We start from the raw sequence: 144,179 nt of genomic DNA, 5'->3' as shown, positions 1-144,179 counted from the left end.
TCCTCCCCAACAAGGCTTTGCGGTGAGCTGCGACTGGCACGCGACTCCTGCTATTTCCTCCAGCTGGGTAGTAGAGTAGCGCTTATGGGGAGCGGCGAGAAGCAAGAAGCGGCACATCGAAGGACAAACAAGGTGAAAGGGACACGGGATGTAAACACAGCCGCGAGGAGGGCAACAAAGAGCGAACAGCACACGGGAAGGAGGAGGAATGCAACGAGGTGAAGGAAAAGTTTTAAGACTCACGCAAGGCTGTTTGAAAGGGGACGTATTATGGAAAACCGACTGGCTTGTACAGTGGGGGTTGTACAGACTAGTCAAGTCAAATTGATTTGTACAGTGCCAAGTCACAACAGAAGTTATCTCTAGGCACCACATCTTTTATTGAAGTCACGTACATATATATATATATATATATATATATATATATATATATATATATATATATATATATATATGCCAGGATATATATATATATATATATATATATATATATTTATGTGTATATATATATATATATATATATATATATATATATATGTATATATATATATATACATTTATATATCCTGGCATGTATATATACACATTCAGACATACATACATACATATATACATACATACATACATGCATATATATACACAGTGGTACCTCTACTTACGAACGTCTCTTCATACGAAATTTTCAAGTTACGAAACGCCTCAACAGGAAAATATTGCCTCTTGTTGCGAAAGAAATATCAGGATACGAAAGATAAAAAATACAGTATGGGCTGCTACTCGCAGCTCCAGAGTTTCCTGAACGCAACATACTCCTAGCTGCTCTGCCATTGGCTATTACCTAGCATCTTCCTGGCATCCCATTGGCTAGGAGGAACCTCTACCGTATGTAGATAGACAGGTAGATAGATATATATGTGATAGATATGTCTATGCAGCGTCCTCGTCATTCGCCCCTCGGGCCATGAGGTGTTCCGATAGTTTTACGTCAATTAGAAACGAGGAAAAGAAAAAAAAAGGAGAAAATCTTTTTTTTTTGTCCATACAAACAAAGCAAGAGATAATAGAAAAGTATGAAAAAGGGATGTGTTTGGTTGATCTCGCCAAAGAATATGACCGTAATGTTTCGACAGTCGCCATGTTATTAAATCAGTTGTTTACAAAACGCCAGGCAAAAAACACTTCTGAGAGAGAACATGAACCAAAGAGGGCAAAAAGCGATGAGGACAGCAATTAAAAGGTAAACGACCATCATTTTTATTCCTTACTCTATTCTTTGTTTTTTTACATTATGCACAACTCTCATTTATTGTGCAATAATCTAATTGTAACATGCATTTGTTACATGTTTTGATGCATTTTTATGCTTTATAAAACATTTACGTCTGAATATTGGGGGGGCTTGGAACGGATCAGGGCATTTACATGGAAAAGTTAAAGCATTAACTATGGAGATTAATTTTAAAATTATAATGCACTAAAAAAATTAACTCGATTAACTCAGTTTTATTTCCTTCCTGTAGCTGACCTCCGCTCACTTTGCAGCCAAACTTAGAGGAGAGTCACTGTCGCAAAGACTGACTTTTACGTAGTTTTACTTTAAAAAGTTGCTCGGCGGCTCATGGGAGAAATGCAAAATATTTGGCACACTTTGCAAAGTCCAATTCAAATACCATATTAGGTCGTTCAACTGTTGTATTTTACAGGAAAAGAATTGTAATCAAGGATCAAAGAAAGCTATTAGAACAGTCTTTGTGTTAGGGATTCCAACTCAGATGGCACAGGGATACTTCCATTCAAGTATTTCCATTAAACATGTCTTATATTGACAATAAATGCTTAAGTAAACAAGTGAATTGTAGCACACCTACTATATAATATCCCCTTACTGATCATAACTTTATGTACGTGAGTTAATGACATCCAATAAAACCTTCAGTCCGCGCAATGATAATAACGCTCATAAACATCATTGTGAGAAGTGTTCCTAATATTTTCATGGGCTTATTTAGCTCCATGTGCGACCACACATACACTCACACAAACACCCAGATGTGTATTCATCAGTGGCTTGTGTTGCAACAAGTCATGAGTGTTGTGCATCAATGGCAGAGGAAAAAGGTACAAAGTCTCCTGCATCAGCCGTGTGCCACTCATTCGCTTATTCAAAAGCTCTATTAGATGTCATAACGTGCTTGTTTATTTTGGGTTTTTTTTTTTTTTTTTTTTTTTTTTTAGCATGCAGGGAGGGAACATATGGGTTACCTGAGCCGCCCTTGAGTCATCTGCATCCAGCACGATTGTGTATGTCAGCAGGACATTTGAAAACAACACCGACGATAACAACATCATCATCATCAGCACGCCTGACAAACATCAACACGGCAACACGTGCTGGATGAGTTGCCGTTCACCCCGACTTCACCGTTGTCATGTCCGACGTTTGGCATTTGCTGGTACGGCTTAAGAACATACGCCTCTAATTTGTTTGTCAGGATCCGGGATTTCCCTGGCACAAAACTGTGAACGGTGATGTCACCGAGTGATATAATGATGGCGCGGATGAAAGTCCTTCAATAAGTGGTTGTTAGTTGGGACTGCGCATTATATGCTACCTGTTGCTAAATATATGCTCATATTTTCTTTATCTGCGAAGAATGACAAACATTTCTGCTGTACTGACAATCTAAGAGAGAAGCAAAGTCTCAAATTCGTCTTTACATGATTACATGTCTTGTCGTTGCGGTGCGTTCAATTGAATATAGCTTGAGAAGGATGTAAAAACGATTCTGTTTTAATTTACGTTTTACACAACGTCACAGTTTCAATGGAAATGGAGTTTGTATGGTCCATTAGAACTACTCTGACAAGTACAATTTATGCAAATAATCTTAAATTATAGGCCTGGCAGCGTGCATCATATCATGCACTCTCGTGACTGGAGACGATTATTTACTACGACTCTGATCCCGTCCTCCCATGCTAGTATTTAATACATTCATGTGGAGAGAGTGGGAATGTTGGGCAGGGCGGTTTTGACTCACTTGAAGTCTAGACAGCGAGCAGAAAGACTTTTTAATTCAATCCATTCACGCGGGGTTTTTGTCCTCATTTGTATTGCCTTGCTCACCCGCCTCAAAGGGTGACACATTTGAATGTCTTTTTTCTTCTGCCATAATTGCAATTCTTTCATTTCTATTATTTATTACAACTGTGGGCGTTCGTTCATGATAATAAATGTAATCGCCACGGGATTAAGGCAGGAGGCTATTTTGGTCAAATCCTGAGTCACGTTGAAAGTATGTGAAACTAAGCGATGTCACCATGGCAACCGTGGCGTGAGTGGGTGGCAACACCTGCGAGATTACAGTAGAGGTTGACCCACGCAAGAAAGGTTACAAATGCTTTCGGGTCACTTTATTAGGTACACCTAAGGAGATCAGATTAGAAAGCACTCTCAATACAAACTACAACCACAACAATCAACGCATTGCTAAATTAATGCATCAAAGGCAAAAGTCTCGCTGACGAACCCAACTCACATATAAAGGGATCCTTTATTCAAGATGAAAACAAATTTCACGTTAGCGCCAATAGCCGTGTCACACAGGCGTCTTGTGGTCCAACTGCTGACAGGAGAAGGAAAAAGTCAAGAAAATAACCATTAGACTGGAATGTGTTTGACATGATGAATCACTTGATAAACTCAGGAAGACGAGACTATCTGAGGACAAATAGCAGCCGTGACCATGTCAAATTATCCGACTATATAATACCGGTCCGGATGCCTGTTAGCTTAATGCTAACATACAGTATAAAGCGATTGATCCGAAAAAACGGAAATTAGCATAATTATGGCAATTAACAATTGCTGCATTAACACACGGGGCGCACAAACTCAAAAAAGAAAATCACAGGTAATGGTGTTCCTCGCCCATTTTGGGTGTGCTCATTCACCCCAAAATTGAATCCCAGCACCCCTCCAGTGGTAGTTTGTCACAGTTGGTAGTCGGAAACGCTAACGGAAGCCCGTTTAAAATGATAGTCGGACCAGCCTATCGGCAATTACTCTTTGATGGCGGATAAACGGAGGGCGAAAGGGTACCCCGGCTGTAGGTGGAAGGCGATAAGCGGACTGGACATTTTCAGTCAAATGCCCAGCTCTGCTCAATACCAACACACTTTTATCATCACCAATCTTCATTTTTGTTGCATTTAATTGTAACTTACTGTTTATGTTGTTAGGTAGTTGTAGTTGACATTCAGGGATGGCGTACACCGGGGCTAGAGGGTGCTGTGGCCACATCAGAAATCTGTGTAGCCCCAGTTAAGTCAATAAAGTGTGTCATCTTCAACACCGCTGAACACCGGTGATCCTGTACAGGATTGCGGAGAGGTGCCGGAGCCAATCCCAGCTGACTTTGGGCGAAAGGCGGACTATACACCGAACTGGCCGCCAGCGAGTCGCAAGCCACGCACAGTCAACGAGCGGGAACCGATCCCACGCTGCCTGCACACAAGTCAGGCGAGTGTAGCGCTACACCATCAGCAACCCCATTTTATTTGATATTCTAAAGTATATTTAAAAAGTATCTTCTCAGGCCATTCCAACCCCCGCAAATACTTGTGTGCTTCCTCCTATCGTAATTGAATAAACGGTTTTCTCTTGTACCTCTTGTTACAAGTGCGGTTTGTCGGCCCCACGCTGGCTGGCTGGAGGTGGGAGGGAGGGAGAGTTGCAGGGGTGGTCGTGCGTAGAGGATGGGGGAGGGGGGCATGTTGGTAATTCGGGGACAGGCCGGGGGCAGGCTGCCAGCGAATTAGAGAGGCGGCCCGCAGGACAGGTTTTAATTTGCGCAGCCATGTGCAGAGGCATGCTCCTCGGCTCGTCTCATTAGGCCGGCCGCCGGCTTCTGAGAAACACGGAGGGGTCAAGACGGCCCAGCGCCAGTCAAATGCTCACTCAACGTTTTACACGATTGTTTATTTACTTACGGTTTTTTTTTTTCGTATTAGCTTCAAGTTGTGTTTTTAAAGCTGTTTGTTGGTTAGTGAGCAGCAGTGCATAAAAAACAATTAAGTACTTTCTAGGTAACTTTGTGAAGGCCTGGGGTGAGGGCAAAGTGAGAATCCATTCAATTCTGGGGCAGGTCTGGTAACAGGAATAAATATTTGTTTATGTAACTTGTTTGCTTGTTTTTTTTTAATTACATTTTACATAATATCTCTGTCGTAAATACTAAATCAATATTGAATCAACATTAGTATTTTTTTTTCTCATGTCATTGTATTTCTACTGTTTCTTCCCCTTCCATTAATACCAATGCTTTTTGAAAAAGGTCTTCATTTACTTGTTGGGTGTTGGTTGGCAGTATTATGCAAATAAATATTTTCAGTCATTCATTCAATCTCCCAACTGCTTTTCTTCACTAGGGTCGTGGGCCAAATAAACATTTTATATTTTCTAAATACTATATTTCAGGGGTGTCAAACTCAGTTTTGTCGCAGGCCACATTGTAGTTACAGTTTCACCTGGAGGACCATTATGGCATATACAGTACACAGCAAATGGATAACTACTTTTGAAATCCAAAGTCAAGAAAAATAGTTTGTTCAACTATTATTCAAGTTAATGTAAAAACGTAAAATGAAAGTTCTTGCAATATCTATATATGATTATTTACTACATATTATAATTTTAAATTCTGGTACAGATTTTAGCAAGCCTTGTGTATGTTGCGGGCTGCATAAAATGGTGTGGTGAGCCAGATCTGGTACCCGGGCTTTCAAGCGGAAGTCAACCCAAACATATTATTTTCAAGAATACGTACTATGCAGCCCCACTAGTTGAAACTAGGCAATATGATTAATATGAAATATGAATTAAGCAACAAAATCCATCCATTTTTAGCCATCGCTGGGGGCAGCCATTTTGTCACTTCTGTGGACTGAAAATGACATCACAGACCCTCAGGGCTCAGATAATGATCAATCACGGCTCACCTGTTTTCTGAAGCTGAGCTATGATTGGTCGTTATCTGAGCCCTGTGGGACTGTGATGTCATTTTCAGTTGACAAAAGTAACAAAATGGCTGCCCCCAGAATTGGCTAAAAACGGGTGGATTTTGTTGCTTAACTCACATTCCACAAACTCAATATTAATCAGAATGCTGTGTTTCAACTAGTGGGCCTGCATAGAACATATTTTTGAAAAAATATGGTTGGGTTGACTTACGCTTTAAGTTTGACACCTGTGCTATATTTGCTTTCATTTGTCAGTGACAGCTCAATTATGATTATAATTGCTAATTCAGGAGAACAATTAAATAAACTTTAATGCATATCTGGAAAAGTGCAGCCACAATTTTTTGGTCAATACTAAATCATTATTATTATTATTGTTAATATTGCATTATTTTATTTAGATGATTTTCCATTTCTGTACATTTTAAAAATATAGAATTTTTGTTATGGATTACACAAATTAATTTCCATGAATTCACCATTTTATTTATTATGTATTTTTTACTTGCCAGATTATTATTATTTTTTTTATTTTCTGAAGAGTTTATGATCATATGTAGTATGTATGCAGATCTGGATAAAGGTGACCAATACTGTGAAATTATTTATATTTTACATTAGATATTTAAAAAAAAACATTAACAGTAACAATAAAATATATTGTTATTCATTTTGTTTCTTGATTTAAACTATTGGTATTTTTAAATATTGTTATATAGTAGTTAGAAAGAAAAGAAGCTTCTTCCGGATAAAGAGGCAGTTAAAAAAAACATTTTTTTTCAAGTAATATCACCATTACGAAGCTTCATGATGGCCTCAGTCAATTTTTAAGTAATATTTGAACATTTTTAAACAGAGTGCAAAACAAAGCAAAGCATTGTGTCATCACCCTAAAATAAACGAGCGTGGTCATAAAATGTAGCCATGCTGCACACTGTAAGAAAACGGGGCGTAAGCAAGTTAGCACGTGTCATCCGTCAACTAATTGGGCCACATTAACCTCTCTGTCTGCGATTGTTATCTCATCATCGCGGAGATGATGGAGAGGATGGCGAGGCTGGCTTGGGTCCGGCGGGATGCGCCACTACGCACGTCTCCACTGACTCGCCCAGGAGGGAGAATGCCTCATCGTCTCCGTGGTGACAAATTTGTACCACAATCCACAAGCCAGAAGATTTATATTTATTTATTTTGAACAATTAATAATTGTTAATAATAATAATAATAATAATAATAATAAAATCAATACGTCACGTGGTAATATGACATACAGGATTAGTGTAAAATGTAGTGTATATAAGTGTAGAGGGAATGAGCTGCTTCTCATTAGTGCGGGGGTGCTAATTAGCACTCAGATTCCCACAGGAAGACAAAAGCGAATCTAAAAGGACATGCACTCTGTGTTTTTTCCTTTCTTCATGTAAGAGACATGCTAGATTTATGATACTGTACAGGAATACATTACACTTGAATTTAGGAAATAAGTACATTATGAGAGACGGGTTATAAGTGTATCTCAAGTTAGCATTAAAGCCATTCTATACTAAAACGCCACAGATTTTTTTTTTTTAATGTTATAATAATACATATTATTTTTTTTGAAAGGTTGTGAGAAAGGAATCATATTGGGATCCATTGGGGTCAGAGACAGTTCAAGGAAACAGGAAGAGAAGGGTTACAAATGTAAAACAGACAGCTTCTCTCTAGAAAAGTGACTACAATGATGCCTCTGTTTACAAGCTAATTACAATAAGAGCAACGTTCCTAAATATCTTATTATGGAACTAAGCAGCTAATGGGCATGGCTTCAGAAAACCACGGGACTAAGTCTCGAACCTCTGAAAAAAAGCACTTTGTCAATAGCTTGACTCCATCGAACTTACCGATGAGGGGAAAGGGATGGTTAGAGTGGAGGTCAACCCAAAATTTTCTTTACTAGAATGTTCGATGCGCCTCCAATCGTCAAAACACGGCATTCTGATTAATATTTCGTTTGTGGAATATGAGTTAAGCAGTAAAATCCACCTGTTTTTGGACATGACAACTTGCTGTCAACTGAAAATGACATCACAGTTGCTCAGGTAACAACCCGTCATTTTGCAAGTGGCAAAATGGCCGCCCGATGATATGGATAAGAACGGGTGGATTTTGCTGCTTTATTTGGGTTGCACAACCACAATGTTAATCAGAACATCAGATGTAGACTAGTGGATTTTTTTGGGGTTGACTTTCACTTTACCGTTGAAGGGGGTTAGCATTTGGTAAGTAAGAGAAAGTGGTGGGTCAGGTCAGGGTGAAAATAGGGAGGGTTAAGGTACGGTTCTGACTCGAGATAAATTTAAGGTTGTTGAGGTTAAGGTTTGGGTAGGGTTTTTTTTTTATTATCTTGGGTTATCTTGAGCCAACAGAATTGTATTAATAATACAGCAGTGCCTGTTTAGCTTGATGCTAACAAACAATGAAAAAGAAAAAGCCAAAACAAACAATTGTGTGTTGCAGTGTTCAAATATTTTAAGCAACACATTTTTGAACACAAACAGTGGAGCAGTTAGAAAGATACTGTTGAAATTCTCCCAATGATTTATCATCTGTGAAGAATGAAGAGTATTACTGCGGCGTACTGAGAAGTGAATGTGTCCAGGTACATCCGTATGTTTTTATTATAATAACCCAAGGGGACCAATGCACATAGAGTAGAACGAATTTATGGCGTTTTTCGGTCACAAGTGTAGTCAAAGTACCACTTGAGTTAGTTAGTAAATCCTTGAATGTTAGAAGAATACCAGAATGAATCCTGTGGGACACTTCGTGTGGGCGGTTGCGTTCATGTGAGAATCGAATGAGCCTCAGTGTTGTTAAATGCGGACTGCAAGCTTCATCAAAGATGTCTGCTGTGGAGTCATCGGTGACCACCTGGCCGCCCCCCGCCCACCACCCTCCGGGAGCTCCTCCAGCTCCGGCCGTCAATCATCGGCCTGACACAACACAGCCTGCTGGGCAACCTGCTCCGGGCCCAGCGCGGCGGGAGGTCTGTGGACACCTGCGACCCGTGATGGGAAACAGACCGGCTTCAAGGTGGCGAGATGTTTTGATTTCCACCTGCTCGTGACACCAGATCTGTGTCAAAGCCTCAAGCCTCAAACCTCGGGCCCGCACTCCCACGCTAGCAGCTATGCCCTGGCTCCTGCCTTTCCTCACACGGTGTGGTGTGACAGCCGGCGGTTGGCATCGGCCTGCTTTCCGATGCCGATGCCCACGACTCCACTGGAATATTACTTTGACATTTTTGGGACTTGCTTGAGTATGTTTCTTGATCCTTAATTAAAGAGTGGATGAATTCAAAGAAAAAAGAAAAAAAACAAGCGCCGCGTAGACAAAAATAGAGCCACCCCAGTAGCAGGCAGTCGATCACGACATCATTCAATGGTAAAACCAAACAACGCCCACATAAAATTTGTCAGAAATAAACGTTTTACTGCAGAAAGCCGCAAATGCCTTATGGATTTGACTGTAGCTAGCGTCATCTCTAGCGAGGCCAATCAGGAGTCCATTCGCATTTACTGCACAGCGTCGCATACCCGCCACGGATGTCCTCAAATAACACTCGCAAACACATGATTTCTCGTTGACTCACTGCTAATGTCGTTTCGATTGCGCTTGAAAGTGAGCGTAAAAGACGATAATTACGTGAAACAGTCCAAGGGAGATGATGTCATGAAACTTATCGGTATGATTAGTGTCACTGATCAGGCCCGCTGATTCTACGAGGAAGCCTTTGGCGATGGTGCTCGCAATCAAGTGGGTCGACAGGATCTTGACGAAAACAGCGACCAAGAAAATAACTGACTCCGCCCAATGTGAGTTGTCTCGAGGAGTCGGGGTTCATTTAAATTAAGGTCAAGGGTCAGCTCAAGAAACAATAGTTGAAGTATACTCACATTTTATTGCACATGATACCACGTGAGTTTAATTGAAAAAATATGGAAACATTTTGGGCTGTCTGTTTTTGAAGGAAATTATTTTCTTGGAGTTGTCTGGATTTGCGATGAAATGACATCATGGACCTTTCAATAAAAGGTTTATCTGTTTATTTTCCAAATTTGTATTATAATAGCTTCATTTGTATTAACTTGGAGCTCACACTTGGAGATGCCTGCTTTTGAGTTTGAAGGCTTCCATTTTTCGTAGTTATTGTTAGAGACGAAGGGGTTGGCGATTTAGCGGTTTACGTTTGGGATGGGGATAAGATAGGTTCAGTTTTTCTGATTCAGAAAACTTGGATTTATTCCCATTGACATGTTTTGGGTAATCCCACGGGATGGGAGACAACTTTACCTTTAATCACGGGATTGGCGTGGGACAAGATTTGTTTTCTTTTTTCACTACAGTTCGAGACTGGGACATGACGGCATATTTTCTGTGGGAGTGGGATGGGAAATCCACTCCCGTGTCACCTTCAATCGTGGGGCAACTCATTCTATAAGGATCAGGATTTGGCTATGCAAGGGTAAGGTTTCGGGTTTCTGATTTAGGGTAGGGTTATGGTCTGCGATTGGCTGGTGACCAGTCCAGGGTGTACCCAGAGTCAGTTGGGATAGGCACCAGCTCACTTGGGAATTTAGGTAATAAGGATAAGCGGTATAGACATTGGCTGGATGGATGGATGGGTTAAGGATAGAGTAATGGTTGGCGTTAGGTGATAGGTGAGGTGATAAAGTTGTCCATATTTATAGAAATGAAATACTTACCCCACATAATTCTTACGACATTTTTTATTTTTTTATTTGGCTGCTTTTGATCAAGCTTCTAGCTTAAAGTTGCTAAGTCACGAGGACTTTAGGGGCTACACACAAAACACTTGGGTGGTGGTGTCTCAGGTGTTACAGTTAATATTGGAGTCATCCCATGCGAGGCCTGACTTGTAACGATGGGACCGCGCTTCGACAAGTCCAGACAAGGCCCCTTGTTCTGTAGCCCCAACACCCTCGCGGGCAGCGTGCAATGGGAGCTGCGGGCCGGGGCTCCCTTGGGTGCTCCGGCTTGGGAACAGGTGGAAGGCTGAGAACGCCGCCGTGACTCCCACAGCTCATCACAAGCTGCTTGAGGAAGTCAATGTTCGACAGAGTGCAGTCTAAAAGAGTTAGTAATGCGAGGATTCTTTTATTTATTTATTTTTTTTTTAAAGGTATACTTTATTCACCAGAGCTGGGCATGGTCTAACAGTCCGGACGTTTCCGTCTGCATATTTAGCCGACCCACGTAATCCCAGTCGGTCCGGGTCAGACAAATGGCGTCGAGAACGGATTTAACCGGTACCACGTCACACGCAGGTGCCGCACCCCTGACAAGCAGCCCAATAAATTAAAAATGAAAAATTAAACTGCGTTGCATACCTCTCGGCCCTACAAAGGCAATGACGCGTGCCCCATATTGTTTTGATTTCACCGATCACTACGCTGTGCGTGTGTGTGTCTACTGTTTTTATTTGATATTTTATCTTTATTTGGCAGCGTCTGCTTGTGCAGCGTCTGCGTGTGACAGGTACATTAAGCTCTCGAAATAGATTGGCTGTCGCCGACCAAAGACGGACTAGGACCATGTGGGTCGGCAACATATGCAGACGGGAACTTCCTGGCGGTTAGGCAGTGCCTAGCTCTGTTACTCACATAAACATGTTTTTAAACAGGGGATAAATGCCAAGTTCAAGACAACTGGGAATTTCTGCTCTCTGATGGGGACAAGTCATTAGTTCAAATCGGAATTACATCATGGGCACTGTGTACCCCAATCATGAACCATCACCTAAAATAACTTTATTGGCAAGAATCATTTTATATCTAGTGTATATGGTTAAACAATACAGAAGCATATTTACTCATTTATCTTCCCATTTCTTACAATTCGGTCCAATTTTTCCTTGTCTTGCCATTCCATCAGATTTGTCCGATTTCCTAACATTCACCGATTTTCACCATTTCCTTACCATTCACTCTGAATTTGACCATTTCCTTACTATGCAGTCCGATTATTTTCTATTGTATTCTATTATAATACATTATATTTCTTTCTGGTTTTTTCCCCAATTGAAGCAGTTCAATCTGATTTGTTTCCCCATCACTGATATTTATTTTTTTCAATTTCCTTACCATTTAGTTTGATTAATTTAGTGGTCGACTGGTTAGCACGTCCACCGCACAGTTCAGAGGTCGTGGGTTCTATTCCAGCCCTTCCTGTGTGCCGTTTGCATGTTCTCCCCGTGCCTGCGTAGGTTTTCTCCCGGTACTCCGGTTTCCTCCCACATTCCAAAAAAAACATGCATGGTAGGTTAATTGATCACTCTAAATTGTCCCTAGGTGTGGTTGTTTGTTTGTCTCTGTGTGCCCTGCGATTGGCTGGCAACCAGTTCAGGGTGTACCCCTCCTAGGCCCGATTTCTTACTATTTGCTAATTTTTTCCAGTCCCTTGTCATTCACAGTTTTTTCCCCATTTATTATAATTTATTCAGATTTTCCCCATTTCCTAACATTGAGCCTATTATAACCTATTATTCCCATTTTCCTACTGTTTTAACTGTTTTATTTTACATTCATTCCGATCGATCTTAATTCAAAACTAGTCTGTATTTAATTCATCACAAATTGATCTTGAAATTACGCGGTATAAAATTTGTAGCTAAAAACTTTGCTAACCCTATTCCAAAACAATATTATAGTTGTGGATATAGTTCAACAGTTTAAGAGTCACTACTGTATGTCATGGGGGTGTCATGGTAATGTTATTTCTTCTTAGAGACAATTTTGCATTATGAGAAGTGACAGACAGATGGGCGACGAGGCAAACAAACGTGACGTAACTGCAGTGCTGAACGGGAGTAAAGAGTAGTGGCCTTAATGAGACAAAGGGGCATTTTGTCCGTTAAGAGACCGCTAGAGGTGAGAAGCTGCTCACTAAGTTGACTTGATTGACAAAAACCCCAAAGTGATTTTTGCAAGGTTTTTTTTGTGCATTTCTGGAAAGCAGCCGTGTTGAATCGGATTAAAGGAAGACGAGAACATACGGACGATCTCCAGGCAATCAAGAAGAAGAAAAAATAATAATAAAATGGTGACAGCAGATGCAGTCTTGAGTGGCCTGTTTCGCTGACTCATGCTTGGTCGTCACCCACAAACTAAAACTCGGACTCTTGTTTCCACGGCAACCATCAGTTAGACATTCCAAACCAACAATTAGCCACTTGCCTCATGGTCTCATAGACAAATGTTTGCCTTGGAGGTGCGGTATCGTGCCGCTGCCGAGTACATGTAGGGCTTGTGTATCGTCGCTGTCCTGTGAAAAACACGCGTGTCAAATTTTAGAAACCAATATATACTTATATGTACTTACGTATATATACTGCACGCAGTGAGTTAGTTAGGTCAGTTGAGGTGTTCATTATTTTAGCTGGACGTATAGTCAGTCATTTCACAGTCAGAATTTCAGTAAGTGGTTGGTTAGTATGGTGGTTCCTTGTTAGTTGTGACTTTAGTCAGTCAAGCGTCATTAGTTACTTGATAGTTATGATTTTAATTCGTCAGTCATTTAGCTGGTTGATATGCTAGTATTTTAGTTATTGGGACTTGCTTGAGTATGTAGCAGTCATTATTTGGTTAGTCGGTTAGTTGTTAAATAGTTAGGTGTTAAAAGTAAACAGTTTTAGTAGTATTTGAGCGGATGCATCATTGCTTTGCCAAGTCCTGAAGCTGAATGAATTTTCACAGCCTTGTGTGTGTGTTTTTTTTTTTTAAATATTACTAATTAAAAGACAGTCGGCACGGATATGATCAACATTCGCAGGAATGCACCCACCGCAACTTTGGTGGACATGAAAAAAAAGAAAAAAATTTTAAAAAACGGCGGCAGTGACGAGCACTTGCACACACATGGTCATCAATCACACGACGTTAAAAACAAATCAAATTTTTATGAAAGCCTTTCGGGTTTTTATCTGACTTCCTACTCGGGGGTTAAAGTGGGCTTCCTGGTTCTTAATCAACGCGGGGGCAACAGCGCACGTCCAACGCTCCGGAGAAAGTCGCGACCTTTCGCTCACATGAATGGCAGGAAACGTCTGTGCGGCCATGTCGCCGTGCCAGTTGCTACGTGAGACAACGGCACAATACAAAAGAGTCGATTGCGCCATTTTGATACTGAAGTGAACTGTAGGAGCCCCCCACACCCCCCAAGGACCCCGTCTGGCTCTCAGGAGCCCCCTGCAGGCGGCCGGCTTGTTGGGACAGCTGCTCGCAAGGCTCTCTGCGGGCTCCCTGATTCATTTTCTCAGTCAACAGCACAAACTTGCACCGAGGCCACAATGCAGTCAGGCGTGACTCACGGGCCCATTTGGCCGTTTTGGTTATTACCACACACCCACGCGCACACACGCATGCACACACAAAGAAAAGAGTGACCGTGTGCCATCATTTTCCTCTGTACGTTTTTTCTTTAAAAATCATCATGTCATGTCATCTTCCAAACCGCTTATCCTATATAGGGTCGCGGTCTTTAAAAATCGTTTCCATAAATATTAGTTACATTCTTGGTGACTTAGTCGGTTAGTCAGTCAGTCCGATGGTTGATCAGTCAGTTAGTAAATTGGTTAGTTCATAAGGCAATTTCAGTTCTGTGTTATTGAGTCAGTTCCTTCATTTGTCAGTCAGTTGGTCTCAATGAGCGTTACTTGTTAGTTAGTCCGCTGCTTACTCACTTCGATTGATAGGACAGTTAATAGGACAGATAGTAGGTGATTGAGTTGGTCTGTCAGTTAGTTGGTGAGTTAGTAATAGTAGTAATAGTACTTAACAACATTAGTAGGTTAGTTTGTGTTATTAGTTAGTTTTTAGTTCATTGGTGAGTCAGATAGTCATCAGACACTAGATAAAAGAGGCTAGTTAGTAGTACATGGACCTAGTTAGCTTGCTATTAAGCTCTACTAAAGGTTGGTTTTTAGATGGTCAGTGATTCAGTTGTTTGTTCAATTTGCTGGTTTGTGTGCTAGTTGGTTGGTTAGGTAGTTGATTTGCAAGTTGTTTTTTTACTCTTCCAGTTAGCTGATTGTCAGTCTGTTTGGTAATAAGTGAGTTAGTTCTCTGATTAGTTTGTTAGTTGGTCAGTCAGCTAGGTTTTCAGTCAGTTAGTCATTAATTGGTTGGTTGGTCAATAATTCTGTTAGTTAGTGAGATAATTAATGTGTTTGGTTTACAGTTGGTTAGTTAGGCAGTAGTAGTGGGTAGGTTAGCCAGTCAGTTTCTTAGGTTGTAGATTAGTTTGGTCAGGGGTTGACTTAATTAATTAGTTACGTGTTGGTTAGTCATTCGTCATCAGCAGAGCTGGGCAGCGACCATCCGTCCCCGGTTTCCGTCCTGCATATTCAATCGACCCAGGTGGTCCAGGCTCGTCCTTCGCCGGCGACAGCCAATCGGCGTCGAATACAGAATCTTTACGTAAGTTGGTTACTTTTGAGGTTATTTAGTCAATTAGTTGGATGGTTTAGCGTCACTCCTGAGTGTGACAAAAACCCAAAATATATTATGGAACAATTGAATTATGTGTCTCCAAGACATTGAGACGGCAGACATGTGACACGTGTGTGGAGCCTTGAAATAGAACGAAAGAAATCTTGATCTCGTGGGCGTTGCCACATGACAAATGAGAAGTAATGACTTTGGCATGAATTAAGCGCCAGTGACCTACTTTTGATTGTAAACAGTCCTGCTCAAACTTTACAAGTGTGACTAAAAAAAGAACTCATGATGTACAAATAATGTATTGTATATCAGTAGTACATGAAAGCACGAGTTTCAGCAACAAAAACAGTGATGATAAATTACTACTGGACGGCATCCGATGACGCAAGTGTACCAAATGTTGTCGTTACAGTATGATAAATACATCATTTCTCAACAAACATGATTACTATTGGAGAACCTACATTTACCTTACATATTTCGGTGTACAGTACATTAATTATTGTTAGAATAATTATTTTTCCATGTTGAAAAGCATGACAATGACCAAGTCCGATGCGCTGTGTGCAGGGGCATCATTCTGGGGGGAAAAAGTGGGAAGACTTCCGAGGGGCTCGAAGCATGTTGGGAGCCCAAGTGAACATCCCCCTGGTTGACGCAATCGTAAAAAATAAAAAAAATAAAATAAAAAATCCATCGCTTTAACTAATAACTGTCAGCACCCCATCAACAACTTTTACATGAAGGCCCTTCCCGACAAGTAGATAATGTGATTCACTCTGGATTTGTTTGGAATCATCGGGAAAAGTGTCACTCCGACCGACGTCAGTCTATCGGTCAGCCCTCCACTCCATAGATTGTCCCCTTAGGACAATTAATTATGAGGGCCCAAATTGAGGTGGCTGAGCAGAACCGTCTCATCTGCGTCTTCGGTTCTGTCCCGATGGGTCTGTTGTTGGCCACATATTGCCGCTGGCTTTAAAAAAAAAAAAAATTTTTTTTAAATGGACAAACAACACTCATCACACAACTCTGATGCTAATGAGGAGCTTACACACTAGTTGGTGACTCACGCTTTCCATTTGTATCAATGACGACGACGACGACGCTATGGGCGCGGGTGTGGCTATGCGCTGACTCAGCGCTATGCAAACAGCTCGGCTCAACATAAAGCACGTTAAGCCCATTTGGAAACGGAGCAACGTTTTCAATTTATAGACATCTTATTCACCCAGATAATAACGCTGACTGAGATCCATTGAACAATGTGCTCCTTATTGTGCTTGCGGGTTGCGACGCGAGTGAGCACATTGTTGACATTATTATTTAGATCTAGGCGTTGTCCAATGACAAGCACACATCTGTAACCATTGCTGTCTACAGTTGACTATATTCAATTATATATTAAAAGTCATAAATAGTGTACTTCCTCTAATTGCTGTTTACTGCCAGGTGTTTTGGAGGTTGGGAAGTGAGCGAGTTAATCAGTCAGTTAAGCCATTGCGTGAGTGGTTTTGCAAAATCCACATAACCAATTCCACTTCTTGGAAGAGAAGAGGAATCATCTTGATCACATCCATTCATCCAAAATATGACAAAAACAATAAAAGTACAAATTAAAAGTGGAAAATGTGGTCGAACGGTCATTAGTATTACACGGTAATTTTGAAATACACGGTATATGTTATTTTCACAGCTCTCATAGTCGAACCGGAACAGCTTGTGCAGGTGCGCCCAATAAATTGGCCAAGCCAGTGAGCAAGACAAAAGATCTGAGAAGTGCTTTTGAACCACCAGTAAATCATTACCTGATTATCATTAGAGCCAAATGAGGGTACTTGCCCTCCACTTCACCCGTTACACGTGCAAGTTTACAGGAAGGAATCACATGCGGCAACATCAGACAAATGTTTGAAATTTGGTGCAATTCCACCAGTGCCGTGCAAAAGGTTATCATGACTCAGCAATTTTGACATTTTTCCCGGATGAGAAATTAAGATGAAACATTAAAGTGCAGCTATTCTCAGAGCAAAAATTACGCAGGAAAGTGTCCCACGGCGTTAAAGACACAAAATGGTGACACAGGTTCTGAGTCATGCATAATCTTCCAAATGATGGAACAATTCAAACCTTTACTGCACCTTTCATAAGTCGCTATCCAGGGAAATTCCGTACTTAATGCGAGCGTGCTGTGATAGGGGGTGCGTGTGTGTGTGTGTGTGTGTGTGTGTCGTCAGCAAGCAGGCGTGCTTCACGTGGTGCATGAGGTGACACTATTAGGGCAAAGGCGAGGACCGCAACTGCTGCTCCGGGTTACTCAGTAACATGTACGCTTGTCTTCACATCACAACCGTACAAAACACGCTCACATACACGCACGCACACACGAACACACACGCACATCCACAGTCACACACGTGGACACACCCACTGGCGTGCACTCACACTTAGATACACACACGCAAAGACACGCACACACAACCTCCAGACACAAAGACCCACACGACCCCCCCCCCCCCACCCCACCCCCGCACACGCGCACGCGCGCACACACGCCCACGTCAGTGCAGCTGCACGGATGAAGCAATCAGTTTGTTCTCGAATGTGTTTCTTTTAAAGGGGACTTGAGGAGCACTAAGAAAGAGGCGTTGGCAGGTGTGCGACCAAAAATAAATACCCTTAAATAAAATAAGTAGAGCTGTCAAACGATAAAAAAAAAATGTTATCGAGTTGATCACATCTTAAAAAAAAATGATCGTAATTAATCGCAATTCGATCTCCAAAATATGCCCTATTTTTCTGTCAATTGTTGTTGGAATGGATAAAAGACATAAGACGGATATATACATTCAACATACTGTTCATATGTAATCCTCATGAGATGAAAATTAATATTTTTAAAGGGACGGTGGGGCCGGGATGGCGATGTTTTCACTAGTTCAAGTTCATTTTATATATTTTTTGATCAGGAAAATGAAAAGAGTTGTCATTTTCTATTTTATCAATAAATTTGGGGGAAATTAGGAAATAAGTGACTCCAAGAATAACGCTCCTTGATAATGAGCACAATGGCCGCGCCCCCTACCGTTCTGTCCTTGTTCGGCCGGAGTCAAGCGAGGAACCGATTCCAAACCCTCCATTGGAAATCATTGTACTTTCATTGCTTATAAGGTCCAAAAACGGCGATCAATTAGCACCAAAATTTATGTGGACATCTCTATTAATGCCCACTTCAACATATTGGAGAACTTCACATGTATGAGAATGAGGAAATATGGAAGTGAGCAGAGCTACATAGGCTGGGACCAGCGCACACTGCTTCTTTGCTTAAACAAAAAAACAAAACCAAAAAAAACCACTGCTTCTTTGCTGATCACGGTTAGGACAAGCGAGGCATTTAACACCAGTCAGGATATTTACAGAGATTGAAGTGGAAATGTGTAGACGTGCACATTTATTTGGATGAGGAATGGCCCCATTTTCCCGACCGACAACACACTGTCCAATTTGGAACGTAAACAGCCTTAATGGTACGTTCCAATACGGCCACACTTGGTTGTGGAATCAGCCTCGCTGGAACTTTTCGTTCGCTGAACATTGACGCTTGTTCGATGAGGGCTTGCCTCACTTTCTGGCGGCTCTCTGTCTGACAACGCACGCGACTGCTTGGGAGGCAACCCCGCGTCTTGAAGATCGACGCAGGCTTGACGCAGAGTAAGGAGCTAATGTTGTTGTGCTAACACCTTATGTTTTAACGACCTGAAGCTAGTTGTTGCTATTAGCTGTCCTATTATCCTACCTTTAGCTGGGGAGGGAAAAAGGGGGCGTAAAGCTCCAAACTGCTGCTGCAAGCCGCTGTCTCCTTCCTGACAGTTGACACGAGATTAGCGTCACTAAATGTCTGAAATATAACCATTCAGGGTTCGTGCACATTCATGCTCTTGTCCGCTTCAGCTTGTGAAAGTGGAGGAGCAATCGTCACGGTATTTTTGACATTGACTTGGCTGCATGTGCACCCGGCTGTTTGATTGACAGCATACCCCTGCCTCTGACAGTCGCGCACGCAGCCAGTCAAACCTGACACTATACCCTTCCCCCCACCCCCGCCCCCAAAACAAACACAGCCCGCGACCCACCCCCAAAATAGCATCCACTGTGTGTTGTCTGCTCTCCTCACACAGGCGTTTAATAAAAAACAAGATTTTAGACGGACGCTTGAAAATTGGTGCCTTTCGATTTGAAATGCGGGACAGCGAGTCAGTTTGCGGGACGCATTAAAAATCATTAAAATGCGGGACAGTTCCGCGCAAATCGGGACATATGGTCACCCTAGCTATGCGGTAGGTGGTATCAGCACGTCGTGTGTTCCTCCTTTGAACTGACTTGATTCACACAAAACAAGACAGCCCTCTTCTCTACTCATCCTCAGTCGCTGAGGCAAACCAATTTATTCACATTTCTGAGATTTAAAGCTGCCCTCTTCTTTGGAAATGCTTCTTTATACTCCCGCGGGCGACACGCGGCCACTCTGCTGCTCACTGTGCACTTCTGAGTGGGATTATGCATTGGCGGTCATTTTGCGCGTGTGTTACATGCATCAAATATTTTCAATTACAATTACAAAATTGAATTACCGCCCGATGACGCATTCATTTGACAGCATTAAAAATAAGCAACTACTTATCACCTAAATGTGGCCTTCTAAAGCTAGTCCATCTATGCACACCACTTGGGAGTCAAACTGGACATGAGGTGCTGCTGTTTTGGTTAGCAACCTCATAGCATCTACAAACTGACAACTACTGATACTTTCTCCTGACGGGTTTATTTGAGGGAGGCATTTCATTTCCCAAGTGAATGCTGTCATTTTTTGGCATACACGAATAGTACATGTCAGTGTCGGCAGGCGTGTAATGAGTAATGATTGACAGCACATGGGATGACACATGCTTGTTAGCAGTCATGTTCTTGTTCCTGACTGGGGTCCAAACTCCATGAAAATATGACAGTTTGTTCAAAGCCAAGCCGTGCACATGTCACGGGTGGCTAAAGGGGGTGGGGGGTGGGGGGTGGGGAGTGTCTTGTTCCCAACAAGTTTCTTCTGGGAGAAGAAGCTGACACTGAAAATGTTTACATGCGGTCAATATTCGGGTTAAGGTCAAAATTCCGATTTCTGAAACATCCGGAAAAACCCGTTTGCATGCGTGAGTGGACAGAGGTACGCCCTCATTTGAATAAACATCATCGTGACACAAACTGACGTCATTTCCGCTTGTTACGTGCTTCTGTCAATATAACATTACATTTATGTCACTCACCACAGGCATAAAGCAGTCGGTTTCCTCCGTGTTCCCAAAGTTTGCCACTGCGTTACACACCTAAATTTTGCCATGATTGTTTAAATCTCGGCTTGTTATTTCTGGCGGTTAGGCTCGGTATGGCGAGGATGCCGCGCATACAAGCACTTCCTGTACAACAAAGACCAAGATCCCTTGCGAGTGTGCCGTGCATTCGGGATATTCCGACTGCCGTAATACATGCACGCATATTCGGGTTGGAAATGGAGTAACCCGGGCATGATATTCGGAATTTAAAAAACCCGAATTAGGGTATATTCGGATTATTGCGCATGTTTACATGGCTTTTACAAACCCGAATACTGCCAATATTGAGGTTTTAAAAGGTTTATTGGCCGCATGTAAACGTAGGCAATGATATTCGCATTAAGCCCACGCTTACCAACTCATATTCAGTCCATGTTGCTAAAGGCGACGCCATTAGAAAAGAAGTACGCCATATCACTGCAACCTGATTTTGAATCCAAATTTCTAACACTCATTTTTTTTTTTTTTACATTTAATTTCAAACAGATTTTTACCCACCATCAAAAAAATTGTTAGGGTTAGGAATTGATAATTTAGCAATTTCGGTCCCATTACCGATTCTCATCGGGGGAGGGAATGAAATAAGAACTATCAGGAAAGCAAACAAACCATTCCTAGAAATCCATTTGCAGTGGACCGCTGCAATTCACAGGGAGGGCCCGGGCCGTCCCGCCAATAACAAAAGTCCACGCAAAATTGATGCTCATTATAAATGTATTGGGGAAGAAAAACAACTCCCTTCCCCCCAAATACTTTAATCCCTCAAAATTCTTCAAGAAGGCATATGCCATCAATAAGCGCCCCCCCCGAAAAAAGTCAAGTGTTATAAATTAGAGAGTTAAAAAAAAAAAATCTATTTATCTTACATTGATTTTTTCGATGGTACAACATTTGTGTTCGAATTTTGATGGTGAAAAAAAATCGAAACCCAACTCAAACTCAACCTGACTTTTATAATTTAAAATTATGCTTTTTTTATTTTTTTTTACAGCAATTTTATGATTACAGAGTTAGAAATGCTATGGTTGAAATAAATAATAGATATTCAAATTCAAACCACATGATTTTGGATTCAAAATTATGATGTTGAATTATTGACACTATTTTGATGGTAAAGTCAAACAACATTAGAAATGCAATGGTAAAAAAAAACATTCAGAAGAAATTTAAACTCACCCATCTGAGTTTGAATTTGAATTCAACATAATGACACTGAAGTTTTCTTTACTAAATTTTGCGAATTAGTAGAATATCAAATTCAACCTCAGTTAGCACAAATATATATTGTGGTCTTGCACACCGAGTTTGAGATGTTGTATTTTCTGACACTAAATTTTTGACGCTGACTTTTTAAACTGCATTTTCAAGACATTTTTCTTCCTGGTAAAAAACAAATGATAAATTCAAATTCAATCTCTGATGGAACAGATCCAATCTTATACTTCCCAAACAACTTTTAAAAGCAGCTAAATTGGATGCTCTGTGCTTTTTGGGGATAAAAAGGTGGCGGCCTGAAAAATGATCTAGCAACTAATCTCAAATATGTGTTGGTGAAGGTGGGGGTGGGGGTGGGGGAGGCTGGCAAGGTGCTCCATCATTGGCTTTGACAGGTCGGCAAAGCCAATCAACGCGAAGCAAACAGCGACGGCCACTGAAGCTTTGTTTATGAGGCCACCTGGACGTGCATCTGGTCGGCCGGGGGTGCAGATGGACGCGCATTAATAGGTGGCGGTCGCATGCGTTCAAATCACAGCACACTTTTCAAACACAATAATAACAACAATAAAAGATGACCACTTGTGGCGTTTGTATTTGAGGTCACTACTTCCCAGTGTCCCTCTTCCTAATAGGCGCCTGTTACATAACGGCCTCTGCTGAGAAGGGGCCCGTTGACACGGTGTAACCTTTGCCCGATAACCAAAGCAACTTGGACAAATAATTACCATGCAAAAGCAAAGGGGATGTATTCATAATTAAGAGGGCTATGCAAAAATGGATCGTACTGTATTAGGACACATGAAACATGAAGAGAGCTATACAGAAGAAGAAGAAGAAAAAGAAGGGCTTTATTGATCCCACAGTGGGGAAATGTTCAATTTTACAGACGGCCATCTTCATTCATGGCAAAAAGGCGAACTCGGGTTGATTGCCAACAACACGGCGATGGAACCCAATCAGGCTGTGGTGTTATGCTATATTAATAAATGTTAAATAAATCCAGGCTAAAAATTCAGATTGATATTAAGTCAAGTACAGTAAATAAAAATGCATGTTACGTATTGTGATAAAAATAAAGACAGATTTAATTCATTCACTGCCACTGACGAATTTACTTGTCTTTTCACAGTCCAGCCATTCAATCCCAGGAATTTATTTACATTTTTTTTCACAGTGTAAAAGAGGGTCTGAAAATGTCTGGCAGTGAATGAGTTAAGTGAAAAATGTGTCAATGTTATGAAGAAAGTATATTAATATACTTTTTATAAACTATTTAGGATAAATTAGAATAAAATTGGAAAAAGATTAAAACAATTATATTGCTAGGATAAAATATTTACTAGACAAAAAATAAGTGTTAATTTATTCTAATTAAATTAATTTAAATGATTTATCCATCTGTCCACCCACGAAAAAAATAAGCATATTGCTAACTTATTAAAAATGATGAAAAAGGAATTTTGCCTGTAAAAAGATGCTAATGCTCACTTTTGATTGAGCTTTGAAAAAAAGTCATCTTAAGTAAATGTCACAAAAAAATGAATAATGCTTAGATTTGGTTTAACCTCAATTAAAAAAAAAATTATATATTAAAATTACGATATATTATAGTATCCTTGGAAAGATTTAGAAGAAAAATATTACAAACAAGATATGGGAACATTGACTACAAGGTTGATCAAATTTGATTAAGAAAATAAAAAACACAAACCATGTATCTCATGTATTCATTTATTCCAAATAGACCGCCCCAAAACTTCCTTATCCTTTCAAGCCAATTGCTATCAGGGTCTTCTTTCGCCCCTAATCAATTTCCAGAACTAAATTTAGACACTGCTCCACGCTGTACAAACACACCGCCGTCCGCTAAAACTTTTGATGCTCACCGAACTGAGGACTTGAAGCCCCGTTATGCTCGAGTGAGCAAACGCAGAGTGAGGCGACAGTATATGCATGATGGGATGTGTGTTTGCACCATCAGCCACCTCTAAGTGGCAACGCCATCACCTGTTGCATGTTGTGGGCCTCATTCGGACATACGAGCACGCATGGACAAACGCACGTAACACTTTCCCCAAAATTCCATATCCTTGTTCTCATTCTTTTGGGGTCAAGAAATTGGGAGACTATCACATATTTTCTATGGGCTCTCGATATCGTGGATTTTCCCATTGTACAGGACTTGAAAGCATCACCAATGACAAATGCGGTGTTCAGTGTATTGCGGCTAATAACAGAGCGAGCGTGTCTATTTAAAGGAACAGCGCGCGGATGCAGAGGCATTCCATGTATTCCCAGAGGACAGCCAATGATATGGGAGCAGCATCCGGTGAACTGCAGTACCCCGGCAGGGCTCGCTGCCACCAGGCCTGATGTCATGACCCAACGCGGCATGCATACTCCGCACTCACTCTGGGTGTGTGAGTGTGTCACCGATATGCTATCAGACGCAGCCGTGTCAGCACCCTGTTGCAAACTTCTCTCCGAGCTGCAAAATGCCACACAAACGTTGTGATATTTGGACCACACGCCATACCAGAGAATTCATTAGGTACAGTTAAAAAAAAAGACGCTCACTTTTTGATTGTGCCATAATAAAAAACAAAAATACGTTTTTTTTTTTTGGTAATAATTACTATCATGAGTAAAAAGGAAAACTTGTGTACATTTTTTTATTTATACAGACATCACAAAATTAATGCAAGTTACCTTTGGCCTCTATGTGTACGCCCAACTACTGCTTGGATAACGTTTGCCAAAGTACGGGTGAATCCACGGCGGCCGAACTGCGAGTATGCAGAGCTCCACTGTTTATATATTTGTTTCTTAACCCCCCCCCCCTAAAATTCTTGAATAAACAGGGATAAACTTTGAAAATAAAACACTGGTAAACACCCGTGAATAGGTGAATTTGTTGTTGCGCCATGAGCTTTTTCTAATGTAAAATATCTGCCTCCGCTCAATTAAACTAAAAAAAAAAATCTATGGGAAATGTTGAAGAATGAAACCGTTTACACTGTTTTATATCATATCCAATCATATTAAAAAAAAAAGTACTTGGTGGCATATTAATGCAATAACAATATTGGTGAGCCTCTACAGACAAGACGTCGGAGGTGACTCACAGGCCGCAGAACCCCACCTAAAGTGCGCCACACGTGTACACGTCTGTGTTATGATTACACATGACAACGCTCTGGAAATAACCTGCAGCAGGACCAGACGGACGGGGACAAGGCCTCGCTCGCGTCTCTCACGGCAGTAAGGCCCGGACCTGCTGGGGGGATCTGGGAAAGAGGTGCTCGGGGTCTTTGTAAGCGTTGGCCGGGCTGCTGAGCGCCGTGTGCACTTCGTTGTAAGCCCGGCACACCAGCTCGGTGGACTGTGAGAAGATTTGGTCCCTGCAATCAGACATGGCTTCATCAGCATTCACACTTTTCATTCGCTTTATCTTTGATGTGATTTATTCTAAATAAGAAAAGCCGGGGTGAATAAATGCGCGTGACACAGACACGTCTTGGGTGGGGGTGGGGTGTAATAGATCAAATAAAAATGTAACGAACAGGTCCTCGAACCAGGAAGTATGAGCACTGGAATGCGAGCAAAATGGCTACTTCCACACAAAATGACAGCCTTCCTGCAAATTTTGGACATTTGGCTCTTTCTTGAGTCATGTTATGACCAATGTGTCCACCCCAATTTCATGTTGACTGGTGAAACTGGTGCCAGGGGCTATTGTCTAAATTAAAAGTTAAAGTTTCACCAGGACACACATACTAGGCAAAAAAGCAAGGGAATGTTGCGTTGTCCATCCCGCGGTGGAGTTTTTTTTTGGAGGGCTAGAACTGATAAATGGACTTTTGATTTACTTCAATGGGGAAAAATAATTTGTCGCACAGTGAACCAACGCAACTCTCAGGGGACAGGACCGGGGCCGCCTGAAAACAGAAAAAATCCACGTATAATTGACGCCCATTGCAAATGCATTGAAAAAAAATGATGTATGTTTAAGAAAAAAAAAGAGGATAAACCAGCTTTTTCTAAAAAAAAATAGGGGCTGGCTTCCCGCCTAAAAACTGTATAGTGAACCCACGTGTACTCTAGCAGATTTGCATATTCACAGATTTCCATCCATCCATCCATCCATTATCTAAACCGCTTACACTCACAATAATCGCAGGCAAGCTTGAGCCTATCACCATCCCTTGCGGGGGGGGCCCACTATATTTCATAAATCCTCAGAGGTTTACTACAAACCTCATGGAAATTTACCAGTTATTATCCACCCCTTTGCAACCTCAACCTATGTACGATATCACCCTCGAGAGAATAACAACAACAACAGCAAAAAAAAAGAACATTTGCGTTATTTGTGCTTTGGTGTGTTCATCAGCTCGGACGCGCGCGCCACTGAAACGATTTCAGGGAACCGCCGACGTGAGTGAGAAATGGACCAGAAGCTAAGTAATGGCGTCCTGCCCATTAGGACTGCGGCGTCCATTAATAGAGAACATTAACCTGAGGTACAGAGTGCTCCTCAAGCCGGCCGCACTTCCTAGTAAACGTGACTCACAGCACGCGGCGGCTGGATGGAGGCAGCTAAAAGCATATATGCGCGCTCTGCGTCGGCCAGGTAAACACCAAACAACCCAGCCGCTCACCACTTCCACACATCAAAAGAAAAGTTGCCATGGCATTGAGTGGAGTGTTTTGTCGGAAGCGTGCCCTGTGAGGGCCCAATCACACTCACTTGATGGCGGCGCTGAGCATAAAGTTGAGCTGGGGCATCACCAGGGTGTCAGGAGACGACAGGTAGCGGTCAAACTGGACCTGTTGGTTGCAGGACGACAAACACCACAACGTGTGAGGGTGGATGAACAAACACCCCAAGGTCATTTTGGCAATTGGGGGAAAAGTCAGGCCATGTGCAACATGAAAATTGCCCTAAAACACACAGGAAGTCTATCATTTTGGTTCGAAATAGCTGAACTAGCACCACTGCACATCAGGGTAGAGTGTCCGTTTCCCAACCCAGAGGTTGTGGGATCGATCCTCTGCCATTGTGACCGTGTCTAAGTGTCCTTGAGGAAGATACTGAAACCCCAGTTGCTTCTGATGCTGCGTCATCAGTTGGTGAATGTGAACTCAGTGTGAAGCGCTTTGAGGGCCTTAATAGGTGGAAAAGCGCTTTACAAGTGATAGCCATTTACCATTTACATCAGCTGCTAACTCGCACAAGCTAATGTGTGAAGAAAAGCATTTCATTTTCTATTTTTATCATTATTTCGATACATATCTTTACAGGTTTCTTTTGTTGGGCCGCAGAAAGGAGATTAGCTGAAAAGTGAAGTATTGCTACGTTAGAAAGCCATTTCGTAGCTTGCTAGGCTAACTAGCGCACAAGTTTGACTAGGTATTTCATAATGTTTCATAACGTAAGGCAGAAAAGTAGACACAGTTGTTCCCAAAATGTATAAGGCACTTGTTTCAGCTTGCTTGGTGGTTTGAACACTGCACAAGCTAAAAAGCCATACAAAGAAGGGGAGTTTGTCAACATGTGCAAGAGAGCTAGGGAGTGAGGGGAAGGGATGAGGCAGGTTATTTGCGCCCAAATGCATAATGTGGCTCTTTGCAGTAACACTTTAAAGATTGTGGCTCTAGTTTTAATAAATGAAAGCTTTAACGTGATAATAGTCATTCTTATTGGAATTCTGAACTCACAATCACAATCTCAATCACGCAGTGCAGTCATTCAATACGAGGAACGTATATATTTTTTTCAAACGTTAGGGTAAAAGAGGGTATGAAAATGCCTGGAACTGAATGAGTTAAAGCATGTTGCCTGTAAAAGAAAGTGATTCAGTTGAATTTACAGAAACGATGGTCAGGATGCTACCACATCTGCCTCAATTTGAGCCAGGAAAAACCCTGCACCCCATAAAAACGAATACCTCAGCTCCTTCCAGTTCTGCCTATAACAAAAGTTCCTTATGAAATATACCCACCATGGCAGCTTTCACCGAGGAGATGTCCATGCTGGGCAGGAGAGACAGAGGACCCTGGCAGCAACAACAACGACAACAACACAAAAACAATATAAGTTACACTAGATATCCCCATTTAATCTACAACTGGGTCTGTATGGAAGTTGGTGTGTCAATATAAACAGTCCAACATTATAGGATCTGTTTTAATGAAGTTCCATCCATTATCGATACCGCTTATCCTCAGAAGGGTCGTGGGCGTGTATAAACAGCCTATCCCAGCTGTCTTCGGGCAGTAGGCGGGGGACACCCTGAATTGGTTGCCAGCCAATCGCAGGGCACACAGAGACAAACATCCGCACTCACAATCACACCTAGGGGCAATTTAGAGTCCAATCAACTTACCATGCATGTTTTTGGAATGTGGGAGAATACCGGAGTACCCGGAGAAAACGCACGCAGGCACGGGGAGAACATGCAAGCTCCACACAGGGAGGCCGGAGCCGGGATCGAACCCACGACCTCTGAACTGTGAGGCGGGCGTGCTAACCAGTCGACCACCGTGCCGCCTGTTTGTGAAGTTATTTGGTCAAATGCATCTTAAAACAATAATCAAGGCTACCACAAAAGATTAGGTAGGTTGACAGGACTGCTGACAGTCAAATTCAGAAATAACAAAATTACTGGCTTATCATATCGCGGTTGTCAGATAGGCTTTTTGTTTACGTAGCAGCCTTCAATGCAGCACAATATACAGAAAAACAAGCATTTTTTCCCCCACTCTAGGGGGAATTTGGAGACTAATATTTTACATAAGCACAGCACATTACAACATGATTTACTGTACTGTATTATTATAATTTAATACAGATTGAACACGTTCAATGGGAAAGTGCAGGTTGAAATCAGTTGCAAGTCTGGACCAAATTTGGATGGAACTAGGTGTACATTAGAGGTTCCAACCTTGCATCCACGCAGCACTTTCCTTTTCAGGAAATTATTATTTAAAATTATAAGTGTTTTTTTTTTGTGTTTAGATTTTTTTTATTTATTTATGAAAACATAAATGCGTGGAAACAGATTACGTAACTGGTAAGTAGTAGTGGTATTACTTTTGAATAATATACGGTGGTAGTCAGTACATAAAAATAAAAAAATCTAAAAAATAAATAAATACAAAAAAATGCCAGGGTAAAAATAATCAAACATATGGATAATGTGCATCATTAAACTACAAAAGGATTAAAATAATGACTAAAAAAGATTTAAGCAGTAAAACAATGGTTACAACAAAGTCTGTCTTTGTCAATTTTAAAAAGCTTAAAAAAGGTCAGATTTGTATTATGAATCACAAAAAGTTTCAAAAAAGGTTCAAAATACATAACACATAAAAATAAAACATTTGTATTATTCAAATATTTTTAATAACGGGTAAAAATAAGTGCTGATAAATAAAATAGCTAATCATGATCATTCAAATAATTAAAAAAAAAAAGTTTCATTGTAAATAATCATCAACAGAAACAACAGCCGCCTTCACCTCATTACGAATGAGAGAAAATGACAGGGCGGAAACGTTTTGCAGATAGTGAAAGTCAACCGTTAAGGCCAAGAATAGACGGCATGCCGTGCAAACACACACATGGACTTGATCTCCTCACACGCTGGACTATTTCGGGCGAGGCCACCCGGAGAGACGATGACGCTTGGCGACCGAGTTTCGTGCCGGGGCGCGGCACTTTTGTCCCAGCGTGACCCGCGCCATCACGACATGCACCACAACTATGTCTACCGCCATGGCCGTCAGTCAACAGTGGGCGGAGACTGTTGGACGCTTGACTTCATTGGATTGGAAAGACAAGCATACAATACAGACTCAGGCCATATGGTAACCGTGGCGACAGCAGGGTAAATAACAACACTCGGCACAAAGCTGCTCTTTGAAATACTTGGAATTGCAAAAATTCACACAGTGGATATATAAGTCTACAACACACCCCTGTTCAAATGCCAGGTTTTTGTGTTGTACTTGTAAGAATATTAATGCAGCGGAGGCATGCTCACTGATTTTCCGCATTTGTCACTTCCCGTTGGTGCTCCGAGCGCTGATTTGCTGGCTAACGGCCAATCAGAGTGACCAAATGTCACGACGGGCGACGCCGATTCAACAAGCGTAACCGCCCCCAAGACGCTTACAGGCGGGTTGCGACACTACGACGGTGGCCACTACACCAATCAGACGGCGCATTCAGACGCCACGACGCTTAACGACCTCCGACGTCGGTTTGGTCTATCAGGGCCTTAATAACGCAGCTCTGAGCTAGCCCTCCTAATTTTTGCCCGATTTCTCTGCACATGACTTCACAACTTGTCCGAGTGATTGTACAGAGCCACTACCAAGCCACAGCCGGAATACATGGAAACGCTATCATGGTCAAGCCAAAAGGTGAGCGGACCTGCACTGTTAGAAGTAACAAACAGCGTTATCAGCATTCGCTTCTGATAACTGGCCATTTTCAAATTTTGCCTCAATACAGGGTTGGAAAAACCTGCCCTAGCCTAACAGTTGGCAAATGAAAAACGTCCCCTGTGGTGTGAAAAGAGTAGTGTGTTCTGGGACCTGCTCGGCACTGTGCTGCTGTACACAGTTGTAGATGTAGCTGAGGCCAGCTCTGGTCAGAACATAAGAGGCCTGCTCGTTGATCAGCGTGTCAAGGTGAGCCTCGATCTGCAGAAACAGAATAAGCAGCAGAGCGGAGTGAGTGGTTGAAGGGGAGGAAAAAAAACTAAAAACAAGATGCCACTGTGATCAAATGGTACTTGTGCCTAATGGAGTGTCACTGGAGCCGCGTTGTACGACACAAAGGATGTGGTAAAATTAGACGGATAGATGGACGGCCGTAACACGGAGAAGGGACGCGCACCTCATTAGCTCGTCATAAATGGAACAAAAGACCATTACTTGGCGTAAAATGTTCATGCATGTTGGGTTTTTTTGTGGTTTGGTTTCAAATTAGGGTCCACGGAGTCGTAGCTTGGAGGTCCACAAAATCATTTCCGTATCATTGTCAAAAAGTGTATGTAGAATAAAAAATGAAAAAATTACTACAACTATGTTTCAAGTATGCCTTTCATTTATCCAATAAAACAGCTGGTACATACAGTAATCGGTTTCAAATGTCAAGTTTTATCTTGCTGCTAAATCTAGTGAAAGCATGTCTTCATATTGTGTTTGATATTGATTTAAAAAAAACCCAATAACAACAACAACAAAAAAAACACAATATGAACGATACACAATTGTATCATATCGCATCTATGATATATATTGTTATATGTGAAAAAAGTAACTGGCCTCTCGTAATTAACTTCAAAGAGGTTGGCTTGTTTAGTAACCTGTGCAGACAGCCAATCATATTGCAGAAAAGTAAAGCTCATTACCAGTGACTGACAGTTAGAACAGTTATTGAGACCTTGACTTTTTAAAACCACGGCAAAACCGGTAATCGGCCTATGCCTTACCTGGAACTCAAGCATCTCCAGCCTCTTATCTGTAAACTCAAAAAGCGCCAGCGTGGTCTTCATGACGTACAGCGAGTTGACCATGTAGGTGGCCATGTCGGCCGTGCCCAGGTTACTGGCAGACACCGTGCACAGCTGCAAGAGAGGGTCCAGAATGCACGAGAGCACCTGGGAGTGGGCGAGGAGGGCGTATATGAACCATGGAGTTGTGTACAGGACAGGACGGGAAGGGTGAAAAATACAAAACTGTTTACCTGGGCAAAGTCAGCCTGGCGAGCACCCACAGGGACCACGGAGGAGTCGTGAGAGGCCAGAACCTCCCTGAGGAGGGCCAACGTCTGGGTGAGGGAAGTGGTGGGGCCCAGGTCGGGAGGTGGGAGCTCCACCTTAAAAAAAAAAAAAAAAAAAACACACTACTGAGGATCCTTAAATGTCTTTGGACACAACACTTTAAGGGATGATACATGAAGCATGTCCGACTGTTCGCTGCTTCAGTACTTTCTGCATAGCTCCTTGTTTGAAAACAGTTTGTTGTCCAAAAAGTATTGAAGCTTTGGATTTGCACTTCAAAGTTTAGAAAATGTCAGATGAAGTTCACTGTATAGGTTACAGTGCATGTTAGGTTCATCCTTAAAGTTCACACGATAGCCCAACATAATTAACTCTTTGTGAGTTGTAGGTCAGAGAAAATGGACTTTTTGAATTTCTTGTACGCAAACAATTGTGTCTCTGGAGTGCCTGTCCACCCGTCAAGTGTGTCATTGAACAAGCAAGTCAATACTTTGTGAGCTGCCTATTTCTGAAAATGTGTCTATGACCTAGCCATTCTGAATTTTGTCACCGTTCAATTAATTCACACAACGTTGCTCCCACAACAAGTTTCTCTGAAGAAGAGCTGCCATTTTAAACAAACTGCAATATATTTCACAAATTCTTCCCTGAAAAGAAGCTGTTATGATTGCAATTGTGGGTTCCTACATCACATTTCTTCCATGTTCTCTTCCTGATAGTGTCCAAATACTTCTGTCATCATCTCAGTATACCCTACACAGGTAATCTGTGAGTCAGTAGTGCTTCTAATGAAAAGGGCCGTGATTAAATCTTCTTGTGGACAAGAAAAAAAAAAGGAGCCGGGCCATCTTTTGTGCACCTAATGGCAGTCATTACGAGAAGTGCGCGTTCCCGGCATTAGCTGCAAACGACACTGAAACCCAGAGGGGCCTTCAATCGGATTAGCTGCAGGGCTACCGGGCTCATGGCCTAGCTGCTATCGATCGGAAGCCAGCTGGACCCCGCTACGTCGAAGAGTGTGCCCCGCTACGTGGAAGAGTGGTAAAAGCATGACAGAGTACATTTGGACGGCAATATAACCAGAATGCCAAGATGTCCGCTGTGTTTTTTTGGAGGTCAGCAAGGGCCTCTTGGACGCAGCACGGATAAATGTTTTTAAGAGCTCCAGAAATAGACGCGCTAATTGTGGGGGGGTGATGCAGGACCTCTGCATGATCGTTAGGACAGAAAACAGAGAAATCTCAACAACGTGGATTCAAACTCATGTGAATTTTTCATGGATTAAGGATTTGAGGATTCAATTATGAGTTCATTAACAATGGCGTCGATTTGGAGTCTTTGGGGAACCAAACATAAGTGTTTTGCAAACTGCGGAAGACCATTTCTAGGCTTCACTTAAAGGAGAAATCAACCCAAACATATTTTTTTCAAGAATATGTTCTATGCAAGCCCACTAGTTGAAACAAGGCATTCTGATAAATATTGCGTTTGTGGAATGAGAGTTAATACGCTCGTTTTAAGCCATCTCCGGGGGCGGCCATTTTGTCACCTCTGTCGACTGAAAATTACATCAGAGCTGCTCAGGGCTCAGGTAACAACCAATCGCGGCTGACCTGTTTTCTGAAGCTGAGCCAATCTTCATCTTAACATCGACGACGATTTCAAGTCTTCAACGAACACTGATGATGGTTTAGTCTTCAATTAGCCTAACATACAAGTTTTGTATAGTAAATACAGAAGACAATTTGAGTTTTGAACAAACCAAGCATTCATGTTTTTGTAAAATGATGATGAGATAAAAGTTGTTTTGGTAACATTGACAATAACTTAGACCTTTAACTCATTCACAGCCAGACATTTTCAGACCCTCTTCCATCCTAACGTTTGAAAAAATAAAAAAAATATATAAATACGTTCCTAGCATTGAATGGCTAGACTGTGAAAAGACAAATAAATACAATGACCTTGGCAGTGAATGAGTTCATGAACCTATGGCTGATGTTTTCAGAAACCCACATGACAATTTATTCGTCAAGTCTTCATGTCTTTGGTAACACTGACGTTGATTCTGAATTTTCAATGAACCTTTGTAAACAATGATAACAATTTAGCCCTCAGCAGCCTAACGCTCCAATTTTTGTGAAGCCGAGGGTAATTTGGAGTCTTCAATGAGTCTATTATACGCATTTTACACAGTGGTTAACTCATTTTTTTTGACTGGGATGACAGTTAAGAATGTCTGAGCAGCTAGTAAAGGCTTTCTTCCTCCAATTCATATGGCAAAATTGTTAAAAATCTGTATTAGCCACCATAACGTTTCCCCTCAAGGGGACAAACGTGAGGCCCTTCTTGTACTACCGTACTTTGTCCATGAGTCTGCTTGCATGAAGGCTCAGGCTGTTGAAGAACATCTTTTTGCTGAGCATGTGCATCTCCTCCATGGTCATTAGCAAAGAGGCCGCGCTGGTTCCCACGATGGAGCTGCACACACATGAATTTAACAGGGCGTCAAGCCATGACAAAGGCACAATGGAGACAAAGCACACTGGCAGAACAGACCTGATGGTGTGGTGGTAGAACTTGAGCAAGTTGGACAGCTTGTAGAGCAGCACCGCGCCCGGCTCGGCCACGATCACCTGCTCTATCCGAACCTGGACAGTGTGGGATGGTGTCACAACGTAATGGCCTACCACCAACGACAAGGAGAGTTTCAGTACTATTTTAGCTGCTCACTTTCAGAGGCCGACACACTCCTTCCGTGATGTGTCCGACCACCTCCTGCATGTTGTCCTCCGTGCCTGAAGAAGGAAAAAAAAAAAAAAAAAGAGGGTCAATTTAAACCCACTTCAAATGCCATTTTTGATCCCACTTTTATTGTAACACGGAATACACTAATATAACCATTTATGTAGGGTTTCATTTTGACTACTGGCTTTCAATGTTCGTTTTCTATATTTTTCCACAAGATGGCACTGTATTTCACCATTCAAAGCATGCAGCCAAAAAAGGCAACTAATTCAATGATAATCGGTTAAAGTTCCCATTCCAATTTATGTTTGACATATATAGTTGATTTTTATTTAGAATAAAGAAATTGAAACAATACATGAATATACATATATTTTACATTTGCTTTTATCCTCCGATAAAAAGTGGATTTGTGTAAATATACTGCCCTCCAAAGAGACGTATTATTTTTTTATATATATACAGTGTTCCCTTTTCACAGCTGATACGTTCCTAGAACCGGGAAGTAGCGAGGGAACACTATTTCAGGCTGGAGTCATCTTAAACATTTTCATTGTTTTAGACTTACTACCATAAAGTGCAACAAAAAAACATACATTTCTAACCAATTTGGGGAAGATGACATGTCATTGGGCCCTCAAGTGTCTCAAACTAAATAATAACCAACTCTCACATTAATTATTAAATGTTCTAGAGAAATGATTAGCCTTTTTTTCCCCAAAGTGGATTTGTGTAACCATACTGGCCTTTAACAGGACTAAAACTTAAAACCCAATTAACATTTGACATGTACTGTACTGTATATTTCTGGCTGGAGTAGTCTTCAAAAATTACCTTATTTAAAGGGGAAAAAATGTCATAGGAATTATTTCACAACAGATTTTGGGGAAGCTGACCATTTTTGAATGGATATGTTTCACACATCAGCATACCCTGCAGAGTGACTTGCTTGAGCAGCGCTTCCAGGTGCTCCCTCTCTGAGGCAGTGGCTTGGTGCAGCCAGGCCAGCATGTCGCCCACGTACCTACGAGAACAGACGATGTGAATTAAATCCCTCCCGGTTGGCGGGAGGCTAATTTTAACACGTTGGGAACACAAGCACCCGCAATCATGGGCCATCATGTTTCATTTCCCCTCTAAAGGCAACTGCACCGCATTGGCTGTTATATAATGCTTGCAAAGACAACAAGGTTGGAGTAGAATGATTGTGTGTGTGGCGGACGCGGTAAGAAACAACTCAATGTTCTCAGAACCGCTGATGCATTCACCTAACTAAAGGCCATTCTGTGGACCATTCTGAGAAAATCTCCTGGGAGGACAGAGACGCGGCTAATCGGAACACACGCTTATCCATAAGAGACCGCTTATCCGCGGTCAAAATGTGGACGCCTAACTATACAAACAGTCGTCAATTTTACGGGTACTCTCTGGGGGGACGTTTGCAAAGACCCTTACTAATCAGACAATAGAAAATACTGTAACTACCGTGTGCACGATGCTGTGGGAATTAATTATTGTCAATTTCAACATAAATATTCATGACATGTTTGACAGAAAGGAACTCAACCAAATTCAACCCAATCAAATTCAATTATTATCCATAGTTACAAAGTGACGTGCACTGCTTACACTAACAACGTGCCAGTGGAACAGACAGTGAAAGCACAGTCAGTGTTGCCAACTCAGCCGTTGATTGCAAATTCTATTTTGGAGTCTTCAATGACATTAACACGTATATTTTTGGAACGTGGGCGGAATCCAAAGTACCCAATCCCACCCCCATGTAAAATCCTAATTTGTAAAATGTTTTCATATCATGCCAGTGTGTTTTTTCAACGTAATAATTATCCTACTCATGAACCAAGTAGCACTAATTATACAGTATGTTGCATTGTAGCACAATGACTACTAACGGGTTGTGTGTGTTCACGATGACTTGGATTATACAGATTTACTTTGATTTATGAGTGCAATTCATTACATGACCATGTTTGGAATCACTTGTATCTCAAAACGTTGTTCCCCATACAAAAGACACCATGAATCCCTTTAAGCCACCTATGAAGCAAAATGTTTTGTTGTGTGATTATGCTGTACAGTGTAGAAGCAGCAAAAACATAGTAAAAGAGAACCCTAACCCAGAAATGAACAGGTTTTTGCATGATTTCCTTCAATTCACTTTCACAGAACTTAATCTCCCGGTATATTGTTTTCCCTTTTCCCCGATTTACAACAGCTTCCACATCTTTACAAGGACAGAGGTTCATAGCTTCAAAACCATTTGAACGCCCTTGGCTGGAGTTATAACCTTTATTGACACCTTCCGTTTCAGTAATAGTACCTATCGTAGAGGTTAGGGATGTCACGATATGACAATATCACGATATGAACATCACGATACGATAATTATCACGCTATTGTGGGGAGGAAGGCGATACATAAAAAACGGGGATATTGAAAGATATTGGACCTTTTATGAGTTAGAACATAGTTTAGTTCATATGAGCAATAATCTAATTTGGTTGTTTGGATGGTTTCTGTAGAACACGAAATACAAATACAAATAAAATGAACATGAGCAGTTGCATATAAATGTCTCTACACAATGCTAATTAGCTGTGGTCCTAATTATACATATACCTGTAGTTCAAATAGCACAGTTAACATTCACCTCAATGTATATAAATGATCTATAATGACCAAATACCTAATATTGAAGCACTTAAACTGCACCACCAAACCAACCACCAGAGGGTGCTGGATCAGTATAAATGGAAAACAACTTGGGTTTTTAAACAGAGCTGCTATTAATATCGGGACATGACGATGACGATAACGTGACATTAATAATATCGTGATATCACGATATTGCCGATATTGTAACATCCCCAGTAGAAGTATTATGCTTGTTTTGCTTCATCAAGCTTTAATTCAATGAACATCGTCTATCTCTTCTCAGCCACCACGTACCTAGAGCGATGGTTAGAAATTTGTTAGAATATCTGCAAGAAAAAGAAAAAAGCAAAAAAAAAAAACCCCACAACAAATACCTGTACATTTACTGTGAAGTAACCAAGAAACCGATGGTGGTCTGGTTTGTTGAGGTGCATAGCCGCCATCTACTGGTGGAATGTCTGAACTCATTCGTAAATAAAATGCACAAAATAATAAAAAAATCAAATAAATTAATTAATTAATTTGAAAAAAAGACCAAGCTATGGCTCATTCAATACTAATATGTAATGTATTACATTTTGGAAGCACCTTGTCCAACACTGGTAATAGGTGGCCACTAATACACTAAATATAAAATGGATGTTGGTAACACAATGTTACCTCATCGGGTCATGCGAGTGCATCTCAATGGGACGGGGGGTTCCGCCCGGTCCCCCGCGCGTCAGGGCATCGATGAAGCCACGCACCACCGCGTTCCTGCGCGCCGTCCCGAACTCATCCAGGGTGTACCTGCGGGCAAAAGGGATGTCGAGGTCGTGTGGGAAGCGGCCGTGTTTTTGTATGTTGGAGGTCAGTTGTGAAACAAATCAGGCGCCTGGGCACCGTTTCCACAGGGAAGCCGAAGCCTTTGTGAGACTAAACACCAGATAGCGCCGAGTCAAGAATCCAGGAAAGGCCTGTCTGCGAGCGTGACCTTGTGCACACACAGTCAAGAAAGGATGGGGGGGGGGGGTTTAAGTGTAATTTTGTGCTTAAAGAGAGGGAAAAAATATAGAACTTTGAGTTAAGTTCGAGAGTACACTTACTACAAAAGCAATTGGCACTGATTTGGTGGAATGGTTCATATAAAATAAAACATTGATACACATCGATGTAAGTATATTCCGGTATTAATTTGAGCAAAATCACATGCACGCTCTTTTTTTTAAAGTATTGCCGAGGTATTGGTTCACGACTTGGTATAGGCAGATACCGTACTTAAAATCAAAGAATCGGATTCGGACTCAGGTGCCGAAAAAGCATGATTGGGACATCCCTACTCAGTTTATATTAAAATATACAAAATCACATTGATTAGTTTACTTCATCCTAAGATAAAATATATTATGCTATGAACAAATAAGACGTATATAAATCATCGGTGAATTAACTGCGTGTGCATTTTTTTTTTCCTACAATTGTCCTGCGTATTAAATACCAGGATTTTCATGAAATGCACTTACACTCACAATGTTGTGACCGCAGAGGTGTTATGATTGCGCACAAGTACATGATTAACAGGAAAGCGCTGAAAATAAAATACACTCCAAAATGTAGAGGGAAAACGACAAAAAACAATTAACCCCCCCAAAAAACAACCTAAAGGAGGGAAAACGGAAAAAAACAACGAACCCCCCCAAAAAACAACCTAAAGTTTAAGTGTCAAACCCCTTTTTATTTTACATGTTACAGCAGCTCCCATTAAAAAAGTAATGTGAATTCCAACAAGTCAGTAAATGTACCACAGTACCGAAACAGGCTATTTGTGTTCAGCCAGTTGACATGTGGAGCTGCACCTCCTCCTAGTGCTGGTTTCAGAAGGAGCATGACAACAGGACAAACATGATGCAGTGCTGTGTGCGTGTGCGCGCGCGTGTGTATGTTACTTGTAAAGGACAGGCCGGTCCTGTAGGGCCTCCATGGCTTGAGTCAACACGGGGCTGATATCGCACGTCTCCTGGGTTAATCCTCTGCACTCATCTGGGAAGATAGTATGGAAAATTTTACTTTATTTTGTTTTCTTATTTGCATTTTCTGTATTGTGTGTATACTGCATTTTTACTACCGGTGATGAACACAATAAATGTAAGGATTGCCTACACTCAGGCTATGTTCAAACTGCAGGGCATGATGCGCAATTCGGATTTTTTTGTTCAATCCCATCTTTACTCATTTGCATGACAAATCCTCCTCATTTGTGACAATGTTTTAGGCATTGGCAGCATTTCTTAAAGACTTCTTCAGGGATTGCCTGAGCATCACCCTGCACCTTGTTTTGTTTGACATTCCTGAACTCATTGAGAACTGAGAAGCTATTCTATTTTTGCCAGGGTAGTGTCTCTTCATTGCAATGGTCAATCACAATGTTCGACGCATCGTTCACTGCCTCCTTCACAGACTTCTTGTTTTGCTCAATATGGCAGATCAAAAGTCCAAGTACTTCTTCAGAGTGAAGTTAAGAGCCACAAATTCAAATAATTCTGCTTAGCTGTAACCGTGATGTAAAGCAGTGTTTTTCAAACTTTTTGGAGTCAAGGCACATTTATATCATTGAAATAAATCCCGCGGCACACCAATCACAGCTGGCCTGTTTTTTGAATCTGAGCCATGATTGGTCGTAGTGAGCAGTTGGGATGTCATTTTCAGTCGACAGAAGACAAAATGGCCGCCCCCAGAGATGGCTAAAAACGAGTGCATTTTGCTGCTTAGCTTATATTCCACAAATGCAAAATTAATCAGAATGCCATGTTTCAACTAGTGGGCCTGCTGGGAACATATTCTTGAAAAAAAATATGTTTGGGTTGCCTTCCGCTTTAAGTATTCATTAGCATTGTGAGGTCATGGAGTGCCGGACTTACTCTGGGCCCAGCGGTAGAGTTGCTCGTACGCCGCCTCCTGCAACACGGCCATCTGCTCCATGATCTCCAGCCTACATGACATTTATGTTACATTGACGCAAAAGCAGCAGTGTGGCGGTGTCAGTGATGAGGAAAAAAACAAACAAAAAGAAAACATGTAGGCCTTTACCCTGCAGTCTGCTGGTTAGTCCGCAACAGTATTTTAACATCCTCGTGGATTTGCTTCACTCGACCCAGGGCTTTGAAGAAGTCCTACAAAAAAACCCCCCAAAAAAACATAAAAGCACACATCGATGAATGTATACATAATGTATATTACCGACTTAACATCTTCACCAATTTTTCAAATGTGAAACGCTCTACCAGTTGCACACACCAGATGATCCTTTAAAAATCTTCTATTAAGATGCCACTAAATAATCAATCAGGATCATCTTTTTTATATATAAATACACACCGCCCATCACAATGCATCTCTGAAAAAAAAAAAAATCACTTAACACACCCCACATCACTCAATAATCACTAAGGATAATCATTCAGAAACATCCAATAATCGGGCCTGAGCAAGGGAGGAAAAATGCTCGAATTTGCCACAACTGTCAATCTGTGTCTTGAGTTAATTCCTTCAGAAGCATAAAAAGGAATCTACCTCTGAAATTGGTGCGTCTCTGGCCCCTCGCAGTGTGCTCATCTCCTCACTGGACAGTTGGAACTTGGCGAGGAAGGCCTGAGCCACCTGGGCCCTCACCTCAAGACGATGGCTAAAAGAGAGGTCATGTCCTTTTCAATGAATCAACTCATTTCGGCTATTTCTATTGCACAGACACCTTTAATCCAGATGCATTTCCCCCTCTCTGTCTCATTTCAAATAATCACTTTCTCTTATTATTCAGAGTGTGTTTACTAGCCTGTCAGGCTGCTTAAATGGAACAAAATTAAACGACTTCATCAAACCACAAAATTAGGAAAGCTCTAAGTGTGCAGTAGTGTAATCTATCCAGAAGGTGGCAGTCTCACACCTGAAAAAAACGTGTATGGGTAGGTTGGGACCCATATATAACAGAGGGCGACACAAAGAATTACCGGTAAGTAAGTGTTGCTTGGACAGCAGTGACATTGCTATCGCATTGTGTTTCTGTGGAGTGATAGTCTCCATGGTAACAGCCGTAATCACACTGGCAACTTGGGTCAGGACAACACTCCCTCTGCCCACATTCAATAAGGCTGGATCAGTAAATGCCGAGCTGCTTTTCCAAGGGGGGAGGATAAGTCAGGTGACTTAAAATTCATTCCGAGAGCCCGTCTGACCTTCCATTTGTTGATTTCCAATAAAATGTTCAAATAAGAAATAACGGAAATGTAATAAATGGGTGGCAGGGGTCAAACTTCAAAACTTTTAAATGCTAACGAGCCCTAGTTAATGACATGGGATTGTTTATGTGACCACAACATAGATATAATGTGCTCATAAAATGCTAATTTGTGTACATGAAAGTCTAACATTTTTTTGTTTTGGCTCCATCCAGGTCGTGCACAATACACAAAAGAAAAAAAAAAAAAAAAGCATACAAAAAAAAATTGTGACCAAATATCCATTGAATTTCAAAAGTAAAGGCACATTTCTGCAAAAGAATTGTTATTTGACGGTTGGAGCAAATATTTTAGGTCAAATTCAGTTTTGTTTGACTGCCAAACTAAATTCTGTAAGCATGCATTACTTCTGGGGATATCAATATTGAAAGAAAGTGAGTGGACTTAAAGCAAACTGTGTCTGAATGTTACCTATGGATATAGTCTTTATCTGTAAAATCTAATTTGCAATATGTTGTATACTGTACACCAAACACAAATCTGGAGTTGTTCCCACCTTTGTAGCTTCTGGGATGAATTCCCACAAGATTTTTGAGTGCGTGTATGGGAAGATGGAGATTTTTTTACCTGACATTTGTGAGGTTTGCTGTAAAACTCTGACTTCATTTTGCTACATGGATGAGGGGAGTTGAACCTTTATAGAACCTTTTTTGTCCATTTGTGATATCAGCTGCAAGACTCTGGCTTGATGTTCTTAATACTAGGATGAAGAGTGTTCAATTTTAATTTAAAACCGTAGTGGACCTAAAGTATTTCCCTGAAGAATGCCACTCTAAACTGAGTCTGATTGTTCCTTAAGTATGGACAAAGGGAGTGTTGGTCTGCAAAAATCATGTTTGCGACGTATCCTATTCACGTATATATTTATACATACAGGATGACCCGTAAGTCACAATACACTTCCTTTTGTCTATTTCATATATCATTATATGTATCTTTCCTTTGCCAATGGCTTGCCAATTGACATTGGAGCAGCGTTGCAAAACTTAAGTATAATTTCTGCTATCTACCACAACTGATGAAGACACCGAACTAGTGGAGCGAACCGTTGCGCAAAATCAAGGAAAGTAATACGGAGGGGTACACTGGAACACAGCTTGCCGGGAAGAAATTTTGCAACATTGCAAAATTTGTCTTGGGCAAAGGAAATGATATTAAAAACTGCAAAGCCTAAGCTGTCAAATAATAATGGCTTCACATCTGTCTGAATGATATCTCAAACAAAATAGAAAAAGGAAGTTCATAGTGACTTTGGGACAGACTGAACTTATATCCACAGGACAAAAGTATTGGGACAGTCCACCTACAGGAACAACAGTTGGAGTTGTTCCCTCCACTAGCAGCTTCTGGGAAGACTTTCTACAAGATTTTGGAGCATGTATGTGGGAATTTGTGCCCAGTTGTGAGGTCAGTGGTAACCCTTGTTAGCCAAGTGGGCCCAAAATGTCTTGGTATCATGAGGAATTAAGACTCAATGGGAACCAGGAGACATACAGTAGCCCAACTCCTGATTGATGAATTCATTGATAAACGATTCCCCAAAGACTTCAGTATGCAGTTCCTTCTGGAGGTGATTAAGTAATACCATAGCAAAGCAACGAGTGCCAGGTAACACACAGGATGAGCTCACTAACATTCGAAGCCATTTAACGCGTACACGCTAGGTCACGTGACGCCGCAGCGGTAACATTACACAATGCAATACAACCAACAACGGTTATTGTGGTCGCTCTGTCTCATTTCGCCATCTTGAGTTTCCCCATGCCGTACAGGCCGATTGATTTTATCTCTCCAGTGGCGACAATGATTGAACCTGTACAATACAATCCCATTAATGGCTCTGTCACACTGAAACACTCACATTACCGGTGAAGACTTAATTTTCCTGAGACCAGCTGATAGTGCAACCGAGAACATGAGGAACCTTTATTTTTTTTAAACGGGCATGACATGATGAAGAGTTTATCCACTCAAATGGACAATATGAGGACAGAAGTGTTCAGTCACACCTCACGTGCTGCACTCAATGAAAGTAGGTCCCACTGCAGCCTTTATTTATTTATTTATTTATTCTTATATATAAATCTATTCATTTTCTGTACACTTTAGGTTGGAGGGTAACCTGGAGCCTATCACAGCTGGCTTACGGCAAGAAAAGCGGGACAAACCCTGGACTCGCCGCCATTCAATCACAGGGTCCATAAAGACAAGTATTCACATTCACACCTACGGACAAAATAGAGTCTTCAATGAGTTTAACATGCATGGTTGCTGAATATGGGAGGACGTCTGAGTACTAGCAGAAAACTGGGAATAGGTTCCACAAAATGCAAAAAATGGTGGCTAATTAAATTTAGGATCAAATATTCCTAATGTTTGATAAAATCCCCTAAAGTTTTGACAAATTTCACTTTGTTTGAAAGCCGAACTCAATTCTGAGCGGGAGAAAAAAAATGAATGCTAATTTTTGGACAAAAGAACCCCCACAACAACAACAACTCTTCACAGAAGAATGTTCCAGCAGCAAAAGTAATGGTAAAATGGTAAAAGTGCTTCACACTGTACCTCATTTACCAACTGATAACGGAGCATCAGGAGCAACTTGGGGTTCAGTATCTTTCTCAGATACTTTGACATGGTCGAGGACCGAACCCACAACCTCTGGATGGGAGACAAACACTCAACCACTGAGCCATGCAATGAAATGAGGAACGGTCCAGATTTTCGTACATTTCCCTGGCAATTTTAATAGTCGCATGTCCTGATATTTTGGTACGTGTCGGGGGACCCCTTTCAAAAAGCTACAGCAGTTAGGTAGGCAAGCGCCAGCGATCAGAGGGCACACGGTCCCGTCAGAAAGCACTGAGGCGATGGCTCTGATTAACAGTCTGCTCAAGCGTGATGGCTTTTGTTTACACTGTCGTCCGTCCGGCCTATCCTCGGGAGGATTTTCAGAGTGGAGGTCAGACTGCCAACATTTGCTTTGACTTAAAAAGGGGGGGAAAAAGAAGGTGTGGGCGGGTTAAAGGGGACATAGAATGGAAAATTGACTTTTTAATTACTACTATTATTATCAATTACTACAAATACAGGTTCCTACCGCATATTTGTGATTCGCTGTTGGCCCATTCCTCAATTCACGGATTTTTCATCCATTAGTCACTGAATAAAAATCACCATTTCATTTTTTATACTATAACATTTTATATCATGTAAAGGTATTGCTTTGATGCCATTTTGTCGCATCTTTTTTTTCATAAATTTGCAAAAAATTCGACATTTTTGTTTCTTTCTGTCAAGACGAACTTTATGGATTTTGGCAAATGGCTGCAATGACACAAAAAGTGAAACATTTCAAGAGGTCTGAAGATGAATACTTTTCGTACCTACTGTAGATGAATGAACTCCATCTTGATAAAACACGTGATGTTCACATCGATCTCCGCGTGTCACACAGATGATCTGATTAACAGGGTGGAGCATGTAAACGTCGGATTCGAAAAGATCACGTCACATGTAAACAGGTGACCAGAATTCTTCATTTGGAATGATTTCAATTAGAATGACAAAAAAGTCTCCATGTTAAACATGTATTGATGCCAAAATTTAGACAAAGCTCTCGGTGACTTCCGCCAACCACGCAGGCTAAAGTTAGCTGCTCTAAGTGCTCTTTGACAAAGACAGATCTTATAACAGTCAGGACATATTTCCTTGACACCAATGACTATTTTCCTATTAGCCAGTGCTTTGGCAGTATCTTGCGACATCTAATGGCAGTACAAAAAGAGCATTACAAAATGCAAATAGCTTTAGGGGGCAGCTTAGCTCATCAGAGGCATGGATCAGTGGTGCAGTGGTCATCTCCCCGATCCCCAGCCACTGTGACCATGTCGAAGGGTCCTTGAGCAAGATACTGAACCCCCAGTTGCTCCCGATGCTGCGTCATCAGTAGGTAAATGAAGTAGCACTGTGAAGCAGGCATTAAAGTGCTACACAAGTGCCAGCCCATTTACCATTTTCAATGAATAGCTGACGATAGGCTTGGCAGAAAAAAAACACAATAGCTGACATGAATTTGGGAATAGTAAACTACTGATACTTTAAGTCGGGAGAACTTTAGTCATCGATAAATCATTTATTGTTAAGGGTAATGAAATTTGAGTTTGAAATGATATTTTGGGATTGAAGTTTGGGGGTTATATTTCGGGTTTAAACGATTAATATAGGCAATTAAATATAGTATAAAAAAATATAGTGTTTTTTTTTTTGTTAACTGTAATATGACTCCTTTCAAAGTGTGCTGTGCTAACGCGGCACACAATGGAGAAAACATCTGACTCGTTCGTCATTTCAGCTCCGGCGCCTTTGGCTCGGCCTGCGGTCGTGTCAGGAGACGTCAGGGCATGTTCCGCATGACGATGTGTAATGTAAAAGAGCCACAGTGTGAGCCAGGTGGTTTGTTTCATTGGTGCTGACAGCGTCTTTCGGCAAGGTGCGCACCTCCGTATGTAAGGATGACAAAAGAACGCCGGCGGGCAAACATGGGTCGCCCAGCCCCCCGTGGCTGGCCGCCTAGCACCTTGGCTCATGCAATCTGCCCCTCCTTTCCGTTTCATTAGAGCTGACAAATGACACGGTGCTGCCGGCTGATAAGATAGCGAGCTACTCTGGGGGGTGGTGACGGTACGGGCTGGGTAAACACACATCTCTGGTATCTGCAGAGTGGGCCGCGCTCTCCCCGGGCCGACTGAGATTGAGAGATTATGCGGACAATCTGGCTATTATGCTTAGGAAAATGAGAAAGAACGGCAGCTACAACGAAAATCGGTTGCGACAAGGTCGAATACCACCGTGGTCTCCTGTCTGGCTGAGAGGTTCGTGCCGCTTTTACGAATGAGAATGTCACATAAGCCGACATGGCGTGCCAAAAGGGTGGTGGGAACTACAAATACTTTGCTACTGTACATAATCCTTAAAGTGGAAATCAACGCAAACATTTTTTTTTTCAAGAATAGGTTCACAGCAGGCCCACTAGTTGAAACATGGCATTCTGATTATTGTTGTGTTTGTGGAATATAAATTAAGCAGCAAAATGCACTCGTTTTTAGCCATTTGCGAATCACGGCTCAGATTCAGAAAACAGGTCAGCCATGATTGGTCGTTGTGAGCAGTTGTGATGTCATTTTCAGTCGACAGAAAACAAAATGGCCGCCCCCAGAGATGGCCAAAAACGAGTGCATTTTGCTGCTTAATTTATATTCCACAAACGCAAAATTGATCAGAATGCCGTGTTTTAACTGGTGGGCCTGCTGGGAACGTATTCTTGAAAAAAATATGTTTGGGTTGACTGCCGCTTTAATACTGTTTGTGTCATGTTTGGTCCTTGGCCCCATCTATTGAAACGCAACTTTTAAAAGAGCGGAAATGAATGAAAGAATTTCACATTGACTAAATCCTGCTTGTCAAGAAAAAAAACATATATTGTAAAATACTTTTAATTTTAATATAGATGTTTTCATTTAATTTTTGGTCTTAAAAGAAAGTAATGCGTGTTGGACCTGCTGTCACTATGGTCCAGGGCAATGAAAATACCCTAAAAGTATTTTTAAATTTTTCTTTAACCCTGAAATTTGATGACTTTTCCAAAAGTGACCAAAAATACATTCAAAAGAAAACACTTTAAAATGTCATTCTTTTGTTTGTTAAACTGTTCCGTGTCAAATTGAACCTGTCTACTAAACTGATGTGAAATCGTTGCTGAAACAACTTTCCATAGAGTCTAATTTTACACATGTATGTAGTGTGAGTACTGCATTACCACTCGCCATTTCAATTCAGCATCAAGCTACAACATGAGTCTAAACTGAGTTTTCATCTCTCCGCTGTCTCTTTGACTGACATGCCCGTCCGTCCTTTTCATTTTAGTCAAGCAGGCATTCAGGGAATTGCTGCTGCCGCGGCGCTGCTGGTGGCGCATCACAGCTGCTGTCACCGCTGCCTTTTGTTGCCAAAAACACAGCCACGTTCCCTTCAAGGTCACTGAACACGGAGGTCACAGCCACGCATGTAAATGAGGCCTAGCTCAGGCTTGCAGCCAACAGCAGGCAAGGTTATAGGAGCCGCTTACATGGCACCAGTTTCAGCTGAAAAGGTATACTGTATCAAAGCCAGTTGTCCTCACCTTTTGTTGGTGTGACTATAGTGCTTTTGAAGCAAAGGGGACACTAATAGAATAACTGACAAATGAATAATGAATAAACATGCAAACTGACATATGAATGCACTAAAGAAAAAAAGTGTGTGAAAGATTAACAAACAGCCATATGACTGAATTTTTTAAACAATAAGTCACTTTTTTTTCATAGTTTGGCTGGTCGTACGACTTAGTCATGTGCGACTTGTACTGTATACGTTAAAATTAGAACTCGGATTGACATCCAAAACCCTGTTGCCTAATCGTGTTGACTTTCTTTATATTATTAATGGATATTATCTAATATTTTCAAAGGTTGAAGTGGACAAAAGTGCCTTTATGCATGTGTATTAAACAGCTTTTCAGGGTTTAAAAGTTGTATCTTTTTACCTTAGATAATAGTGCCAGGCTCTGTAACACGTTAGAAAGAAAAAAATAAACAGTTTCCTCACAAATGTCAGTATAACTCAAATAATAATGTTTCACTTAGCTTTGTTCCAATCTCAAACAAAAACAAAAAAATGCAGGGACTTCCCATAAAAAAAAACTTCCTGAGGTTCCCCAACTTTGATGATCCTGATGAAGATGATCTCTTATCGGCTGGCAGATATTTAAGAAAGGCAGATGCCGTACCAAAATGGCATAAATGGGCACCCAAATGATCAGCGCTGCCCTCCTTATACAAATACAAGAGGAAATATCCATGGCCCAAGTGATTAATTCGCTATCATCACAAATACAGCTCTTATTGTCGTAGTTGAGGATTTGCACTTTTTTTAAAAAATGATTTCACTCACTGGACTACCAGCTACAGTATAATTTACAGCGATGGGGGAGATGGCGGGGGGCGGCGATTAGTAGAATGTGCCATTGGATGAGGAAAAATGTCAGCAGAAGTGGCAGACTTGAGTCACATGACTCGAATTGAGTCACCAATTTTTGTTGTTTTGCACTTGCTTGGCTAACGCAAGCGCTATTGAAAATGGATGCATGGATAAGAATAACTGTATGCTCACTTTTCTCCTTGAAGCTTGTTGGTTTTAATAATCAAGTCTTGAGTTTGCTCCTTGGCAGCCTGTCAAACATTAACACAAGAGTCACAAACTCACTTTGTCTAAAAATGACTAACAATTGAACAAAATGCCAAGATGATGCATTTTACTGGACCTTTAACCTGCTGGTCATCTCCGCACAGCAGGTGCTCATGGCCTGAACGTCCTCGTGAACACTCTCAAGCTCCTGTGGAAAGAAAGAACGGAAGGTTTTGACCCTCGCAATGCTTTAAACACATTGGAAGCATCTGTTACCTCCTTGACTTCTTTAAATATCCGTGCAAAGTCCTCGTTGATGGCCAGGCTCCTTCGCTCGATGTCACCGCGCAGGTTCCTACGCGTGCGTAGGCTGTTCTCGGTGAAGAACTCAGACAGGGCAGTAAGAGCCTCCAGCATCTCCTGCAATCGCGTCACAAACGCAGGCTGATCGAAATGGAATATGACAGATACACTGGCAGAATACATTAAATGCCAGAACACACTTTTTCAAGGCCATGTTGATTTTCATAGATTCCACGCATTATGATGAAAATCAAGACATATTTTTATCTGAAAAAGTTGGTTGAGATTTTACTCGCTTTTAAGATTTGTGTTCATTTCTCTGGAACAACAATAATTTCCATGGGTTAATTTGACCTAGAGGCATGTTTAATTATTCAAAAGCATCAGAAATGGACAAAAAAAAAAATCCCAATTAAGATTGTTTATGCGCCATTAACTTCAAAACCAACTATTTCAATTAATATGCAATACATTTCACAGATCATAGTTCAGTGAGGATGATTAACTTATTTTTCATTTTTAAAAATGCATCTTAAAACATCTGATCAATTTTCCACAGCCCTTGTCCTCATTATGGTTACTGGTGAACTGGAGCTGATCTCAGATGACGTTGGGCGAGTAGCGGGGTACACCATGGACTCGTCGCCAGTCATTTGCAGATCACATAGACACAAGCAACCATAAATCATATATAAATAATACGTGACATAACGAATTAATCCCTAGTGTTGCATGTAATGACTGTCGTGTTGACTACCCAATGAAAAGTATGTGATGTAATCAACCAATCACTGCTGCTGCGTAAAACGAGGACATCGATTGACCGCTGTAAAATGATAGAAACAACCAATTGCTGATGCTGTGTCTAATGACTGACATGTCGACTACTGGCATGTTTTACATGAAGAATACATTTATGTTTTTATGACAGGATTAAATTACGTACCAGTGTGGTCTGAACACATTAAACACAAGCAAAACATTTGTTTATTGTTGAGTTTCGCGTTTTTACTGTAGTTGACATTTGGAACGGTGAGGTGAAGTTTGTCTTCGTGAGCTTCCCTATAAACGCAACAGATTCACAATTTTACTCTGATAAACTGGCCCAAACAAGTTCCCTAAAACTACGGAGATTCACAAATTTTGCCTAGTTTGCACAAGCAGCGCTAAAAAGAGGAATACAACAAATAAAAAAACTCAAATGTGTCTTAAAACGTGATGCAATGGCAGTCTTACAACAATGAACATGCTAACTCACTTTGTACCCTAATTTCGCAGCTATGACCACAGTTACATTTAAGATGAAAATAACACGATCTCATGTTCCCATTGTACGTAACGCAAAACTTAAAACAACCTTTCTACAGGCTATTCTTGCACCGCTAGCTCGCTTAGCAGCCGGCCAGGGGCTCAGTTGTAGTCAGTTGTTACCTTGTCATTGTCAAGCCGCGTCTCCAAAATTTTATTCAGCTTCCTCGACAGCGGGTTGTTGGACTGGGACGTCGCGTTTGTATTCTGTAACAAAGCAGCAGAAGAGCTGTCGGCTGCTGATTCTACCTTAGCGTTATCCATTGCACATAATCAAGTGTCTTTCTTTTCCACGTCAGCTGGTTTTGTTTTGGTCCGTGCGGGATCAACATTCGGTCGGGAACAAAGGCAACAATAAACTGGGGTCCGCTTCACGATTACTGATTTAGGTCCACTTTCAAATGTGACAAATTGCTTTGGAGTACAATACAATGTCACAAATAAATTGTAACTAATTTAATATTAAACATGCATGTTTTCAAATACATATAGTAATAAAAAACGTTTTACGAAAGCTAATTATTAAAAAAAAAAAACAATAAAAATGCGATGTAGCTAACCTAATTCATTATCAAGCAAGTTCCTGGAATTGACAATCCCACAGCTAAACAACAAAAGTATTTTACATAATGCAATTTCGATTTTGCAATAATACATTCAATTAATCCCGAATTGATTGCTATTTTTGTAATCAGGAAGTGACCGCACACTGAGCTAATCTGAACAAAAAAATTCTGGTATTTAAATTCAAATGACTGAATGGACTGATTTTATATAATACTGTGACATAACATAGAGGTAATCCACTGTGCTTTATACAAAGAAGATTGAAGTATCAAGGAAAGATACAATGCAACAATATTTGTTGTTAGTTTGAGTATACAGTGCTGCGGTATTTGGAGAAATGAGTGGCAATTAAAAATGTCAAACTAAAGCAAGAATTATTAGCTTTGCTTTAAATTCGAATGTCACTTCACTGTGCAAATGCATCAGAGCATAAACGTTGCTGGTTTTACTTAATTCAATCCAAATGACTCAATGTGGCGCTTACTAATATTATATAATATTGTGATGTAACAGCAAGGTAATCCATTGTGCTTTATATGAGTGCAAAACAAGGGGAAAATAATGAAATATTAAGGGAACATTGCAATAGAGTAACACTGTTTTTTGTTTGTTTGCTTTGTCGGGCAGTTTCAGAGGTATTGATTTAACAATGCATGTAAATATGTGTGTTTTTTTGTGTGGTGTAGAACTGCATAGTGCTACTTTGTGTTACCTTATTTACTGAAATGAGGGGATGAAATATGAGGATGAATGAAAATGTCAAACAACACTGTACATTATTGCCTTTCTTTTGACACTAAATCACAGACTGTGCTCATATGAACATAGCATTTGTTACTTTTTAATTTATTAAAACAAATGACAAGAATCTATTGTTTTAAAGGTGCTGTCCGTGGGCCACATAATACCATATTGTAAAACATAAACCATTTACTCAATTGTTTAATCCAGTGATTCTCAAAGTGTGATACACAAAAATATTTTGTTTTTGTTTTTTGTTTTTTTAGAACTGCGCCAACCTAGTATTTGTGTTAAGAGTTCTGTAATACTTGTTGTGTTTTCCCCTAAAATTGGTAAATTAAAATGTTTTGGTAAAAAAACAAAAGATTCAATCTCATTAAATCATTGCTTAATTGATATTTTCTACATAACTGGGTTATTGCAAATAATACAATAAAAATATAAGTAAAATAAAAGTTTTGCATATAATTCTACATAACAAATGTTTGATTAATCACCTTTATTATCAAAATGTAATCATATATAATACATTTATTATAATTAAACAATTGAAAACTTGGTTTATTGTTTTATTATTAAGATAAACACATTTTTTATTTGATATTTAATTGGTTTATAGAACATCATCAAATACCATGGAATTGGCAGATTGGCTTATTGTATACATCCACCCATTATCTATACCGCTTATCCTCACAAGGGTCGCGGGCGTGCTGGAGCCTATCCCAGCTGTCTAGGCGGGGGTGACCCCGAATTGGTTGCCAGCCATTCGCAGGGCACACAGAGACAAACAAACATCCGCACTCACAATCACACCTAGGGGAAATTTAGAGTGTCCAATTAACCTACCATGCATGTTTTTGGAATGTGGGAGGAAACCGGAGCACCCAGGGAAAACCCACGCAGGTACGGGGAGAACATGCAAACTCCACACAGGGAGGCTGGAGCCGGGATCAAACCCACGACCTCTGAACTGTGAGGCAGTTAACCAGTCGATTAACGTGTCGCCTCCTGACATTATTGTATACAATAAAATAAAATATATTTGTTAAATAAACAGTTGTATGTGCTTTTACATTTTTTTTGGTTTATTATTATTATTATCTTTAATTCTTTAAATCAATGTTTAATAAATTACAATTAAATTACCTAGAGCTACTGCGACCCCGCATACTCATGGTTTGGCACCTGCGGATTCACTTATTTGCAGATTTTTTTCCAATTATAATTTTTTTTGTGATGCATAATTCCACGCGAATAGCGGGGGTCCACTGCAATACAATCAAAATGATAAATAATATATTTATTTTCAAATTACACCTACTGACATATTTTACATACACATTTTAGCTCATTGAAACAAAAATTGTCGGACTTATGCGTTCATTTAAAAAATATCAAATATATACACATAACACATGCGAGCACAATTTAATTTCAAACATCATTCTATACATTCAATCCAAACGCCAAGTGTGAAAGAGTAGTTTATATTTTACGAGGTGTCCCTGAATGCGTCGTGGTGCGTTCAGGGACCGCAAGCAGAGGCGGGTCCGGCCCCTGGGTGGGGATTAGTGTGATTGATGGTCACCTCGAGAGAGGCGCGTACGATCGCTCGCCCGCTCGGCGCATTTGTCGCTCCGCCCGGTGTCTTTCCCACGCGAACACGCAGCCGTGCTTTTTAATCTATCTTCCACTCATCGTCAAACGTATCGATGAGGACGAAGTGACCTGTGCAAATTTTGGCGTCCAACAGAAGGAATTTCTTTCTTTTCTTCTTTCGTCGTTTGTGGAAAAGTTTCCAGCAACCGCAGCTGGATTCCGCGGCTGGGAAGAAGCCGCCTGCAAGAGGCGCACTTGATTCCGGAGCTCTGGCACTATGTAAGCCCTTCTCTTCTCTCCGCTTCTGGAAGTCATGTTCAATTCTTTATTATTAACATTCCGACGGTGTGAGCACTGCGATAAGTCAGCGCCGAATCACTTCCTGCAGGGGATGTTGTGTGTGCGGTGCACGGCAGCACAAACCAAACATACACTTGATATACGTTGTAAATGTATTATGCCACTTACGGGTCAACAGCCACTTCTTATTATAGTTTTATAGCGCTGTACGAAGGATCACATTGGAGAAAATGTTTGAATGCTTCAGGTGGTGCTTTTATGCCATACTATTTTAGTGAATGAATGCACAATAATGATGATAAACCGTTAGGATTTATTAGCTTGGAAGGAGAATAACTTGGCACTATTATGCACTAAATGCAAGCGCATCAGGGCAATAATAAAAGCAAATACAACCACAGAGAAACTAAATATAAATAAATTATACATACATACATATATATATATATATATATATATATATATATATATATATATATATATATATATAATATACATATATATATATAATATACATATATATATATAATATGTATATATTAGTTCTGTCAAACAATAAAAACATTTTAACGACTTAATCGCAAAATGTTCCATAATTAATGGCGGTCACTCAGATTTTTCAACTACAATCTTTTACGAAGTTTAGAACCATTATTTACTTGAGTAAAATCTTGGAATTAATGTGGGAAAAAAATAAAGGTATTTTTCGATTCAAAGGCTGTTCTAATAGCTTTCTTTGATCCTTGAATACGATTCTTTTCCTGTAAAATACAACAGTTGAACGATACACCAAAGATGTACAACTAATATGGTATGTGAATTTGGCTGTGATTATTTTGGATTTTTCCAATGAGCCGTCAAGCAACTTTTTAAAGTAAAACTTTGTAAAAGGCCGTCTTTGCGACAGTGACTCTCCTCTAAGTCTGGCTGCACAGTTAGCAGAGGTCAGCTGCTACAGGAAGTAAATAAAATTGAGTTAACTGATTTTTTTTTAGTGTGTTATGAAATTTAAATGAATCTCCATAGCTACTTCTTTAATTTTGACAGCCCTAATGTAGCCCTATTCATATATATATATATATATATATATATATATATATATATATATATATATATATGTATATATATATGTATGTATGTATATATATGTATGTATATATATATATATATATATATATATATATATATATATATATATATATATATATATATAAAAAGCCGTCCCCCCCAAATAAACGTCGAATGTAAGACCTGTTCGTTTTGGAGACAAACCTATAAGAGGGAGGGCTGCGCCGCTGTGGGAGTGGTCACAGTCAACTTTAATAATGGTCAATCAAAATGGCATATCTCGTTCCCTTTAAATGTGGCACATTAGTCACACACTTGAGTCTCCACTGTGCACATCTCCACTGTGAAGTGGGCACGTAGAGACCCCTCAACCCAAAAGTTGGGTCAAATGAAGAACCTACAAGACAACCCAATTTTGGGGGTTAAATAAATAACCCAAAAAGTTGGGTCAATTCCTGTTCGACGTGCAAACCGTTTGTGCAAAACAACCCCATTTTTTGTGGGTTATTCATTCATTCATTATTCATTCAAGGCCATTTAAAATTAGAGGCGGACTTATAGACGGGTTCTATTCCGCCCCAAGCCAAACCCCCCCCGCTGAGAATGACGGCTGACGAATAACAGACGCTCAATTTTTAGTAAAATACATACCCATTTGCATACCCAGTAGCATACAGTATAACCGAGTTTTTGGGGTTGTTTTTTTTTTTTTACCATATTTGGGTTATTTTTGACACACCCGTATTGAGTGTTAATGTTTGTTTGTTGGCATATTACTTTTTGGATAGTATCCGTGCTCTGCATTCAATATAAAATCCATCAGCGAAATGACGACAAAGGACCCGTGAGCTGCGTACTGTAAAGCTGCTTTTCCCCTTCTCGCTGTCAGGGCCCCGCAGTGGCTGAGGAGGTGAAGACGTCTTGCCTGACCACCGCGCTTCCTTCCCTCGACGCCACCCTCGCGCAACTCTCTGCCCTCGCCAGTTTGCGCCCCCGCGTCCGAGCCCTCATGGCATCCAGTCTGACGTGCGCCGGCGTGGTGTGGGCGCTGCTGTCCCTGCTGTGTGCCGCCGCCTCTTGCGTGGGCTTCTTTATGCCCTACTGGCTGTTGGGCACGCAGATGGGCAAGCCGGTGTCTTTCGGGACCTTCCGCCGCTGTTCGTACCCGGTGCGTGACGAGGAGCGGCAGGCCACCGTCATGCTGGAGCAGTGCGGTCGTTACGCCTCCTTCCACGGCATCCCCAGCCTGGAGTGGCGCATCTGCACGCTGGTGACGGGCGTGGGCTGCGGCCTCCTCCTCTTGGTGGCGCTGACCGCTCTCATGGGCTGCTGCATCTCCGAGCTCATCTCGCGTACGATTGGTCGCGTGGCCGGGGGCATTCAGTTTGTCGGAGGTAAGTGCCAATCGGCCTTGTTGTGTGTTGGGATTGGGACACTAGTTTTTGTCGAGGCATGCGGAAGGGATGGAAAGGAAATTCCCAACGTTTTGGGAATTGGGAATACAAAAGTAGTGGGACTCACTGACTAATGACTTAACCAATGGAAAGTGACATACTCAACCAATCACAGATGCGCCTTGGTCAGTCTACCTGTCAATCATTCCATGAAGCCCCAGTGATTGGTTGATTTTCTCCATTTGCATTGGTCTGCCTACATGTTATTCATTTCATATGCTACCAGTGATTGGGATGTTTTGTCACATTTCATTTGTCAGTCAACATCAATCATGACATGTAGCACCAGTGATGACTGACATAAAAGACTGACCAAAGACATGCGATGGAACCAATCAGTCACTGGTGCTGAATGTCATGATTGACATGTTGACAAGGCCAATGACAGACATGTAGACTGAAGAATGACTGACGTTGACTGACCAATGTGTTTGTCAACAAATAAACGGAAAGAGGACCATGACAAAAATAATCGCTTATTAAACTGCAATCGCAATTTTGAGTGAAAAACAATGCAACCACGGTAGATTTCAAAGTTTTTCAACCCTATTGTGTACGCACGCATGACTGACATGTCGACTGACCATTGAGTGCCATGTGGCGGAATGCTGCGTGTCGCTCTCAAAAAGCAGCTGGCTTTTCACTTGCTGTGTTTTCCTCGCTGCTATGTGCATGTGCTGCAGATGTGCTGGCTTGGCCTGGCGTGTGTTCAAAAATGTTGTTTTGACTTCAAGTGGTGTCCAGAAGCGTCATGTGGAAAGGGAAGGCCACGCTGTGCCCTTAGAGGCCACTTGAGCTCTCCTGCCATGAAAGCGTCTTCTTTGCTAGTTTGATCAACGCCCGCGCTCGTGTGTGTGTGTGTGCGCGCATGCTTTTGTTGACGTCTGTTGGGTGTCTTTCATGCACATGTGTGCCGGCGGCTCCTGAGGACAGACCTTCAGCGAGGGCTTTGTGGCCTACTTTAAGACGCCGCAGCCCTCTCATTAACCGGGCGACGCTCACTCGCATTCTGCGGCTGGCCGCGCTGCTATTTGCAATCCTCATCACGCCGCTCGGCTTAGAAAAGTGACAGCGAGGCAGGTTGCGGATGGATTTGATGGTGCGGGATGAGAATAAGGACCACTGTGGCCCATTTCAAGAAAGACTTGCTTGCGGCATCGGTACAGTAAAAGACACTCGCGTCTCAGTAACATTAAACACCAGGCAAGTGTTATGAAGAGTAGGTGACATAATTGCCTTGATTGAGATGTAGACTGACTAATGAAAAGTGCTCACGTCTAACAAAATGGATGCTGGTAAGACTGCTGTAGAATAGGGTTAAAATAGTATGGTTTTTTTTCGTTATAGTTAGTTTTTATTTGACTTGTTTTTTGACTCTTTTTAAAAAAAAATATTTTAATTCGTTTTTACAGCTGGTTTGTTAGTTTTTATTTGAATTTTGGTTTTGGTTTCGTTTTCATGAGTTTAAGCATTACTTTTAGTTTTTATTAGTATGGAGTATTTTTGGGATGCAAGATTTAAAAAGAAAAAGGTAAAGTGATGCAATTTTTTTTTCTTTGTGGAACAGTTTTGCAAATCAGTGACTGCATTTGAGGAGCTACTCTCTAATTTTGTGGAGGATTTTTTTTTTTTTTACATGCAGGTTAATCCACACGGTTCCAGCCATGACTTCTGTGAAGAGTTTTTCTCGATCACCCACTTCATTCCGATTACATGTCAATCTTAGGTTAACTTAGCAATTAGCATGGCTTTTCTGTCTTTTCTCATCATTCCTTCGTGAGAATGATACTTGTTAAAAATGTAGCTTATTGGCTGCCACCGAGGCAATGTTTACTGACTTGGGCGCGACTCTGCAACTTGAAGCAACAATTACTTACTGACTTATTGACTTTAGTAACATGTTGAGGTGCACAAGTAGCCAGCCGAAGCTAACTGCTAGCTAGCTGCTGCGGCGTAAGTAGCCCTTAGTATCCCTAAGATAAGCTTTTTGGGACAATCTCTGTGGTTCTCCTTCTAAATTCTTTTGACGGTTGTCTCGGCGGTTGATTCTCAGTTTTGCTATTCAATGCATTTTGATGAGGCGCAAAATGCTAATTTTGCCTCGCAAACTGTGATGCGAAACCACACATTTCGAGCCTTGGAATGTGTCATTAAGTCAACTACAGTTCTCAAATGACTGTTTGACTTTCCTTCATTTGTACGGACCTACAGCAGTACCGAAATAAATTTAACACAACACACTCCGAAAGCTTATGAATTATTTTGATTGACAAAAACAAAAACAAAGGACATTTTGCTACCATTTCAGTTAGTTTTAATTAGTTTTATGAAAGTAAGACGTAGTTTGTTATTTTATTTTTTTTAAAGCATTTTTTTGCTTTAGATTTTATTCCGTTAAGGAAAGTGTTTTTTTAGTTTCAGTTTTATTTTAGTTCTTTCGGGAGTGGGGGGGAGTTTGCTTTAACTCTAATAACATTGCTGTCGATGAGGATAATAACTGAAATGGAATCTTGCTTTCATGTGAGGGAAGCTCATTTCAGTTGACAACTTGCTATATTCAGTTGGCAGATTAAAAAAGGCCATACGCCGCTCTGTGTTTTTCTGCAAATTTTCCTAAATCACGCTCACGCTCGGTGGCCGAGTGGTTACAGTGCAAAAGTGTGAAGGGGGGTGAGAGGGGGGCTGGCGGCAAGTGAGCTCAGATCTTTTAAAAGCAGATGTCTCACAAGGGCTAATTGGAAGTGACACAATCGGGAAGCTTGGCATTGTACTGGCGCAGACGCGAGGGATGCCGGGAAAGCCGACGATTGGAACGCTCTGTGCAATGAGAACGGCGGTGGAACCGTTTGTGTGGGTGGTGTTAAAGAAAAGATCATTTTGTTTTTGTTTGGTTTGTTTTTCTGCATCCAATCCCATTAATACATTGTTGCCAATGTTGTTATTTTGCGCTGCGGCAAAGGCCAAAATGTCTTCTTGAGAGTGTTCCGCCGCGCCGATCAAAACTGCAATGAGACTTAAAAAAGATTCCTGACATGGATTAGGTTGTTAGGGATTTGGTTCCACTGGTTCCCCCCTTCGTAGATCTCCCCGCGGAGCCTGGCCTCATCTTTTTTGGGAAACATGGAGCTTTTTTACACCCCCCGTGGCTTCTTTAATTGTGTCCTTTTTGTGTTTCTACTCTCTATTTGCTTCTAATGACTGAACTTGAGTGGACTGTCAGGAAGTGTTAGGGAGGAAAGGTGGCAAACGGGTTTCACTGCTCAAATGCCAGCAGCAGGGGCGCTGCTGATTCTGCCTCGACTATACTGAAAAGGAGCACGTCAACTCTAGAGGGTCGAACTAGAACCACGCACAACTCAACATCAATAAATCATATACATAGTAATGATGAAGATTAACGTGTTGGCTGACCAATGAGAATTAAGTCATGTAATAAACCAATCACTGGACTGTATCTAATTATTGACATATAGCCTGGCCATCGCTGATGTGACCAAACAATCACTGTCGCTGCATGGATGGACTCATTAGACAAATAAGGAATGAGCAAAGTCCAAAATCTGAGGGGATTGCTTTAATTGAGACTTTAGGAAACAGATGGTGCTTAAGGAGTTTTATTGAGAACATCCACACAGTCACTCGTTGGCACTGTGTTTTAGCAATGATTAATGAAACAAAAAAGTGAGCTATGGGAGAGCTTTTAAGGGGTTATTTGGCTTGTGTTATGGCCGTGTGCCAATCAGCGCTATCTTAAAAGAGAGTGAAATGGTAAATGAAAAACAGTGGAAGAGTGCCATCGTCACTACCGTCCACCTCTAAATCTGTTTTGAGGTGGCAAATGTACTCACAGTCTATACTCCCTATTTTGACAAAGTAGAAGGGAAGAAAGTACAAATACATTGGTTATAAAAATTCTACACACCCCTCTTCAAATGCCCTTTTTGATCTATCTATCTATCTATCTATATATATATATATATATATATATATATATATATATATATATATATATATATATACTGTTGCTCAGGTACTTTCAAGTGTCAATAAAACACTCGATATTCAGTCGATGTCAGTCCCCACAGGAATGAAGCTGCCGGTTTCCTCCTCGCTTCAGAAGTGTGCTTTTGTGCTGCGTCTCTGAGCTTGTTTATTACCTCTGCTTATGTATTTGCTTTGAGTTCCGCGCCAAACAACGCACTTCCGCATACTAGCACTTCCTGTACTACAAAGACCAGCATAGTCTTGCGGTTGACTATGCGCAGAGTGTCTCAATCGTGTCTGTTTGCGCGCCGGCAGTATATTTGCCTTTTTCGCCCTCCTCTCCTTCTTTTCCATCCGCCTCTCAGTACAGCATATTATGCTTTTTATTTTTTATTTTCGTTTTTTTTTTTTTTTTTTTATATAAAGTATTTTGGCGTAAATTTTGACTTTAATGGTGAAATCCAACATACACGGAAATTCGTGTTACATCGCCAGTGTAGGAAGTGAACTTGTTCGTAAAATGAGGACTCCCTGTATATTTCCAGATCTCACGACTGGATTTTAGGCCTCCATAAGAAAAAGTGTTGTGTTGTGTCAAGGCGTTGTGCAACAGGGTTGTATTTTACACTGCCGCCGCATCCTTGAAGCCCAAATGACAGGCTATGATAGGATGCAGACAGGAAGTTGTGTGACATACAGTTCCCGCAGCCATGTTAAAAAAGAAAAAGGAGTTTGTGGCCGCATATTTATGTATGTGCTGTAAATTTTGGGTTGGAACTCTAATTTTGTCTCTCCGGGGAAAATTGAGAGGCCCTGCCGGACGGGCCAAGTAGATTTATTATAGATTAGAGACATTTAATGTGTATTAAATTACATGTGACCTCTAGGTTGTGACGGCTCCCGCATGAAATACGGCCAGTGGACGTGGCGTCGCGCATGCATGTGACATTTTGTCACAATTCTATATTCAAGACAGTGGATGGTAATATTATATTGTGGATTTGCAGCCCTTTGAGAGCCACACAACCTCCACTGTGTGACTCAAATAAATCCTCCTCATTGGGATGTCATTGATGTCATTGAGATCAACTACAACTTTCCACATTTTTACATATGCCGTCAGGCAGTTGGACACTGAACAAAAAGTTAAGCAGGAATCGTACTGAATTACCCGTGGTTTGCAGCGGCATTAACTTCCAGTGCTGCGTTCTGTCAACTGGCATGGAAACTGTGTCAAACTGTGTGTGTGCGTGTGTTGTTTGCCTGCAACCTCAAAATTTTGAATCACTGGCTGTATTTGTATTTTTTGGTTTCTAGTATTCCATTTAACTGGCCTTTGGTTGTGGTCACACCTCAGTGGTGACATCCGCAGTGTTGCTTTGGAGCTAAAGTCAATGCACATTGTCGCTCTCTGAAATCACAAATGTTGCCAGCATTTCACACTTGGACATTATTAACGGTCGTACAAGTGTACAATTTAGAGGCTGACATTTCTACGGGAATCCCGCGGGATTTACCTGTTTTCTGAATCTTGCGCCATCATTGGTCGTTATGTGAGCCCTGAGCAACTGTCCAAATTTACAAAAAGTGGCAAAATGGCCTCCAGCTGAGATGGACAAAAATGGGTGGATTTTATTGCCTAATTTATATCCCACAAACTTAATATTCATCCGAACGCTGTGTTTGGACTAGTGGGGCTACATATTACATATAATATAATCCAACATATTCTTGTAAAGAAAATATTCTGTTTGACTTCCTCTTTAAATTTCCTCAACAGAAAACATTCCTGATTGTGTGGGCCAAAAGCGTACACCCAGGTCATGTATTGGGCTGTGATCCATACACTTAAAAGACATGTCAACATGTTTCAGATGGACCGCCTACATTGTGCCCTCCATACTCTTGTTGCCAAGGGCTCTTTGGCACACCATCCGGTTGCCTTGTTTTTCAAGGCCTACCAGCATCACTGGCCTCTTTTGTTCTTGTGCAAGCACTGCCAGCTGGAACTGGCCACCGGCACTCGACGCCCCCGATATGTACATTCAGTCCTTTCCGATAAAGAGCTCATCGTTCTCACTCTGCTGACCTTTTGCAAAGACCTGCCACCCTCCTCTTAGTTACTGTTGCTAAGCCAGACAAGCGTATACAGTATGAACTTAATTTGATCTTCTAAATGGAACAAACATGTCCAACTGTTCATTGTTTCAGTACTTTTTGCACGGTTTGGTTTTGGTCGAATACAAATTCAAGAGTGCAACGCTCTGGTTAGAGTTTTAGGACCTCTGTCTGTGCCGCGCTGTGATCGGCCGCTCTGCGTTCTCCAGCTGCGGTCATCAGTCTCCGTGAGCGAGGAGCAAATACACTCTGAGGCGCTATGTTCTTATAGAGACAAACACTTGTTTCATTTGTATTCTCCCTCGCTGCTGATGTGATGATGATGGAGCACTCGGCCTCATTGTCCATGCACGCATGAGAGCAAAAAAAGCGATGAGACAGCAGCAAAGTGGAGAGCGAGAGAGAGGGGGAGAGCGAGCACTCGTCCTATGGACTTCAAAGTAGAGTTTTTTGGGAACATTTCCTCCCTTGTTGTCCGTCCGCTCAGAAAGTGGACGCCGCTTCCGTTTAAAGATGGATGGCCCCAGCGGCAGTCCTGTCCTATCCTGTAATGCAGTGGTTCTCAAACTGTTTTTTGAGATGAACCATGCTTGTCTGAAAAATGAAAAAAAAAAAAAACTTCTCTCCTGTAAGGAATCCATGGACCCAAAAAGTATCAGAACCCAAGGCTCAAAATCCTTTTTTCTTCTTCTTTTCAGAGCAGTTTTGCAAATCAATGACTTCATTTGAGTAGTAAATTTCTAGTTTTGTACAGCTTTTTTTTTTTCTTTCAGGTCAATACCAGGGACCTGAAGCAAGTTTTTTTTTTCCAAACTATAAAAATATGACAATATAACGAATGAACAATCGGTTTCTTTTTCCATCAACCATTTTTATTTCTTAAATTCAGATTGTGTATAGCAGCAAAATGGCTTCAGATGAACTCTACTTCTGTGAAAAAGTGTACTTGATCACCCAAGCGCTTTTAATACCGGTGTTAAACGCGCTAGCCAAGTCCATCTTAGGTTATCTTAGCAATTAGCATGACTTCTCCCTCTTTTCTCGCCGTCCCTTCGTAAGAACAATAATTGTGACAAATGTAGTTTATTCGCCGTCACGAAGGCAATGATTACTGAATTCGGAGCGCCGCCGCATGTTTAGCCACACTAGTAGCCAGCCGAAGCTCGCTGCTCGCTAACTGGTGTAGCATACTGTAAAGTAGCACCCAGCTACTCGAGCCTCAACCCCCGTCCGGCGCGGTGCTCTACTTTTAACGCGGTGTCACACCGTGATTGCCAGTGGCTTTTACACTATTTCAGTCCTCTTTCCCCCAACTTTGCGTTCACATTGAGCTGCTGTCCAGTTACCCAGAGAGGTCTCGGATGCAGACAGAGTGGGAGAGCGAGTGGGAAACAGGGCGGAAAGCTGGCCATCAACGGGGATTTACTCGTGTCAAACAGGAAGTCTGAGGGAACTAAAGAGCTGACAGAAGTGTTATTTCAAGCGAGTCCTCTCTTAAGTCTGCCCGGACCGACTGATGCCCACGTGTATACTAGGCCAACCGGCTCATGAATTACTTTGATGATGGCTTTAAAGTGCAAATATTAGCCCTCCATCTTTTAGTCAGCCCAGTATTTTTCTATGAAAAAAAAAAAAATAAATTCATCGGTCTTCTTTTCTGTTTACGAGTCAAACAAACCGACTGAACATAATTCACACATTTCTTAGGATCATTGTGGCCGGGAGCCATTCGTCAAGCAATTTGTATCCCTGCGCTCGGTTTAACGATGATAAATGAGACGATTTGTGTAGCGTCTTCGCGAGGTATGACGGCTAATTCTAAATGTGTGCGTTTTACTGGTGGTCTAAGATGGTGATTCTCACGGGCAGCTAGTCAATACTGATGATAATAATAATAATTAAAGTTGAGAGCAGCGATAAACAGGCTCTCACGCTTCTAGACCATCGAACACTGACGCCACGCATTATATGGCGAGGCTAGTTTATTTGTATAGCTCATTTCATACACAAGGTATCTCAATGTGCTTCACACAAGCAAAGGCGCAACACCTAAAATCATTTATAAACAGAACAGTTGACGACATTCAAAAGCAAAGCAGAGAAGTATGCACAAATGTTGAGCAAGTTAGCGTCGCCCATTTCGGGTACCTGCATCCGATTGGGGCCTGTTTGGGCAAATTCTCTTGTCATTTAAAAGCAATCATCAACAGGATCAGTCTTAGGAAATTACAGTATTAGTTTGTCTTCTTGTTAGGAAATGGAGGAAGCAGACAATTACAACAGTTTGAATTGTATGATGGATATTATGCTATAAAAACACTAATAATGGCATTTGCTCTTGCTTTAGCTTTGTCTGAAGCGCTCGGGAAGAGGCCGTTTGAATGCCGCATGATTGATACTCATGTTTTTGTCACTCCAAATGAGTTTGCAAATGTGATGTTCTGGCAAAAGTAGATGGCCAGTCATGATGTCCCTTAGCCAGAGGCTGAGCTGTGCTGTTGTTAAGGACTATACATGTGGCACTTCTTGTCCCTTAGCTAATTCTGTGTGTTCTGAGCGAGAACCATCAGAATCGATCATATTACCACAGATGGGCACTTTACCCTATTTTGCCGGTATGTCCTCCGTCCCTCCGTCTACAACCTGGGCACCCTTCCGTCATCGCCCCTCCCTCCTTATTCATAAAATAATTGTCCCCGTCTGTCCTCGTCCTTTCAAAGCGCTTCCGTCCTCACATTTCACCAGTCCATCCCCCAACACAACATGTCCGTCGGAGACCCGGTTAGAGACGATTACAGGGACGGACGAAAACCCACTTTCGGCCTGTGCTTAGTCCGTCCTTTTTTAAAAAAAACATCTCATCCTCCGTCCCCAAAATGGACCGTTCTGTCCCTGGGACGGAATGCCCATCTCTGCATATTATAGCATATAACCTTGCCCCTGCCTTTGACTGTTATCATTTTTATGGCTAGTTTTGAACTGAAGGCAGGGGGCAAGGCAAGGTAGTTCGCAGTTTGAAATGTGTTTGAAATTTATATAGCACCTTTCATACACAAGGTAACTCAACGTGCTTCACTCAAGTAAAGGCAACAGCTACAAGCATTTACAAACAACAGTTAACATTCAAAAGCAAAGCAGAGAAAATAAAAGTCGCTAACAAAATGATAAAATTTAAACACATTAGCAGAACTCTTGAAAAACATTTAAAAGTAAAGAAAAGAAATAGTGGGTTTCCAAACTATATAAAAGAAAAAATGATTGAAAATTGTTTAGAGGACCTTATTCAAAGGTATGAGAAGGTATGTGGAGAGCCTTGAGTTTGACCGCTGTGAAGTAGACAGTCATAACGAAAATAGCAATGGCGGAATATTCACAAACACTTACCGTATACTGTGTCCCAGCTTATTCCCTTCTGACTTGATGCCTTGATGTAAACTTCCCTATTCAGGCTGAATAAGGGCTGTGACAAACAGTCCACCATCAAGTTGTGACAGACATTGTCCCTTCATTTACATTTTTCATATTCCTGTAATATTCATGCGTTAATATTTCATCCTTGAGTCCCACTACATTCTGTGTTTATTACTTCACTAAGTGCCAAGGAGACTGAAATTGTTTGTTTGTTAGTATGCATAAACTACACAAACAGTTTGGATGAAATGGTGTCTTAAACTACAAAGTAGCCTGCTAACTCGCCTGCATTATATAATAATATGGTAATAATGTATGTATCGCAATAAGCACTGGAAAACCGCAAGAGTATTCTTTCTGGTGGATTCCTTGCGAGGAAGAGGAGAAATTGCATCGAGTAGACGCGCAGCACATAAGCTCTGCTGACTAGCATGGCAACTGCGGAACTTCATTTGGGGTTAATTAGAGGCACTTTAAAAGGTGGCCGGTGTGTGCTGACTCAAATGCGATGAGTGTGAATGTGTCATTGTGGCATAGCCCACTTATAAGAGGGCGTGCAGTATTGTGCAACCACATTAGTTCATTCATACTTACTCTCTCAAAACGTTTTTTTTTTTTTTTTTCTTTCAAATGAGTTGTACAGGATATAGAAGAGGTTTTGAAATAATTCATCTCGCTTGGTCTCATTTTTTGTATCACCATAACCTGACATTCAAACAGGGGTGTGTAGACTTTTTATATCCACTGTAGCCAGAAAGCTCATTCATCCCCGTTGCAGTCGTCTCCACAATGAAACCAACGCAAGGCAAATTGGCTCTTTTCTGTAATTTGGCAATATGTTCTGTCATGTTAGGACAAAAGACGATGGAAGTTCTCACGTTTGACCGTTCAGTCAGGAAGGCCTCAAGTCGAGGCCGTTACATGAATGAAGTAAGGATCGCGCAGATTAGGTCCAGATACTCAATATTCATTCCCCGTTTTACAGTCTCTGGGGCACCGTGCCTTTAACACTACAGTTAATTATACCCCTGTTATTCCTGGCCAGGGGTGGAATGTGAGGGTCGGTTCTGCTTTTGTGCTCTGGTCAAATAGCAGGCCGGGGAAATAGAAGCAGGGAGAAATATAGTGCCGCGCTGTGATGTTTAACCCCAAACACGGTCATATTAATTTTCGGCGGGCCGCATTTCCGACTGTCAATTACAGTTAGATGAACAGGCCGAGTTCTCGTTGGAGTTATTAAAAGGGAAAATGATGCTTGCCCGGGTCGGGCTCTGTGAGCCTGTGGTACAAAGTGTTGTGTAATTGGCAACTCTATTGACACTTAGACGAATCTAAGCTTGAAACTAAAGCCAACTAGGTTCAAGGTGAATAGGTAAATGTACTCTAAAGCAGATGTGGGATTAAGTTACATGAATCTCAAATCTTAAACTTCAAGTCGTGTCATCCAAGTCCCCCACCTTGGTTGTAAAGTCACATTTTGTTAAATGGGGAGGCAACCCAAACATATTTTTTTTCAAGAATATGCTATATGCAAGACCACTAATTGAAACGCGGCATTCTGATAAATATTGCCTTTGTGGAATAAGAGTTAATCTCCTCATTTTTTAGCCATCTCACAGCTGACCTGTTTTCTGAAGATGAGCCGTGATTGGTCATTACCTGAGCCCTGAGTAGTTTTGATGTCATTTTCAGTCGACAGAAGTGACAAAATGGCCGCCCCCTGAAATGGCTAAAAACGGGTGGATTTTGCTGATTAACTCGTATTCCACAAACGTAATATTAATCAGAATGCCGCGTTTCAACTAGTGGGACTGCTGGGAGCATATTCTTGAAAAAAATATGTTTGGGTTGATTTCCTATTTATGGAATGACTCATCCCATAATTCTTTGCAAGTAGTGTTTTAGTTGCCGTACTGTATGAGGTAGGGCTGCTCGATCATGAATTTTTTTTTAATCACGATTATTTTAATAAATAAATTAAATCACGATTATTGAGACGATCATTTATTTTTTGGTACAAAACAAGAAAATGTTTTAACGTAAAATATAAACGGACGAATACATTTCTTTTAAACACTATTGAAGTTCCTTTTGGACCAAACAAAATTGATCAAAGTAGTTATTTTAAAATAGAAAAGGTATAAATTCAAGTATGATTTCTTTGTGAAAACAAACCTAGTGCATTGGTTACAAATGCATATTAATAATCGATTTAAACTATTATGCCAATTTTGTAATTGCGGAGTGTAATAATCGTGATTGTAATTGAATTTCGATTAATTGTACAGCCCTAGTGTCATGCCCTGTTGAAACGGTTTCAATTCTTTGTCGCTGCCATTCTTTGGCCAAATAAATTGCCATTTGGATGGCTTTCCAAACTCAAAACTCCCCAGAAGTTATGAAAATCCACCCCCCAAAGCCCCAAAGTTTCAAGTCTGCAGATCGGATCCAGCCGATCAGATCTGTGTAAAAGCTTTTGCTCTTTGATTGGCACCAGAATCCTGATCGCGAAAAGCCAAGTATTTTGGGTGATTTTTAACATTTGTCCATCATATCAGTTTCTGAAAGTGGTGCAATAGTAGCTGCCCACTGGTGGAGTTTCTGGAATACATCATGAGTACAATTTCACCCACAAGGTTCATTGTCCCGGCTGGCGATGGGTCGGCTCATGATCACATCGTTTGTTGTGACTATTGATTGGATTTTCACACGTTCCCGTCGGTGGCGCGCCTGAGAGGAATTTAGAGTCTGCCGGTGTTGCTGCGCCGCATGCCGAGAGGCCAATGCCTCACAGTAGTGTGTCCTGAGGAATGCTGGGAATTCGAGGTGGAGTTGTTGGACGGGGGCCCCTGCCCCCACACTTCCTGCGCGCGGGGATTTTAATGAGCTCTCTTGAATAGATTTATATTTCATGGACGACATCTCACGGCGATGCTTGGTTGCGCTTTTTTCTTGAACAACATCCTGACATCTATATTTAGCTATAAAGCGTTGTTTAGAGAGCCTTACTAGTTCATCCCGAGGAGTGACACCAGCATCTCTGACTTTTCATTTAAAGACACCTCAGAGTTGGAATAAGCTCAATGTGAATCCTGTCATTAGTGCAGAGTGACAATCCTTGTCATTGTGCCGCAACGTCATTATTTCTTCAGGCAAGGAAACGACTGGCAAGCTGAGCAAGTCAAGGGTATTTATGTGGGAAGGGAGTTAGTTCTCTGGCGTGGGATCCCGGCTTTGTTTATTCCTTTCCAGCTGGGTGGGCTCTTCCCATTTTAGGATCTGCTTTTCTGCGTCACACGGCACAGAAGGAGGGCGGTTAAACGATTTAAGCCATTCTCCAGGGTCCTGCAGTGGTCAGCGGTATAAAAAAATCACCGCCGATTTTTATGTGGGTCCCGGTACAGAGACGGGTGGCTGTTGGGAACTGGCCGGGAATGGAACCCTCGTCATCTTCTTGAGCCTGGACCTTTTTGCTTGTACTTAACTCAATCACTGCCATCGATGAATTTACTTGTCTTTTCACAGTCATTGATAGCCATTCAATCCTATTTAAATTATTTTTCAAATTTTTTCAAACGTTAGGGTAAAAGAGAGTCTGAAAATGTCCGTCAGCGAATAAGTTTAGTACTCGATTTGAATTACTACTCCTCCTTTAAATTTTTTTTGTTGTTGTTTTTTTTTTTAAACACAAATACCTGTACTCCTACTTAGGCACAGACCGTGACTACTCTGAATCACACGCATTGAGCGAAGAGGCTTGCACTACCTTGCTGAGTGGCCCTCCACTGAACCCCAAAGAGGAATTAGAAGCAATTCAGCTGCGACAACGAGACATAAACAAAAAGGAGAACGAGAGGAATAAAAGTCAAGTGAGAAGTCGAGCATTTACAACAGGGGTGGCCGGCTCAACAGACGAATGCCGCAAAAAAGATCGCCCAATATAATTCTTCACGTTCCGAGTCCAAGTCCAAACACAAGTCATGTTGCCATCTGTCATTCTCCAACAGAGGTGGCTAACCAGCTACCAAACAACCCACTGTGTCTGACTGTGCTTCCTACCAACATGCCTGAAAGTTTTTCTGCCTGTGAAGAGAGAATAGAAAAATAACAGATGAGCCACCAGGAGTTGCATGTTGGCCAATCGGATTTATAGCACAAACAGCACCAGCGCCATTGCAAGATCCTACTCTGGAAATAAAAAGGGGCCTGTGGTTGCAAAGCACCGAGCGTGACTATAAACAGCACACAAAATGTTCCGCAGGCATATTTGTATGCCCTCAACAAGCTACTGCCCAAATATGGACCTGTTGTGCATCGGCGGAAGATGTTTGGAAGCCATGAATGTGACTTAAACAGGTGATGCAACAAGTTGAGAGCACATGAAATAGCCCCGATATTGGTTAGTCTGGATTTTTTTTCCCCCCCCGCATCAACCCCTGCCATGAGTAATTGAAAAATGTTTATAATTGCTTATATGAGTGGTTCTCAGTCAACGTTTGAAATGAAGTACCACCTGAAAAAAAAAGTAGCTCTCCAACTACCACACGAACAACTTCAACATACAGTAGGATTATTTTAAGACACTGTAACATTATGCCAAATTTCAATGTTAACACCGCGCTTATAAACAGGAAATTTTACAAAAAGGAGACTCCGGTGTAGGTGAATTTGTGAAAAGTGAACCATAACTACAGAGGATTCACTGCACTTTATTTTTGTCATTTCAAGATGTGTATCCTCAAACTTCAGTACGGTGACTGACTGCATTGTCTGCACTATTTTTTTTTTTAGCCACCACGGCAACACAAGTCTTAGTTATAGTTTGCGAAGCCAAAGCAGTACTTGATTTAGTGGGATTGACGCCCGCGGCCTGTGTAATCACATGTTCAGGTATAGCGGGAGCTGAAGATGCCTTGTGGTGAGTGTGTGTGTGTGGGGGGGGGGGGCGTGGGGGGGAATTAGGGGGGGGGGGTGTCTGCGTATGTGTGCGTGCGGGATGTGAATTGAACTGATTAAATGCAAGCTCTTCTGTATCTTTTGCGGACGAGACGGGCTAATGGGAACACCAATCTTAAAAGGTGAAATTGCAAACCTTCCACAGTGTCCATCTGTCTGCTTTGTGTTTTTCACCCTAAACGAAATCCATTCATTGGATGGAATAAAAGCTTCTTTCTTATTTTTTTACTCTTCTTTTGCCTCAGCTCTTTAATCGCATCCACAACGTATTGATTACCTCAGGCCCCGCGAGAGCCTTTGAATCAAGCAATTCTAAAAACAAATAAAACCCGCAAGCCCAAAATCATTTCAACCACGAATGATCATAATATATTATCACAAGATGTGTTACTTTAAGTATGTAGTTAGTATGACGCTCTGAGGACCGGACTGGATTGGACTGGAAAAATTAAAAAGGTTGGTCAGACAACATATCAACAATATATGGTAGGGCCTGGCTGATTAATCGATCTAAGCTCTTTTAAAATCAGTAAAAATCAGATGTTTTTGGTGTGTTTTATATATATATATTTTTTTCATTTTATTTTTTTACACAGTATTACATTACATGAGACAAAGATAATCATTCTCACATTCTTCCAGATAATCGGCGAAAACCTGACTGATTAGTAACTGACAGTTACTACAGGTCAAAGTAGTGTAAAACTTTGTAAAAATCGTTATTTGTTATAGGCATTAAGGGACTAATATTATTCATTATACAGTATATTTTTTAATTAATCAGCCTATTAATCGTTTATCGGAATTTTATTCTGCCAAATAAGCAAAAAAAATCCATATCATTCAGGCCCTAAAATAAGGTATAGCTATCATTATACGGTCTTGATAAATCCAACGTACGATCATTATGGAATGCTACAAGTTTGGGAATTTTCACTTCCACACAGTAGATATCGCCATACTTGGTTTTCTTCCATGATATCACATAACCAGCAGCACGGCCGCCCGCCTAGTGGTTAGCACGTCTGCCTCACAAGTCGAGAGGTTGCGGGTTTGAATCCCGGCTCCCTCTGCTTGCGTGGGGGCATCTCCGGATCAGTCGGCTTCTTTCAAATGTGTTGCTCACGTGAATTTGTCGATCATTAGTCTTACGGACAAGGTTGTTGTGGAATTTCTGCGAAGGAGAACTCATGTCTTTCGTAAAAGAGCAAAAGCAATGCAGAACAAAAAAAAAAATGAGGCAGCGTCAGCTGGATCCCACGAGGCTCAGCAGCAAATGAGATAGCGCTTTGTTTCACAGGCAACAATTTATACAGTCACAACAATTAGGTTCCAGTTGTCACCATTGTATGGCACGTCAAGGCTGCGTGTGGCATAACAATCACACACACTCGCGAAGGCGAAACAATCACTCGCTGGTGTATGTGACATGAATGCGGATGAGTAACTAATACGGTGGAAAAACAGAGCGATGAAGGTAGTGTAATGCCCTCGCATGTGGGCAAGGAGAATTCACAGTCACCCATACACTTTGGGATGTTAATTGAACATTTGCAAGGAGCTGCTGTAGGCCACAACTCCCGCTCAGACGCTCACACACACACAGTGCAACCAGATTCCAGCATCTGACTTCACACACTAGGCCAGGCCCCTTATTTGCCACATCCAACACATAGTTTCCACAATACGTACAATAATTACTCGGGCCCGATTGATATGGATTTCTCGACGGCAAAATTTTGGCAGGAAAAACGTACAAGGAGTACCCGCCTCGCAGTTCAGAGGTCGTGGGTTCGATCCCGTCTCCGGCCTCCCTGTGTGGAGTTTGCATGTTCTCCCCGTGCCTGCGTGGGTTTTCTCCGGGTTCTCCGGTTTCCTCCCACATTCCAAAAAACATGCATGGTAAGTTGATTGGACACTCTAAATTGCCCCTAGGTGTGATTGTGAGTGCGGATGTTTGTTTGTCTCTGTGTCTTTTCTATCTGCTGAACTGCTATGTTCACAATCATAATCAGTAGGCCGGACTTGTCTTCATCATGTCTGCAGTTGGCCCGTACAATTAAATGTGCAGAGGTTCAGCTCTGAGCCTCAGGCTACGCTGCCTTTCCGATAGTCTCTTTCTATGCATTTCATTTAGACAAGGTAGTAAGTGCTTCATTGGGAAAGAGTCGTGGAATAAAGTTTTGAAGATAGTGGGGGGGGGGGGGGGGGAAACGTGGGTTGTTCTTGTAATTGCCCTTTTAGAAGTGTTGGCTTGTGACATATTCAGCTTTTTGCCACATCGAAAAAAAAAAAGTCTCGACTCATCAAAATACAGTGGTCCCTCGCTATATCGCAGTTCAGCTTTCACGGATTTGTTACATCGCAGATTTTTTTTGCAGTGCTATTCCGCATACTGTTTTTTACAGTGCGCAAAGCTAAGCATTGTTTTCTGTATCCAGATTGGCTAAGATACTGTAGACCAATTTGAATTAATCTCCGTGCCATGTCTCGCACAGAATGCGTTGGGTTTACTAAATTTGATTTAGTGTGGGAGAAGAGGAAAAAGAGGACGTGTCAATACAGATAGGAGGGTGAACTTAAACTTGATCGCTTGGTAACCACGGGAGCTGTGCAAGACCCAGGACCCTTTCATGTTTGTCCTTACAGTTTTCAAATCTAATCGAAGGTGGCATGTCAGTTTCTTGTCATCTTCTTGTCCAGAGAGAAAAAAAGAGGCGACAACTATGTTTTTCTCTCGGGGAAGGTGAACATAAATAAAACACTACAGCAGAGCTGCATCAGGAAGGAGGAGGACAGTCAGAGGAAGCGTGAGATGCGCGAGTCGAAATTGATCATTTCTTATGTTTGCAACGTCATACGTCGCACGTTAAAATTAAATTTGTTATTTCAAAATGTTGTCATTATTTGTATGAAAATGTTTCCATTTTTTTTTCTTAAACAGTAGTTTGGGCCTTTAACTTCCTGTTGTGATCATTTATTAACAATGTTCATGGGTCAAAGTGACCTGCTCTAATGTTTAATCATCAAAAAAAAATCATATAGCAATGTTTTTAATATTAAGAATTAACGAATATTTAAAAAACGGCCAAAAGACAAAGTTGAATCCTTTTTTTCTCCCTAGATTTTCGAAATGGGTCAAATTGACCCACAACGTAACAGGAAGTTTAAAAAAGGTTTTGACATGTTTCGTTGTAAAATGATATTAACAATATTAATTAGAACAATAATAATAATAATAATGAAAAAGAATACTTCTTTTTCTTATTAAGGTTTGAACTTTAAACAAGAGCAAAATGTTAATGTGAGCTTTCTATCCTTAAAACGTAACGTATAATAATTGCAAAAGAAACAACCTTTCCTACTTTGCGGATTTTACCTACGAGGGACCACTGGATCAAAAGGATCAAAAATTGTCTTGCTGAACTGATTCAATTTTGAGAGTTTGTCTTTTGCAAGTGAACGACTGTTAGCGCTGTAGTGTAGTGCGCATCCGTGTGTTGGATGCGTGCCTTTAAGAGGCCTGGCCAAGAGAGTTATATCAAGAGCTGGGGCCAGAGTCGCTCCCCTGCGAATGTTCTCATTTTCTATTTGTGTGTTTGACTGTTCCGTTCAGTAAACATCTGAAGGTGCATCGGCAACTGTGGCTGTCCTTGTGAGGGCATTACAGTACCATGAACAAAGGAAGGTTGAATATGTCATCCTTACCTCCATTTTGGCGACACAAAGTTTCCCGTCAGCTGAGCGTGGTCACACGCTAGTGTGGGTACAAGCAGTGACAGCTGCTGCCCACCCGGCTGGGGACGAACGGGGGTGTGCCACTGTACAGTATGTCCATGATTGTGCGAACATCCTTGGCAGCAGCCTCCGCCGTGTCTGGAGTTCATTTAGTGTTTGCTTCCTGAGGGGCAGCAGCAACAGCTGACAAGCACGTGGACTCTTTCAGCTGAGTTGACGGAGCTGTTGTTTTTATTCAATGGACAGTGAGTTGTACCTCGATTTAAGAACGACCCAATTTGCTGGTTTTATTCTGTTAGTTTTGGTTGTATTCTGGAATTTCGGGCTGTATTCCCAAATGTTTTGTAGTGTTACGATTTTTTGGGGGGGGTGTTGTATTCTAAAATCGGATTTGAAATTCTCTGGTCATATACTGATGTGTTTGGTTGTCTTCTGAAACATTTGGAACATGCCCAATATTCGATGGTATTTTAAAATGATTGGTTGGATTGCAAAATTTGGAGTTGTGGGCCGAAAGTTTGGATGGATTTCAAAATCATTGGTTGCATTATGGAAAGTTTCGCTGTATTCAAAATTGTTAGGTTCTACAACTCTACAACCTGAACAGTAATCAAGCAGGGGATTTTTGTCTCTCTGTCCAGCTGGTGTGAGGTTTGACATCACACTTTGCTCCTCCACCTGGCAGTAAAAGCAAAAAGACCAAAGCAAACGAGCGCTGATTGCATGCAAACGGCTGTGTTGTCTGCCCATAAATCTTACCGGATAGCAAACCCCAAGCAGCTCTAGCCTCTACCATCTAACTAATTCTTCTACGACTAGAGTGGTATTGATTTTCCTCATTGAAAGTGATATCTCAAGTCAAGGTAGCGGTGAACTGTCATTGTATACTTTATATACTACTCCTGATCAAAATCTTAAGACCGGTTAAACAATTGCAAGAATTTGCATTTTGCACTGTTGTATCTTAAGAAGGGTCTAAGTTGAGTTTCAAAATGCAAAAAGAAGAAATGGGAACAAGAGACCGAATGTTTTGAGCATGCAATTTATTGAAAAGAACAATTGAACTGAAATAGGCTGTTCATCAGCTGATCAAAAGTTTAAGACCATATCTCCAAAAAAACCCCGAAAACAGAAATTAAAAGTCTCCAAAACAGACTCAGTAATGAGTAGCTCCACCATTATTATTGATCACTTCAAAAATTCGTGTTGGCATGCTTGATGCGAGTGTTTCCAAAAGGCTTGTAGGGATGTTGCTCCAAGTGGTGAAGATCACGAAGGATATCCACTGACTGTCATGAGGGATGCCCGCTGCAACATCCCCACGTAGCCAGCTGCTGTTTGACGCCCCTGCACAACCTGGAGCTCCATTGTTCCATTGAAAGAAAAAGCACCCCAGATCATGATGGCGCCCCCTCCGCTGTGCCGTGTTGAAAAAAATCTCAGGTGGCATCTCCTTGTCATGCCGGTAGCGTTGGAAGACATCGGGACCATCAAGGTTCATTTTTTTCTCATCAGAGAATAAAACTTTCTTCCAACTTTGAACGACCCATGTTTGGCGCTCCCTTGCAAAGGCCAAACGGGCAATTTTGTGGCGTTGAACGAGACGTGGCTTTTGAAGACGTTTTTTGTTTTTGAAGCCGTTCCTTTGCAGATGCCGTCTGATGGTTATTGGACTGCAGTCAGAACCAGTAATGGCCTTAATTTGGGATGAGGATCGTCCCGTGTCTTGACTGACAGCCCTTTGGATCCTCCGGCTCAGTGCCGGTGAGATTATTTTGGGTCTACCACTTGATTTTTTTTGTTCCATAAACCATCCAACTTCAGCAGCGATGGCACGCTGTGAGAGGCCTTGTCTATGCAGCTCAACAATCCAGCCACGTTCGAAGGCAGTGAGTTTTTTTGCTTTTCCCATCAAGAGGTCTTGACAGTGTGATTACTTGACAGACATGGAATCCAAATTTTTGCACAGATTTGGGCTTTTAAAGGACGTGGTCTTAAACTTTTGATCAGCTGATGAACAGCCTATTTCAGTTCAATTGTTCTTTTCAATAAATTGCATGCTCAAAACATTTGGTCTCTTGTTCCCATTTCTTCTTTTTGCATTTTGGAACTCTACTTACAACAGTGCAATATGCTAATTCTTGCCATTTTTTAACGGACTTATGATTTTGATCAGGTGGGCGATATGACGATATAAGATCGTTAAGCGGTTGAACGTGTTAACGATCTCATAAAGCCGAAAGATCGTTTGATCGTCTACATGACACATTCTAAACAGTTTAGCTCTATGGCGGCGCAAAGCCGCTGACGCGTATACCTGACCAACCAATCACAGCACGCACAGTGCACCGTACGTGACACTCCCCGCCTCCCTGTTTGTTTGTATAGCGGGGAGCTATAGCGGTAAGTCACCACGAAGCATAGTTCATCCCAAAAAGAAACTCCACATCCACAGTGTCGATTTGGTCTAGCTTTTCCTTAGAGGAGAAAGCGCAAGACAGTTATTTGCAAAGTTTACAGGGACTCGGTTCGGACGTCAGCGCCAACAGCCAAAGCAAACGGAGATTAGACACATGGTAGCCAGAGGCAGCTGCTAGCTCCAAGCTAACGCAACCCACGGTAACACAGTCATTTAAAAAAAGGCATTTTTTTTATGTTTGCGTGAATTCGTGGTGATACGCAAATGCTGAATTGAGGAAACTGGACTATTCTCATTTGTTGAATTTGTTGTTTTTTCTTGATTTCTGAAAATCTTAAAGGACATGGGCAAATATGCTATTAGGCTAACGTTTTCAATGAATCAGTTTGTCAGTATTTACACAATGTAAAGTATGGTACCTTTGCTTGTAACTCAGATTTTTGCTCATTATTCGAAAAACTTCGGGCATCTAATCATGGTAATTCACAAATGTTGAACCAGGGGGAAATTACTCTTCTAGGTTGTTGAATTAGTTTTTTCTTATTTTCAGAAAATGTTCAAAAATGACATAGGCTATTTGTTCTACTATGCCAACAATTTCCGTTCATTACACAGCATTTGAATTCACCGTCACTTCTTCATCATTCACACGCAGTGCAACGGCATGACAGCGATAGCACGTTACTACTCCTACATTTCGAAGTCATGGTCAGCAAGCAGTTGCCCGCCTGGGGCCCACCTGGTGACCATATGGCCCAGTGTCCCGCATACAGCCTTGTGAGCGGACCCCTGCCTGTGGGCCTGTCTTCAAGACAGATGAGGCGCTGGTGTCGGGCCCGGGGCCCCGGGCTCCCTGCAGGGACCTCACTATCGGCTTGGTGGATTAGATGCGGATCACAGTTGACATGCCAGAGCACAATGCAGTGCCATTGAGGAGGAGGGGATGGTGGTGAATTCAGGCGTTAGTTGTTTTTTTTATTACTGCTCAACCGTCAGAGGCAATCATGTGATCCTAAAACAGGATTTGTAGAGAAGATGTGTTTTATTTATACTGATCACTGGCCATTTGAATGTGATCCAATAGTAGAGCTGCAGTTCAAACATGATGCTCAGTTTGTATTGACACAACATTTAAATATGTATATAAAGTTACTCATTTATGAGATCATTGTGTATTTTGTGTACAGTATTGTTTCATGCATTACTAGCTGTAGTGATATAGTGTAGTACCGCATCAGAGTATACAAACATTATGTACAGGTGCATATTTCAATAACATATCAGGGTAGATTTGAATTTTCTATAACATAATGATTATGTGTTGTTTGCATTTTTTTAAATTCAATTTTAGCATTTTTTTTAATGTTTTGCCCTTGTTACATACTGTAGCTACATAAGATAACCCAATTATTAGAACACATTCAAATTAAATGTCTGTGTACATTTTAGGTTAAACTAAATATACTGTATATACAGTTTAATACATGATGTTTTGCAATTAGTGCACTTTTTAAAAACATGTTTAATTATTCAAGTGAGGCACCAATGACTTTTTTTCTGGCCTTTCTTTCTTTTCCTGATTCCCCGACCTCTCAGCGCTTGTACCGAGAAGTACGGCTGGCCTGTATGGATGCCAGTGAATCACGCACTCAGCGGGCCATGCCAAGGGCGCCCTTGGATAGGTGCTACTTTCACAGCTCAAGGTCTAACAGCGGGATAATTATGGCTAAGTGCCGTGAGAGATGAAGACGATGCTAAGGCATGATATGTTGACGGAGATTTCCTTAATTGCTGCCCGCCCGTTGGGACAATGAATCATTTTTTTTTATGTCAAAGGACAAAAATAAAGTGGAAGGAGGAGACCTAGAGGAAGGGATGTTGGTCACTGCGTGAAGAGCGGCAAAAATAGTCGGCAGCATTGTATGAAAACTATGCATGCGTAGGTATGTGTGTCTAGCCCATTTTGGCGGGTGCTCGAGCACCCTAAAATGAATACCAAGCACCACCAGAATTTGAGAGAAATAGTTTAAATCAGCAGTGGAGTGACAACGCTACATGAATAAATTATATATGAACAGAATTCTGCACTACACTAAACATAGCTGTGCATGGGGGCAGCAGCAAAAATAGTCAGCAGCATTTTTAATGTAAAATTATCAGTAGTGCAGTGACAACTTTACAGTTATGCAGCTGTGACTCTGATTGTGTTGTGTCTGTAGTATTTGTGTGTTGAATGTGTGCTTTTAAGGGGCGTTGACTTCAGTGACGTCAGGAGCCGGGATCAGAGTCACTTCCTGCGAGTGTTCTCATTTTGTATTTGTGTGTTTGACTGTTTGTCCAGTTCAGTAAACATCTGAAAGTGCTCGAGTGACTGTGGCTCTCCTTACCCACACGGGAGGGCATCACATTACAATAATTGCTCTCCTTTTTTTTTTCGAAACTCGCTCACAACCCACATTTTAGCCCGCGACGGCTTGTAACTTTAAAAACCCGTCAGCAAAGGTAACGCCCCATGGACCGGATGCCATTTGGCTAATGTTTGCGGTCCTGTTGTTAAGACAGACATGAAAGTTGAGCTCTTTGTTCTGGCGAGTCCACGTCAAAAGTCTTACGCTCATGGCAAAGAGAAGGACGTGTGGCCTGCGATCGAGCCGCCCCTTCGTTTGTTCCTAGCTCACCAAGGAACTCAAACACGGCTTCGGCAAACTTCAGCGAAGAAGAAGAAGAAGGGCAGATGCCGACGCTCTGATTAGTGTACGTCGTTCAACATTCATTTCAGGTAGAAGGAACTCGTCTTAAAGCTCAGCTCCGCGCTCTCTCTCTCTCTCGCTCTCTCTGCACCATCAGCTCAGTGCTAGAAGAATGTATTAGCATCAAGCTAATAGCAGGAGGGCATTTACTGACTGGGATTGGATTTCATGTCAGTGATGGCCAAGAGAGGTGGAAGATGACTTTGCCTACCATTAGCGGCTATAATTGTCTCGGAAATGGTCTTGGAGTGTTCCAGACTTTTATGTTGCACTGCTTGAAGCAGAAGTCAAACCAATCACATTTTTTTCAAAAATATGTTCTATGCAGGTCTACCCAACTATACATGCCTACCTGCCTATTTCATTCTTCCTTCCAATCTACCTACCTACACCTGCCAACCTACCCACTGTACCTGCCTACCTATCTATACCTACCTACTACCTTTTCTCCCTATCTCTGTATGAAAATAATCTGCCATGCCTCAGTTAGGGTTAGGTTTGAACTATTGACAAAAATGTCTAAAATGAGTGCAAAGCTAATAGTAGTTCTGCTATTAGCTTTGCACTCATTTTAGGAGACAACTCTACCTCGTCGTGTACACTCTTTCTAGCCTGGTGAAAGTTTAAGATGTTTTTTCAGCTTGTCACAAACCCCCCACCCACACCCCCACCAGACTTGGAAGCTCTGCTGCCACTAGCTCGCTGATGAAGATTTGATGTGGGGTAGGTAGCAACAGGAAAAGGAGGTCAGAGGGGGGCTGAGGAGACTTCTCTGCGGAATCGTTGCTTACCAGCGAAGAAAGTGTGAGGGCTCGCTTCCCGCCCGGCATCATAAACCTGCAGTGATAGAGACGCTTAGCTATCGGAGTTGCCATCTACTTAAAATAAAGGCCAGCCTGGCGGAGATTACGCACACACACACACACATACAAAAACACAGAAAAAGGCGGCGAAAGATGTGGAAACGCAATTTCCTGAAGCAGCTCTAAATCGGGTTGCTCTTGCTATAAATACAAAAACAAACGGACATGCGGCTGCGCACATGCAATTGTGGTCAGCCTTGCAGTGTTGGTTCGCTATGCTTTGCATTTCCGCTCAGAAATTCACCACAACACTCATAGAAGCAAGAAATGACTGGCAACATTAGAGTATTACCGCACTGTTTTCACCTTTTTGTGACGATGCCCATAATTAAAGAAATCAACTGTCCTTTTTCAATTACTACATTTCTTTGACTTCCCTTTCACTGCACTTAAATTTGAAGTCAACCCCCCAAAAATCCTTACAATATGCTCCATGCAGCCCCACTATGTCATTTTCAGCCGACAGAAGTGACAAAATGGCCGCCCCCAGAGATGGCTAAAAGCGGGTGGATAAACTCTTGTTCCACAAACGAAATATTCATCAGAATGCCTTGTTTCAACTAGTGGGCTTGCATAGAACATATTATTGAAAATATGTTTGTGTTGACTTCCACTTTAATCACAATGCCATGTTTTGACTAGTGGAGGCGCAGCAAGCTTTCACTCAATGGACACCTGCTTCTCAGCACTCACTTTCTTTCTCGTGGTTAGGTGTTAAGAAATTTGCCAAAATACCTTTAGAGAAAAAAACCTGAAAATGTAAGCACAAAACACAACAGAGTTGTTGTGAGGTAACCGCCTAGTTTGAAAAAAAAAAAAAATGCCCACACATTCACATGCAAATCTGTGGACATCATCGCCTCTTAAAGGCCCATACATTTACAGGTATCTAATTATTTACACACAAGCAGTCCATTGTACAGTATTTTCTTTACATTTTATGGTTGAAAATGCTCATGTTCAAATAAAATACGTTGTTATAAAATGGTTTAGTATGTTTTAATTTTTTGATATGTTTAAATACTTAGAAACCCTGTGGGAGGGGTAAAACTATTTTTAAAAACTGTCATGCTGTGAAGACTGTTTTGCTATATTGTGGATTTTCACCTATTGCAGTGAAGTCTAAAATGTACCACCGCGAGAAATGGGGGATCGCTGTACAGTTCAGCTTGGTCCTTGACACTATTTATACTGTGCAGTTGTCTTTAAGAGTCGTGATTGAATCTTGCCCAACATCAAGTCAGCTGTGGTGGTGGGGGTTGGTGGTGTGTATGTGTGTGTGTGTGTGTGTGTGTGTGTGTGTGTGTGTTGGGGGGTGTTGGGGAGTCTTTCCTCAGAGGGTCAATTAACTTGTCCGAAAGCACCAGACGCTAATAAGACATGTAATGGAAGTCTCAGGGCTCCCATGGGAACCGCTGTTCAATTCATCACCGTCTGCTGTTTTATCTGCGACACATTACAAGTTGTAATCAGTCTCACACATCCGAGCGAGACGTCTGCTATCAATCACGTTGTGCACCGCGTTAAGTACATGCATGTTCAAGCCAAGAGAGTTGGAGGATGTCATGAAGTGAGGTGTGATGAAAGCTGCCTGTCAGAGTAATATGGGACGCGCTGAGTTTGAGTGGCAGCTGTCAGTCATTGCCGGGCTGTGACTTAGGTCCCCGAGTGTGGTGTGTCCTAATTGTCGAATCGTCTCTAGTGGGGGATGTCGAACAAACGAGCAAGTTTCCTTCAAGGGACTGCAAAATTTAAATAGACAGCTGGACACTGTCTGGATTAAGATTAAACTGGCTTGATTGCTAGTTATTTCGTTTATTTTAGAAAAGCTCTTAAAACTGAAACATACACAATATGCAACAAAAATGCTTGTACTTCAGCAGGGCGTGGCTTAACGCATTCAGCAGACACGCCCACAGCACAGACCCTAGGAAGGTTAGGAAAGTGCTACAGCATCAGCTACAAATGTGAGAGCGGAGACAACGGCTTGATTTTTCACAATTTTGAATCCTCATTTTGATGATTTCTTTAAGCATTCAAACTTGGTAATGCCAAACAATTAGAGAACCTGTCCTGAACTTTCACCACAAAGCCCGACATCCCGAACTTTTCGGGAGTAGTGTACACAACCGATTCGGCTGATGCCAAGTTCAATCATGTCCTATCCTTGTTATTCCAGTTTTGCCGTTCACTCTCAAGCCTGCATTTGTTCTCGACTTCCTGTCGCTGCTTCCCTGCATGAGGGTTCGCTTGTTTCCAGCACACGCCACAACTTGTAAACTCCTTGCTTTTTTTGCCATGATGAATTAGTGCCCGAAAAGATCCGCACTGAGTGGTTGGAACACATTCCCACTTGGAATAAATCTGTACAAGGGGTTACGTTTACAGTAAAAGGGCACTTTTTTAAGTGTAATTCTGAATTTGAAGATGATGCTTTCGTAAGATAAATAGAATAAATTTTGATATTTTTCTTTATCAAAATATGTGTCACAGGCACCGTTGTGCAACACCCACGTCAAGATTTATTGAGCTATTTGACCCCGGTAGGCAAACAAATGGATGAATCCAAGAAAAAAAAAACGTGACTGAAGAAAACGTTTAATGCTTATGTGCTACGTGGAGGATATTGCAAACAAACATGGCTCACACCTCACGGGGGGCAGATTACAATTGTGTGTTAAAATGAAGGGGACGTCGGTACGTCAGTGGCTAATTGGCTGTTATTTTGCAAATATACAGTGCTGAGTCAAGTACGTAATCTCCTTTGAAGTAATCTGTTTAATTGAAGTTGACAGCTGACTCCATGCTCCACATGCGTTAAAATGATAACGGATCACAGCAGGAGACGGCATTTTTGGTTTTCTCGCAGGTGAATAATTGAAGTTTGGCTTTGATTTGAATGAATGATGAGGAGGAGGACTCAAAATAGACATTGGCTATTTTATTTGAACGTAAGATTCAACCGAGAATGGTTTTTTTTTTCCCCCCAGAGTTCAAAATGGTTTTGTTACACGCAGAAATACATTTTTTTGTCTCCTACATCAGGTCATCTTCCTTCCTATCATCATAAATGCAACACCTGATGTTTTTTTTAATTTTTTTATGATACATACAAGTAAAGTAAAAAACGATGTTAACTCATTCACTGCCATTGACGGATTTACTTGTCTTTTCACAGTCCAGCCATCCCATAGGAACTTATTTATGTGTCACCTGTCATATTCCGCACAGTTTATCCTGTACTGGGTCGCGGGGAGGTGCTTGAGCCTATCCCAGCTGACTATGGGTGAAAGGCGGACTCCACCCTGAACTGGTCGCCAGCCAGTCGCAGGGCACACACACAGACACAGTCACTGAGTGGGAAACGATCCCGCGCGACCTGCACACAACTCAGGCGAGTGTACCACTACACCACCAGCGACCATGGAACTTATTTATATTTTTTACCATTTTTTTCATATGTTAGGGTAAAAGAGTGTCTGAACATAAAATGACATCACAACTGCTCAAGTTTCAGGTAACGTGATTGGTCGCTACCTTAGCCGTGAGCATTTGTGATGTCATTTTCAGTTGACAGAAGTCACAAAATGGCCACCCCCTGAGCTAGCTAAAAACGTGTGGATTTCTCATATTCCACAAACGCAATATTAGTCAGAATGCCATGTTTCAACCATTGGGTCTGCTGGGACCATATTCTTGAAAAATACATGTTTGGGTTGATTTTCCTCTAAGGTTACCTACCTCTGGTTGAAATTTTTAATACAGGAAATTCTAAACCTTTTTTAGTAGGGGGATTTCAGTTACTGGCTGATTTCCGAATAGCAAGGGTTAACTGTACTTGCTAGCCTCCAGGTTCCATTGTGGGGGGGAAAAAGGGCAAAACATTAACCAAGGTGTGCAGTGCGTGCATGTGTATGTGTGCTCCACTAACCACTTGCAATGCAACTCAGCCCCTTGGCTGCGGTGTCGGGCTGAATTTGTTTTCGTTGCCAAGGTGAAGAGCACCAATCGTAGACTTTTGCGCTTTGCCAACAACTTGCCGCCATCACTCAGGCGTCGTCGTAAAGCCGTCGCACACCTGACTCGCCGTCTCGCCTTGTTGTCTTTCATGTGAACAACAGGCGCCCGTAACTGTCGTCACGGCCAACTGTCCCCTGAATTATCCAGCAAACCTGGCGGGAAATGAGGCGAGCGGTGGTGGCGGGCAGGCTTTTTTTTTGTTGCCTTTCCCCCCCCCGAGTCGTGTCGTCAACAAAACGGCTCCTGGGTTTCACTGAGATTGCTTTTCCAGCTGTCGGCCTTGTTCCCTTCGGATGTCTTTCAGTTTCTTAACAACTTCCGGAACAATCTGAAATTCCTTTTAATAATGGATTGCAAGAAGACGATTGTGCAGGGGTCCCTAACTGATGGTCTGCGGCCCCCATTTCGTACAAGGCTGCACAGAGATACAGAACCCCCACCGCCCCCATTTTTTTATTATTTTTTTATTTATTTAAATGGAGCATATACTTCAGCCCGCCCCCCACCACCTGCATCGGCGATTACCTTCCGAAGGTCCAAAGCAGCACCGGCTAAGTGCTTGCACAAAACATTGACAAATTGAAATTTTCATATTTAGAGTATGTATGAATGTAATAAATTTACATTCAATTACACTCAAATAGCAATTAATTTCCATAGATTCTCAAGGAATGCTTCCCATTTGGACTATTTCCAAATTTCCCCCAACTTAACTTCTCATGGAAATTTACCATAAACATTGCAGAAAGTTTACACCCCTTAACAACCCCTCCAAAAAATAAAATAATAAATGAGATTGTAATTGAATAACTGGCTTTATAAAGCATATTTATGAAGTAACAACATCAACTGTATGCCTGACCTGTGTGACTTCAAGGGGGGCGTAGCCAAGCAAATGAGCCTCTCAATAGAGCAAAAACACACAATGCAGTGAAGCCTCTCCGTTAACAACCAAGGCTACACTTAGCATGCAAAGATCTTAAACAGTTGAGATGTATCACATCACCCCACTTCCTTTACGCCAATTATTACTCTCTTATTTGCTGGGGCTGTTCGAGTAAGAACACAAATAAGCCCAACAGCTGCCAGTAGGTGAATCATTCAGCAAATCGAATCATGAGTAGCAAGCCGCGACTAGCCTTGGGTTTACTGTAATTTGACTTCCAAGCGTTTTCCTCCTCCTTTGGGCTTGTCCTGGATTTCTACACTTTCATTTTGGAGTCTGAAGTGTTTCGTGGGAGAGCATGACAGTGCTGCGTGAGTCCTCGCTAGTTGGCCTTGCCATATGGTGTTGGTAGAGGAGCAAACACCCGCGGGAGGAGGCCACCGTATGGTGGCAGGAAATGCTCTGACAGGGCTCCGGCAGGGAAACGAGACAACCCCTAACGCACACAGAGCAGCCACAACATTACATAATGTTAGAAAAATAAAGATGTTCACAGAACAGAACCTAAGAAGACCAGAATGTGCCATTTTTGATTCTGCGTGAAAGCAGCAATTGTTTGAAGGTTTTTAATTATTGTAACTTCTTTGCTAATTTCAGTTAGCCTACTAATGGTGTTTTACATTATATATTAGCATTTAGCTAGGGGTGTTGAAACACTTTGATGTTTTATTTGGTGTTTTTTTTTTTTTTCATTTCCTTAGAGTGATGTGATACCTCCCAATGTGCTAAAAATTACATTAAGAAGTTTTTTTTAAAAAATTAATTTAAATGTGTTTTAATAAGTTGAAATGTGCTTCAAGCATGTGGGAGGAAGTAAACTTTTTGAAAAATGTTTTTATGATCTTCCCCGATCAGAGGTGGGTCTGGAATATGTCACCCGCAATAAACGAGGCTTCAGTATCTACTCACTTGCTCTCTGCACATAGTACCAGAGGTGTAAAGAAGTGCATTTCCCAATAGCAGCCTCCTCTAGAGTTGCCACAAAGTCTTTTAGCGGCATCAAAAGTCAGCTCCTATTTGACATTTAGCGACATTTCTACTCTGTTCTCTGTGACGGCGCTGAAAAGAATGATTGTGCTGTGAGGATTGATGACAGCCTACAAGGGGGAGAAAAAGCAATGACTGGGAGGCGCTGGAGGGGATGGGGAATAGGTGTCTCTTTGCTGTATTTTGTGACCTTTCCGCAACGACACTGAGGATTTGTGTGCCATCTGCGGCCCTGCGGGTATCGTCTAATCCCGTCGCGTTGCCATAAACCTTTCCACCTTATCTTGCTCACGCACTCTCTAGTGTGTCACACATCTACCTGTGCGCTCCAACGTCAACAGATATGTTCTGGCTCGATAAATAATTTTAGCCGAGACCAGGCCAGGCCGCCGCGGGTGTGAGGACGTGGATATGAAACAGATACGCATCACTCGGGAACAACCTCCTTTTGACCCGCGTATGAATACGGCCTATTGTCGCCGAGGCATCGCTTTCCCGCAGTTGGAAAAAATTGCAGATTCAGCTGAAGAATTCCTGGGGTGGATGAACTGGAAAGTACTTTGTCCTTTCCAATGTGTATGCCTTGTATTTGTGCTCAGTGACTTGAATTCATTGGAAATACCCATTTCTTCTCAAACTTTTTGGGGTCAGGGATCCCGTACAAGGAAGAATTTTTTTCAAGGAGCCCCTTATAATCCTAACTGCTATCAAACATAACTATCACATGTAAGGTACACGCGGTAAAGGAGACTGGGAAAGGGAAATACACTTCTTTATACCACGGTGTTTAACGTTTTAATCGACATATTTGAACACAAATGGTGGAGCAACATAGACAGACAATGTAACAATACGCACAGGCACATATTGACAACATGACAACTGGGAAATTTTCAGGGAACAAACATGGAATAAGCACTTGAAACACCTCGAAAATCCTCTATAACAAGTAAATTCATGAAAAAAGATATTTTATTACTGAAGCACATGAACTATTTTTCTGTTCACACTGCTCTCCTCACAAAAGAAATTTAATTTGCGCGAGGTTAAGTCGAGTTTTTAGGGCACGGGACGATGTTTGAAACATCACTGCAATTTTGACACGTTGACTTGTAGAACCCTTAAAATTGTGACTTTACGAGTATATTGGCGGATATTCATAGCTGAAACTTGTCAGCCAATCAGAGAAGGGGTTCCCTGAAAAGCAGGTGAAATGAAATAAATGACATTATACTGACGATTTTTTTTTTGGGGGGGGGGACCTGATTTTCAGTAGGCAATATCACAAAAACGTTCCCCAAAAGGGTAATTTTCTTCTACACAAAAAAAAATATTTCTCTGGAACATCTTATCTGATTTTCAAAATGACTTATATACGTTGTACTCAGGTTGTAGTAGCCATTCCAACCAGACAGCATTTTGACAATGTCATTTTTGAGAACTCTTTTCACGTTGCTATATCCATTCTTTATCCTCTGAAATGAATGACTAACATCACTGCGGCTAGTTGAGAACCTGTGACCGTCTCCATGTATATCCGTATGTCTGTATTATACTGCCCCCAGATGACCAAGAAGGACCAGCACGACGCCCGTTGGATTGAAGAAAAAGTTATTTCTTGACATTCTATTTAACGATGTCGTCAATATTCTGATGATGTCAGTACAATATTTCGAGAGTGCTGTTTTTCTTTTTGAAAAACACATACGAAACATTTTTTGTTGGCTGGTACCATGTCATGACATTTCCATTCATTTCAATTGGGAAAGCTGATTTGAGATGATCGTGGTCACCCAACGAATTAAACTCAAAAGTCAATATAACACCGCACACGGAAATGTCAACATCGATTTTAAGTGGCTCACCACTGGCGTTGTGTCCCTCCTTTTCTTATTTGCACAAAAATATCATTTACGGTTTCTACCGCGTTCAAAGTACGTATACTCGAGTGGCCAGTTAAGCTGGAACAGTGGCCTTTCCCCAAGATCATCTCGTGCATTGACAACATTCATTTTCCTCCTCTCGAGTGAGTCGACTAACCGTAGGATGATGCAATTGTCATTGAGGACACGGCGCACGTTTCTCTCTGAGCTGCAGATTGCGAGAGCACATCCATTCCTTTATTGTCATATTTCTTTATTGGTAATTAGTTTTATTGCACAAGCGGTGCAGGCTGTATCTCCCCTCAGCCATGAAGAGGATGCGAGGGGGAAATTGGGAGGCGTAAAATGGAGAATGCGTTCGTGACGTCTCCGTTGGCAGCGGAAGTCACTCTGGTTGGATGTGGGCGTTCAACTTGTATATTAAAAAAAATGATGGAAAGTAAGATAGATATGGCTGAGAGTGTGAGAGCGGTATAATAAATGGTAAACTGATATGCAGTACATACAAACCATCCTAAGCAAGCTGCAGTATCATAGTCGCTTTATATAATAATATATAATAATATAGAAATATATAATAATATATATATATATATATATATATATATATATATATATATATATATATATTATATAATATACAATATAATATATGCCTGTGAGTGTTTTTCTCAACCGTTTGTTTTCAAATATCTGTTGGGTTATGACACCGCAACAGTGATGCTTTTCATTAGCTCATCTCTGGCATTTTGCATTGTTTTTGAGCATTTAGCAAAGTAGACTCCTGAAACTGCTTCAATGTTGTTGTCTACCTCTTGGCAGCCTCGCTGACCAGCAAAGCTATGTGGTTGTTTTAAATACATAATGTGTAATTCTTTGTTTTTCAGAATGATGCTGCTGCTACTTCTAAATCTCACAACTGATTCAAAACCGTCCAACTCCAAAACGCCACAAATTTCAAGGCGCGCTGGGAATAATTTTTCCACAGCCCCAAATACACATTTTTCGCAACAATTCAACATTTTCCATTAAAAAAACATCTAATTTAAAAGTATTAGACATACAAATTTAGATAATTCCTACACTCAACTGATTCAAACATTACAATTTCAAAATATTCACAAAATTTAGGACATCTTGGATGAAGATTTTTACGTTCACAAACCTTGAAAAAAATCACTAGTTTATCATGTCATTCTCCATGACCACATCCCCAAATCAATGCAGAGCATTTACCGTCTTCCACATTTCAAACCATTTCAACTTGAATAATAAAATCCATTCAGGACATCCTGGGAAGTATTTGTTTACATTCTCGAGATTTCCATATTTTCCTTGACAAAATTCACAAATTTAATGGATACAAAAAAAAATGACCTCAATCATTTAAAATGAGCTTTTTTTCAGTCTCCCATTCAACATTTTTTCCCATTTAAATTAAGTCAGCTCTTAAGCATTCACTTGCAATTTCTCCAGAAATTTAATTTCCGAGTTTGTCGATAAATGTCCAATGTTTAATAATCATCACTTCATTAGTTTTCAGTATCAGCACAGCAGGAAGCTCCAAGGCTGACGGACAGTGTACCACCGGGAGGTATTCCAATTCAATCGGATTTGTAGGCCAGGGCCCCGTAATGCAATATTTTCCCTTCCCTTGTGATTTATTTCTTTGAATCTTTCAAGCTCGACTTTCTTTTCTTGTTTCTATTAATCTGGTTGAAGTGTTGTGATGCATGGAGCACTCTGCTAGGATGCACCGAATCTCACCTCCCTCGCGTAGGAACCGTTTAGCAGTTTTCCAGACGTTCCCCACCCCCCGTTCATTCATCTTATTTTTCCGGTGGATGGTCTTCAGGCAAAGTCTGATCCCATTTATATCTTTTTATAGCTCACCAGAAGGAGGGAAAACCTCCTCTTTGCCCATTGAATTGTGTCTTAAAGTCAAGCTCTCGTGTAGCTTCACACAAAGCCATCCGTCCTACAATAGAGAGCTTCACATCACCACATTACTACCCCCGCCAAGGACGTGGTGACCTTCAGCTTTAGGTCGGTAGGGAGTGGACGAGGGAGGCGGGGCATTGACCTAGTGAGGCTGAAGCTCTCCTCCATCAAGAGCTCCCATGTTCCCAGACAGCCGCCATTGTTCCTTAATAAATTCATGGAATACTAATGAGGAAGCCTTAGTCCGGGCAGGGAGCATGACACGGGCAAGGAATGTAGAATGTAGAACATATGCATATGCATTTATTTTTTAGATTGAAATGTCTTATTCACATAAATGAAGGAAAAGTGATTTACACAAAAACTGCTTTCAGAGAAAGTGGCTCCAACAGATGATCTCATCTCAATTTACACACAAATTGTAGGATTGTAATTCTAAACTACTTTTCTCATTGTTTTTCTTTTTGTTTTGTATGAATGCCTATATAGGTTAAATCCGGGGTGCCCAAGTCTGGTCCTCCAGAGCCCCTATCCAGCCTGTTTTAGATCTCCTCTTTGAACATACCCATTTCCAACGATCAGGATCATTATCAGGCTTCTCAGAGTTTGCTGATGATCTGATCATGTGAATTTGGTGTGTTGGAAGAGGGATACATCTAAAACAGGCAGCGTAGGGGCTATTTAGAACCGTAATTGGGCACCCCTGGGTTAAATGTACCTTCTTGTCGAGTGGAAGATCATTTACTGGTTCTGCCTGTCACGTTATTTGTTATGAACAAATGTTCGTGTCCGGTCCAATTACAAGAAAATTGATTATTCAATATCTCAAAAGCCATTCACAATCATAAAAACAGAAGAGTTTGCTACCATAAAGTAGTGGCCAGCTTAGCTAGTTTAGCTCCTAGAGGTAGGCATTCCGTCAGACAGACCGGTCCATCAGTCCGTCACTGATGGACGTCCATTATGCTGACGATTGACAAATGACGGGACGCATTTTAAAATGAACTAAGCACTGACGGAAAAGGGTTTTCGTCCGTCAGTATAATCCGCACTAGCCACGGAACACCCATTTTGCTGATGGTTTTTTGGGGGAGGGAAGGGCGGGCGCCGGACTAACGGACTTCTAACGGACTAACAGACGGGCTTTTACAATTCGGTTCATCACGAAAAATGACGGACTGACGAATGACGGTTGGGTACCATGACTACTGATGGATGACGGACCGGCAAATTTTGTAAAATGCCCACGTCTGCTAGAACTACTTATTCTTCTGTAAATTTCCGGCAGTCTTGCTGCCCTATGGCACCATGCTGCCTCTCACAGGTCAGTCTTGGTACAATGAATGATCGATGAATTAATTATTAGTGTGTCTGTGTCATTCACATTTCTGACTGTAATTATCACGCCATGTGTGTCAGGGAAATGTGAATGTTTCAACCTGGCACCGTCCGTTGTTAAATGTCCGACCCAGTCAGAGTTCGATAATCTTTGTCGCTGAGGTGCTGTTTATACTGCTAACATACTGTAAATCTTTCAAAACCACTGACCTGAGGTTTCACGTCATGACATTCATCTCAACAGACTCTTCATCTTTTATCCAAGTCCTGTCGGGTCCACGAAGTTCTTTACGGCTCAATCAATCAAAGGAGTCGGCAGTAGCAGAATGACCGGTGGTGACAACTGCAGCGTGTATACTATATATATATATATATATATATATATATATATATATATATATATATATATATATATATATATATATATATATGTGTGTGTAGAAAAGCGATGTGATTGGATGTTTTGATCGGCAATAAAAGGCTTTGATCGAATGTTCCGACCATCGCAGTTTGTGTGAACATAGCATTGTCTGCTGTGTGTGTGGAGTTTGCGTGTTTATAATACTGTATATGCCATGAAAAGGTACCTCGCGCGGGGAGCATGGCCAAAAGTTTCAACACAACCAATTTAATCCGACATTTAAAGAACAAGCAATTGGGAGACTATGTTGAGTTTACGAGGCTCACTGCATTGAATAAAGTCAAGGCGGACACAGCGCAGTATAAGTGGCATTATTGCCACAGGGAGACGCATTGTTGGTCACTTGTGGGCAACAGACCCACTATATCATTTTATAATTCACAAAAAGATTAACAGTGACTTTTTTCTCGTTGACAAATGCACAAGATAGTTTGTCTATGCAGCACAAGACAATAAACCAAGTTCCTGAGTCGTTTCAATTTAGGAACTCATTGAATAGTTTATTAGAGTGAAGCCTGCATGTGACTATTTTTTCTACTTTGATTATATTCTGAACCATGCAATGTTTAGGTGGCATGTTATTTATTTGACTTTTTGCATAATTAAGTCTTTTGAGACTGCCGATTATTTTGATCTGTTAAAAACTGTGTTACTAAAAGCTGGTAAATTTAAGTGTGTCAGTTATCTTTGTGACTGAGTAATTGTTGTATTGTGCCAGCAACGGTTTTGTATTTCGTCATGCTTTTGAAAATATATATAATTTTTTGTCAAAATTACGCCAATAATATGGCTGTTTTTTTTAAGGTATTGCATAATAGCATTCACCATAAATAAATGGAAAAATATACAGATATTCCATGTGATCGGAATCGGCCGATCTCACTCAGGCATGATCGGTATTGGTATCGGTGTCATAAAACCTGATCGGAACATCAGATATATATCGGATATGTATATTATGTATATATTAGCAATGACATTCTCTATTGGCGATGTGTGTATATATATGGCAAGAGACGAAAGCACTGTACGTGGAAATTGACAGAAAAACGGGATGGCGGCATTAAACAGGAAGTGGGCACTTGGACTTACGGTGTGTAAATCCAGCCTTTGTTAGCCAAGTAGTGCTCTCGAGAACATCAGCAGCTCAGAGTTAATTTTGCCATTTTTCACAGCAACACCACGGCGGGTCCTAATTCATTGTCGCTGCAGCGTAACCATGTTTTATCTCTTATTTTAAGCCGCAGACTCCTTCACATTCATGAATACTGATGAATTGTCATGAAGCTACTTTTTCACAGGACTCATAAAACCTGAGTTTGAGTGTGTATGGTTATTTTGCGTAATTGAGTTAGATTGTTGATTCTTCTAAACCTGACGCAGATCTGCTCCGTCTGCAAAATTAAACTGGAATTCTGCTTCAAATTACCTGCAGCGCGCCGGTTGAGTCAGACAGGTTATACGTCCTAATCCTGTGCAAATTGACATTATTTGTAACGTACAGTTTCACCCGGTTCTTTTAAGGATGCAGTGTAATAAAGCGGAAGGTTTATGGAGGAGGCTCCTGAATCTTCAAAATTGCATCCGGCACACTGTCGAGTCATTTACGTCCGAGTCAGCAACGGTAGAAAGAGATTATGTGGGTACAAAAATGCTGCCATGTATATTCAAGTTATTATTCACATTCTTTCATTCATTGCTCAAACTTACTGTCAACTGCTAAATTGGAGTTTGTAAAGTCACTTTCTCCATTAGCCACAACTTTATGGCAATATACTGCCCTCTGGTGGATTGGAGTGTAAAATACCATATTTGAACCTCGTAAGTCATGCAGTTGATAGTGCAACCAAATATTTTGTGAAAAACCCACAGTTGGAACTGAGAGACTTTATTTCAGTGAACACACGTTTTTTGTGTTCTACAGAAACCATACACACACCCACAAAACCAAATTAAACAGAATTAAACAGATTATTGCTTACAAGTGCGAAACTATGTTCTAACCTATAAAAGGTCCCATAAATCAGTCATACCAGCAAATGTTTTTCAACGTCTCCGTCGGCCCGCTTCGGCCGATCACAGCACTGTGAACTACATAGCCCATGATACTATGATACATCACAATAGGAGTGCAAAAAAACACAATATGCCACCAGAGAGGCAAGTATAAGCAAATACCACAAGATAAGTTAAGAATGCCAGAAGACAATTTTTAAAGCATAGGTGTCAACTCGTGTCCTCAAGGGCCGCTTTCCTGCATGTTTTCCATCTCTCCTTGCTGCAACATACCTGATTCAAATGACAATCTTATCAGCAAGCTCTAAAGGAGCCTGATACGATCCTGATCATTTGAAACAGGTGTGTTGCAGCAGGGAGAATTGGAAAACATGCAGGAAAGATGCCCTCCAGGACCGGAGCTTGACACCTGTGTTTTAGAGGGTCACTGCAAAGAGCCAAATTATTCATATGCGTGCACATAAAATAGATATGAGCTCATAAGATATGCTAGTTTACTGTGCATTTGTGCTGGTGTTGCCCTTTTGTTTTTGTTGTTGTTTTTTATTTGTGGGTTTGCCATTACATTCAACAAAAACGGTGCTTATTTTTTTCTTCCCATTTTGAGAATGAACTTGGTAAGCATCACTACTCACTGTTTTTTTTCCTTCTCATTTGCGTTTAAATGCACGCGTGAGATGAAAGTAGCTGTTACCTCGTTTGCCGAATGCCATCTGTTCAATCGCCGCGTTAGGACAAGCGCTTCATCAGACCTGCAACAGCGTGCCCATATTTGGAAGTGGTAACGTACCAGCCGACCAGCAAGTAAAAAGTGAAGCTTTTCCTACTGATTTACAAAATGTATCTTTCATTGTTACAAAATAAAGTCCAGTCTTTGCTCATTTAAAAAAAAGGAAAATCGAGAGTTGACAGGATACATCTTTCAATGTTAATCCAGTAAATGCACTTGATTTATTAGGGCTGGGACGATACCCTTTTAGCCCGATCCGATACGGATCCCGATATTGGGTTGCGATCCGATACGTATTGCGATATTCAAATAATATAAAAAATATATATTAAAAAAACTGAGGCATGTGCTTCCAAAATTTTAACTTAAGTACCATTTGACATTTATTCAACTGCTCGAGTAACTTTTTTCTGATACACAGGAGTGCAATAAATAAAACTCCATTCACAAAGCTCAACTTTAAGGACCTCAGGTATTCCAAACGTATCTTATAGAATGTGCAAAACATAACATAACATAAGCTATCGAAAGTATCGATATTAATCAACGTATCGATACTTGGGCTTGGCATAAAAAGTATCACGATACAACTCGATATGATATTTTTACCCAGCGCTATTATTTATCAAGGCTTCCTCCATTGTCTTCATGCCACGACTCGTAAATAAGTCCGCCAAAAGAGCACTAAATTGCTTGCCAGCACCTCTCCTACCGGAAACCCTTTCTATTGTCATGACAGCGCCACCATAAAGTAGAATATGTTTCAATCCGAGGGGATATGCCGTCGTGGTAGATGTCGGAGTACGCGCAGCACCGCCCAGCAACGGTCCATTCTGTGGTGCCGCCCCACATACACATGAATGGTGTTGACACTGGCGCATTGCAAGTTCAGAGCCAAAAAAACCTGGTGAAGAGCCGCATGCGGCTCGCAAGACGCGGGTTGGCCAGGCCTAATACAGCGCCTCCATAGTGGCGAACGCTGCAACTGAAGTTAAAATACGTTGCTGCCGCAGAGGGAAATCAATCTCGCTGTGTTGAGTAATATCAATCGTCCTGGCTGGAGGCGACCGCCTCACAATTTTAAATGTAGGAAGAAATCCTGGGACATGATTTGCAGTATATTCTGATTTTGTGGATTGTGAGGTAAAAAAAAATTTCTGAACGGCAAATTCATTCATGGCTTTAATGGAAGCCATATGTGCGTGGGAGGCGTCTGTGTTCCTTCTGTACTCTCTGAAGTGTCATTGGCTCAAGACGGTTCTTCTATGAAAAATTCTTCTCTGATTAGGACAATTCCGCGCTACACAGCTGCTCTACTATTCCCGTAGCGTTGGGAATTTTCCCTGAGGTTTGAGGGGTGGGGAGTGGGGATAATGGAAAGAGCAGAGAATCATCTCAAACAATCCAGGGTGTTGCCTGTTTAACTACTTTAACATTCATCACTCTCTTCCAGCTGTTGTTGTTTTTTTTTGTTGTTTTTTTTACTTCTGCTGATCTTTTTGTCAGTTTGCCTCCAGGCTTTTAGCGCTTTAATGAACGTGTCTATCAAAACACCTTATCATATCACGCAGCCTGTAATCGGACCATGAGAGAAACATAATAAGTATCTAGATTTCTACTTCAGTACAGGCACTTTCAGAGGGGTTCTATATACTAATTTATCATCCCAGCGGACGTGGAATAAGCAAGCGTCATTGCCATGTTTTAACTCACATTTGGATAAATTCAAGTGGTGGACTTAAGTAGGTTTTTCCATACTTCTCTACTTACTTTGAGTATTAATTTCTCTCACGACTTCATACTTTTACTTCCTACATTTGAAAACATATCTATACTTAAAACTCCTGACTTTGTTGATAGAGTAAAAAAAAATGCTGTTGAAATGTTGATCTTGGGGACGGCAGCGACATGGAGGAATGTGAACCAGGGAGCATTAACAAAAATGGCAACATATTCAGAGAAGCAACATTTCCCGTCTTTGTTCTTATTTAGGACAAATGTTCGACAGTGTCGGCTCAAAGAATGATTCATGAGGAATGTGTTGTGAGTTGTGTCTCACGGGAGCCGAAAAGTCCTCAAATTCTTTTATGAAAAAAATTCTCCGTCTAATCTGAAGAAACACATGTGATCTAATGAGGACAAGCACTGTAGAAAATGAATGGATGTAAGACTACATTCTGATCTTAAGAGAACAGATTTCATGCATCTTGTTTCTTTCCCATATCCAAATTGTGCTACTTGAGAGCAAAATATTTTTATGAAACCAACCAGTGTGAATTAAGTCTTACTCTCATCCAAAACAAGAATGTTTAAAGTATTTTTTAAGCATTACCACAGTGTTATAGTATAGTGAACCATTCCTATTCATGTGGAATAAGGAATACCGGTAAGAGTTTGCAGATGGCAAATAGCAGCAAAGTACCTTTTTTTCTATTAGACAAGGCTGCAATCTGACTAAATGTAGCTCCTGTTCTGAGTGCAACTTACTTTCTACCAAAATGCCACCAGATGGCACCAAAGCAAAAAAATAAAAAAATTAGACATGGCTTTGTCCTGAGCACGACAACAGTGAATCAATGAGATTTTTTTTTGGGGGGGGTGAATAACAGAGGATTACGCCCCCCCCAACCCCCCATCACGCTCCATAAAACAAAACAAAAAAATATAACAGCCAAATTAGCTACTGCTAAATTGAGCAAAGATGCGGGCATTCACTGTACTTCTAAACTCAACTTACTCATGTCCAAGCAAGGTAATTAACAACTTGAAAAATGACACAATGGCATTTATTTCCGCTCTTTTCAAGGCCGCTTTACCAGCACGGCATCAACAACAATGACAAAAGGCGAAAATGCAGTGTGAATTTCAATGGGCCGCCCTTTCTTGACTCCTGTGTTTGCTTTCAATCGTCTGACGTATTGAAGCACAAAGAGCATTTCATCCCCGAATACACAGGATCAAGCAGATATCATATGATTATGGAGTATCCATTTGATACAATGCAAGATGTCATGCACATGCGCACGCGTTCAGCCTTGCTCAGGTTGTCCTTTTGTGCTCTCCTATTGTGTTACTCTTAGATTACCTGACATGTTATATAATGCGGGCTGCACTCCAAGGGTACTCCAATGTCGGAATAGCTGTGTGTGACTCCCGAAAATTTGATCATGTAGCCTAATCTGATCCTCCTAAAAAAAAGACAAAAAAGACCGCACTGAACAAGAAGCTAAAATGTCAACATTTCAAGGATAAAACTGACTTTTTAACTCCACTCAGGGTGTATCTTAAAGCATTTGGGAAAGATTATGTATTATAGTAGTGGTCATGTATTTTTTGTAGAATTCATATTTTAACGTGTGTTAAGAAGATGGCGAATTCAGTGGGCTAGCTAAGAGAAAATGAAAGAAAGGATTAACCCTTTGTTAAGACTCTAAGATAAGCTAAAAGATGCTCTTAGTATTTCATATTTTAATTGGTGTTGAGAACATAGCTATTGTAGTAAGATATCTCCAGAGGTATTTAGCCTTTCAGCTAAACTGACAACCGTTTTAGTATTTCATTTGTGGGAAAATGCCTAACACAGCGGGATGGCTTCTGAAAAATACTAAAAGTTTACACCCATGTTTAGACTTTAAGCTAAGCTCAAAAGCATCTTTGTATTTGTGGGGAAATATTTTTTTTTTTACACATGTGTGTACTTTAAGCCTTTAAGTTAACAAACATCTTACTTTTTCATTTCTTAACACGGTGTTGGAAGGAAGGCTAACGGAGCAGGCTAGCTACAGAGGAAAAACTATAGATTTACACCTATGCAAGATTGCATGACTTGACTTATGACTTCATTAACAAGTAATGACTTGCTTGAAATTTAGTGGAAGTTCTTAATGACTTGCTTGATTTTATTTCTTTTTTTCAAAACTTACTTGGGACTCACTTGAAATTTGAGGGTTAACTTACTAATGACTTGCACTTATGTTACAACAACGGAGCTGGTTTTTAATAGCAATAGCCATCATGTCAACACACACCAACTATTTTTTATTGCGCTTCAGTGTCTTGTGCTTGTGTGCCCAGGGAATATTATGTTAGCGAGAGATGAGTAAGCCTTTTCAAGCCCATACTCACCCACCCGAGGGTAAAAAAAAAAAGAAAACACTAGCCAGTGCGCCTGTGAAGTGAACGCACCACTTGAAACACAAGCCGCTATAAAACAAACATACACTACTTTGTACACTTGCTCGTAGGAGGATCCCTAAAGCACTGCGGCATTGTCTTTTCAAAAAGAACTTTATGCGTTTGATGCTCTCCTGTTGAGAGTCACACTTGCTGTCACCAATGCGTTTTGATGTCTGGGAAGAGGACATTGAAATATTCACCACTTGTTCGGGGCGCTATTAACATGAAAAGTGTAAGCCGCTTTGATTTTTCTCCTCCAGGAGGCTTCCTTGCTATCAGGGCCTCGTTTGCACCGATTTAACTATTACAATACTGCTCATTTTCCATGTCAAATTTGACAAAATGACCTAATTGTCAGAGGTGTGCATTTCGTCACTGTTGGACGCTCACTTTTCTGACGATTGACGGGACACATTGTAAGAATGATGGACTAACCACAGACAGAAGTGGATATTTGTCCGTCAGAGTAATCGTCACTGGCGGTGTCTGTCAGTGACGGATGCCTGTTTTGCTGATGCGTTTTTTTTTTCGGGGTTGGGGGGGGTCTACGGATTTACGGACCAACAGACTACTGATGGACTCATTTAGAGATTTAACTGACGGACCCGTGCAACTATGTGTAGTCTACTTTGAATTTGTGTTTTCCGAGTGGTCCTTGAAGTATACACAAAAGGTGACTGGCTTACATGATGGCTGAGTGACGTGTTCTATTGATCTATAAGATACGCTACAGTTGAGATAAACAAGTTGAATAATGCAGTACAGTTAGCAACACGAGTGGCTGACTTTATCAACACGAAACAAGACACTATGGTAGGATATTTAGGCACATAGACAGTTCTCGGGACTGTTCCAAACTCCCCCATCAACACCATCCTCGCCGTCCCATAAAATTACATATATTTACATGACTTGGACTTTTGTATTGTTTTGAGATTTCCCCATGACCCTTCAAAGCCTGAGGTGCGGTTCTCGGGACTGTTTCAAACTCCCTCTCAAACAGTGTTACCGCTGTCACCATAAAAGGTACAAAAATTTATGGCATGCGCAGTTTCAGTATATAGATTCACAACATGACCAATATTTTCCTTTATTTAACACACACACTCATAAATCTGAAATCCCAAAATATCAAATTTCAGTGTGCAAATTTGATATTTAGTGTGTTTTTATATTGCTGTCAAAGGTCAGAAGAGTTTGACCTTAACAGTAGTCTTTGTAAGGGATCAAAAAGGTGTCAGGATTTTATTTTTATGGGCCAATGAAGTGAAACCTGCCCTCCGGAGGTTTTCCACATTGGCTTTGCTGGTCTCCTCACATGGTTTCAACATTCATGAGCTTGAAATTGGTGACTAGGACCCCTCAAACATTTTGCACCAAGTACTACCTAAAAAAAACAAACAAACAAACAATATACAAAGTACTACTAATCACTCTGATTACTACAACCATGATCACATTAAAATACAGCAAGACAGTTGTATTAAGTGTTTATTAAATCGAAAAATCCATATCGGTCGGGCCTTATAATTAGCAGGGTATGACTTTCACTTCACTTTTTTTCCCACCAAATATGCCTTTGGACCACAATTCTTCCAATTCTCAAGATTTTACAGCTATGTTAAGAGTTAAAAATGCCAGCAGTGTTGGAACATATGTGTTGTCTCATTCATGAGTATGGTTGATATCATGAAAGCCTGGTGATCATGACTCGCGGCTGTTTTGATCCCCTCTGTGAGCGCACTCCTCCGACGTTGTTCATGTTTGGGATTCCGGCACCCGCTTAGCACGTGAGTGAGAACATTTACAAGCAAAGGGTAAGCATACATCATTTTAGCCGACAGTCCGTGGAGGAATTTCTCTTGAATCCTTCAGTTCTGCTTATTTGACCGTACGTCTTCGGGAACGGAATGTGGACAGCGTCCAATTTGCAATCTTGAAATCGGAGGAGACACGCCCAAGGTCGCGGTAAGGCCCCGCTGGAAAAAGTGAAAAGGACGTAAAATATCTCGATCCTGTTGTTTGAGCATAGTGTCAAAATAAAGGCCCGGGGGACCAGATCCAGCCTGCTATTTTGCCATTTTATGCAGCCCACCTAGGCAAATTTAAGTCTACTTCATGTTTCTTGCTAAATGGATTCATTGTGGCAGAAAATATCCATTGAAACTTCAATTTCCCTTCAGTTTGAATCAGTTTTATGATTTATTTTCACCCAATCTATCCTTACTCTAAATCGGAAAATAGTGATATTAATTTGACACTATTTTCAATGACTTCGAATTTGAAATTCAATTCGTTGCTAAAAAGTATGCCACTCTCAGTTGAAGTTTACCGTCAATCTCAAGATAACACTAGGAGATGTACACGTATTTTAAACAAATAGAGCCTAGCCTTTAGTCAGACCGCTTAATGCTCATGCGAACACACAATGGGAGAGGCATATATAACCCATTAAGCAAGTGATATTTGAACCTTTACAATACAGCAACACATTTAGGCTTTCAATATAACAGTACTTGCAGTCATGTATTATTTATCCTCTGCAACGAGCTGCGTTAATCTTAGACATCTATACATACTGTACAGAAATACATTATGCAGTATATCCAGCTATCTGTCTGACTGTCTTATACTGCCCCCAGGTGGTCAAAGGAGGCAGTAGCATAATGACCATTCAATAATGCAAATTTTGTGACGATAACTGTTTAATGTGTTTTATGTTTAATTTAGGGATGCTCCAATTGATCGGACACGATCATGATCGGCCGATTTTCGTGAAAAATGACATGATCGGAATATTCGATCACCCGCAGCTCATGCTTGGCTGCCGCGAGACGAAATGGCAAAAAAGATGATTCGTTTAATTCGCGACGACGTCCCTCCGTCTAAAAGCATCACTCGCGCCGCCCTGCACGCAACCGCGCACGGCCGCCCGCGGAAGCCAAATTGAAATTGTTTCCAATTGAAATGCGCCGCCAGAAAGGCTCCCTAACGCGGCCGCGCCTCCGCTGCGAGCAGACAGGAGGGATGCGACACAAGGCTGCGAAGCATGAGCTGCGGGTGATCGGATGTTTTGATCGACAATAAAAGGCTTTGATCGAATGTTCCGACCTTCGCAGTTTATGTGAACATAGCATTGTTTGCTGTGTGTGTGGAGTTTGCGTGTTGTAATACTGTATATGCCATGAAAAGGTACCTCACGCGGGGAGCATGGCCAAAAGTTTCAACACAAACAACTTAATCCGACATTTGAAGAACAAGCAATTGGGAGACTATGTTGAGTTTACGAGGCTCACTGCATTGAATAAAGTCAAGGCGAACACAGCGCAGTATAAGTGGCATTATTGCCACAGGGAGATTAAAAGATGAACAGTAACTTTTTTCTCGTTGACAAATGCACAAGATGGTTTGTCTATGCACAAGACAATAAAGTTCCTGAGTCGTTTCAATTTAGGAACTCATTGAATAGTTTAGTCAAGTGAAGCCTGCATGTGACTATTTTTTCTACTTTGACCTAAAATGCTTTGCCAAATCAATGATGCGAATCGTGCGTGCACTTGATTCGCTGTGGCAACTCCTGAGGGGAAAAGCCGAAAGGATAACAACAACATTATATTCTGAACCATGCAATGTTTAGGTGGCATGTTATTTTTTTGACTTTTTGCATAATTAAGTCTTTTGAGACTGCTGATTATTTTGATCTGTTAAAAACTGTGTTACTAAATGCTGGTAAATTTAAGTTTTTTAGTTATCTTTGTGACTGAGTAATTGTTGTATTGTGCCACCGACGGTTTTGTATTTCCTCATGCTTTTGAAAATATATATAGATTTTTGTCAAAATTACGGCAATAATATGGCTGGGGGTTTTTTTCAGATAATATTGCATAATAGCAGTCACCATAAATAAATGGAAAATATACAGATATTCCATGTGATCGGAATCTGTATCGGCCGATCTCACTCATGCATGATCGGTATCGGTGTCATAAAACCTGATTGGAACATCCCTAGTTTAATTGTGTCATAATTACTGTATTTTTTATTTAAAGGGCACAATATTAGAGAACGCCATGTTTGTCATTGAAAATGAGGTAAGCCTGGAACAGATTAATGGCATTTCTATTCAGTTCAATAGGGGAAGATGATTTGAGATAATTTGGCCACTATGTAGCTCCGCCCCTACTATAATGTGCCCGCAAAGAAAATGCATTTGAAACCACTTTGTTAGCGTGTTATCCTTCCACCACCCTCAAGCCTTTTCAAATGTATACAGTATATCACTTTTAAATTAATTCACATTTCAGCCTGAGTGCTGCCCAAAACTGGTGTTTCTGCTTAATCGCCACCTAATGAACCCGAAGCTTGTTTTCCCACTCTAAGTGGCGCACGCATTAATTAGCAGCTGTAGCGCGGAACTGCGTTGACAAATGAGCGCTGAGATTAGGTACAAACGGCTCTTGACGAATGCTTGTAGCGTCGACACTGAAACAGATCAATATAGCACACCCACACGCACGTGTCGGATGCTAGGCAAAGGAGATGTTGACGCGATAAAATGAGCTGCTGATTGGCAGCATGTCAGCAGCCAACAAACAAGCAGGGTGCCACTTTGGCTTTTTTACTATGGTGCACATGCGCAGTGGTGGTAATTCGGGTGATGTAAACAGAAGCATTGTGGGTAAAGTAGTGTAAGACTTACACTGTAAGGGCGAATTCGTGTTGGCAACAGAGTCCCAAAAGTTATGGCACATTTCACCAAATATACTCAATACAATGCAAACCTGCCTTTCATGGCAGCAAAATGGGGGTGCCCGATCATTTAAAAAAAAAAAGAAGCAAGTTTGTGCTTATGCCTGATTTCATGTCTGACATAGGCACAGTTGTGTCTAGAAGCTAGCTGCAGTTAGCATACACACGTTAAGGTGTGTGTTGGACGTAACGCTGTAACACAACGTCCTATTTAGTTTGCTAATACGTCGTAGCATCTTCTATGGATTAAGCAGCCATTATTCAGTAAACTCGCCTTTTTGTTACAGGTGCATACCACATTTTGATTGTGTAGATCAATTTACTACTTTTAAATTATGCATACTCGTGAAAAGAATAACAAACCCTTTTTGATAGAGTTTAAATTAACACAAAATTAAAAACCAATGCAAGTGTTTATTTTAGTTTTCTTTAGCACTGGGCATTTTCCCAATTTACTCCTCTGATTCCATTACCTTCCGTTAAAAGAAAAAAGTCTTGGTGCCCAAGAAGAGTGAAATATGTATACAAGTACTTCTTTTTGTATTCATAGATAATTTCACTGTATTAGTGCAACTCTGCATGGTGTATAGTTTTGGTTCAATTTTAAAATGCACTAAAGAATTATAGCTAAAAAATTTTAAGGCCAGAGTAACGCCATCAATTTAAGTCGCACTTTATTTATAAACATGTCAGGAATGATGGCTTAAGTTGCGAAGTTTAAGACAAGTTGAATGTACTATCATCATGATTAGTTTGTACATAAAGGATTTAAGCTGTAAGCGAATGAGGCTTATTCTAAGAGCAGCAGCTTGCTGCTGCGATTTGCCGCGATTTATACATTATCCGATTAGTCGACTAATCGCGACTACTGTTAGTGATTAGTCGACTAGCAAAATAATCGTTTGTGGCAGCCCTAGTTGACTTCCCCTTCAAGAAGTGTTGCAATGCTTGTATGTGCACCTCAAACTTGAGATTCGCTCTTAAATCCCTCTATTCTCCACATCCCAGCTCAGCCTCCGATCTGATGCTCGGAGTGAGTCTCTAGATCCCCGAAAACAGCGGCTCGGCTGACAGTACACTCCGCACGGGCATTGTAAGCTTCAGTGAGCGCGTGGGATGATCTGAGAGCGAGCGAGCTGCCCGCGGGAATCAAAGCGATGTTTGAAAAGATGGAGAAAACTCGTCTCGACTTGGAGCCCGTGAAGCTCCCCAACTGGAGCGAGATTGTACGCTTCCAACTTTGTGGCAACAGTTCAGGGAAGATCCTTTTTTGTTTCCATTGCCCAAAGAAAGCGCCATTACAGCAACGTCCAAATTAGTATGGTGAGAAAGAAGTCTGTCAAGCATCTTTTGAGATTAACTGTACAAATGAACCAAATAAAATTCCAAAGCCACACCCCAACATCTTGTATAAATATGGGATGGAATCCATGTTTCTTTTGTGGGAACAGTTTGAGAATGCCCTGTTCTCTTCCAAGTGCACATCTTGAGGACAAAGTCATTATTTTCTTCACCTCCTATTGGTGGTATGGCCCAATACTTTTGTCCATAGTGCATTTCTACCATTCGGCTAGGGTAAATATCTTGTTTTCAGACGACGCCTTTTCTTCCGAGGAGTTATCTAGTAGCATTCCATTTGCAACCAAAGTGTGGAATATCCCAAATGATTGCATTGTATTCAGGCACATAACCAAATTCTCTGCAGCTTAGCAGAAAATCTTGACCTAGAAAGGTATTGTCTCGATGCAAAGAAGTGTTTCAATTCTTCACCGAGAACTTGACAAAAAAGGAACTGCGCTGTGAAAAGGAGACTTTTCCTATGGGTAAAAAAAAAAAGTTTGTTTATCAGTGAGTTAGATCGGCAGATATTTACCGGTAAGTTAGTCATTTTGTTTGCCTAATAGTTCAGTTACTTATTTCAACACATCGTTAGAGTGATTAGAGATTTTGTTAGCTCGATGGATATGATTACGGAGCGTGTGTGTTCATTTGTGAGTTTGCTTGGTCAGTTAGTTATTTTGTTAGATTGATTGATAGATATTTGGTTAGACCGATAGATAGTTATTTCGTTAGATCTGACAAACGAGCATTTGTTTGTTTGTTCAATTGTTGACCTTGAAAGGATGCAAAGAGGTTTCTCACTTCTTGACCGAGAGCTTGAAAAACGATCCAGGCTATGAAAATTTGAATTTGCTTTAGGTAACAAGCAGTTAGCTAGTTAGTTAGTTAGATCTAAAAATGGTCACGCTATTTCTTAAAATCCATAGTTCACAGGGACTCATTTGTTAGTTCAATAGATGTTTGTTATCTTGATAGATTAGATTAGTTTGTTCGTCAATTCATTGGTTGGTTGGTTAGTTAGTTTGTTCATTAAATAATTAGTTAAGTGAGTTAGTTTGTTCCTTTGTTTGATGTTTGTTTTTTTGATCTGTCAGTTAGTTACTTTAATCAATAGTTATTTTGTTGGATATGAGTGATTATTATCATTATCATTTGTTTAATTGATACACATACTGTAGCAAATGCTGACCTCGAAAGATATTGTCTGCATGCAAAGAAGTGTCTTGCTTCTTGACCGAGCACTTTGACAAAAAAAAAGTACCAGGTTGTGGAAAGGTGACTTTTTCATCAGGTAACCAAATAAAAGGTTGGAGAATAAAGAAGCCAGAATGGGCCAATGAACTTCCCCCGTGGGTTGAAATGTGACATAGAAAGCGAATCTATGGTGATGAAATGTGAGGCAATGAAGAAAGATCAGTGCGTTAGGCACATTCGAAAGGGATTGAGTCCATTTATGGAAGTCCCTCCCAGTTCACAGAGCGGGCTTCTCAGAGAAGCCATTAAGGCTGGAGATACAGTAGTCGCTCTGATAATGGCGATCAATTGAAACTCAATCTCACAAGAACTTGTCCGGCTTCTTGGGCTACTGGCTAAGTGTGGAGCCATTTTAAAATCTAACACTTCTATGCATTGTCCCAATGCAGGGATTTTGCTAGTACAGTACACTCCGCATGGGCATGACCCTGTTGCCAGGGTGACTGGTGGGCCTGTCACCCTGGCAACAGCAGGACTCCGAAGCAGGAGGCTGAAAGTTTGACAAACAGTGGTGGTCCGGAAAATAAAGCCGCAAACGAAGAAAACTGTCCAGCACTCTGGATGGCAAATGGATTCATTCACGGATATTCTCATGTCAGACGGAAAATCTCGCAAAACCCCTCGAGAAAAAATGGTAAACAAACATGACGGATTAAGAGGCAGGACGGGTCTCAGATCGTGTCTCGACGGTGGCAATAGTTTGTGATTTATTTTTAGTGGGAAAATGTGACACAAATAGAAAAGACGTTGGGCTCTGTTGCGCCATGACTGTTTCGATTTTGGATTCCAACCGCGCTTCCTCTCCGCCCCGCCCACCTCACTTTCTAATTGGCTGCACGTCACTGTCAACCGTCTCCATGCACGGGGCTAAAATCGGGCGGATTATCCTGCCATGTGAACCGGGTGTTTTTTTTTTTTTTCGTTAATTCGTGAGATTAATAATTTGTACAGTTAGTTAGTTAGACAGACGGACGGACGGACATTTCAATTGTTTGAGTCCTGGAAGAGGTTTATGCTCTAGTGTGTGACAATCTACTTTATCTTTGCCAATGCAGAATTATGGCAAACCAAAGGCCTCATGTTCCACTGCATTGTTGAAACAAGCCGCCATGGGATGTTTGATTTGTCTCTTGTCAGAAGCCAACGCCTCTTCATGTGGCCTCGTGTTGAAACTACGCAAGGGTAGCACAGCCGCACCCTTTCTATTGTTTTGTGCGCTGAAATCAATGCCAATCTTGACTCTTTTGAAGACACACGCACAAAAAAAAAAAAAAAAAAATCACAGTCTACTACTTACGCTGTACCAATTCCCCTTCCCCGCCACCCCCTCTTCTCGTGAGTGGTAAGGAAATTCAGTTGGATTACACGCAGCCTGTCTTTCCGTGTTGCACTTGAAAGGGAATCCGTGATATTGTTAATTATTAATCGTGAATACATTATCAGGCTGGATGGCAGTGCCTTTCACTCTTTACGGTGGAAAATTTGAATCAAAACACCATTTGATAATGTAATGTAACGGCACAATATCTCCGTGTGCATGCGTGTGTGTTTGCACCCTGTCGGCAGCTTGCACAAGGATTTACATCCAATCCCCCTGCGTGTCACTTTTTCTGTGATGCTTGGCTCAAAGTTGAAATTTGGGAAGGAGAAGCGGTTAAGTTGTCACGGATTGGGGGGGGGAAAAATCCCTTGAACCTCTCTGATCCTGAGCTGGCATTACATAAGCTTTTTTTATTTTAATATACTGTATATACTCTGTGGATGAACGTTTGCATACACGTTTCACCGACAGGAAGTATATTCACTAAAAAGGACATATTATTTATTATTTTTACATGTAAAAATCAGCAGAAGTTCAGACTCACTTTTGTAGACTTGGAACAACAAGTTGCTGATGTAATCGTCATACGTTACGTAATACATCGTATTAAAAATTGTACTTTGCATTGGCCCAACAGCAGGGGTGAGCAGTGGCTCACTGGCATTAGATAGGACCACCCCATCAAAACAGGCTAATTTTAATGAGGGTAAAAAAAAGGTGAAATGTGTCAAATATTTCACTGTATTAAAACATTTAGAAATAATAACATACTTAAACAGAATGTAAAAACTTTGTAAAGTTTGTGACTGTGCATCATGATGAATTACTCCTTAATTCCTATTTATATACACGTTGAGTGCTGTTATTGTCTGCCAAATATTATTCTTATTCTTAACTTTTGTCTCAAGTGTCTTGAAAGAGGAAGTCAACCCCAAAAAATTATTTGCAATATGTTCTCTACGCCTTCACTAGTCTAAACATGGAATTCTGATTAATATTGCATTTGTGGAATATGAGTTAAGCAGCAAAATCCACCCGTTTTTAGCCATCTGAGGGGCGGCCATTTTGTCACTTATGTCGACTGAAAATGACATCACATTTGCTGAGGTAACGACCAATCACAGCTTACCTGTTTTCTGAAGCTGAGCCATGATTGGTCACTTTCTGAACTTTGAGCTACTGTAGGGTCATTTTCAGTCGACAGAAAGTGCCAAAATGGCCAGTCCCTGAGATGTATAAAAACGGGTGGGTTTTACTGCTTAAAGCGGAAGTCAACCCAAATGTATTTTTTTCAAAAACATGTTTCCAGCAGGCCCACTAGTTGAAACAGGGCATGCTGATTAATTTTGCGTTTGTGGAATATAAGTTAAGCAGCAAAATGCATTCGTTTTTAGCCATCTCTAGGGGCGGCCATTTTGTCTTCTGTCGACTGAAAATGACATCACAACTGCTCACAAGGACCAATCACTGCTCAGATTCAGAAAACAGGTCAGGCGTGATTGACATGATCGACAGAAGACAAAATGGCTGCCCCCAGAGATGAGTGCATTTTGCTGCTTAACTTATATTCCACAAACACAAAATTAATCAGAATGCCGTGTTTCAACTAGTGGGCCTGCTGGGAACATATTCTTGTAAAGAAAATGTTGTGGATGACTTGAACATTTGTTTGAGGATTGTCCACCGTTTTTAAATTTTCAATTCATGTCGCCGTCTCTCTGTGTCGCCGTAAACAATGTGACAACTGTGATACCAAAAATAGGGAGGACATGTCAATCAGGGTGATGCAAGGTGCTTCTGGAGGCATTTTCATAAGGCTGTGTACATTGTTGAGCATTTGAAGTGAAACACTAAAGCAACACATAAAGAACGCGCACTTCCACCCACCTCCCAGGATGCTCAGAGCCCTCCTGAGGCTTTGCACTTCAGTCCTTATGAGAAAAACTTTTTACATTTCTGAAGAAAAAAATGCCAGCAAGGTCTTCCCTAAGCACCTTGAATAGTGAGAGAATTTTTTTTCCAGAATATATTGACCCTATATTATATTGACCCTAACCCTATTGATCCTTATATTGACCCGAACAAAAATTTGTATTGATGTTACAGTTATTAAAAATGTTCAAACAACTCCTATCTTAACACACAGAGTAGTAACACATACAAACAGAGCGTTCAATAACACTCACACTCATAAATACAGCAATTACAGGCGCTTAGTAGGGGAACTTCTCTGCCTGTTGTTCTTGTGTTTAATTATATTGCATCTCTTCCAGTACAGCTAGATGCTGCTCAGCATGTTGAGGCAAAATGGGGCGCTACACTGAAAGCACACAGCTCTAAATGTAGACTTACCGTAATTGACGCACATAGATTGTGGTATATTTACGGTTGAGCTATTAATATAACCAGTTATAAACATTTTTGGGGTGGTGTAAATGTTGTTATTCGCAGTAGGTCTTGGTCCCTGGCCCACGAGCAGAGCGCAGGGTTACTGTATACATCTTTTTTTTTTTTTTTCTTATTCTGACCACCCGGTCCTAACCTGTGACCTCCTCTTGTCTTCTAGGCCTGCTCATCGGATCTGGCTGCGCGCTCTATCCTCTCGGATGGGACAGCGAGGAAGTGCAACAAACGTGCAACAACAGCTCGGACCAGTTTCAGCTCGGTGAGATGATGCAATCACTAAAAAAAAGAAAAATCCACAAAAACGTGTTTGTTGTTGCTTCAATTCTCCTCTGAAATGAAGTAAAAGCTTGTTCAAACAGCACAAGGCATTTATCTGTCACAATGGCTTCGTTTCGTAAGAATTCACCGACAGGCAAAAAGATCAAATGGCTTAACAAAGGGCAGGATGATAGCACAATAAAAGGTTATTCTGATATGCATCTGAAAGAAACAACTTTATTGGGTATTTTGAACCTATCTAATGCAGTCATATTGTGTTCGTATTGTGCTCACCAGTGGTGTTTAACGTATATGATATAAAATGGTGGAACTAGCTAGAACAACTATTGTAGCCCATTTATTGCCTTACTGTCTGATGAGTTTTTTTAGAATGGCAATTTTGTTTAAAAAAATCTCATGGAAATCTACCAAATGTTTTAACTCATCTAATCAACACAAATGATTGCATATTCTGTAGAAAACTCCAAAAGTGAAATAAAATGTTAGCTATCAAGCAGACATTAGCAACGTCATGCAACAGGTCATGTTCGTAGGCTGAATTCATGGGGTTGAATCAAAACTGCCCTCATAAACGTGGCATAAGTCAGCCAATCCCACCTGGCTGTTTGAATGACTCCTGAAGGTTACCGTACTTTCTCTGCCACTGTCTGATAAGTTTACACATTATAATTTCTCTTGAAAAATGTTAAGAAAATCAATTAAAAATATGTACTACAGTAAGGTACATCCTCTTTTGCTGTCTCTCTGAGTATTATAAACCCTATAAAAGAATTCATTATAAAACTTCAAAAATAACATTTCATTTCTTTTGAAATCCAAATCATAAAACGTTGTGAATTGCACAATCAACACAAGCCATTGTTGATTTTACTGTTTTGGCTGATTGATGCTTCATTCACAAACGCTCTGCTTGTGTATGATCGCCAAACTGTCTTGGACTTGCGATGCGGCCTTGGAAGTTCGGGTGAGTTTGGAGCTTCTTTCACCTTAGACAGCTGGCTGTCAGCACTTAGAAACAGTCATCCATGCCTTTGTTCTCGGCTAGATTACTGCAATGCACTTTATTTTGGACTCAGCCAGTGCTCCCTCAAACGTCTCCAGTTGGCCCAAAATGCTGCTGCCCGCCTACTAACTGGAGCTCGGAGGATGGAGCACATAACACCAATTCTGGCCTCCCTTCACTGGCTCCCAGTGCATTCTAGGGTTCAATTTAAGATTCTCTTAGTCTAGTCTATAGTCTATATATATATAGTCTATAAGTCATTAAATGGCTATAAGTCATTAAATGGCCTGGCCCCGGCGTACCTCTCTGAGCTCCTCCACTCCTACGCACCTTCCCGCAGCCTCAGGTCTGCGGACCAGGCGCTGCTCGAGGTGCCGAGGACCAAGAGGAGCCTCAGAGGGGATCGAGCCTTTTCTGTCGCTGGTCTTTCCCTCTGGAATGACCTCCCATTGGTTGTTAGGCAAGCCCCCTCTCTGTCCATTTTTAAAACCCGGTTGAAGACATTTCTGGATTTTGATCAGACCTGGAATTTTCGGCTCTTTTCCGGTGTCAATTGTATATAGTGTTTTATGTACATTTATTGGCTTTATTTATTTATATTTTATTATTATTTATATCTATATTTATTCATATGTGTATCACAGCCTTTTATTGTTTTTTTATTTATTCTATTGTTTGTAAAGTGCTTTGTTATATACAGCTCATGCTGTTATGAAATGTGCTATATAAACAAAATTGTATTGTATATTATAAAACTTCAAAAGTGAAATTTTAGCTATGAAGCTGACAAAAGCAATGTATTTCAACAGAATTGGTCACTTATTGCTAGGCAGAATTTATAGGCGCTTAATTTTAATCCAAACCACCCCTTTTAGGCCAATGACAAACTCAGCATATCAGTCATGCCCATTACACTGTCTAAATGACATCCGAACACAGCACTTTTATTTATACCCATTAATTTTACAAATGAATCACTGCTCTGTATTAATTATGAAATACATGTAAGAAAAGGGTTGTCATAGGGCACACTTATTTCAAATTTTCAGGAGATAAGCCATTTGTTTGGAATGTAGGGATATTTATACAATTATATCACTTCAATATATAAATGCAATAGAAAAAGGCAGCAAAAAACAGAAGCTCTCAAAATGGAAATCTTTACTTTGGCATTTGACAAAGGAGCAGGCATAACAATCGAGCGTGATCAAAATAGTTTGATACAAAATGTACATGCGTATCAAGTGAAAGCGAAACCGACACGTACGATTGTGTTTTCAGGGTTGTGAAAGTGTCACGTATCTGACAAGCTTGTTAGCGCACTCTCATGCCAAGTGTTGTTTGTCTAGCGGCAAAAGCTTCACGTGTTTATAACATCACCATGGTTGGAAATAACTTCAGCTGAATTTTTTTTGTTGCTGTTAACACCGTCACACCACCTGCTCGTTAGCGTGACGCTCTCCCGCGGGAATTGCACGAATCGGGTTCACTTATTTGTTAGATTGTGGATGCTCGACATTCACAACATTCGTGGAACTCAGCTGTTGAAAATAAAGCCTTTTGAAATGTATTTATTTATTGTAAATCGCAAAAAAAAAGTACGCTAAGGTCAGCACGATGGCAGTTCGAGCGCCACTAAATTTGTGGAATTCCACTATGTGAACATTGTTACCAATTTCCATCAACAGTTCCTATTTTCTGAATAGGTTGCACGAAAAAAAGTTTGCTGAAGTCTCGGTTGATAAGCAAACATTCGGAGCCGGACGTTTAACCAAAATATCTTTTCTGTTTTCCAAATCGTTTGGCTTTAGAAGCTATTGATCTGCTAACATCTCGTGTGATGTCATCGATACACACAGGTCAGCTGTTTGTGCCCTGGAACAACAGGTCAGCTGTTTTCTGAAGCTGAGCCGTGATTGGTCGTTACTTGAGCCCTGAGCAGTTGTGATGTCATTTTCAGTCGACAGAAGTGGCAAAATGGCCGCCCTCGAAGATGGCTAAAAACGGGTGGATTAACTCTTATTCCACAAACGCAATATTTATCAGAATGCCTTTTTTCAACTAGTGGGCTTGCACAGAACATATTCTGGAAAAAATATGTTTGGGTTGACGTCCACTTTAAGTATGTGGGAGGGGTAAAACTATTAAAAAGACTATATAACATATGGAATTTTCACCAATTGCATTGGGGGCTATAACGTAACGCTGTACATTCCGAAATGTTGTAGCCAACAACTAATGGTCTGATGTTCTTTTGCAGGTTCCTGCCAGATCGGCTGGGCCTATTACTGCACGGGGGCCGGGGCGGCGGGCGCCATGCTGCTGTGCACCTGGTTGTCATGTTTCGCCGGCAAGAAGCAGAAGCAGTACCCATACTGATGGTCGGAGGAGCCAGGCCTGCCCAGTGGCTCTAATGACCGCCTGACGGCACTACTACGGTGCACAGCGAAGGACAAACTGCAGGGACTCTTTTCATAATGCAGCACACACACGCACAACACTGCTCAAAAAAGGTCAGGGATACAGTGAATCACAGCAGAGAGAGAGAATTTTAAAATATTGCTTTGGTATCGGTCTGGAGGCATGTAGGTGCCAAGGAACTATGTTGAACTGAGGGGAAGGACTTTATTTAGTCAGGCCATTGTCTTGTCTAATAGGAAAAAGTGTCTTTTGCCGCCATCTTGCAGCATCTATAGGTATTCTGAAGATTTTTGTGTGGGCAGTGATTACTTGGGGTTGTTGATTATTTGCAGCAGGGCATGGTCCTTATCCACCATGAGTAAAGGTGGTTCACTGTATTCATCTTTCCATTGAAATTAGAGGATGGATCTAAAATGCTTAGTAACATTGAACAGATTAACCTAATTTGACCGAGTCTAAACTTTTCAATTGTTCAGTGTTTCAGTCCAGCCGACGAGCTGAACAGCAAAATTCCAAACAGGTCAAGGACGTCCACATACAGTCAACTGAGTATTGAAGTGAGAGGTTATCGATGTCAAGGAAGTACCGGTATGTGACATCTTTGTTGCAGGAAGATCTTTGTTTTTGGGGTGAGGAAATAAAAGGCAGCACATTGATGGAAGAAATGACCGATGCTGAGTGTGAAAAAGAATACGCACGTGTACTTTTAACGGTGTTGAAGAAAAGAGACTCATAATGAATGTGCCACTAATGTTAATGGACATTCAAAATTGTCCAAAATTTCAAGAAGTTCAAAGGAAGTTCACCTGTCAAGGTTATAGCACATTTTAGGTTCATCCTGAAAATGTCAGCCAAAAGCCCAAGATTCCCAACTTTTGAGAGTAGTACATAAACACTCACACAGCTTTGAAACCTTCTCTTCACGCGTGGACCAACCTGTTTGTAATGCTTTATTTAACAACTTCTCTTTCACTCCAACCTGTTGATGTTTATGTGTCCTGTGATCCAAGACCTAAGTAATAATAATATTTCTGACTTCATTGTAATGTGAAGTGTTCCTGTATCTCCCTTGTCCGTCTCATCATTGCCTTAAACACCAATCCCCGAAATGCAATAATCCTCCCGACATGCTTCTTCAGCTCCCAGTCCCCCCAAAAAGAAGGATGCATACCTTATATGTTATGTATGATAATGTATTTTTTATCATAATACCACGTTTTGTTTTGTTTTGTATTCACGCCTCAAATTATTCTGTTTTTGTAAATAAATGTTTATGGAAAACGTGTTGTGTGGTTTGTGAAAGCTCGCGTTCCTAAAAAGCTTTTTCCCATGACCTCCTGATCCTCTTCAGTACCCGTGGGAGAACCACCCCACCCTCTCCCCTCCTCTTTCCAATCGATAAGGAGGATAAGGACAGGCGGTGCACTCAGAATAACTTTTATCGATGTGCTCGATCCTGCGACCTTGCCTCTGATTTATTCGGCTTTTGATCAGCAGGATCCAGACGAAGCACCTTCAACCGCCACGCAAATTGACCTGCGTACGGATAGAGCGATACTCACTGACTATTTTTAGACGTGTCCACACTTGAGAGATGCCAGTGCAAAGTCAGCTCATTTACATCTGCTTAGCATGCGTGTTTTCCTCACAATGAGCGGCAATTCCCAACCCCCCGACCTAAATAATGACGATCGTACCTTCCCCCTTCTTCTCCATTTCTGCTTGTGAACGTGGCTCTTCATCTTTATTCTCCGCTGATTGACCCACGGTCACAGAGGATGCCTCATTGGCACCCGTTCCACACTTTCAGGGTGTCTGAATGGAGAAATATGACACTTTTGTCAAAATACCGCAAAGATAAAGATAAAGATATATATATATATATATATATTAGTACACTTTACACATTAATTGCTCAAATTAAACCATTTTGAGGAGATGGCCCTGTCTTATGAAAGTGAGCAACTTTATGCCCCAGTTCAAAGTTCTGGGAGAAATTTTTACCAGGATCCCCTCATAATCACACACCAAATGTGTCACTAAATTTAATAAGGAATAAAAAAGTTACCTATTTTTGAGAGAGAGAGAGAGAAAAAAAAACTTTAGTTATGATACAATGCTCATACTTTTTGGAGAACAAAAGTTGTAAACTTTAAGAATAAGTTGTATTTTACGTGTTAAAAACAAAATGTAATATTAAATCCAAAGTTTAACAAGGAGGGGAAAAAAATTAATATTTTCACATTATTTTAGTATCGTTTATTTTATTCTGTAAAACATACCTTTATTCTCTTAAAACAGGATTTTAAAATACACACCACAATTTAATGTTTTAGAACACCTCATTATTTACTTTTTTTCTTTTAAATAATTAATTGAAATGAATGCAGTTTAAATCCAATGAATAGCTTGAAATGGTACAAGTTGTGAACTGTCAGAGTGTAAAAAAAAAAAAAAAACAAGGCTACCCAAAACTTTCAGAATTATAGGCGGATCCTCCAGACTTAAACCCTATTGAGGAGTCACAAGTACATTCAGCTGTTTTCTGCCAAACGCAACTTTAATGAGTCAAATGTTTAGAATACATGTTCTTTTATAGATTCATTTGCTGATTTCTTTTGCAATTGTATTTGTTTTGTGCTTTAATTTCAGACTGTAATGAGACATTGGACTAAATTAATTTCAATTTTTACAAAATGGAAAGACTGTCTTGGGCTGTTCTTTTAAAAGGTCGTTTTTCTGTTCTCAAAAAAATAGGATTTTATCATTGAAATAATAGACCTTTTGTTCTAAAATAAAATGTCTGTATTTATGCAGGGAAAGTGATACATCACAATCACATCGGATTAATTTCACTCTTGAAAATTGATCAGGCACTCAAGAGACTCCAACTATTTATATACAAGCAATTAAAGGCAACTTTCCATAATGTGTTAAAATATCCCCGTTTGAATCCTCATGCGGTGGCTAAAAACACGACGTATAGACGAGAACAGCTGCTGCCCGAAGATGCTCAGTGGAGAATGGAAAGCGCTGCATTAAGGGCAGGGTGTTATCTTTGGGCCACACTTGAAATGCGGTTAACTCATGTGTGCTGCGCTTAGCCAAAGTTCATTTTTATAGAAAATAAAAAGCACGTGAAGTGAGACACTACATCTGCTTCGCTTTAAAACAGTGAGTGAAGCCGTCAACGCAATCATCCAAGAAACAGACGACACCCTGGACTGACCACTTGCCAATTGCCCATTTTACACCACTCGCTAAAGCTGACATTATACTGCTTTTTTTGCCGTGTCCCTGTTCAGTAAAAACAGCTCTGGAATGTGATGGGGGAAGTTGACCGGCCAGTATTGTAGCAGAATACTGAAACCGAGGCTGGTCAGCAGGTATTCGACAATATTGAAACAGGTGTGAAGTTATAAGACAGATTTTGTACAATAGCATTAGCATCCATCAAAGTCTCGGCCTCAGAGGCCTCGGCAGCCCGTTAGAGTCATCAGTTAATTCTTTCCAATTATGTTCCCCCCCCCAACAGGACTACAGCGAGATAATTATTACCCCCAGCTAGTCTTCTTTGACACCAGGCTGCATGCGCGAACATATTGCATTATTTATACGGCTGATGTTTCCAGTCTGATGAGGAGCCATTAAAGCAATTGTGAAAGCCTGCGTGGAGTCACATGAGAACTCAGACGTCTGTTGCTTTGTGCCGCATAAATGGAGTGCTTCCAGATTTAATAGATGTTCACTTTCTCTGGTCTGAACAGGTTGACGGGCTTGTTAAGATGGTCATTTTCTCTCCTGGTTAAGGTTGGTGTGGGATTTTTTTTTTTTTTACTTGGTTGAGGAATGTGCAAGGAGGTAAATATCTTCATTTTATTGGGAACATGTGAGAAATGGGTACTGTGTTAAACAGTTCCTTTCAGGTCCTGGAGAAATTGAACAGTGTTGAAATGTGGAAGGATGACGTAAATATGTAAAATGTGCCTTAATTTGGGTCTTTCATTAAAGAAATGTGGGAATTTTGTGAATGTGATAATTCCTTAGATATTAAGCATTGCCCGTCGGTGTACTGGGTAGCCTGCTGTTCTTCTAATTGGAACTTATATGGGGCGAACTCCTGTGAAGGAGTAGGAGTCAAACCAAAATGGCAATTCAATTTTCCGGCATGGATCCTTGACTTTTTTTCCTGCATCCTGTATGATAGACAAGTCCAATTAATTGCGTATTAATTGGTGGAACTGGTTGAGCTTAACTTTTCTAACTTTCTAGGGGAGTGAGTTTAGGGGTTCAAGTTGCTGGCACCCCTAAAATACAGTAGATACATTTTCAACAGGATGACAAAAGCTGGAGTGTTTCTCTATGAAGGTAGTTGGGAAAAGCAATAAACAACAATTCCAGCAGGGCCTGGTGCTTGGGCCCTCGTTACAACTGCTAGCAGCAACAAACTGGCCCCCGCGCTCCCACCAGAGGAGGATTTATATTTTGCGTTATTGCAAGTACACATTCCTGATGTTAAGGGATGCCTACGGATCTCTTGGAACATCACACATTTGTTCCATACTGGACTTTGTGGACTTATACTATACTTACGACTTACGTGGACTATTGTTGCAGGTTATCAAGCCTTTCACAAAATGATGAAATCTAAAACTGTTTTGTGATTTTGCATTAGCCATCTAGCAAACAGTAATGTGTGTCTTTGAAGGATACCTATGAAAAATAAATAGCCGCATTCAACCAAAATAGCAGAATTTCTGTCTTTTGGGTGATCACTTCTAGAAGATTTGGTGGATCTACACAGACATGCTGACCAAGTTTCATGCTGCTAAGTGTGACTTACTGATGTGGTTGAATTTTCACAAAACTCGGAAACGCTACACAACCAATGTTTGGGAGTTCCACCCACAGCAATCAAATAAACATTTTCAACACATTAAAGAAACATGCAAAATCTGGTGAGTTTTTGAGGACAATGATACCTTGACTTATGAATTTAGTTACTTCCATGACCAATGCTTGCAAGTTATTTTACATATTTGTATATTGATTAAAATGTCCCAATTGAAATGTCATTCAGCCATTACAACCCTCATAAAATAGGACCATTTTTACACAATGCGTTTAAATTCTGAAAAAAATAGCACTGTATTGTAAAATATAATCATTTGCTCCATGCTACATGTGTAAATTATTATTTTTCTTTTAATCTGCATTTTTGGCTGTTTATTTAGTCCAAAAACAGGTGAAAGTAACCCATTTTTGGCCAGCAACATGGAGGAAAAAAAACAACCCATCAACAGACCTAAACATTGTGATTTAATCGGCCCAAACGACAGTAAAGCAATTTTGAAAGTTTCTAATTTCTGCATTCACAAATGATGAAACTCCATTAAAATTGTCATGGTTGCAGGGGTAGAGGACCCAAATGCAGGGAGAGAAGCGGGGCACACTGAAGAAAATATTTATTAAAGCAGCACATTTTTTTCACAAATCTTTTGATGAAACATTGACTTACAAGCACAGTAGTTGAATGGGACTTTTGTCATGCCCTGAGGGGGTCTGTATCGTTTTTACTGGCTTAAAGCGACTTTGAGGAGGATGGGATCAACCCTGGCACACAGAAAAATACATATGTCCTGAATTGCTTTACGGCATACTCACTTCCTCCTTTCGCTATAAGGACGGCTCAGGATTTCACGAAACTACGCGCTGGCACGCGTGGGAAATGTGGTTGATTTTTGTCAAAACACTACCGCTTTTGTCCACATGGCACTGCCATAATCAACAAAAACTGACATGACACAGTGCTGCTTTAACAGAAGTCTAAAACTCAAAGTAGCAAAGAAACACTAGAGAACCAAAACACAACACCAGGAGAAACAAAAAACACGACAGCGACAACGATGCAGCAAGAGCTGAACGAAAACTAGGAACTTAAATACAAGCATACTGACAAGACAACGAGAAACACCTGGACGAGACACACAAGGTAGGAAGGAGCTGATTGGCTAACACAAGGGGGTGGAATGCAGACACGTGGACACAATCATTGACAAGACAGACAAATGCTGAAAATACAAAACTAAAAAAAACTGAACGTAACAAAAATGGTATAAAGGCTGAATTTTAGATACCGCCCATATTAGAAGGAATTCAGTCAGGGCAAGTACAGTACAACTCAACAGTACAGTACAATGTCAACTAAGCTTTCTAAAGCATTCAAAGATTCCAAGTGCAGAGGCTCATCCTTCTGTTAATTTGAAGTGTGACAGTCTCGGACCACCAGTCAAGCCCCCCTGCTCATACCCGATGGTTAATTAATGAGATCGGGAGTGCCATCTGATCAAATTTGCAGTCACACAGGGTTGTCAAAGTCAGACGCTTCCACGATTTGACGCTTGGTTTAGAGGATTGGAGTCACATGACCTGACTTGAGTCAGACTTAAGGCGCTAATTTTAGGGCTTGGAGTGCCTTGGTTTGCTAAAACCAAGCCAATACCAAGACACTGCTGGTTCGAAGCTGCAATAAAAAAATGTCGTAAAGATGTGGTGTAAAATCTGTGCCAAACAAATCATGTGTGTGACTTGCTATGGAGAACTCAGACAAGTCACAACGACGGCTTGAAACTTGAAGGTTAAGTCTTGTGAGTTACTTGAATCCTCGAGACTCTGAAATCACAACTTTTCAGGAAATCGATGCTTTCTTGCTTGAGTTACCAAACTGTACACATCATTGTTAAATTTAGTAACATGGCTTATATTGCTCCATATAATCATGTTCAATCGCTAATTTAATCCCCTCCCCCAGAAAAATCACTATTTACTCATTGATTAAAATGTTACAAACAAGTTACCGCCACTGCCAGTCGTTCTGAGCTGGCAGCAAATGCCCCAACAAGATAAAATACTTGAATACTTGAGAAAAGGTAACAGTGCCATTACGTCATCTTCCCAAACTTTATCTTAAAGGTCTAAGAGCCATAAGTGATACAATAAAATAAAAACGATGAGCTGTTATAATATGTACACAAACTTACTTGGCTAACCATAGCCTTCTGCTATGCAGCATTACAGCTCTTGTATTTCTAACAAAATAGGTCTACTCAAATATTTCTAACCTAACAATTTTCACTCTGTATTGTCCAATAAACACCCATACTTTCATTCTTGCGGTGACATAAAGCCCGACTTAGTCGGGTTTATCCTCGCATCGTACTAGCCACAGTTTCCTGTCAAGTGAGAACTCTTCACGAACAAACACCAGGTTGCCATTTCAAATCCAGCCTAGATCCCTTAAATCCTGTCTAATTATAGGCTGCCGGTCTTATTTATGCCTGCTGCTACTCAAGTTCAGCTCAAAATATTGACAGCTGCTGTCAAACGTTCGCGCCTTAAGATCTGGATGAATCAATATTACTCATATGATTATACAGCAGGTCGCCTCTAAGTTTATTTCGGTTGTACGTTCACGGTATAAGCTGCTACTAACTGTGCTCCTCAGCAGGAACTAAGGATGCGAGGATGGGGTGGCATGGGGGTGGTGGGAGTATTTGGATTTGATGATACATTCAGTGTAGTTTATGGATTGTTTATGAGTTAAATGGTACAGTATTTGAACCAAAACGATGAGCTAGACATGTTGAGAAACACTACAAAAGACTCACAGGCCATATATTCTTTATCCTCTGTGCAAAACAACTAATATTACCGTAGCTTACTGAGCAGTTGTGACCATCTTCTTTGTGTATACTGTATGTAAGTATATCTGTACTTTACTTTCCCCTGGTCAAGTCTGCATTTAATTATGGTATTACTTTATTTTTATACAGTTAGTAAAATGGTTGTAGTAGTTTTATCTTTTGGAGATGCGGCATCAATGACTTGCTATTCAGGTCAGGACTTGGTCCTTACTTGTACTGCAGGTTGTCATGCTAACAAAATCTGGCCTGCCCACTGGCCAAGCAGTATTCCGGCTAGGAAGAGGGCTGGCTCCTGATCCTTGGGGTACATTGTTGGAGGCATTAGGACACCTGGAGTGGCATGGCTCAGGCAGTAGAGTGGTCATCTCCCAACCCAAAAGGTTGTGGGTTTGATCCTCAGCCCTTGAGAGCATGTCAAAGTGCCCTTGGGCAAGATACTGAAGCCCCGGTTGCTCCTGATGCTGCGTCATCAGTAGCTGAATGAGGAGCATTTTGAGTACCTTGAAGGTAGAACAGCACTGTACAAGTGAAAGCTTGTTTACCTGGGAACTGTTTCAGAATGTTAAAAATGTCCTAAAATGCCTCCTCCAAATGCAACCTGAATATATGCTCAACCTTTGAAGGATAAAGTGATAAATAGCAGCAGCAGCAGCCACAGCAAAGACAATGAATCAAATTATTACTGGAGGGATGAACAGGTGTTCTCGGGTCATGGTAAATCCATAAAAGTGCGGCCACTTCATGCTCAAATGAATCTTGGGAGTTGAGATTGGAAGTCTGGACTAAGTGTCATTCACGACACATTAAACTGCTTCACTGATGTGTTGGGATAATGAGTTTCGCCTTGTTTCACTTCGCCCATCTATTCTTTCCGAGTCGCTGACTAAACAGGGAATACAGCCAACAATTAAAAAGTCCTCTAATTACTGTGAGCCCTGAACACAAACCTCTTGTTTAGCTTTCACTAAACTGTTCTTTCTTCCTAATTTCTCTGGAAAAACAGCTTTTTACGAACGTTTCGTGTAGAAAAGATGAGATGCTCATGACATTTGAGCTAATAGGCACAGAATAAAAGGAGGATTCTCAAACGTTTGGGTCCAAGCCAGGGACCTCATACAGTGGGTACAGTTTTTCCAAGGACTCCTCATAATCCCAGCCATAAAACAAACGTAACTATTATACCTTGTGCACCACATTTACTATATGTATACACAAGCATGTGTACTTGTACGTATGTACAGATAAGTCGTCTGCAGCTACGAAGCCATTTGCGTCTACATGACGTCACTGAACATTAACGATTATGTATATGATGTCATAATTTGTACTCGTGGTTAAGCATGTTATGTATGTAAACAACACGTACACAAGAAAAATTTAACCGCCCGAACAGGGACTTGAACCCTGGACCCTCAGATTAAAAGTCTGATGCTCTACCGACTGAGCTATCCGGGCTCTGTCATAACGTCCGGTAGCACGCTAATTATCGAATTAGAATCAAGCTTTTCGTAAATAATCAACAAAACAATCATTTTACTTACATATAAACAGAAGTCCCTCATTTAGAAAATGACCAGAGCTGACAAATACTGCCGCTCTTACGACATTACTTCGATGCACTTTCTATCTTTTTGAGTTATTAAATCCGTTACATCTCTCTTGGATGGCACGTATTTATTATTTACTAATGTGGGCATTCATTTAACAAATGTGTTTTTTGGTCAAAATAAAGTGTTATAAAATTAGAATTACATTTTTTAAATACTCTTTCGCCATCTTGAGGCCGGGCAGGAAAAGTGGAAACGTCACAAATGACGTTATCCACAATACGGAACTACGGCGAGCTGCATAACAACGTAACATAACAATCATCGCTGGCATATACTGTAATACAATGCAGGTTTATTCTCTACAGTGAACTTATAATGCTGTGTTTTATCTTCCTTTGCGTCTATGGAGAGGTATTCGGTGCACAAGGTCATCGGCGAGGGGTCTTTCGGTCGGGCTTTGTTAGTTCAGTGTAAAAAGACTCAGGAGAAGTATGTGCTCAAGGAAATACAGCTGCCAAAGGTATACAAAAATGTGTTTGTGTGTGTCTGTTCTTTTGTTTTAGGTTTTTTGTTTGTTTGTTTGTTTTGCTGTAAAATCCTTATATCTGTTTCTAAATTGACATGACGTTTCTGACGTGTAGAGTGCGTCTAGACAGGAGAAGTCAAGGAGGGAAGCTGTGCTATTGTCCACCATGAAGCATAATAATATTGTGGCTTTCCATGAGGCATTTGAAGGTATGTGGCGAAAGCAGAAGTACAGATACTCTCGTGTCATGAAAAAGCATAGTCTAATAAACTGGAAAGTACTGATTCCTCTAATCCACTCCTATATCTTAAGTTAAAAAGTACAGACAGAAATGTACTTGTGCAGTGTGCACTACAGAAAAATTGCATTTTACAAGTACTGTATTTACAATACCAGTTTTGATATCTTGGCACACTCACAATGAAAAAAAACCCTTCACCCCAAATAATTTTTTACATTACCTCATGTTCCATGTTTGTTGAATTTTACTTCCCACTCCTGGATGGTAATCAATACCATACCCCAATTTTGACATTTTGTGTGTGCTTCATGTGATGCGTGTTTGTGCAGCTGATGACCTCTTGTGTATTGTGATGGAGTACTGCAGCGGAGGAGACATGCTCCACAGGATCCGTCAACAGAAGACCAAGCAGTTCTGCGTTGATGATGTAGGTCTCATTAAGGTCAAATACAGTGAACCCTTGCTTTTTGCGGGGGTGAGGGACCAAGCCCTAACGCAAATTGCAAACAAAAACAACAAAACTCAGAAATAAGACACTCGCCCACTTAAAAATGTATATAATTGCCTAAGTGTACTCCAAAGTGTGTGTGTGTGTGTGTGTGTGTGTGTGTGTGTGTGTATTCTTTCTTTAATTCAGTCTTTTTTTTCCCTTTAGATCTTGAAATGGTTTGCTCAAATGTGTGCCGGTGCCAAGCATATCCACGATAAGCACGTTTTGCACCGAGATCTCAAGTCCAACGTAAGGTTTTTTTTGTAAGATTAAGTAAACACTGAAAGTTAGACGGTTTTGAAAAATATGCCTCCAAGATCGGTGTGACAATAACCATAAAATCAGGAATGGACCTTACGTACGACCTATGAAACGATGAACTTCTAACAACAAAATCTATAGGACGAACTTCTATAATGTTGCTTTTTCTTTGTCAATGTACAGTATGTGTGATGCCACCACAGTGCGGTACCAGTGACGGCATCAAGGACCGTGATATTATTTTTGTGACCCAGGAATTACTGTTTTCAAAGGACTACCTTTTTATCTGGCTTTTCCTTTACTGTGTTATATCATAGTGTGTCGCAGAAATTATCCGATTGAACTGAATTGGTCCAAAAATAAATACTTTTTTAAAATTTACTACAAACAATATGTCTCTGTTCATTCTATCCAATCCAGTGACGTATAGGAACCAGAAGAACAATTAAATGCCCTTCCACTAGATGGCAGAAGGTACAATTATACTGTTAAAGCAACACTGTGTCGTATGTCAGTTTTTGTTGATTTATGGCGGCGCCATGTGGACAAAAGCGGTAGTGTTTTGACAAAAGTCAACCACATTTCCCATGCGCCCCAGCGTGTTGTGTCGTGAAATCCTGAGCTCTCGCTGGCCTGCATTTGGACTGAATTACATTTCTATTTCCAGTGGCTGTGTGAAAGATGAATAGCGATGAGGTAGTGAATCTAATTTTGTTTAAACGATACTTTAGTTTATTTGTTTGTTTTGGGGCTTTCTATCGTGACACCAGTAATAGCGCGGAGACGTTCGAATTGACTTCCGTCCTTATAGCGAAAGGAGGAAGTGAGTATGCCGTAAAGCAGGGTTAGGGTCAGGACATTTGCATTTTTTTTGTGTGCCAGGGTTGCTCCCATTCTCCTCAAAGTTGCTTAGTGCCAGTAACAATGATACTGACCCCCCCCCCCCCCCCACCTCCAAGGCATGACAAAAGTCCCATTCAACTACTTGTAAGTCAATGTTTCATCAAAAGAGTTGGACAATTTTTTTATTAAGGTCGAATTCTTGCCCAGTGCTGCTTTAACACTGCCCACCTGCTGTTAGCATTAATACAACATAATAGTAGCTTTGTGATCAATCAAACAGATTTCACACCGAGTAAGTACATTTGTGAGTAAATTGAGACAAGATCATCATTATTACGATACATGTACTTTTTTTTTTTTTTGGGTGGTGTGCCGTGAGAATTTTTTAAAGTTATGCCTTAACTCAATACAATTTGTAACCGCGGCTGTATACATGACACTGCTCACAACATTAGGGACACTTTCACGATCGAATGAAATCCATCATGTGTTTCTTTGCAGAATATTTTCCTGACCGATAATGGCACAGTCAAACTCGGTGACTTTGGATCGGCGTGTGTTCTTAACAGGTAACATACGAATTACCAAGTAATCTAAACCTGCAGATACACTCCAGACTTTCCATCCTGGTAACCAGTCAAGCTGAATTCTACACTAACTGCAATTCCATTTTTCACACTGCAGCTCAAAAGCGTATGCTCGTACGTATGTTGGGACGCCGTATTATGTCGCTCCAGAGATCTGGGACAACAAGCCGTACAACAATAAGAGGTACAGTGTGTTACTTTGAGTCAATAATAATAATGATAATAATAATAATAATATTAATATAATGCTGTTTTCCTCAAAATTTTTACCCTACGTTAAAACTTGCTTAAGCGTTCAACAAAAACAAAGAAGAGGCTTTATTCCTAAAATGTAATATTATAAGCCACTGTAACCATTATGCAGCTTAAACACTGACACTAATTTTGAATATAGGAAAAAAAATAACAATAATGAATAAATGAAAATGTCTACACAAATTAAATGGAAATTAGATCCAAATAAATGTTTGATTTGGGGAAAAAAAGCGTTCGCAAAGTTTAAATGCAACTGTACTGTACTTTAAAGTTCAATACACTTGAACAGTACTTCACAAATATACTGTATTGGATAAAAAGTTTTTATGCACTGTTTGAGTATTTAATTCAGGCGCTTCTTTCATGTACCACTAGAAGCAGCCTTCATGGCACGTGTTGAGAATCACTGAAAATGAGTGTTTTGGTGTATTTTACAGTGACGTGTGGTCTCTGGGCTGTGTCCTCTACGAACTGTGCACCTTGCGTCACCCGGTAATTCCTTTTCACATAAACTTTCTGTTGTTTCATTATTATACTGAATCCCTGCATATTGACGGTTTGGTATTCACCTAGTCTCTCATTTTATTTGGAACCTAGCCTTCATAATTCGTTGGGAAAAAAAAAAATCACCTATTAGCAATTTTTTTTTGCCTGAGCACTTAATCAGCAAATTTTCAGGCTTTAACTGAGGACAGGTACAGTCAAGGAATGAAATTAAAATGCTATCTCAAGACACCACTGTACATACATTTTTGTGACATTTCTGTAGAGCTGAACAATGTGTGACGAGTTGCTACGTCACAGGAAAGTGTAAAAAAAAAAAAAAAAAAAAAAAGAGAGAAAAAAAAACTCACTCGACCGTTGTTCAGTTCCAGGCGCCCAGCTGGAAGAGTCTGATCCTGAAAGTGTGCCGTGGCGCGTACCCCCCGTTGCCCGGGCACCTGCCTCACGAGCTGCGGCTTCTGCTCAAGCAGATGTTCAAGACGGACCCCCGGGACCAGCCGTCCCTGCACACCATCCTGACCTCTCACCGCGCCTCCAGACTGCTGCGAGCGCATCTGCCCTCCCAGGTAGCCTCCCGCGGTGCGGCGTCATGTCGCAACCGGGCGCCGTAACCTGTGACACCGCACTGTTGGTTCAGATGGCCATTCAGCTGAAGTTGGATTTTCAATTCGACAGGCGATCGAGGCAGAGGAACGGGGGAGGCAGTGGAATCCCAATGAGGGAAAGAAGGTGCATCAACATAAGAGGGAGAAGAATGTAATCCAAACCACGACTATGGAAGGTTAGCGTACAAAGTATGGGGCATCCATTGGGGGGGGGGGGGCAGGCCTTTATTTATTGGTCGTACGCCAGTGATTCTAATGTATATGCCACCCGTTACATCAAATTTTTACACACATATTTCCTCATATAGTGAGCCAATGTTTTTTTTTTTTTTTTTTTACTCAACTGTACATTAGGGGGAGGCCTTTATTTATTGGTCGAACGCCTTTGAGTCTAATATGTATGCCGCTTGTTTCATGCCATATTTACAACAGGTATATTTCTTATTTTTACAACAGGTATATTTCCTCGTATAGTGGCTCGTAGGTCATGGTGTTTATTTACTCGCTCTATAAGCCACTTGTTCCACGCTATATTTACGCTCATACACATTTCCTTAAAGTGGAAGCCAACCCAAACATATTTTTTCAAGAATAAGTTCTATGCAAGCCCACTAGTTGAAACAAGGCATTCTGATAAATATTGCATTTGTGGAATAAGAGTTAATCCACCTGTGTTTAGCCATTTCTGGGGGAGGCCATTTTGTCACTTTTGTCGACTGAAAATGACATCACAACTGATCAGTGCTCAAGTAACGACCAATCACAGCTTAGCTTCAGAAAACAGGTGAGCCGTGATTGGTCGTTACCTGAGCAACTGTGGTGTCATTTTCAGGCGACAGAAGTGACAAAATGGCCGCCCCCTGAGATGGCTAAACACGGGTGGATTTTGCTGCTTAACTCACATTTCATATTAAACATATTGCCTTGTTTCAACTAGTGGGCCTGCTGAGAACATATTCTTGAAAAAAAAGTGTTTGGGTTGATTTCCTCCTTAGAAAGTGGCTGTTTATTTACATGAAGTATTGGGAGATGAGATAGTTGTATTTAAATTAATTTTGTCTTCCTTGTTATCTATATTTTGATTGATTCGTTTATAACAGACAATAGTGTATTTTGGTTGTTACTCTGATGAAGACGGAAATAACACGCCGAGACATGTCAGGTAATTAAACTACCAAAAATCACTATTGTCTGTTATAAACGAATCAATCAAAATATGGGGGATGAGGTGTTGATTTGTCAGTCACCTTTAAAAAGTGGCTGTTTATTTACATGAAGTATTGGAGGATGAGGTGTTGATTTGTCAGTTACTTTAAATGTATGTCAAGTGAAACTGGAGTTTACAGCACATGTATAAAAGTACATTCTTAAATACTGTGGAGGGTGTTCATGAACATATTTTAGTATTTATTTGGTGAGAGGTGTATATTTTTTGGGAGTCACGGCATTCAATCATATATGGGCCACTATTTGAGGAAATCTGACATTTAACAATAAGCCGCACCGCAGATGAGGAGGTTCACAGCGAAGACGGAGCGCTCCTCCCTCGAAGGCGGTGGGCCGAGCCCTCCGAGACGGCGCTTCAGATGTTGGCCAACGCCAGCCTCCTGTCGAGCGATGACATCACGACGCGCGTCCCCGAGGAGGGTCGGCGGCGCAAAAGATGGCGACGGGAGCCTCCGGAGAGGCTTCTGAGTCTGCTGAGGAAAGCCGAGCTGAATCCAACATTCAACACTTTCGTGATTCACAGAGACGGTCCGTGCTGGTGGCAACGTCACTCAATAGTGCTGTGCACCTCTAGTCCTCTAGGTGGCAGTAATGCATTATTTGGATTTATTTTTGACACATGCAGCTCCATCTGCATTAGTTAGGGATTCAAATTAAGGCTAAAAACATGGGTTCGGGTTCAAACTCGGGTTTTAAGACAAGGTTAGGATTTCAAATTCAAAAGTTTTCAAGCATGGGTTGGGGTGACAAGAGATGGTTAGGATTTGAAGCAAAGTTTGGGATTTAAAATAATCGTTTCAAGCATAAAAGTGGTAAGCATGAGTGAGGGTTTCATAATAGGGTTGCAAAACAGGGATTAGGTTGTCTCAATAGGGTTTGAGCCTGGTTTAGGGTTTGGAATTCAAAAGTCAAGCACACTTTGGGTTTATATTAGGGTTTCAAAGTAGGTTTTTAACATATTAGGGGTTGAAATTAGGGTTTGGTTAGAGTGAAATCAAGACAGGATTTGGGTTTCAAAGTTTGGTTTCAGCTAGAGTTGAGGTTTCAAACGAAGGTTTCAAGCGAAGGTTTCAAATGAAGGTTTCAAGTATGGATTGGCGATTCACATTAAGGTTTAGAGCATGAGTTAAATTTCAAATTAGGGTTCCAATCATGGATTAGGGTTTCAAAGTAGGGTTTGGTTAGGATTTCAAGCGAGCGTTAGGTCTTTGAACTTAAGGCTTCAATTGTATTAAGGTTTCAAGCACGGGTTAGGTTTAAAAATAGTGCTAAGGGTTTCAAAGTGGGGTTTTAACCAAGGTTAGAGTGTGAGATTAAGATTTCGAGCATGGATTTGGGTTTCAAATTAGGTTTTTGGGACAGGTTTATGCGTTGAAAGTACTGGTCTTCAAGAAAGGGTTAGTTTTTTTGGGTTTTTTTTTGTCAAATTAAGGTCTCAAGAATATTAAGGTTTCAAGCATGCAATAGGGATTCAAGACATGGTTTATGCTTTTAAATTAATGGATGTACATGGGTTGCAGATACTAATTAAGATTTAAAGCATGGGTGCGGGTTTCAAATTAGGGTTTTAAGCACGATTTAGCGTTTGAAAGTTGTATATTTTGATTTTGATTAGGCACCAGTCCTCTGGTGGGTCCCCTCTCCCAGCCTCGGGGCGACGACACAGATGGCCCCGAACAGGCAGTCGGCGCGGAGGATGACGACGAACGCTTACGGCCACGCTCTGATGATGATGACACGTAAGCGTATATCGCTCCTATTATGTCATGTTGTCACAATATTAGGTACACGTACACCAAGTTATGAGACGCAATACAAGAGATGAGGCTCAGGACGTGCCATCATTCTCTCTTGCAGGGATTTTGAGGAAGAATCTCCGTGTGACTGGATGGGCCAATTGGAGGAGATGCTGCAAATGTGAAGGAAAAATTGTCCTTGTTTGTATTCCCCCCGCATTATTATTTATTATGGAGAATATTAGCGATTTAATACAAAATAAAACGGCACACATTTCAATTCCATAAGAAAATATATATATAATAAAGACTCATTGTGATTCTGTATTCAGTCTACAGGTTTTATATTTATTTACATTTTGCTGAATTTCCTGGGCGATAAGCCGCTCTTTTATATAAGACGCATCCACTTTACTTAAAAAATAAATAGATAATGGAGGGAAAAAAAACATATATAAGCCGCAGTGAGTTAAAAGCCGCACCTATGTTGAAAAATGAGATGTTTATTTACAAAACGATTTAGAACTGTAAATGTACATGTATGTACCTGAACAGATTCTTTCCTTGCAGTGCTTTTTAACATGGCAGCAACTTTGCTTATTAAAACGGAACAGAACCAAAAGAAAATAAACAGTATCTATCTTAATTTCTCCTGTGTTTGAAATCACGTCACTTTAATCATCTTCGCTGAAACCCATAAAGTCGTCGTCTTCCATGTTGAAAATTTAGATATTTACTCCATTTACAGAACGATTTTGAACTGTAAATGTACATCATGTATGTAGCTGAAGAGATTATTTCCTAACAGTGCCTTTTAACATGGCAGCAACTTTGATGATTAAAACGGAACAGAACCAAGAGAAATAACCAGTACCTTATTTTATTTCACTTCCCGCTGCCGCCTCCAACGTTTCACCATAGATTCATTGACTAAGCTGATTCATTTGAAAAAGCTGCCCAATCCTTTTTTTTTTCTTTTTCGGAGCAGCGCCCTCCTCTTCGTGTCCATCATCATCTCCAAACCTCTCAGGTGCGACACTCTACAAACAGAGTACATAACCAAAATAATAAGAAGAGAACATGCTTTTTTTGTGTCTGTTACATTCAAAATGTTTAAAGTCTATAGTATTTATTTTCTGTTACTTTACCATTAGACTCTTATCTGTGCAGTCAAGCGGTCTTCAAGGACCCCTCTGTCAGCTTCACTAACATACTTCAACTTGAAACTAGGGTCCAGGGCACAGGCTGTGTTGAGTACCTCTTGTACTTCGGGAGAGGTGTACTTGTCATTTAGGTACTTGAGTGTTTTTCTTTTGATAATTTTTGAAAGCTCTGTGTCATCATCTTCAGTTTGTAGTTTGTGTTCGTCAGCAAGAAAGCAGATAGGAATGGGAAATTGTGTGCGTTTGATGTCGTGCGCAGGTCTGCCTGTGCGCTCATCAGGTTAGCAAGCACAACAGTCCCAGTTGGCTTGCTTGGGGCCTCCGGAGGCTTCTTTTGTCAGGTGGGGGGGCTGAACAGGAAGTATTATTCCCACAGCATCGGGGTCTTCGTGAGGTCACTTCACTCTGAGTCCGCTGCACTGTTTTCATGTCCGCTTCCTACCCTGACACCCTCCTCCCCGTCTTTAATAGACTGCAATTAGAGCTTCTATGTTTTGTCAGGAAAAGGGTCACACGGCCAGATGTTGCTGTGACCACCAACTGCCACTGGGTGGAGTCAAGCGCATTCACAGAGGTTAGCAGCCAGCCCATCACATAAACAGTACGTTAAAACATGAAGGCATAGTTTCATTCATTTTTTAATTTCCCTGTCAAAATGAAAGTTCCAGCCCCCAAAACACACAAACATTTTTTTGTAACATGGTTCTCTATATGGAAAGTAGCACTCTTCAGCACATATAATAAAACAATACAGTAATAATGAAATACAGTGTAAAGAACTAAACTGTTTGTTCATCATAATTTCATGCTGCAATCCCATACATTGTGCTGCTTCTTCTGGTGAGTGCACCTTGGTCACCAGGGGCAGTGTAGTACTTACATAATGAAGAAAACAATGCAGATTCCTATATTTGGCAAAATAAAATTCAGATAACTGAAGAATTGAAAAAAAAAAATGAATGAAATTTTTTGGGGGCCACTTGGTCCCCTGTTTTCAACAATAAATGGGTGTTTAATTTGATCTTTTTCTTATGTTGTAAGAAATCTAAATAATTGTTTAATATTAAATATATCGAACTTATTGTGCTTAGGCAGTGATTCTTTCGTGTAGAGGGAGCCAAACTTTGAGAATCCCTGCAAATGTATTTCAATTCATATGCGTGTTTATGTGGAGATTTTTCAGTTGTTGTCAGCACCCCTGACGGGAAGCGATGGCAGTTAAAATACTTCCTTGCTTTGTCGTGTCGCATGAAAAGCTCGGCCAATGACTTGACTGGACAAAAGTACTGGGAAAGCTACCTTTGAATCAAAGACAGAGGCTCGCTGTTATTGTTTCTCCTTCTATGTTGTAATTTTTTAGTTTTACAAGTAAAATACGGTATTTAAAAAGTACAATAATACATAATCATGGATGTGTATCTCTCCAATAAAAGACGATTTAATACATACCTCATTATATACAAGGAGTGCGATACGATTCAAGGACGGTTCAGTTTTAATGTGGAGTGATTGATTCGGTTCAATACAGTGAAATTACGATTCGATTTGATATGCTATGGCTCAGGTCGAGAATGTATGATGCAATGAGTTTCTTGTTGTCATTTACATCCAAAAGAATGAACTTGTCAGTACTGTAAATGTGGCAAGATATATATTTCCAATGAAAGAACATTTGATACGTACTTCAATACATTTTAAAGCGGGACGATTCACTTTGGTTCGAGTCGATGCACTGGCAACTCTTAAATCAAAAGTGATTTTCTGATTTAATATTGTTTTTCTCCAAACTCCCCTATAAATAAGACATACATTAAATAGAAATACAGTAACATATCATTATATAATACCTTAATATATTTCAAATATGCAAAATAAAAATACATACCGGTACATGTAATAGAAGTAACTAATAAAACTGTGACTCAGTATTTGTCAACCCTGTTTTTTTTAAATATTTTTTAACAATACTTAAAATGAAGTGTAAATATTTCAGAATATTTTTGCATTCATTAAAATACTGTTTTGGTTGGGCTTTAACTAAAGTGAGCTGGAATCAGACATAAGACGACAGCTGAAAAAAGTTTGCCTTTTTGCTACTGGTGTGGCCAATTAATTCCGTCTCGTAAGCTGCATGCAGAATTCATTGCCCAAAAAACAATGCTTTGCAGAATCATTAAGCGGAGGCGAAAAAGAGGAAATGGAGCGAATCGAATCATCACTTTGTCATATTGTGACATATTGCTACTTTTATTTCCTAAATTTCAGCGTTGGCTGGCGCCGTGTATCACAGACAAAGTGCTTTAATTGTGACATGTGACGAGGTATTTCCGTTTTGTGACACATAAGCAGATGAGCAATTTATGCCATATTCTTGATATCCATCTTAAGATGTACTAGTAGAAAAGTTTAGCGCACTTGTAGAATGCCCTACTTGAATGACCTAGTTAACGAATATCTTATCTGTGTAGCTTTTCCACTACTCGTGTCGGAGTTGTACTATTAGTGTGCTGAATTGTCGTTATAGTAGGGATAAAGAACATAGTAGTGCATGAAGCCTAAACTGGATGTCAAGTTCATAAAATAAAATGCTCAAAGGATGTGAGGCATGTGTTGCATCTGCCTGCTTAATAAACGAGTCGCTCTGGGATTTTAGGAAGAAGAAATGATTGGGGGAGCCGTAAATGGAGTCATTTGATATGGAGCAGATTGTATTAATATTGACCAGCTGTGAGGACATACGCCACACATCCTTTGTTCATTTAATTAGGCGCTCCATCTAATCACATCTAAGATGAAAATTCAGCCTTTGCAAAGTTAATAAAGCTCACGTTTGATTGTCACTGTCAGAGTGCTAGAGTACAGTATTAGTCATATACATAGTCAGATATAGCAACAATTCAAATATGTATTTAGGCAGTAATATTGTACATATAACGTATGTCAAATCAACACTATGCATTGTATACTAACATACATTTTTTATATTACTGTAATATCCAGATTGCAGTCTTTGCTCTGCTGTGACTGAAGATTTGTATTTTTTTTGGTGTGGTGATCTACAGAATATGCTGCAATTTCTATGCCGTGGGAAAATATTTGTGTGCGTGTGTGGTCTAGCGCCTGGCACGTAATCCGGTAGCTACTACATTGTAGTACTCTTCCATACCAGTAGGTAGCAGCAGCAGCTGCAGGTAGCCAATTGTCTTTGTTTAGAGACAAGCGAATTAGAGACGCATGTTTATCCAAACAGGCCCATGTTTCACACTAAGTATCAATATGAAACATTTTAAAATACTTTTTTCTTTATGTTTATTTAATTCCTATTCAAGACATTATAATATAACGTCATTCTTCAATGTTAAAAAATGCTTATATCAACAATATAATACTTATATTGTTAAAATACGCTTTTTTTCACCATTTCAGCTGGTGGTGTGCCGCGTGATTTTTTTCGATGAAAGAAATGTGCCTAGACTCAAAGAAGTTTGAAAAACACTGCTATATATGATGAAGCAATTTTGGTTTTGATGAAAGACTCTATCCGGGTGAAGATGTGGAAATTTTCAAGGCTGTGTGTATGAGATAGCACAATTTTGTGGGATCTTGCTCCATGCATGCAAGAACTGCCTTTGTTGCAGCAACATTTTGTGGGTCCTGTGCATGAAAGAAATTATTTATTAGTAAGATAAACGTCTTGGGTTTTTATGTCCACTGCAGCTTTTTTTTTGGTAGGTTCAATATGTGAAAGAATTGTCTGTGACAAAAAACATCTCATTTTTTGTGGGGGAAATAACTGGCCACAATATTGTGGATTCTATGAGTGAAATAACCATCCGTGATAAAAGAACTGTCTTTGATGCAGGATTTAGTTTGAAATTACTGTCTTTGATGGAGGCATTATTTGTGTGTTCTATGTGTGAAGAAACTGCTTTTGATGCAGCATTTTTTTGTGGGCTCAATGCGTGAAAGCAAAGTCTTTGTTCCGGCGTTTTGGGTGTGAAAGAACCGTCTCTGATTCAGCATTCAGTGCAATCTTTGACAGAGGAGATTTTGTGGGGTTTTTTTGCGTGAAAGAACTTTTTGATGAAACAACCGTCTGAGGTATTTTTTGTGTAAAGGGTGATGCTGCAATTTCGTGTGATTATATGTGAAAAGAACCATCTTTGATGAAAGCATCGCGTTTGTGCATCACTTTTGTTTCAAAGAACTGTCCGTCCTTGAAATGCCTGACGTAAACCGTCTTTACCGTGATTAAAAACCCTCAATAATGTGACATTTTTTTTGAAGCCTCATTCCCAGCAATGAAAAATAGTCCTACCGGTATACTTTACAGTAAAGGCCTGTGTGTTGAAGTAGTACTTGTGTACTTAATATTATGGCCGGGCATGGCTGTGTTTCTCGAGCCAGGGCACGCGATGACTCAGCCGCTAAAGAGAAGTACACGCTCCAAGGGTGGAGCACCACCTTCCTGTTCCTAACAAAGCACTTGAAAGGCAGGATCGGTCATTGTTGCGTATATTTCGGGCCCTCTTTTTCTTGGTGCCAACCGACGAGTTCTGATTCACTTTTGCCTTGACCACCCAGTTAACGCCCTATTAATAGAGCTGGACATCCGTGTATCCGTCTACAATTTGAGGGCGGTATTTCCGGCCGCCCCATGTGGTCCCAGTCTGTCCCTCGTCGGCGACAGCCAATCGGCGTCAAGAACATAATTTTCACATCACATTCAGGCGCCGCACAAGCAGACGCCACCAAATATATATATATATATATATATATATATATATATACACAAATATATGTATATATATATATACACAAATATATGTATATATATATATATACATATATATGTATATATAGTATACACACACAAATATATGAAAGTTGGGTTGCATGTTACAACAGTACTACAGCTACAAATAGGTGTGTTATACTTTCTGTATGAAAGTTGAAATGTACGCTGAAGGAAAATATCGGACTAAATTATTAATTCAGTCGACTAAAATTTTCGTCAACTAAATTGGACTAAAACAAAAATACAATCAGAATACTAATTTATGACTAAAACTTTAATTTTAGTCAAAAGATATATATACATATAAAGATCATTTTGTGTCTTCAGTTTTAGTGTTGCACACACATCAGCCACAGACAGTGTGTCCTGGGGGAACTAATTTGCGGATAAAATAGCTAACTTAGCAGCTGCAGGACAGATATGTGTTAACGATGGAAGATAACGCACATTTAGACAAAGACACATTAAGCGACATGCAACAACAAGGTCTCAAAGTTGAACAATAACTTTGGAAGACAAAAGGCGTAACGTCACACAAGACATCTATGTATGACCAAAAAATGAACTTATCCTATAAAAACAAATTATAAAAATGGGCTGTTATTTTGAATCATGGAGTACCACATGCTTCAAAAATGGGGATCATTGGTATTATACATCAATATTATACAACTTATGGTTTTTATTCTTATTAAAAAAAAAAAAAAAATTGTAGGGCATGTTTGATGTGCAAGGCACAATCCACAAGGTAATTAGAGGCCAAGGTAATTTGAATTTTATTGAATTAAAACCAAAGTGAAGAAAGAAAAATTGATATTAATGAATATTAATAAATATTGTTTGGCCATCATAGATGTGGTTTCAAAACTCTTTCCAATCAAACATCCAGACGCACTGACAGTGGCAAAAGCACTTTGTAAGGATATCATTCCTAGATACGGCACGACTGAAAAAATAAATAGTGATAATGGTGCCCATTTTGTTAACCAAATTGTGAAAAAGATAGGAATGGTGTTTCACATTTATTTTAAGAATCATTGTGCTTACCGTCCTCTAAGCGTTGGATTAGTGGAAAGGATGAATGGAACACATTTAAGAAGAAACATTGGTACTCGCCCAAATGGGGAAGGCCCATTCCAAGTATTGTAACCAACTCCCACAGTTACATTTTCATTGCACTTGTTGTAATGATAATACATTTGAATCTGAATCTGTAATGTGGATGAGGCCTATTACAGATAATATCAGTCAGCATTCCGCAAAACTGTGTTATCGATGTTATGAGTAATACTAATCCTGGTAATACATGTATGATTTGGGACAGTGTGTTTCCTGTGACTAAAGTTGATAAGCACAAACCTTTTCCACAAAAGCAGCGTTCGGGAATTTTACCTGTACAGTATAAACATTACTGGCGGAGTTGAGCAGTTAGGAAATCTTACAGCACCACTGTGTCAGGTGTCAATTGTGGTACAAGTTGGTTTCAAGCCGCAACCAAGAGGGGACATCTGGTGGTGGTGTGGAGATGCTCGAATGTTTGATAAATTCCCAAAGAATAAAACAGGTCTTGCGCCCTTGTGACTTTGTTATTACACGTAACGCTACATCCCATGTCTGTACGAGAATTAACAACTAGTTTATTCACTGTCCTGTCAGAACAGTGGCAACGTCAAAAAAAGAGAAGCAGAGTGGCAGGGCCAAAGTGATCCAACATACATTGATGCCATTGGCGTTCCAAAAACACGACGGTTGTTGACATGTTGTTGGTTAAGAGAGGAGGAGGATGTTCTATGTTCGGAGAGCAGAGCTGCACATTCGTTCCCGACGACGCAGCTGCTATACGGCGTGTGCGTGCGTATGTATGACTAAACGCTCATTTGTTTAGGCTACTCTCCCTTCTGCCCTCATCAACTACAAGTTGAGAGTTGACACAGAGTTCACATGCGAGCTGCTGGCTGCTCTGTTGTCCCACAACAATGTGCGTGGATGTATTGCAGTTATATGGTGTCCATAGATCCCAAATGGGGTTTCCCCAAAGTTGTCCACGTGCACCACACATGAAACAGAAGCTGTCTTCTGCTTTTAATCTTTGGTGTCCTTTTCATTCACAGCTTAGTGTAGGGAAGCCGCATATATAGTACGTGGGGAGGAAGTGGGGGCAGGATAAGTAAACGTCAATTTAGTTACTCGTGTCTCGTGATTCTATGGAGCAGCTGAGCCTTCAGCTGTGCAGCGAGCACAGTTGATATTTTACATGTGTGTTAGTAACAGCGGACAGGTTTCAGTGTCAGGGGTCATTTTCATTTTGATGGAGCATTAAAAAAATATAACAAACATTTGTTTATTATTCCATATTATGTACAGATCCATCTCAGACTTTTGAGGTTGGGGGTTGAATCAATGCTCGGGCCTTCTTTGTGTGGAGTTTACATGTTTGCCGGAGTATACAGAGAAAACTACAACTTTTTTTGTGGGTTCTATGGATGAAAGAACAGTCTATGACGATAGAACCATCTTGGATGTGGCATTTCTTGTGGGAAAGACAACTTTTTTGGTGCCATTTTTTGTGGGTTGTATGCGTGCAAGAACTGTCTTTATTCAAGTATTTTTTGTGTAAAAAGGATCTTTGATGGCACAATATTGTGTGTGACCTATAAATGAAAAAAAAACATTGAATTGTTGCATTTTTTTGTGGTTTCTATATGTGGAAGAACCATCTTTGTTGTGTAAAAGAACTGTCTTTAATGCCAAAATTTTGTGTGATTTATGAAACAAAAATATTTAGTGCTGCAATTTTTTGTGGTTTCTACGTGTGGAAGAACCGTCCGTCTCTGTCGTGATTTTTTTTGTGTAAAGAACTGTCTTTGGTGCCAGAACTATGTGTGGGATCTATGAATTTAAAAAAAAAATCATTTGATGTGCCGGTTTTGTTGAGGGTTCCCTGCTGGAAAATATTGTTTTGTGTAGGAATATCTTTAATCCCACAATTTCTGTGGGAAACGTGAAAGAACATTCACTGAAACTGAAGATTCCACATTGTTGACAACACTTGTCTGCCTGTATGTCCTTGCCGTGTGATTGGCTGGCGTCCAGGGTGTCTCGTCTAGCTCCTCTTACAAAGTAACTTGGGTGAGGTTCCAGTTGACCCACCACCCTAATGAGGGTGAGCGCTATCAAAAATAAATGTATGGATGGTTATTTTTTTGCTTGGCCAAGGCAAATGCCAGAGCCATTTTGGTGACTTTTGAGCCTTGACAGCCACGCAAGTCTTTTGTTAGGCTGTCAGTCGCACCAGTGGCCTGTCACCTTGGCTTAAGACGGCCAGAGGATTACTGTCAACGAGTGGGAGGAGACTCTTGAGAGGAAAGTACGCAATTGGCATGTTTTGTGTGGATCTGTGTGTGAAACAACAGTCTTTTACAAAAGAACCATCCTTGATATGGCATTTTTTTTTGTGTTTAAGAACTGATGAGTGGCAACTGGTGTAAAAGAACAGTCTTTGACGTGGCAGTTTTAGGAGATCTCTGCATTAAAGAACAGTTCTTGTCTTTGATGCAGTGTTCATTTTGTGGAATAATCAAACAGAGGTGGTAATTTTGGTTGGATGTCTGTGTAAAACAACAGTCTTTGAGGTGGCATTTTCTGCGTGAAATGAAACATCGCTGATGCAGAATTTAAACTATTTGATGCCGCAGTTTTATGGGATCTCTGTTGAAAGAACAGTTTTCAGAGCAGCATTTCTGTGTGAAAGAAGCCAAGTCAACACACATGATTTGCCTTCGCCAGATCTGGCCCGGGCCTTGAGTTTGACGCCAGTGGTCTACAGTGTAAAATGACATCTACTTTGTGTTTTGCCATGCCAATGCTAAAGCACGCTCACAGCTTGATCGGGTTTGTTTAGGTGGAAGTGAGGTGGGGGAGGGCGGTCATGTGACTGGTGGGTTTACTCTCGTAACTCTTGTTGTGTTTATTAGCTCGGTGCTGCTTCTCATTTTGTCCGTGCTGAGCTTAACAATGCCTTTGTGTGGTTGTGTTCTCTGCATTGTGCGTGTCTCGCTTGTCTGGCCTGCCGATACGAAACATGTTCCAGTGTGGTAATAAGAGGGAAAACAAGGTGGGAGAGCGCATAGTGTAGACGTGTTGTCGTCACAGTGGAGTGTCTTGTGTGTGAAATGGACGCTGCTCATATCAGCTTAATAGCAGACATTTCCTCCCAATGTAACTTGGTGAGCCACACCATGCATTCAAGGGGGGGAAATGCTCCATTATCCTCCACAGAGACCCCCGTCTTCCCCCGCCAATGTCATCCCCCCCTACGACTGTGCTCCTTTCCCTTGATAATATGTCAACTCGCATGACAAGGATAATTTTTAGGCATCTGCCCTTTCCTGGAGTATTTTTGTTCCTGAGGATCCGTCTTTGATGATAATTGATCATTCTCCAGCATGTACGCGTGAACGAAGCATCTTTAGGGCAGGAATTTTCCAGGACACATGGCTGAAAAAACTGTCTTTGATGCAGCTATTTTGCGGGATATGTAGGTGAAAATAATGTCTTGGATGCAGTCATTTTGTAGGATATCTGTGTGAAATAACCGTATTTATTGGAAGCACATTTCCAGGATTTAAATATGTATGAAAAGAACCTCCTTTGCACCGGATCTTTCTTATGCGGCTATTTTCTGGGGTCTCTGTATGCAAGAACGGTCATTGATGCGGCAATTTTGCAGGATTGCAGGGCGAAAATAAACATCTTTGATGTTGGAATATTACGTGATCTTTGTAAGAACACATCGTTTTCTGTGATTGTTGGGTTTTTGTTATTTTTAATTTCTTTTACATCATCCCCTAAACTGGATGTGTTATAATTAATAGTTTAACCAAGACAATTGTGCATGGCTGAAATTTCCCCCCTTTGCTGCCTTCAGCCCACAGGAAGTGAACTGGTAGATGGTTCAGGCTGGCATGACCCTGATGGAGCTTGTCAGCCTAAACACGGCTGTTGTGTGCAAGCGTGATAGCCTTGCATAGCCTTTCAATGTGAAAAACAAAACAATAAAAAAAATTGCCTTAAAAAAAAAAAAAAAGAGCAAGTAGAATGCGTGTCTGTGTCTTGTCAGTAGAAGGAGGGAGAGGTTAGGCTGATTAGATAAGGTTTGTATATGCAAAAGCAGCTTTGTTTATTACCTCCCCCAAAGAAGATACAGTACCATTCGTGGGTTTGCCATGACCTTTCCACCGCCGCCATTTTGACAGGGCGAAACAGCAAATAGTATGATACAGATTCTCTTAAACTGGTGCTTCTCAAACTGGGCACTGTCCAGATACATCTTGGGGATCAGCAAAATAACATACTGTATGTACAGTGGGGCCAACAAGTATTGGGCACTTAAAAATGTGCAAGTTCATCAGTTTAAAAAGATAAGAGAGGCTTGTAATTTTCATCATATGTACACATCACGCGTGAGAGACAGAATGTGGAAAAAAAAAAAAAAAAAAAAAAATCCAGGAAATCACATTGTATGATTTTTAAATTTATTTGTGAAAATGGGTGGCCACTAATAATTGGGCAGCCAGCAAAAGTTACTTTTAATACTTTGCAATGTAGCCTTGGTTGCCAATGACAGTGGTCAAACGGTTCCTGTAGTTCTTGAACAGGTCTACACACACTTTGGTTGGTATTTTGGCCCACTCCTTACTTACTTCCACAGTTAGCAGCTCTCGCTAATGTAGTTGTAGCATAATGTTAGCATTTTGGGTAAACCGCTAACAACAACAACACAGCATTATTTAAAGCTAAGATATGGATAATACCCTGCTTTATCATTTTTGAGGTATTCACATGATGTGGATGACCGCGTAGCTCAACAGTCACATAGCCTCAACGCTTTTATCTGGGTTTCTTTTGCACATCATTTAACCATGACAAACGTTTAGTAAAGAAAAATGTAGTGCATAAATGTTGTAGACTAAGTTTGCTAGTGCCACAGCTGGATATCATGTTTGTGGCTTAAGGTTAGCATTTATTCTTTTTATCATTAGCAAGCGCTAACAACAGCAGCATGGCATTATTATGAAGCTGAATGAATGATTTGAGAAATTCAAATGACAAATGTGAGTAGCTAGCCTCGTCAACTTAAGTTGGATAAGTTTGCCATGGAGAGTTAGCATTTTTGGCAACAACATTATTATGTTACTTATGACTAATAAGAATACGTCTTACCTTGGAGCAGACTGTTAATTTTGAAAGATTTATTTGGCTATACCGATGACCAAAAAGTGCAAAAGCCACACAGCATAATTGTTTAATGCATAATGAAAAGAACAAAAAAATGTATCCAAAACATTTTTCACACGTATTGCTAGGCAGAGTTAAGAAAATAACCATAAAGCTGGCTAGCTCTTAATCATCCAAAAGTTAAAAAAAAAAAAAAGCAGTAGCTGGACAAACGTTGGAATGATTTATTTTTATTTTTATTATTTTGTATATTTTTATTTGTTACTATTTATATTATCCTAATTTTTGTTATGTTATTGGTCAATATGGCCCATTTTGAATTTGAAAAAAGTTACAGGAAAAAACAAATGTGTCCTTAGATTTGATGACGGTGCTGTGAATGGCCAGTTTGTGTTTGAGGATTAGTGAAAGTTATGATAAAAATTAATTTCTCATGCGGTAGGTTTCTATGAAAGTATACCATTTTTTTGTTGGTTTTTTTTGCCCTGTCCTGAGCTTGTCTGCACTTTGTTCCTCCACCGGAGCAAAAATTTCACATGAAGTCAACCTCCATTTGTTTGTTTTCACAACAACAATCGAGTCCCGTGCCCTTGACTCGCCCTAAAGTTGACACGTCATGGGAAATAAATTCATGCCCAGCCATGTGCTTTGCATTGTTCGAAGCAACGCGAGTTGTAATAGTTTGGATGTTACTCACAGACCTCCTTTAGTGGGGATAAAAGAGATGAAGATAAACATCAAAGACCCTCCTTTGTTGCAGCTGATCCACTCAAGCCAGTGTTTGTTGACTCTGATTATGTACACTTGCACAGTTGAATTCTGCGTGTATAAAGAGAATGTTCAGTTGATGAAAGTGTTTAGCCACGTGACAGGCAACAACAAACCGCTGCAAACCACAACCACAAAAATCTAAATATACTGTAACCTTGTCATTAAAACTTGGGGTGGGGGGGATCGATTAAAACTAGGGTTGTCAAAGTTAAATCATTAACTATGGAGATATAATACACACACAAAAAAAAAAAATTCTCAGTTAACTCAGTTGTATGTACTTCCTGTGGCAGCTGATGTCTGCTCACCTTGCAATCAAACTTAAAGTGTCACTGGTGCAAAGACGGACTTTTACATAGTTATACTTTAAAATGTTGCCCAACAGCTCATTGGAGGAATCCCAAATAATTTGCGCCACTATGCAAATCCAATTTCAAATACCACATTAGTTGATCATCTATGTTTAACAGTTGTATTTCACGGAAAAATAATCTTATTCAAGGAGCAAAGAAAGCTATTACAACAGTCTTTAAATAGAAATATACTTGTAATTTTTTTTCCACATTAATTCCAAGATTTTACTCAAGGAAAATATCTGTTCCAAGCTTTGTAAAAAATTGGAGTTGAAAATACGATCGTGATCAATTATGGAAAATTTTGCGATTAATTAGTTATTAAAATGTAATCACTTGACAGCATTAATTAAAAGGTATGTTGAAAATGTAAAGAGCAAACACTCCACTAAACATCTTTTTATGTTGCAGGTCAAAATTAATGAAATATATCTATTCAGTATTATTATTTTTATTAATATCATCATGTAACGTCTCTTTGGCCTTTCTGTTATGTTACAGGTTAAAGGATTTTTTGAATGATCTTATTTTTATTATATATATGAATTTGCAATCTTCCCCCTAAACCTCCTGTTATGTTGCAGGTCTACATCAACTTTATTTAGAAAATAAATTAATTCATTCGTTAACAAACAAAACAAACGTTTTTTTTTTTTATGTAAAGTTGATTTGG

At 40.7% G+C, this 144,179-nt stretch overlaps 4 protein-coding genes, 2 long non-coding RNA genes and 1 other non-coding gene across 9 annotated transcripts in view; 2 read left to right on the top strand and 5 right to left on the bottom strand.

Moving 5' to 3' along the window:
• Positions 1-24,771: 24,771 nt before the first annotated feature.
• On the bottom strand, positions 24,772-50,815 carry cog6 (component of oligomeric golgi complex 6). Its single transcript, XM_086036667.1, has 19 exons — positions 50,577-50,815; positions 49,119-49,262; positions 48,979-49,050; positions 48,828-48,886; positions 40,897-41,008; positions 40,414-40,496; positions 40,245-40,315; positions 39,273-39,366; positions 38,008-38,136; positions 35,604-35,695; positions 34,657-34,721; positions 34,483-34,574; positions 34,287-34,404; positions 31,887-32,018; positions 31,633-31,800; positions 30,731-30,838; positions 28,132-28,185; positions 26,877-26,956; positions 24,772-25,527 (listed from the first exon to the last, which is right to left on the bottom strand). Exons 1-19 carry the CDS (start codon positions 50,715-50,717, stop codon positions 25,380-25,382), a joined length of 1,962 nt encoding a protein of 653 aa, XP_085892793.1. The 5' UTR covers positions 50,718-50,815; the 3' UTR covers positions 24,772-25,379.
• Positions 50,816-53,322: 2,507 nt separating this feature from the next.
• Positions 53,323-114,937, top strand: LOC147144826 (LHFPL tetraspan subfamily member 6 protein). The gene is made up of 4 exons (XM_086036059.1): positions 53,323-53,642; positions 55,621-56,125; positions 110,114-110,212; positions 113,496-114,937. The coding sequence occupies exons 2-4, from the start codon at positions 55,741-55,743 to the stop codon at positions 113,612-113,614; spliced, it is 603 nt and encodes a 200-aa protein (XP_085892185.1). The 5' UTR covers positions 53,323-53,642; positions 55,621-55,740; the 3' UTR covers positions 113,615-114,937.
• Positions 100,064-127,225, bottom strand: LOC147144824 (uncharacterized). 2 transcript variants are annotated; one of them, XR_015087493.1, is made up of 4 exons: positions 126,967-127,225; positions 115,354-115,471; positions 110,090-110,229; positions 100,064-100,861 (listed from the first exon to the last, which is right to left on the bottom strand). It is a non-coding gene; the product is annotated as an uncharacterized LOC147144824 (long non-coding RNA). The 2 variants fall into 2 exon arrangements; XR_015087492.1 differs by lacking the exon at positions 126,967-127,225 and adding an exon at positions 119,321-119,549.
• On the bottom strand, positions 122,742-122,814 carry trnak-uuu (transfer RNA lysine (anticodon UUU)). The gene has a single exon. It is a non-coding gene; the product is annotated as a tRNA-Lys (tRNA).
• On the top strand, positions 123,160-130,511 carry nek3 (NIMA related kinase 3). The gene is made up of 12 exons (XM_086036058.1): positions 123,160-123,429; positions 123,551-123,644; positions 124,006-124,103; positions 124,332-124,415; positions 125,772-125,839; positions 125,955-126,041; positions 126,550-126,604; positions 126,982-127,182; positions 127,292-127,397; positions 128,731-128,976; positions 130,064-130,187; positions 130,306-130,511. The coding sequence occupies exons 1-12, from the start codon at positions 123,313-123,315 to the stop codon at positions 130,367-130,369; spliced, it is 1,344 nt and encodes a 447-aa protein (XP_085892184.1). The 5' UTR covers positions 123,160-123,312; the 3' UTR covers positions 130,370-130,511.
• LOC147144822 (uncharacterized) lies at positions 128,448-134,616 on the bottom strand. Its single transcript, XR_015087494.1, has 3 exons — positions 131,333-134,616; positions 131,059-131,224; positions 128,448-128,918 (listed from the first exon to the last, which is right to left on the bottom strand). It is a non-coding gene; the product is annotated as an uncharacterized LOC147144822 (long non-coding RNA).
• Positions 134,617-140,984: 6,368 nt separating this feature from the next.
• The window catches only part of lpar6a (lysophosphatidic acid receptor 6a), an 8,623-nt gene continuing 5,428 nt past the window's right edge, over positions 140,985-144,179 (bottom strand). The window contains exon 2 of one of the 2 annotated variants that reach the window (XM_086036726.1): positions 140,985-144,179. This exon is cut by the window's right edge and continues 1,847 nt beyond it. The gene's annotated coding sequence lies outside the window, so the exon portion shown is untranslated. The other variant, XM_086036725.1, reaches the window with a different exon arrangement.

The sequence above is a fragment of the Filicampus tigris genome, chromosome 7, assembly GCF_054856515.1.
Source record: "Filicampus tigris isolate MCC_2025a chromosome 7, RoL_Ftig_1.0, whole genome shotgun sequence".
NCBI classification, from domain to species: domain Eukaryota; kingdom Metazoa; phylum Chordata; class Actinopteri; order Syngnathiformes; family Syngnathidae; genus Filicampus; species Filicampus tigris.
The sequence above is the reverse complement of the archived record's forward strand: the minus strand, read 5'-3'. Positions and strand labels throughout refer to the sequence as shown.

Bases quoted from the DNA above. Each gene is read 5' to 3' on its own strand.
- LOC147144826 (XM_086036059.1), top strand. From the start codon at position 55,741: ATGGCATCCAGTCTGACGTGCGCCGGCGTGGTGTGGGCGCTGCTGTCC. The intron at 56,126-110,113 runs GTAAGTGCCAAT...CTTGTCTTCTAG, and splicing joins GGGCATTCAGTTTGTCGGAG to GCCTGCTCATCGGATCTGGC. The intron at 110,213-113,495 runs GTGAGATGATGC...GTTCTTTTGCAG, and splicing joins CTCGGACCAGTTTCAGCTCG to GTTCCTGCCAGATCGGCTGG.
- nek3 (XM_086036058.1), top strand. From the start codon at position 123,313: ATGGAGAGGTATTCGGTGCACAAGGTCATCGGCGAGGGGTCTTTCGGT. The intron at 127,398-128,730 runs GTTAGCGTACAA...GCCGCACCGCAG, and splicing joins CCAAACCACGACTATGGAAG to ATGAGGAGGTTCACAGCGAA. The intron at 128,977-130,063 runs GTCCGTGCTGGT...GATTTTGATTAG, and splicing joins TTTCGTGATTCACAGAGACG to GCACCAGTCCTCTGGTGGGT.
- cog6 (XM_086036667.1), bottom strand. From the start codon at position 50,717: ATGGATAACGCTAAGGTAGAATCAGCAGCCGACAGCTCTTCTGCTGCT. The intron at 38,137-39,272 runs GTAACATACACA...TTTTGCCCGCAG, and splicing joins GACCGGCCTGTCCTTTACAA to GTACACCCTGGATGAGTTCG. The intron at 26,957-28,131 runs GTGGGTATATTT...TGCAACCAACAG, and splicing joins CCTCGGTGAAAGCTGCCATG to GTCCAGTTTGACCGCTACCT.